Raw genomic sequence first — 144,179 nt, 5'->3', positions numbered from 1 at the left:
GTAATGGTCTCTACAGTGTGCACTTCCACCAGGTGTTTTGTCTTTCTCTCTTGATTCTTCAGTCTGTTAGCCATGTTGCCAGTAGTTTTAACAAAACTGGAATAGTACTTTTGCATGCACTTTTATGTAAACTTAAATTGCTACGAGATGTAGCTTTCTGCTGCAATCAGGGTGACAGTGATGTTTCTTGAATTATAGCGGTATTAATACCAGGGGTTGAGGATTGTCTTCTCTCAGAGTTGGGCACTAAATAACTTGTACTTGATTTTAGAGAGAGGTCCAGTCATACTATGTTTGTCTGGAGATTTGGCACGTAACCCCTCTGCTACCTCATAGTCCTTTCTCTCTATAGCCCCAGGGCAAAGGAATTCCAGCTGCTGTACTTGTCATTCTGTATGAGGTCCCGGTTCAGTTTTCTTGTGTTGGTTAGGGCTGCACAGTTATGTAACGCTGTTTCCAGCTACTTTCTCTCCTACTTTTATTTCCTCCGGTTCACAGTAAGAAGGTTGTAAAGAACTTGCATATAGCTCCAAACTGTGGGGTATGGAGTGTGAGCTACCCAGCGGTGGATCCCTCTCAGTTCTCATACAGTTCTATCAGCGTGAACAATTAGGTGCCCTTAGCTATGGCTTAGCCATTTAGATCTCCAATAATTTAATTTTTGTTATGGCAGGGATTTGTGTCTCAGCCTGTCTGCCTGCGAGTATGCTTTGGGGCCTGTGTTAGGAAAGTGTCCACTATGTTAGAGCTTTCAGTAGCGGGTGCTCTGCTTATAATATCTGTAATGCGGTTCCTTTTTTTCGGCTGGTCAGTGTAATGTCTGCAGCTCGTCTGTGTCATTTGTTTACCGCCTGCACTCAGTTCTTGTCTATTTTATTGCCCAACACTGAATTTTTCCTCCTCAATATGGTGCTACAGTTTTGCGCCTTTCTCCTCTTAACTTTGTTGATTCCTTGGCAAGGGCGATGTATCGGCTCTTCACGTTCCAATCCCGCAAATTCCTGTGCCCCTTCTCTTGTGCAGGCTATATTCTTGCAAGGGTGGGAGCTTTTAATTAGTTTTTTTCTCTATTAGTTTTGCTGAAATTGATGGAGCTTTAGTCTCCTGCATCTATCTCGTTGATCCACAGGTGCATTTCAAGGTTTGAAATTAGAACTCAATTTGCAAAATTAAATTAGATAAAAAGGGCAAGTGTGCTCCTTTGAATTTTTTTAGGGGACAAAATATGTGAAAAGAAAAGACATTAATTTTAGTTAATTATAATAAAAATAAAACAAAACAAAAATGTTTTAAATAAAGAACCTTACGTAAAGATACATATTAAACAAAAATGACACAAAATACCAACATTTTCTTGTAGTTATAACCAGACACACAAAAGCAGAATATATTTATAACTAGAGAACACAAACCATCTTCACGCGGTCTTAAAGCAGTGGCCCCCAGCCCCGCCCACACAGCCCATCTACTGCAGTGCAGGGAGACATTAACTGCCTTGGACACTGACATTTCCTCCTAGCACTGCTGAAGCTGCTGATATCACACTAAACATGTGCAAGGCATGGAAACTACAATGACCATTATACCGTACACAAATTAAAGTGAGATGGCAGCAGGTTAATTAAGCTTTGGTCTAGCGGGTGGCCAGGGCCTGCCTGGGCCCCCCTGGGCCCACCAAACCCCTGAAGCCAGTAGCCCTTTGCAGTCAAATGCATGGCCATATACCATATACCTTTGAACTCTTTTATGAATATTTATATGAATATTTTTTTATCAGATAGTGTATATAAGAATGCAACTATTTATTTTAATGTATTTATTTTGTGTTTGGGGTACTTTTTTTGTTATAGCCTTTACGTGAGGTCTTCAGTCATGCAAACCAATGGCACACTAAATTTGATTGCGCTCAAGTGAATACGTTTCCTTTCAACTTGTAATATGCGTGCAAGTTAACAAGGTCACTATATTGCATTATCGAAATATCACACTAGTTATCTTTCCCTATATAAGTGATTGTGATCTACTTACCCATTAAAACTGAAAATGCCACAACACTGTCAATTTTATGATTAAGAGCCACTTTAAAATCTCAGCAAAATATCATTTTTCTTTGATAAATAGGGGAAAGTTTCTTGAATAGTCTAGTGATAAATAAATCTGGAGAGTAATGGGATATATCTATTAATACAAAAAATACATGATTAATTTTGCTCTTCATTATTAGGGGTCTAAGTAATGGAAGACATTTGTAGAGAGTGTAGCCTCTCTATATATCTTATAAAAACACTGTGGGGCTATATTGACCAAATGTGGTTTTTGCATATAAATTATATCCTCATCTTGTTTATGAATAAAAATGCAGACTGGATTTTACCTTTGGTAAAAATAATAAGTTGACACTAATAAAAATCTATTCAAGCATATTTTAGATAGCAAAGACAAAGTACTAATAATAATCTTAGGTAATACTCATAGTTTAACACAAGATGGCAGTGTGATACAGCAAGCAGCATTTGTAACGTGTTTCATTGCAAACTTTACAGTCTTTGCAGGGGTTATAGTTATAAACAATCAACAGTGCTATAATAACATGTTTTAACACATTAGATCATTTTCTTTTTGCCTTTTTATATCCATTTGATATATCAGAATGAAAGAACAGTGATTATACTATAAATGGGCTTCACAAAAAGATTATCACCGCATGAAACGTGATCCTTGTATTATTTTGCCCCCATTTCCTGAAATTTGAATTTGAAAACTGTGGGTTTTCCCATTAACTTCCTAACTGGCCTCACAGAAGTGATATGATAATATACTGCAAAATAATGCAAGATTTACTAACAAAATGACAGTGGGAATCCATGTCTGCTCCAGTAAGAGGCCTACATTAGCTCCTTCAAATAAAATAAGTGGGCAGTGGAAACTATTTGCAGCAAACAGTCGGCTAGATTACGAGTCTTGCGTTATTAGTAAAAAAGCAGCGTTAAGCCTCATAACGCTGCTTTTTTACTACCGCTGGTATTACGAGTCTTGCAGATTTACACTTTTTTGGCCTTACCGCAAATCAACTTACGCAAATTGAATATAGCCTTTTTTCAATGGGACAAACATAGCGCTGGTATTACAAGCTTGTCCTGGGAGGCCAAAAAGTGAGCGCTACAACCTATCCCGCAAGATACGTACCGCATTTTAAAGTCAGTAGTTATGAGTTTTACACTACAAAGCTGTAGAATAAAACAAATAACTAAAGTGCTAAAAAGTACACTAACACCCATAAACTACCTATTAACCCCTAAACCGAGGCCCTCCCGCATTGCAAACACTAAAATAAATATATTAACCCCTAATCTCTCGCTCCGGACATCGCCGCCACTAGAATAAACATATTAAGCCCTAAACCGCCGCACTCCGGCATTGCAAACACTAGTTAAATATTATTAACCCCTAATCTGCTGTCCCTAACATCGCCGCCACCTACCTACATTTATTAACCCCTAATCTGCTGCCCCCAATGTCACCGCCACTATATTAAATTTATTAACCCCTAAATCTAAGTCTAACCCTAACCCTAACACCCCCTAACTTAAATATAATTAAAATAAATATAAATAAAATACTATTAATAATTAAATAATTCCTATTTAAAACTAAATAAAATAAACCCTAAGGTAGCTACAATATACAGTAACTAATAGTTACATTGTAGCTATCTTAGGGTTTATTTTTATTTTACAGGCAAGTTTGTATTTATTTTAACTAGGTAGAACAGTTACTAATTAGTTATTAACTATGTACTAGCTACCTAGCTAAAATAAATACAAATTGACCTGTAAAATAAAACCTAACCTAAGTTACACTAACACCTAACACTACACTACAATTAAATACATTACCTAAATTAAATACAATTAAATAAATTAAATACAATTACCTAAAATAAATACAATTAACTAAATTCAATAAAATTAGCTAAATTACCAAAACCCCCCCCACTAAATTACAGAAAATAAAAAAACAAATTACAAGATCTTTAAACTAATAACACCTAATCTAATAGCCCTATCAAAATAAAAAAAGCACACCCAAAATAATAAAAACCCTAGCCTAAACTAAACTACCAATAGCCCTTAAAAGGGCCTTTTGCGGGGCATTGCCCCAAAGAAATCAGCTCTTTTACCTGTAAAAAAAAAAAATACAAACAACCCCCCCAACAGTAAAACCCACCACCCACACAACCAACCCCCCAAATAAAACCCTAACTAAAAAAACCTAAGCTCCCCATTGCCCTGAAAAGGGCATTTGGATGGGCATTGCCCTTAAAAGGGCATTTAGCTCTATTGCGGCCCAAAGCCTTAACCTAAAAATAAAACCCACCCAATACACCCTTAAAAAATCCTAACACTAACCCCCGAAGATCCACTTACCGGGAGAAGTCTTCATCCAAGCGGCAAGATGTCCTCAACGAAGCCGGCAGACGTGGTCCTCCAGACAGGCAGAAGTGGTCCTCCAGATGGGCAGAAGTCTTCATCCAGACGGCATCTTCTATCTTCATCCATCTGGCGCGGAGCGGGTCCATCTTCAAGACATTAGACGCGGAGCATCCTCTTCTTCCGATGGACTAACGACGAATGAAGGTTCCTTTAAATGATGTCATCCAAAATGGCGTCCCTTAGATTCCGATTGGCTGATAGAATTCTATCAGCCAATCGGAATTAAGTTTGAAAAAATCCTATTGGCTGATTTTATCAACCAATAGGATTGAGCTCGCATTCCACTGGCTGATTGGAACAGCCAATAGAATGCCAGCTCAATCCTATTGGCTGATTGGACAGCCAATAGGATTTTTTCAACCTTTATTCCGATTCTGCCGGCTTCGATGAGGACATCTTGCCACTTGGATGAAGACTTCTCCCGGTAAGTGGATCTTCGGGGGTTAGTGTTAGGATTTTTTAAGGGTGTATTGGGTGGGTTTTATTTTTAGGTTAGGGCTTTGGGCCGCAATAGAGCTAAATGCCCTTTTAAGGGCAATGCCCATCCAAATGCCGTTTTCAGGGCAATAGGGGGCTTAGGTTTTTTTAGTTAGGGATTTATTTGGGGGTTTGGTTGTGTGGGTGGTGGGTTTTACTGTTGGGGGGTTTGTTTTAATTTATTTTTTTTTACAGGTAAAAGAGCTGATTCCTTTGGGGCAATGCCCCGCAAAAGGCCCTTTTAAGGACTATTGGTAGTTTAGTTTAGGCTAGGGGTTTTATTATTTTGGGTGGGCTTTTTTTATTTTGAGAGGGCTATTAAATTAGGTGTAATTAGTTTAAAGATCTTGCAATTTGTTTTTTATTTTCTGTAATTTAGTGTTTTTTTTTTGTAATTTAGCTAATTTTATTGAATTTAGTTAATTGTATTTATTTTAGGTAATTGTATTTAATTGTAGGGTTAGGTTAGGTGTTAGTGTAGCTTAGGTTAAGTTTTATTTTACAGGTCAATTTGTATTTATTTTAGCTAGGTAGTTAGTAAATAGTTAATAACTATTTAGTAACTATTCTACCTAGTTAAAATAAATACAAACTTGCCTGTAAAATAAAAATAAACCCTAAGCTAGCTACAATGTAACAATTAGTTATATTGTAGCTAGCTTAGGGTTTATTTTATAGGTAAGTATTTAGTTTTAAATAGGAATTATTTAATTATTAATAGTAGGTTTTATTTATATTTATTTTAATTATATTTAAGTTATGGGGTGTTAAGGTTAGGGTTAGACTTAGATTTAGGGGTTAATAAATTTAATATAGTGGCAGCGACGTTGGGGGCGGAAGATTAGGGGTTAATAAATGTAGGTAGGTGGCGGCGATGTTAGGGACGGCAGATTAGGGGTTAATAATATTTAACTAGTGTTTGCAATGCGGGAGTGCGGCGGTTTAGGGGTCAATATGTTTATTCTAGTGGCGGCAATGTCCGGAGCGGCAGATTAGGGGTTAATATTTTTATTTTAGTGTTTGCGATGCGGGAGGGCCTCGGTTTAGGGGTTAATAGGTAGTTTGTTAAGGTAAGCCGGGCGCCAATAAGTCTTGCAAAGTAGGTGGTGGCACTTCTATACCCCGGGGATAACTACCCTGATTTATAAAGGAGTCAATATTGGCCCATAAGATACACAGAATTGCTATCTAAGCAGGGTGATTTCCTGTGGGACAGTACAAGTCTTGAATGAACGGAGAGTTTTGACGCTCAAGTGCCCGGAATAATTGAGGACTATTCTAGGTCTGGGAACGGTATTTAGTCTTGCTTAACCAGAGCGTTTTGTTACACTATGAGCCCGGAGTAATTGAGGACTGTTTTATGCCGGCTTAGGTACATGCTAGCATGAGGGGATATAACGTAATAATACTCTGTATGATCTGTATTCATCTGCTCTCTCTTTTTATTGGTACAAGAGGTTTATTAGGTAAAGGCATACCTTGTGTCTCTTTTTTTATCTTTGAATAAAGCAATTTTTTTGGTATTTGGTGCAGCCGTGTCCTACTTTGGTTCTAGTAGTATATTTACTGAACTTTTTCTGTAACAATTGGTAATTAATATAAATGTGTATTAAATAGACCACCTTAAAAATAAACACTATTTAATAAGATGAAGCATTAAAACAATTCAATTTTTGTCACTTTATTTTTTTTTGCTGTACATTCTATAAGAAATCAGTGCATTTATCTTTTTTTTTTAATTCACAATATCACTTACATATACATTATATTACATTGAGTAAAGTTTAATTCACATAGGAAGAAGAAATGGGCTAAAACGTAAGATGTGAGGTGGGTTTAGACAGCCCTAGAAGATAACTGATTGGCTAATGTATGTTTTTAAGCATCCTGTATTGTAGCATTGTTACTTTCTGATGAAGTGCCTGCGGGTGTGAAATGCGTAAGTGCTTATTGTTGCTGTATCTGCCAACACAAATAAAGAAGATTAGTGCTTAAGCATTGGAGTTCTGCTCCTTGCTCATCTTTGTCTAGTATCTCAGGGCTTGGACTGAAAGGGCTTTTGGGGCCATTTTTGTGATTTGTCATTATGAGAACTCCCAGGTTTGAAACAAACATAATTTTGCCTTCAAACAGTAAGGTAATACCTTTTAATAAATCACAATAGAACAGTGAAAAACAAAACATTTTAATAAAGCACTTGAAATAGGATATAAAGTCCCAGGGGGATCTTGTAGATGTCCTTGATTAATAAGAGAGAAAACACAATAGTGAAGTTGTCGCGATCGCTCAGCTGCTGATCGCTTCCTCTGTCTCAGCGCGGTAGCGCTTTCACTGGTTGCTTAGCAACCCTGTTCCTGTCGGCTCTTCCGATGACGTCAGGAGGCCTTCTTATTCCGGCGTCTCTTCTCATCGGTGCCTGTTTGTTGTTACTCGTGGGCTATGTGAGTACAAATTTATTCTTGTGATTCCTGAATTTGTGCCTGCTTATTCTAAACCCCTACCTGCCTGATATCGTTGCTGGACACTGCTTTCCTGACTACTCTATTGGTTAACCTCTGCCTGCCTGATAACACGTTGCTGGACACTGCTTACCTGACTACTCTATTGGTTAACCCCTACCTGCCTGATAACACGTTGCTGGACACTGCTTACCTGACTACTCTATTGGTTAACCCCTACCTGCCTGATAACACGTTGCTGGACACTGCTTACCTGACTACTCTATTGGTTAACCCCTACCTGCCTGATAACACGTTGCTGGACACTGCTTACCTGACTACTCTATTGGTTAACCCTTACCTGCCTGATTACACGTTGCTGGACATTGCTTACCTGACTACTCTATTGGTTAACCCTTACCTGCCTGATTACCCGTTGCTGGACATTGCCTGCCTAATTACTCTATTGGTTAACCCTTTCTACACAAAGTTTCTTCTCCTGACCCTGCTGTGTCATCTTCCAGTCTATTACTGTGAGTATATTATACTACAACTGTCGCAGGGTCAGGTCCTGGTATATACTCACTGTGCTAGGGTGTTATTAACCTCATTCTAGCATTTGGGTCTAACTCTGGACTTTACCTATCCTGACAGAAGTCCTATTAGGCAAACAAATACTATTAACTGTTGTTCTGTACTCACACAGGATAGAGCTGTGACCCAGCTCTAAGTATACAGGCTCATGTATATCATAGATTAAAGTTGGACTCATGGACATCCAAAGTAGTTTAAAAACATTTCTTGGACAAATTCCAAAATCACTTGTGTTCAAAATAGAGACAACATTTCATGAACTACCGACCCAACAAGAAACAGATGTTAACACGGTGTCTGCAGTGAGCAGTTTAGATAGTTCAGAGCTAGTCCCCACCCTCCTTGTGATGTCCCAGTACACTGTCCAAGTACATCCAGTGCACGTTTCTCCGGTACAATACAGTTTTTTTCAAAGAAGGTAATTAGCATGTGTTTAGAGACATTCATCTAGATTACAAGTTTTGCATTATGGTGTGGTACGTCTATACCGCTGAAAAATTGGCCATTGCACGTGGAATGGCAGGTAACGCATATTACGAGTCGCGGCGGTATAGCTATACCGCAAGCATTTTAGCCTGTAACGCAACGTCCATTCCGCACTCAAAAAATTATGTTTGAGTGCGGGATTTTCCATAGCGCCGTATTACAGGTTGTGCGTTCCGTCTAAAATGCTTTCATTACAGCCTATACCGCTGCAATCCATTCCGCGATCTGAGACCAGTAGTTATGGATTTCACGAAACAAAAATGTTTCACAAAATTCATAACTAAACTGTTACAAAGTACACTAAAACCCATAAACAACCTATTAACCCCTAAACCACCACCCTCCTGCATCGCAAATACTATATTACACATATTAACCCCTAATCTGCCACCCACCCACATTGCGACTATTAAATAAACCTATTAACCCCTAATATGCCACCCACCCACATTGCGACTATTAAATAAACCTATTAACCACTAATCTGCCGCCCACCCATATCGCCAACACTAAATAAATCTAGTAACCCCTAATCCACCGCTCCCCGACATCGCTGACACTAAATAAAATGATTAACCCCTAATTCGTCACCCCCTCACATTGCCGGCACTAAAAAAACCTATTAACCCCTACACCGCCAGCCCCCACATCGTAACTAATAAACTAAATCTATTAACCCCTACACCGCCAGCCCCCACATTGCAAAACACTAAATTAAACTATTAACTCCTAAATCTAACACCCCCTAACTCTAAATTAAAAGTTACAATATAACTATCTTAAAATAAATAAAAACTTACCTGTAAAATAAAAAAAACTAAGATTAAACTATAAATTAACCTAACATAACTATTCTAATAAAATAAAAAAACTACCAATTAAAATTCCTAAATTACATGATTAAAAAAACCTAACACTACGAAAAAATAAAAAACCTAAATGACAAATTTAAAGCGAGACCAGGAAACCCACCATGTCCCTAATGGAAAATTGTGAGATAAGCTAAGAAATATTTGGATTTCAAAAAACATTTCTTATAACAGAACAATAATCACCCACACTCTGTAGGGTGTTGACCATAGAATAAGAGTTAATCATAAATGAGACTGTGAAATACAACTGTGACTGAGGAGAAACAAGCATTTGATTGGCTCCCAGGTGTGGCACATCTAAGGTTTCTGTATGGTGAGGGTAAGGGGTAATGCCAAGAGACCACTATGTGGGCAAATGGATTGGCAGAACATTAGCAGATACCACAGGAGAAAAACAATGAAAGCAAAACTGTACCTGACTGCCATATGCTATGTTAGATTTGCACAAAAAAAAAACCGCCACAAAATATTTGTTATTTTTCATACTCTACAGTATTGAGTACTGTGCTATGTATATGAAGTATCAGTTCATATGAAAAATGTATTATGTTTGCAATGCACATTTAAATTTGGCACCAGTGTATGTGGGCATAATCTGAAGAAGCTGCTGAAATATGAAACCTTGCCTGACTAATCTCCTGTGCCATAACTGCTGATAAGTGCTAGAAAATAGAATTGAAAAAAAATGCTCAAGAGTGTTCTTGTGGGCAAAAGGTGTGACATGTATTATTATTATTATTGTTATTATTATTATTATTATTATTATTATTATATTTTATTTATAAAGCACCAACATATTTTGCAATGCTTTACATGGGTACAATTCATTTAAAGTGATTGTAAAGTTTAATGAATTACTGCCCAGTATCTAATAATAATCATAAAACATTGGCACTTTAATTCATTAAACTTTACAAAGATGCTTCTTTTTAAAAATATTTACCATTTCGTTATGGTAAACATACTGCCGATCCTCAGCCCACATCTCCTTCTGTATTGAGCATATCGATGATGAATCCGGCTTCCTCCAATCTTTACATGCCCCCTTTGGTGTCCAACTCGTGGAGACTTACTTATGTATTCTCCTTGCCTGTAGCAGAGTGTGTAACGCTGTTCACTACTCCCAGGCTCCCTCTTATGGCCAAACTGGAGAACATCATCAGAGAGAGACAGGTTGCAGACCCAGAATGATGATGTAATCACTTCCTATTTTACTGCCTCAGTCCTGTTTGTCATTGCCCTTGTGTTACCTCTGACCTTTCTGTGAGTTCCTGTGTTCCTGACTCCATGTATAACCTGGCTTGTTTGACGCCCCTTCTGGTTCCTGATCCCTGGCTTGTTCCTGACTTCACTGATCTTCGTGTTCCTGACCCCGGCTCGTCTGACTACTGGACTCATTATAATTTTTTTTATATTTTTAACAAAGGTGTGATTAATTTAGCATTTCACATCTCTGTCCTGGTACCCTGACATTACCCTTCTGACTTGCACCCCACACTTGGATCAGAGTGCCCCACAACCTTTGGCTGCTCCTGTTACCGCTGCTGCACCTAGTCCTACCAGGAGCATGTCCGGTTCTGCACCTCTACCCCAGAGATATGGAGGCGATCCTAATCAGTGCAGAGGTTTTTTCAACCAGGTAGGCAAATACTTTGAGATGTTACCTCAAACATTTCCCTCTGACAGAGCTAAGGTAGGATTTCTCATCTCGTTACTCTCTGACACTGCTCATGCTTGAGCTAATCCCTTGTGGGAGACTAATAAATCTTTGGTATATAATTACCTGAATTTGTGACCACCTTTGAAAGGGTATTTGATGTCCCGGCTCGCTCCTCCTCTGTTGCCAAATGACTCATGTTAATTTAGCAAGGTATGACATCTGTAGCTCAGTATGCCATTGAGTTCTGTACACTTGCAGCAGAGATAGGTTGGAACAACGAAGCCCTTGTTGCCGCCTTCTCTCATGGGCTTTCCAATGCAATTAAAGATGAAGTTGCTGCCAGAGATTTACCAGAGGATCTCAAGGCTTTGGTGTATTTTGTAATCCTAATTGACATCAGATTGAGAGAGAGATCCTCCTTCAAGGAGTGCTTGTCCACAGCACTATTATATCAATTATTCTTTATTTTCTGTTTAAGATACAGACATAAAATGCGACGTTTCGAGTGTTGCCACTCTTACTCATGCTAATACATTGTGTCATTTGAAACAAATTTAAAGCCCTCAGTTTCGCGCCAACCACTTCATTATGTGGCTCTGCTGCCATCTACTGACCAACAAAATTATAACACTTTAAAAACATTACTTTGTTATACAAACTAAGTATTAGTATCTGTTTGCCCTTACTTACTTTTAGAGAATTGATGCATTTTAAATTTTTACATTAAATTTATGCAGTCCTGTTTACAATCAATTATACATAATTTGAAAAATAGCCATACATATATTTTCAATAGAATAAATTTTTGGTAGAATAAACTTTTGATAGAATAAATTTTTTACAATATGTTTCATACATGAAAATTGAATACATTTTTACAATATGTTTCATACAAGAAAATTGATTATTAATCTTTCATTACAGAAAAATAGACCAATCATAGTCTCTATTGAGACCATTTGGTTCCATACATCCTAGTTCAAATATTCAGTACATTTCTTTTTCCTTCAATATTTTTTCCCGATTACTACCATTTCTCTGGGGACCCACACTGTCTATGACTTGCCATCGTAATTGGCTTATCTGGTGTCCACATTTCAGAAAATGATGGGACACTGGGGCTTCAAGATTTTTGCACCGTATATTTGAACGGTGCTGGCATATTCTGTCCCTAACCATACGTGTGGTTTCCCCTATGTAGATTAGGGAACAATTGCATTTTATAAGGTAGATAACATATTTTGACTCACATGTATGGTGTTCTCTTATCTCATATTTCTTCCCTGTTCTTGGATGGAAAAAATATCTACCTTTAATTACAGAGTGGCAGCTCATACAACCTAGACAAGGAAATGTTCCTTTGTTTTTATTTCCTAGGAGTGTTTGTCTTGCCTGTTTCTTGGGCCCTACATCTGTGCTAGTGAGTTGGTCTCTTAAGTTTTTTACTCTCTTGTAAGCCATTAACGGAGGGTTTTTGAAAAGCTCAATTCCCTTATTACACTCTCTTAATATGTGCCAATGCTTTGTTACAATACGTTTAATTTCTTCACTGTTAGGGTTAAATTGTGTGACCAATATCAACTTGTCTTCTTTATCCCTTTCTCTTAAGCTTTTTCCTTTATGCTTCATATTATTGATGTGCTTTTCAATTAATGTACTTGGATACCCTCTATCTAGGAATTTTTTCTGCATTTCCTTCATTCTTGTTTGTTTAATTTCTGGGTTAGTGACAATCCTATCTACCCTGAGCAGCTGACTCTTTGGTAGTGAATTTATTAGCCCTCTTGGATGGAAACTATCATAGCTTAATAATTAATTTCTATCTGTATCTTTTTTATACAGATCAAACACTAGCTTATTTCCCTCTTTGGTTACTCTAGTGTCCAAGAATGTTACTGATTCTTCACTCCACTCTATGGAGAATTCTAATCCTTTGACTGCCCCATTTATTTCATTAACAAACTCCATAAGGGACTCTACGCTGCCCCACCATATGCCAAACACATCGTCTATAAATCTCCACCAGGTGGCGCCATACAGACGGAATTTCTCGTTTTCATACACTATTCTTTCTTCAATTTCACTCATGAATAGGTTGGCATATGATGGGGCAACGTTGGTCCCCATGGCTGTCCCTTTTACCTGGATGTACCAGTCATCTTGGAATAAAAAATGATTCCAATAGAGGATAAGCCTTAATAAATTCTCAATAAATTCTACTTGTAGATCTGAACATTTCTTATTTACTTTACATACTTTTTTAATTATGCCAATTCCTGTTTCGTGCTTGATAGCCGTGTAGAGGCTCTTTACATCCATGGTATAAAGCAAAAATTTGTCTGATTCTAGACATAATTCTTTAGCTTTATTCATGAAGTCTCCTGTATCTTTTAAGTATGATGATATCTGTTTCACCTCTGGCTGTAATATTTTGTCCAGAAATGTTGAGATATTAGTTAAAGCAGAATTAACACTCGAGACTATGGGCCTCCCTGGTGGTGCAGTTAAATTCTTATGTACTTTAGGTACAGTATAGAATACCGGGTTCTTTGGCTCTTTGTTAAACAGATAATCCCTCAATTTCTTATCTATTAATTTGTTTTCAAAAGCCTTATTTAATGTTAATTCAATTTCTTTCTGAATTTTACTCACAGGGTTATAATTTAATCTCTGATATGTCCCCTTATCCTTAAGTTGATCCTCAATTTCATTTATATAGTATGCTCTATCTAACACTATGGTGGCCCCGCCTTTATCCGCTTTTTTAATAGTAAGCTCTCTAGATTTACTTTTCAACTCCTTTATGGCCTTATGTTCACCTTTAGTTAGATTAAACCCTCCAGCTTTGTTCTTATATTGTTTCTTTAAAATTCTTCTTTCATCCTTACATTTCAATTTCTCTATATCATTACATACCAGCTTGATAAATGTATTAACACTGTGATTATTAGAAGATGGGTTAAACATGCTTTTATTTTTTAAAGATAAATCTTTCAATTTCCACTCAATACCCACATCCTTATTTTCAGATTCTAGATATTCGTTCTCATGGAACCACGTTTTCAATTTGATATTCCTAAAAAACCTCTGTAAATCTTTATTCAATTCAAAGAAATTGGTATTTGCATAAGGGCAAAAAGAGAGTCCTTTTTCTAGCAAGCTTAACTCTTCGCTAGTCAGTTCTTTCCCAGATATGTTCAATATAGTGGACAGTTCAGATCTTACCCCTTTATGCAGCTCAGTCCGATTTTCGATTAATCTGTCATCTTTATCTTTACTCCCTTCTACTTCCGTTGTCAGTGTTGGGATTGTTTCCCTCTCCTGCTCGATCTCCTCGGGCCACCTCTGCCCCGGCCTCTGCTTCTTGCGGTGTTTCTTCCCACCTCTATGCCGAGGCTTTCGTTGCTTGAATCTAAAGGGGAGGAGTCGTCTGATTCACCTTGTGGCGTTGTCATATCTCCTTCCGGTTGTGCTCCTTGTTCACGATTCCTATTGGCTCGGCGTGCTCCAGCTCTTCTGTTGCCATAGTTGTTGTGGCTGTTACCATGGGAACCGTTTCTCCACTTGTAAACTCTCCCGGTAAGATAGTCCGCTTCATCCCTTTGAAATTTTTGTCTTTTCCTGTCTTTAATTGTTTTCTGCAGTTCAGTTGTCTTTTCTTCAATCTGTTTGATCAGGGTTTCAAAGTCTCCCGATGTTAGGCTTTTTGACAGCTCCTCACGGCTCTGTTTAATCTTTTCCTCCTGTATTGCTATTTCTTCAATTAGAGATTCTACTGTCAGAACCATCAGGTCGTAGGAGCATTTGTTTATTATGGATTCAAATTTGTCACAATACTCTTTCTTATCCCTTAGTAATGTGGGACAAATGTTCATCCTCAGACCCCTCGGTATCCTTTTCACCCTATAGTATTCTGATAAGGTGCTTACGTGCAGGCTCCATTTTGCATTTTTGTATGTCATCTGTTCAAATGTTTTGCTTAAACTTTCAGCAGGTGCTGCATGCAAAAAGTCTCTCGGTCCTTTAGATAAAGCCGTAATTCTGGCCGCATCGACTTCTGTGTAGGCAAACATTTTCGTTCCATCTGTAGCTTTGCTTTCCATTTTCAAATAAACTCCTGTTGCACGTACTGGGCAGAATTATCCAATTCAATACAAGTAGTGTAGTACAGCAACAAACCGGAGAATAATGCTCGTGAAGACAGGGGCTCTGCCAGGGTCCCCTAACATCTATGATACAAGCAAATTTGTCCACAGCACTATTATATCAATTATTCTTTATTTTCTGTTTAAGATACAGACATAAAATGCGACGTTTCGAGTGTTGCCACTCTTACTCATGCTAATACATTGTGTCATTTGAAACAAATTTAAAGCCCTCAGTTTCGCGCCAACCACTTCATTATGTGGCTCTGCTGCCATCTACTGACCAACAAAATTATAACAATTCTCTAAAAGTAAGTAAGGGCAAACAGATACTAATACTTAGTTTGTATAACAAAGTAATGTTTTTATAGTGTTATAATTTTGTTGGTCAGTAGATGGCAGCAGAGCCACATAATGAAGTGGTTGGCGCGAAACTGAGGGCTTTAAATTTGTTTCAAATGACACAATGTATTAGCATGAGTAAGAGTGGCAACACTCGAAACGTCGCATTTTATGTCTGTATCTTAAACAGAAAATAAAGAATAATTGATATAATAGTGCTGTGGACAAATTTGCTTGTATCATAGATGTTAGGGGACCCTGGCAGAGCCCCTGTCTTCACGAGCATTATTCTCCGGTTTGTTGCTGTACTACACTACTTGTATTGAATTGGATAATTCTGCCCAGTACGTGCAACAGGAGTTTATTTGAAAATGGAAAGCAAAGCTACAGATGGAACGAAAATGTTTGCCTACACAGAAGTCGATGCGGCCAGAATTACGGCTTTATCTAAAGGACCGAGAGACTTTTTGCATGCAGCACCTGCTGAAAGTTTAAGCAAAACATTTGAACAGATGACATACAAAAATGCAAAATGGAGCCTGCACGTAAGCACCTTATCAGAATACTATAGGGTGAAAAGGATACCGAGGGGTCTGAGGATGAACATTTGTCCCACATTACTAAGGGATAAGAAAGAGTATTGTGACAAATTTGAATCCATAATAAACAAATGCTCCTACGACCTGATGGTTCTGACAGTAGAATCTCTAATTGAAGAAATAGCAATACAGGAGGAAAAGATTAAACAGAGCCGTGAGGAGCTGTCAAAAAGCCTAACATCGGGAGACTTTGAAACCCTGATCAAACATATTGAAGAAAAGACAACTGAACTGCAGAAAACAATTAAAGACAGGAAAAGACAAAAATTTCAAAGGGATGAAGCGGACTATCTTACCGGGAGAGTTTACAAGTGGAGAAACGGTTCCCATGGTAACAGCCACAACAACTATGGCAACAGAAGAGCTGGAGCACGCCGAGCCAATAGGAATCGTGAACAAGGAGCACAACCGGAAGGAGATATGACAACGCCACAAGGTGAATCAGACGACTCCTCCCCTTTAGATTCAAGCAACGAAAGCCTCGGCATAGAGGTGGGAAGAAACACCGCAAGAAGCAGAGGCCGGGGCAGAGGTGGCCCGAGGAGATCGAGCAGGAGAGGGAAACAATCCCAACACTGACAACGGAAGTAGAAGGGAGTAAAGATAAAGATGACAGATTAATCGAAAATCGGACTGAGCTGCATAAAGGGGTAAGATCTGAACTGTCCACTATATTGAACATATCTGGGAAAGAACTGACTAGCGAAGAGTTAAGCTTGCTAGAAAAAGGACTCTCTTTTTGCCCTTATGCAAATACCAATTTCTTTGAATTGAATAAAGATTTACAGAGGTTTTTTAGGAATATCAAATTGAAAACGTGGTTCCATGAGAACGAATATCTAGAATCTGAAAATAAGGATGTGGGTATTGAGTGGAAATTGAAAGATTTATCTTTAAAAAATAAAAGCATGTCTAACCCATCTTCTAATAATCACAGTGTTAATACATTTATCAAGCTGGTATGTAATGATATAGAGAAATTGAAATGTAAGGATGAAAGAAGAATTTTAAAGAAACAATATAAGAACAAAGCTGGAGGGTTTAATCTAACTAAAGGTGAACATAAGGCCATAAAGGAGTTGAAAAGTAAATCTAGAGAGCTTACTATTAAAAAAGCGGATAAAGGCGGGGCCACCATAGTGTTAGATAGAGCATACTATATAAATGAAATTGAGGATCAACTTAAGGATAAGGGGACATATCAGAGATTAAATTATAACCCTGTGAGTAAAATTCAGAAAGAAATTGAATTAACATTAAATAAGGCTTTTGAAAACAAATTAATAGATAAGAAATTGAGGGATTATCTGTTTAACAAAGAGCCAAAGAACCCGGTATTCTATACTGTACCTAAAGTACATAAGAATTTAACTGCACCACCAGGGAGGCCCATAGTCTCGAGTGTTAATTCTGCTTTAACTAATATCTCAACATTTCTGGACAAAATATTACAGCCAGAGGTGAAACAGATATCATCATACTTAAAAGATACAGGAGACTTCATGAATAAAGCTAAAGAATTATGTCTAGAATCAGACAAATTTTTGCTTTATACCATGGATGTAAAGAGCCTCTACACGGCTATCAAGCACGAAACAGGAATTGGCATAATTAAAAAAGTATGTAAAGTAAATAAGAAATGTTCAGATCTACAAGTAGAATTTATTGAGAATTTATTAAGGCTTATCCTCTATTGGAATCATTTTTTATTCCAAGATGACTGGTACATCCAGGTAAAAGGGACAGCCATGGGGACCAACGTTGCCCCATCATATGCCAACCTATTCATGAGTGAAATTGAAGAAAGAATAGTGTATGAAAACGAGAAATTCCGTCTGTATGGCGCCACCTGGTGGAGATTTATAGACGATGTGTTTGGCATATGGTGGGGCAGTGTAGAGTCCCTTATGGAGTTCGTTAATGAAATAAATGGGGCAGTCAAAGGATTAGAATTCTCCATAGAGTGGAGTGAAGAATCAGTAACATTCTTGGACACTAGAGTAACCAAAGAGGGAAATAAGCTAGTGTTTGATCTGTATAAAAAAGATACAGATAGAAATTAATTATTAAGCTATGATAGTTTCCATCCAAGAGGGCTAATAAATTCACTACCAAAGAGTCAGCTGCTCAGGGTAGATAGGATTGTCACTAACCCAGAAATTAAACAAACAAGAATGAAGGAAATGCAGAAAAAATTCCTAGATAGAGGGTATCCAAGTACATTAATTGAAAAGCACATCAATAATATGAAGCATAAAGGAAAAAGCTTAAGAGAAAGGGATAAAGAAGACAAGTTGATATTGGTCACACAATTTAACCCTAACAGTGAAGAAATTAAACGTATTGTAACAAAGCATTGGCACATATTAAGAGAGTGTAATAAGGGAATTGAGCTTTTCAAAAACCCTCCGTTAATGGCTTACAAGAGAGTAAAAAACTTAAGAGACCAACTCACTAGCACAGATGTAGGGCCCAAGAAACAGGCAAGACAAACACTCCTAGGAAATAAAAACAAAGGAACATTTCCTTGTCTAGGTTATATGAGCTGCCACTCTGTAATTAAAGGTAGATATTTTTTCCATCCAAGAACAGGGAAGAAATATGAGATAAGAGAACACCATACATGTGAGTCAAAATATGTTATCTACCTTATAAAATGCAATTGTTCCCTAATCTACATAGGGGAAACCACACGTATGGTTAGGGACAGAATATGCCAGCACCGTTCAAATATACGGTGCAAAAATCTTGAAGCCCCAGTGTCCCATCATTTTCTGAAATGTGGACACCAGATAAGCCAATTACGATGGCAAGTCATAGACAGTGTGGGTCCCCAGAGAAATGGTAGTAATCGGGAAAAAATATTGAAGGAAAAAGAAATGTACTGAATATTTGAACTAGGATGTATGGAACCAAATGGTCTCAATAGAGACTATGATTGGTCTATTTTTCTGTAATGAAAGATTAATAATCAATTTTCTTGTATGAAACATATTGTAAAAATTTATTCAATTTTCATGTATGAAACATATTGTAAAAAATTTATTCTATCAAAAGTTTATTCTACCAAAAATTTATTCTATTGAAAATATATGTATGGCTATTGTTCAAATTATGTATAATTGATTGTAAACAGGACTGCATAAATTTAATGTAAAAATTTAAAATGCATCAATTCTCTAAAAGTAAGTAAGGGCAAACAGATACTAATACTTAGGCCTAGATTTGGAGTTCGGCGGTAAAAGGGCTGTTAACGCTCCGCGGGCTTTTTTCTGGCCGCACCATAAAATTAACTCTGGTATCGAGAGTTCAAACAAATGCTGCGTTAGGCTCCAAAAAAGGAGCGTAGAGCATTTTTACCGCAAATGCAACTCTCGATACCAGAGTTGCTTACAGACGCGGCCGGCCTCCAAAACGTGCTCGTGCACGATTCTCCCATAGGAAACAATGGGACTGTTTGAGCTGAAAAAAAACCTAACACCTGCAAAAAAGCAGCGTTCAGCTCCTAACGCAGCCCCATTGTTTCCTATGGGGGAACACTTCCTACGTCTGCACCTAACACTCTAACATGTACCCCGAGTCTAAACACCCCTACCCTTACACTTATTAACCCCTAATCTGCCGCACCCGCTATCGCTGACCCCTGCATATTTTTTTTAACCCCTAATCTGCCGCTCCGTAAACCGCCGCCACCTACGTTATCCCTATGTACCCCTAATCTGCTGCCCTAACATCGCCGACCCCTATATTATATTTATTAACCCCTAATCTGCCCCCCTCAACGTCGCCGACACCTGCCTACACTTATTAACCCCTAATCTGCCGAGCGGACCTGAGCGCTACTATAATAAAGTTATGAACCCCTAACCCGCCTCACTAACCCTATCATAAATAGTATTAACCCCTAATCTGCCCTCCCTAACATCGCCGACACCTAACTTCAATTATTAACCCCTAATCTGCCGACCGGAGCTCACCGCTATTCTAATAAATGTATTAACCCCTAAAGCTAAGTCTAACCCTAACACTAACACCCCCCTAAGTTAAATATAATTTTTATCTAACGAAATAAATAAACTCTTATTAAATAAATGATTCCTATTTAAAGCTAAATACTTACCTGTAAAATAAATCCTAATATACCTACAATATAAATTATAATTATATTATAGCTATTTTAGGATTTATATTTATTTTACAGGCAACTTGGTAATTATTTTAACCAGGTACAATAGCTATTAAATAGTTAAGAACTATTTAATAGTTACCTAGTTAAAATAATAACAAATTTACCTGTAAAATAAATCCTAACCTAAGATATAATTAAACCTAACACTAGACTATCAATAAAATAATTAAATAAACTACCTACAATTACCTACAATTAACCTAACACTACACTATCAATAAATTAATTAAACACAATTCCTACAAATAAATACAATTAAATAAACTAGCTAAAGTACAAAAAATAAAAAAGAACTAAGTTACAGAAAATAAAAAAATATTTACAAACATAATAAAAATATTACAACAATTTTAAACTAATTACACCTACTCTAAGCCCCCTAATAAAATAACAAAGCCCCCCAAAATAAAAAATTCCCTACCCTATTCTAAATTAAAAAAGTTACAAGCTCTTTTACCTTACCAGCCCTGAACAGGGCCCTTTGCGGGGCATGCCCCAAGAATTTCAGCTCTTTTGCCTGTAAAAGAATAAATACAATACCCCCCCCCCCAACATTACAACCCACCACCCACATACCCCTAATCTAACCCAAACCCCCCTTAAATAAACCTAACACTAAGCCCCTGAAGATCTTCCTACCTTGTCTTCACCATACCAGGTTCACCGATCCGTCCTGAAGAGCTCCTCCGATGTCCTGATCCAAGCCCAAGCGGGGGCTGAAGAGGTCCATGATCCGGTCAAAGTCTTCATCCAAGCGGGGCAGAAGAGGATCTTCCATCCGATTGAAGTCATCATCCAGGCGGCATCTTCTATGGTCTTCCATCCGGAGCGAAGCGGCAGGATCCTGAAGACCTCCAGCGCGGAACATCCATCCGGACCGACGACTGAACGACGAATGACTGTTCCTTTAAGGGACGTCATCCAAGATGGCGTCCCTCGAATTCCGATTGGCTGATAGGATTCTATCAGCCAATCGGATTTAAGGTAGGAATTTTCTGATTGGCTGATGGAATCAGCCAATCAGAATCTAGTTCAATCCGATTGGCCGATCCAATCAGCCAATCAGATTGAGCTCGCATTCTATTGGCTGATCGGAACAGCCAATAGAATGCGAGCTCAATCTGATTGGCTGATTGGATCAGCCAATCGGATTGAACTTGATTCTGATTGGCTGATTCCATCAGCCAATCAGAAAATTCCTACCTTAATTCCGATTGGCTGATAGAATCCTATCAGCCAATCGGAATTCGAGGGACGCCATCTTGGATGACGTCCCTTAAAGGAACAGTCATTCGTCGTTCAGTCGTCGGTCCGGATGGATGTTCCGCGCTGGAGGTCTTCAGGATCCTGCCGCTTCGCTCCGGATGGAAGACCATAGAAGATGCCGCCTGGATGATGACTTCAATCGGATGGAAGATCCTCTTCTGCCCCGCTTGGATGAAGACTTTGACCGGATCATGGACCTCTTCAGCCCCCGCTTGGGCTTGGATCAGGACATCGGAGGAGCTCTTCAGGACGGATCGGTGAACCTGGTATGGTGAAGACAAGGTAGGAAGATCTTCAGGGGCTTAGTGTTAGGTTTATTTAAGGGGGGTTTGGGTTAGATTAGGGGTATGTGGGTGGTGGGTTGTAATGTTGGGGGGGGGGGTATTGTATTTATTCTTTTACAGGCAAAAGAGCTGAAATTCTTGGGGCATGCCCCGCAAAGGGCCCTGTTCAGGGCTGGTAAGGTAAAAGAGCTTGTAACTTTTTTAATTTAGAATAGGGTAGGGAATTTTTTATTTTGGGGGGCTTTGTTATTTTATTAGGGGGCTTAGAGTAGGTGTAATTAGTTTAAAATTGTTGTAATATTTTTATTATGTTTGTAAATATTTTTTTATTTTCTGTAACTTAGTTCTTTTTTATTTTTTGTACTTTAGCTAGTTTATTTAATTGTATTTATTTGTAGGAATTGTGTTTAATTAATTTATTGATAGTGTAGTGTTAGGTTAATTGTAGGTAGTTTATTTAATTATTTTATTGATAGTCTAGTGTTAGGTTTAATTATATCTTAGGTTAGGATTTATTTTACAGGTAAATTTGTTATTATTTTAACTAGGTAACTATTAAATAGTTCTTAACTATTTAATAGCTATTGTACCTGGTTAAAATAATTACAAAGTTGCCTGTAAAATAAATATTAATCCTAAAATAGCTATAATATAATTATAATTTATATTGTAGCTATATTAGGATTTATTTTACAGGTAAGTATTTAGCTTTAAATAGGAATAATTTATTTAATAAGAGTTAATTTATTTCGTTAGATAAAAATTATATTTAAGTTAGGGGGGTGTTAGTGTTAGGGTTAGACTTAGCTTTAGGGGTTAATACATTTATTAGAATAGCGGTGAGCTCCGGTCGGCAGATTAGGGGTTAATAATTGAAGTTAGGTGTCGGCGATGTTAGGGAGGGCAGATTAGGGGTTAATACTATTTATGATAGGGTTAGTGAGGCGGGTTAGGGGTTCATAACTTTATTATAGTAGCGCTCAGGTCCGCTCGGCAGATTAGGGGTTAATAAGTGTAGGCAGGTGTCGGCGACGTTGAGGGGGGCAGATTAGGGGTTAATAAATATAATATAGGGGTCGGCGATGTTAGGGGCAGCAGATTAGGGGTACATAGGGATAACGTAGGTGGCGGCGATTTGCGGTCGGAAGATTAGGGGTTAATTATTTTAAGTAGCTGGCGGCGACGTTGTGGGGGGCAAGTTAGGGGTTAAGAAATATAATATAGGGGTCGGCGGGGTTAGGGGCAGCAGATTAGGGGTACATAAGTATAACGTAGGTGGCGGTCGGCAGATTAGGGGTTAAAAATTTAAATCGAGTGGCGGCGATGTGGGGGGACCTCGGTTTAGGGGTACATAGATAGTTTATGGGTGTTAGTGTACTTTAGGGTACAGTAGTTAAGAGCTTTATAAACCGGCGTTAGCCAGAAAGCTCTTAACTCCTGCTATTTTCAGGCGGCTGGAATCTTGTCGTTAGAGCTCTAACGCTCACTTCAGAAACGACTCTAAATACCAGCGTTAGAAAGATCCCATTGAAAAGATAGGCTACGCAAATGGCGTAGGGGGATCTGCGGTATAGAAAAGTCGCGGCTGAAAAGTGAGCGTTAGACCCTTTAATCACTGACTCCAAATACCAGCGGGCGGCCAAAACCAGCGTTAGGAGCCTCTAACGCTGGTTTTGACGGCTACCGCCGAACTCCAAATCTAGGCCTTAGTTTGTATAACAAAGTAATGTTTTTAAAGTGTTATAATTTTGTTGGTCAGTAGATGGCAGCAGAGCCACATAATGAAGTGGTTGGCGCGAAACTGAGGGCTTTAAATTTGTTTCAAATGACACAATGTATTAGCATGAGTAAGAGTGGCAACACTCGAAACGTCGCATTTTATGTCTGTATCTTAAACAGAAAATAAAGAATAATTGATATAATAGTGCTGTGGACAAATTTGATTCACACCTGTGGTACAGTGGGAGTTTTCCTGCTTAGAAACGGATTGCTGCCTCTCTTCTGTTAAAAGATAAGATATACGTACTAACCCCCCAGCTGTGCATCTAAAGATTATCACTACAAGTTCGTTATGGGACTTTTCTAAGGAGCAGCCTGCACTTTTTACCAATCAAAAGGAGCATTGACTTTTAACTGGACAATCGTTTTTTAACATTTACCATCCATGTATTTTACATCAATATTAATGATTTTAACACGGTATAGTTTTATTAGTTCGCTCTAGTTTATCAAGAGACTGATCTCCATATTGAGAGAGTGACTCCAACAACCAATCAGCAACGCGGAGCTGATCTAAGGAAGCAATTGCCGGATTGGCCAGGATCCTGCACACCCACAGACAGCCGGGTTACTGACGCTGCACGCAACGCCATTGAAGCTGAAGGAGAGGAGAACGCATTGGGTGATTTCGTACAATGCTTGTTTTAGGTTTTTAAATTGTGAGTGTTATTCTTATGTGTGACTTTTATATGTGAAACAATAAATTTTTTAGACTGTCTGCACTTAGATGCGTTTGGGCGCTCTTTTTTCTTTATTTCTTTAGATTATCACTACAAGTTCGTTATGGGACTTTTCTAAGGAGCAGCCTGCACTTTTTACCAATCAAAAGGAGCATTGACTTTTAACTGGACAATCGTTTTTTAACATTTGTAAGACTTTTTACATCTATTTATATCATTGTATATCATTGTATGTCATCTTAACATTGTTTGAGGAACATTAATTACAAATTGTAATACTCATTAGAGATCTAATAGAGATATATCACTACCTAGATTTTAAGCAGCGCCTGTATATTTTCCTTGTCTTTGTCTTTGTATCATAGATGTTAGGGGACCCTGGCAGAGCCCCTGTCTTCACGAGCATTATTCTCCGGTTTGTTGCTGTACTACACTACTTGTATCAAGGAGTGCTTGTGGAAGCCGCTTGTCCAGTTGTCTCCTACATTTTTATTCCCACCCATGCCTCCCTTACCTCCCATGCCTCCTGGTTCTGATACAACAGGTACTGCTGAGCTTATGCAGCTGGGAGTCAAGTGCCTCTCCGCAGCGGAGAGGGCCTTTAGGAGGAGGGAGGGGCTCTGCCTCTATTGTGGGCTACAAGGCCACCTTTAAAAGTTTTGTCCTACACATCTAGAATGCCTGCACCTAAGGTCCTGTAGGGGACAGACTTTTGTGGTATATCCTAGTCGCTGGAACCTCTAAAAGAGAAACCTTTGGTCACAGTTGTCCTTTCCTGGTTTGACTCCTCCATAGTCACCCAGGCTCTTGTAGACACCGGTGCTGTTGGCTATTTAATTGACAGTGCTTTTGTATCACAGCACTCCAATCCAGTATATTGAAGCCATTGATGGCAGGCCCCTTCAGCCTGCACTTGTTACTCCTGTTACTGCTTTGTTATCCATGACTGTTGGGGCTCTCTATTATGAAACTCTCCAGTTCCAAGTGATAACCTCTCTGTGTTTTCCACTTATTCTGGGTTATACCTGGCTCCAAAAGCACAATCCCAGTCTCGACTGGCATAGGTCCGAAATATTGTCATGGTCCCTGCAATTTAGTTCCACTTGTCTACAGAAACCAAAGTCTTGTGCACTTCTTCAGTATCTCGACTGCCAGAGAAGTACCAAGAGTTCCAAGATGTTTTTGACAAAGTGCGGGCTGGTACGTTGCATCGTTACCTGTCTTACAATTGCACCATTGACTTGCAACCCGGAGCCATTCCTCCTAGGGCCTTTGCATCTTTTTGTTATGGCTGCCATTTCTCTCACCTGTATTTTCTCCTTGCCTGAAGCAGAGTGTGTAACGCTACTCACTACACCCAGGCTCCCTCTTTTGGTCAAACTGGAGAACATTATAATTGAGAGACAGGTTGCAGTCCCAGAATGATGATGAAATTTCTTACTATTCAAGTGCCTCAGTTCAGTCTGCCTTTGCCCTTGTGTTGTATCTCACTTTACTGTTAGTTCCTGTGTTGCTGACTCCGTGTATTACCTGGCTTGTTTGACGTCCCTTCTGGTTCCTTTTTTCCTGTTTTGTTCCTGACTTTATTGATCTGTGTGTTCCTGACCCCAGCTTGTCTGACTACTTGGTTTGGTTCCTGACCCGGATTGTCTGACTATCCGATCTGGCTTTGACTCCTGGCTTCTTATTTGGCTTTTGGACTTGTTATAATTGTTTTGTTTTTTAATAAAGGTATTATTAATTTAGCATTTCACATCTCTGTCTGGTTTCTGGTACCCTGACAGTAACGCCTTTAGCCTATGCAATGCTCCTGCTGTTTTCAAAGAATTTATTAATGATGTCCTACAAGATATGTTGCAACAGTGTGTTGTGATGTACTTAGACGACATCCTCATACACTCACCCACACTTGAGACTCATCCTTCTGATGTCACACGGGTACTTCAGAAACTACGTGAGAATGACCTGTTTTGCAAACTCAAGAAATGTGAGTTCCATCAATCTCAAGTCACCTTCCTAGGTACCCACTCCATTTTTAACAAATTTGACTTCTCTCTTGGGGGAGGAGATCCTGGCTGCACAAACCAATGACCCTCCAGAGAAACCTAGTGGTAAGTGCTTTGTACGTAAGAATCTTCACACCAAACTATTGCACACTTATTTGCATACGAAGAGAGAAGTGCTCTACCAGTAACAAACAACAACTCATCAGCTAGTTCTATGGCAATTTACCACCCGGTAGCAGCCTCTTTTAGACCAGTGTGCTTTTCACAGAGGAGAACTTTCCTAAAGTATATCAGTCTGATCCCGCAAAGTAAGGTCGGTCCAGCCCCAAAATACCAGGCAATTCTCCTCTGAACAAGGAACCTGACAACCCCAGACAATCGTTTCGGCCTCCTATGGGCCTCGTCAGTGAGGTGCAACCACATTCTTCTAAGCACACTGGGCAAGGAGTCCACGTCTGGTTTACCCAATCACCCATAGGGAGACTTCCCCAGGGTCATATTAATTTGCATAAGAAGAGAGAAGCGCTCTACCAGGAACAAACAACAGCTCATCAGCTAGTTCTATGGCGATTTACCACCCGGAAGCAGCCTCTTTTAGACCAGTGTGCTTTTCACAGAGGAAAACTTTCCTGAAATATATCAGTCTGATCTCGCCAAGTAAGGTCAGTCCAGCCCCTAAATACCAGGCAATTATCCTCTGAACAAGGAACATGACAACCCCAGATGATCGTTTCGGCCTCCTATGGGCCTTGTCAAAGAGGTGCAGCCACATTCCGCTAAGCACACTGGGCAAGGAGTCCATGTCTGGTTTCCCCCATCACCCATAGGGAGACTTCCCAGGTTGAGCGCTTCTCTCTTTTAATTTATGCAGGTTATGACTCTTAGGGAAGTGTGATGCGGGAATCCAGACGTGGACCTGTTGCTCAGTGTGCCTAGAGGGATATGGCTGAATCTCACTGGCGAGGCCCACACTAGGCTGAAGCGTATGTCTGGGGTTTTGCTGTTTCTCTCGTTCAGAGAGGGATTGCCTGGTATTTCGGGGCTGCACTGTACTGTTAAGTCAGGATCAGACTGATATGCTACAGGAGGGTTATTCTCTGTGAAAGGCACATGTTAAGCAAAAAGAGGCTGCCTCTTGGGTAGTAACTAGCCATAGAACAAGCTACTATGCTATTGTTCGTTCCCAGGTTGAGCGCTTCTCTCTTTTAATTAATGCAGGTTATGACTCTTAGGAAAGTCTCCCTACGTGTGATGCAGGAATCCAGATGTGGACCCATTGCTCAGTTTGCCTAAAGGGATATGGCTGCACCTCACTGGCGAGGCACACACTAGGCTGAAGCATACATCTGGGGTTTTGCTGTTTCTCTCGTTCAGAGAGGGATTGCCTGGTATTTCGTGGCTGGACTGTACTGTTAAGTCAGGATCAGACTGATATGCTACAGGAGTGGTCTTCTCTGTGAAAAGCACATGTTGAGCAAAAAGAGGCTGCTTCTTGGGTGGTAACTAGCCATAGAACAAGCTACTATGCTATTGTTCATTCCCAGGTTGAGCACTTCTCTCTTTTAAATTTTGCAGGTTATGACTCTTAGGGAAGTCTCCCTAAGTGTGATGCTGGAATCCAGACATGGACCCATTGCTCAATGTGCCTAGAGGGATATGGATGCACCTCACTGGCAAGGCCCACACTAGGCAGAAGTGTACGTCTGGGGTTTTGCAGTTTCTTTCATTCAGAGAGGGATTGCCTGGTATTTCGGGGATGGACAGTACTGTTAAGTCAGGATCAGAATTATATGCTACAGGAGGGTTCTTCTCTGTGAAAGGCACATGTTAAGCAAAAAAAGGCTTATGACTCTTAGGGAATTCTCCCTAAGTATGAACGGGGAATCGAGACGTGGACCCGTTGCTCAGTGTGCCTAGAGGGATATGGATGCACCTCACTGGCAAGGCCCACACTAGGCCAGAGCGTACGTTTGGGGTTTTGCTGTTTCCCTCGTTCAGGGAGGAATTGCTTGGTATTTTGGGGCTGGAATATACTGTTAAGTAGGATCAGACTGATATGCTACAGTAGGGTTCTTCTCTGTGAAGGGCACATGTTGAGCAAAAAGAGGCTGGGGTTTTGCTGTTTCTCTTGTTCAGAGAGGGATTGTCTGGTATTTTGGGGCTGGACTGTACTGTTAAGTCAGGATCAGACTGATATGCTACAGGAAGGTTCTTCTCTGTTAAAGGCACATGTTGAGCAAAAAGAGGCTGCTTCTTGGGTAGTAAATAGCCGTAGAACAAGCTACTATGCTATTTTTCGTTCCCAGGTTAAGAGCATCTCTCTTTTAATTTATGCAGGTTATGACTCTTAGGGAAGTCTCCCTAAGTGTGATGCAGGAATCCAGGCATTGCTCAGTGTGTCTAGAGGGATATGGATGCACCTCACTGGCGAGGCCCACACTAGGCCGGAGCATACATATGGGGTTTTACTGATTCTCTCGTTCAGAGAGGGATTGCCTGTTATTTTGGGGCTGAACTGTACTGTTAAGTCAGGATCAGACTGATATGCTACAGGAGGGTTCTTCTCTGTGAAAGGCACATGTTGAGCAAAAAGAGGCTGCTTCTTGGGTGGTAACTAGCCATGGAACAAGCTACTATGCTATTGTTTGTTCCCAGGTTGAGCGCTTCTCTCTTTTAATTAATGCAGGTTCTGACTCTTAGGGAAGTCTCCCTAAGTGTAATGCCGGAATCCAGACGTGGACCCGTTGCTCAGTGTGCCTAGAGGGATATGGCTGCACCTCACTGGCGAGGCCCACCTGTCCCTCTTCAGAGAGGGATTGCCTGGTATTTCGGGGCTGGACTGTACTGTTAAGTCAGGATCAGACTGATATTCTACAGGAGAGTTCTTCTCTGTGAAAGGCACATGTTGAGCAAAAAGAGGCTGCTTCTTGGGTGGTAACTAGCTAGCCATAGATCAATCTACTATGCTATTGTTCGTTCCCAGGTTGAGCGCTTCTCTCTTTTAAATTTTGCAGGTTATGACTCTTAGGGTTGTCTCCCTAAGTGTGTTACGGGAATCCAGACCCATTGCTCAATGTGCCTAGAGGGATATGGCTGCACCTCACTGGCGAGGCCTACACTAGGCCGAAGCCTACATCTGGGAATTTGCTGTTTCTCTGGTTTAGAGAGGGATTGCCTGGTATTTTGGGGCTGGACTGTACTGTTAAGTCAGGATCAGACTGATATGCTACAGGAGGGTTATTCTCTGTGAAAGGCACATGTTGAGCAAAAAGAGGCTGCTTCTTGGGTGGTAACTAGCCATAGAACAAGCTACTATGCTATTGTTCGTTCCCAGGTTGAGCGCTTCTCTTTTTTAATGTATGCAGGTTATGAGTCTTAGGGAAGTTTTCTTAAGTGTGATGCGGGAATCCAGATGTGGACCCGTTGCTTAGTGTGCCTAGAGGGATCTGGCTGCACCTCACTGGCGAGGCCCACATTAGGCCAAAGCATACATCTGGGGTTTTGCTATTTCTCCCGTTTAGAGAGGGATTGCCTGGTATTTCGGGGCTGGACTGTACTGTTAAGTCAGGATCAGACTGATATGCTACAGGAGGGTTCTTCTGTGTGAAAGGCACATGTTGAGCAAAAAGAGACTGCTTCTTGGGGGGTAACTAGCCATAGAACAAGCTACTATGCTATTGTTCATTCCCAGGTTAAGCACTTCTCTCTTTTAATTTATTGCACACTTATCACTATCCTAAAGCCTCGGGTCACCTGGGTAAGAACCAAATGATTTGGTCTGTCACTCAACAATTCTGGTGGCCAAGTCTTTGTTTTGATGTTGCTGTGTATTTTGCCTCCTGCTCAATCTGTGTGCAGAATAAGACTCTTCAATATCTTTCTGTGGTTTTTTTCCAACCTATTGCCAATGCTGAGCATCCTTGGACACATCTATCCATGGACTTTTTTTGGCAGCCTGTTTCCAATGACAATACTGTTATCCTGATAGTTGTAGACCATTTTTCCAAAATGTCACATTACATTCCCTTGAAGAAGCTAGCTACCACTCAGGAGCATGCTTAAATTTTTGCGTGGGAGGTCTTCCATTTACATGGGTTATCCAAGGAGATCATCTTGGACCAATCTAGCCAGTTTGTCTCCAGATTTTGGCACTCCTTTTGTGCCCAAATGGGATCAAGTTTTCCTTCTTCTCTGCCTATCACCGTTAATACAATGGGGCTGCGGAATGGTCTAACCAAGCCTCCATTGCTATGTCTCATATCACCACAATAACTGGTCTGACCTGTTACCTTGGGTGGAGTTTACTCGTAATAATGCTATCAATGCTTCCTCCTAGTTGTCCCGGTTTATGGCGAACTATGGGTTTCAACCATCCTTGTTGCTTGATTCGTTCATTTCTCAGGGTATTCTGACTTTGGAGGAGCATCTCTGGCAACTCTGTTCCATTTGGGTGCAGATTCAGGATGGCCTTCATTGGTCAATGCAGCTCCAAAAGTTCCAGGCTGACCGTCTACCCATGCCTACCTACCAGGTCGGGGAGAGGGTTGGCTGTCCTCCATCAACTTGAACCTTTGCATGCTTTCCAATAAACTGGCTCCTCATTATGTTGGGCCTTTTCAAATACTTTGTTGGTCAATCCGGTTGCCTGCGCTCTTGACCTTCCATCTGCAATGCGCATCTACAATGTTTTTCACGTCTCCCTCTTGAAACCATTGGTTTGCGATTGGTTTACTACTGTGTTGCTTCTCCCCCATTCTATTTCTATTGACCACCATTAAGAATATGAGGCATTATTGACTCTCATATGTCCAGAGGGGGCGTACAGTATTTGGTTCACTGGAGAGGTTACGGTCCAGAGGAGTATTCATGGGTTCCCCTTCTCTGATGTTCATGCCCTCCTCCATGCCCGTTTCCCCAATAAGCCCTTTGTCTTCCCGTGGGGGAGGGGGTCACTGAGGGGAGGGTACTGTTAGGGTTTTTCCTTGACTTCACTAGTTATTTGCAGTTTTTTATGTTGGCTGCCATTTTAGACTTACCTGTGTTTTCTCCTTGCCTGTAGCAGAGTGTGTAATGCTGCTCACTACTCCCAGGCTCCCTCTTTTGCCCAAACTGGAGAACATCATCAGAGAGAGACAGGTTGCAGACCCAGAATGATGATCTCATCACTTCCTATTTTACTCCCTCAATCCTGTTTGCCATTGACCTTGCATTGTCTCTGACCACTCTGAGAGTTCCTGACTCCGTGTATAACCTGGCTTATTTGATGTCCCATCTGGTTCCTGATCCCTGGCTTGTTCCAGACTTTGCTGATCTTCGTGTTCCTGACCCCGGCTTATCTGACTACTGGCTTTGGTTCCTGACCCAGCTTGTCTGACTATCTTCTCTGACTTTAATTCCTGGCTTGTTATTTGGCTTTTGGACTCGTTATAATGTTTTATTTTTTTAATAAAAGGTGTGATTAATTTAGCATTTTACGTCTCTGTCCTGGTACCCTGACATTACCCTTCTGACTCACAACACACTGTACCCTGACAGAGTCATCATCGAAATGCTAAATACAGAAGTAGATGCAGGTGGAGGAACGGTTGTATGTTTACCATAATTAAATGGTAAGTATTTACAAAAAGAAGCATCTTTGTAAAGTTCAATGACTTAAAGTGCCACTGTTTTTAAGATTATTTTGAGATACTGGGATTTAAATCATTAAACCTTACAATAACTTTAAGTAAAACAATGATACAAAACGTGTATAAGACAAGACAAAATTTGACAAACAATTGAGGGTCCTATTCCTGTGGGAATTTACAATCTAGAAGGGTGAGAAACCGGAGGTGATGACTGCAAGAGTAGGAATGATATTAATATTGAGTTAGATGAGGGTAATTATTAGGTAAGTGAGATTAATTTGTTACTGAGTTGGGTGGTAGGCTCTCCTGAACAAAAATGTCTTTAGGGAGTGTTTGTCAGGGTGACAGGAATCAGACTGAGACGAGAAGTGCAAAAATAATCACACCTTTATTAATAACAAAAAATAATAAATAGTCCACAAGTCAAATAACAAGCCAAGAGTCAAAGCCAGAACTGGTAGTCAGACGAGCCGAGTCAGGAGCCAAAGCGAGTAGTCAGACGAGCCAGAATCAGGAACAAGGAGAACAGCAGAGTCAGGAACAAGCCAGGGATCAGGAACCAGAAGGGACGTCAGACAGCCAGGAAATACACAGGAACTCAAAAACAGGTCTGAGACAATGCAAGGGCAAAGCATACTGAACAGAGGCCCTTTAAATAATAAGTGATAAAATCACAATTCTGAGACTGTAACCTGTCTCACACGGATGATGTTCACCAGTCTGGCCATAAGAGGGCGTGCAGGAAATGAGCAGCATCACACACTCTGCACCAGATTCAGTAAGAAAGGTGAGTAAAATGGCTGCCAGCAGCACATGGCAAACAAAGCAGGGAAAACTCCTGACAGTAACCTCCCCTAAATGACCCCTTCCCCACGGGAGGACAAAAAGCTTTTTGGGGAAACGGGTATGGAATGCAGGGAGGGGGGGGAAGGAGCATCAACATCATAGGAGGGAACCCATGAACGCTCCTCCAGACCCTAGCCCCTCCAGTGAAACAAATACTGTACGCAGCCCCTAGACATATGAGAGTCAATAATGCTGCTGACCTCATATTCTTCATGGTTGTCAACAGAGATAGGACAGGGAGGAGGCAACACAGTGGTAAACCAATTACAAACCAATGGTTTCAAGAGGGAGGCATGAAAAATATTGGAGATGCGCAGGTCCACAAATAAATCCATTGTTATGTTTGGGAATGGACAATGGTTGGAGCAAGCCAGAAAGCAAGGATCGGGGAGTTTTGTTGGCAGCACAAGCTGTGCAGGCTTTCACATAATCCTGAGCGTCAGACTTCATAGTAGGGCACCATACGTGTTGGGAAAGATGCTTAAAAGTCCTTGTCAAACCAGGATGTCCTAAGAGTTTACTATCATGAGCCCAGGACAGCACAAGAGTGCGTAGGTTCAGAGGTACAAAAAAGATATCGGAAGCCACGGAGGCTTTAGGAGGTTTACCAGATTGGGCATGTTGCAGTCTTTGAAGAAGGGTGGTATTCAATTGAGCAACCACACAGGAGGGAGGGTTAATGTGTTCAATAGGAGCTTCAGAGGAATCATTTGAGTGAGGAAAATGATGCGAAAGGGCAACAGCCTTCTTGTTTTTGGTCCCAGGAAGATAAGAAACCACAAATTTAAATTGGGAAAAGAACAAGGCCCATCTAGCCTGTCGAGGGTTGAGTCAATACGCAGTTTCTAGGTAAGTCAGATTCTTTTGGTCAGTGAGAATCTGAATGGGATTGGCGGTGCCTTCTAACCAATGATGCCATTTAGTCAATGGCTATCTTAATGGCTAAAAATTCATGATTACCCACATTGTAATTCCTCTCAGCAGGAGTAAAGCGTTTGAAAAAAAAGGCTACAGGGTGCGATTTGGAGGTTAAAGGATCCCTTTGGGTTAGGACTGCTCCAGCCCCTATCTCGGAGGCATCAACCTCTAAAGTGAACTGTAGGTCAGGATCAGGATGGCAGAGCACAGGAGCAGAACAGAAAGCCTTTTTAGATGAGTGAAGGCATATATGGCCTCAGGGGGCCAGTCTTTGTTCTGTTTTGTCAATTCAGTAAGAAGAGCGACTGAGAAAAGTTCTTTATAAACTTGCGGGAATAATTGGACAACCCCAAGAATATCTGTAATTCCTTTAATGAAGTAGGTAGAAGCCATTCTAAAACTGCGGTGAGTTTAGCAGGATCCATGGCAATATCTTCTTTCAAGGTGACATAACCAAGGAACTGAATCTGAACTTGGTCAAACTCACATTTTTCTAGTTTAGCTACCAAAGAATTGTCTCTGACATGTTGAAGTACCTGTCTCATGTGCGTATGATGCTCCTCCAGAGTGGAAGAGAAAATAAGGATGTCCTCCAGATAGACGATAACAGTGCGATTGAGGAGTTCACAGAAGAAATCGTTGACAAATGCCTTGAAGACTGCAGGGGCGTTAGACAGCTCAAAGGGCATTACAAGGTATTTGTAATGCCCTGATCTTGTTTTGAAGGCGGTCTTCCATTTGTCGCCTGGGAAGATACGGATCAGATTGTATGCCCCACGTAAGTCCATCTTGGTGAAGAAGTGAGCATTCTGGAGTGAGTCATAGAGTTCGGTGATCAAAGGAATGGGATAGCGATTCTTGATAGTTATGTTGTTATGTTGTAGGTAAATTTTGCAGTCATAAGGACAGTAGGGTGGCAGCACGTTGGCTGCTTTTTTCTCAAACACATCTGCGAAGTCTGCATATACTGAGGGAAGATTTGGAGGAGTCTGTATACTGGCTTTTGGGATGCGGAGCAGATGAGTGACTTTAGCAAGGTAGGAGTGGAAACAGGAGGTACCCCAGGAGGCCAGTTGTCCTTCAGCCCAGTCGAACTGTGGATTGTGTATACTAAGCCAAGGGAGACCAAGGATGACAGGCTGTGCTGGGGAATGAATGACCTTTAACTGCAGCTGTTCGGTATGAAGGACACCCACAGTTAGGGTCAGGGGTTCAAACCTTAATCAAGGGAGGTGCCATCCAGAGTAGTTATTTTGAGACAATGTCTTTTCTGCAGAAGAGGCAAGCCAGCTTGAATGATAAAACAGTGATCCAGAAAGTTTCCAGCTGCCCCTGAATCAATGAAGGCTTAAGTGTGTGGACAGTATACTGAAGGAAAGTAAGGGTAACAGGTACCATAATGCGAGAAGAGTGAGGGAATTTAGTAGTGATCATGCTTAGATGTACCCCAGTGTTATCCCGTAAGCATTGGCTTTTCCCGGCCGAAAGTCACAATTCTTTAGTTGGTGGGTGTTAGATCCACAATAAAAGCATAGTCTCAATATCCTTCTTCTCTGTCTTTCAGGCTCTGAAGGTTTGAAGGAGGAGAGATCCATGGGTTCCTCTACTGGGGTAACTGGAGCTGTTGAAGGGGTAAAGGATACTGCAGAAACCAGACAAATAGAAGGATGGGAGGGAAGGACCCTCCGAGTTCTGTCTCTCTTGGCTTGTCTCTCCTGGAAGCGAGAGTCCAAACTGATGCAAAGTGTTATAAAGTCATCTAAAGAAGAAGTAATATCACGATAAGTGAGTTAATCTTTGATGCGTTCATGCAGACCCCTCTTAAAGGCTGCCTTGAGAGCACTGCCATCCCAAGTGGTTTCAAGTGCCAAGTTGCAATTGTGCCACAGTTCTATTGCCCTGGTGGAGATCTAGGAGAGAAAATGGTATCCGGGGTATACTTCCAGAAGCAGAGGAAGAAGCCACAGTACTAAGAGCAGAAACTGGTGTTACAGGAGCAGTATTCCTCACTGTAACTAGTGAAGAGAGTTGAGCGGTTAAAGCCTCTAGTTTGTAATCCATACTGTGTAGTATGGGTTCCCAAAAATTTTCCCTGAAGATAAACTGCTCTTGCCACCTCATCTGGCTCCATGGCCCAAGTATAATGTAATGCTCGTATATTTATATTTTCTACTATCAGACCGAACTTGGTCTGTAGTCTTCTTATCCCGGCATTGAGACGGAATGATAAGGAATATCCCAGAGCAGAGAAAGTTCGGAAGATGAGGTAAGTGGCACTCACCACAGGCAGGATAGTCCTCAGCAGCAACAGGCAGGAAATCAGAGAAAGGTAGTTCAGGGGTATACCACCAGAATGGTCAGGCACCAGAATGGTCAGGCAGGCAGGGTTCGGCAACAGCAAGGCAGTCCAGAGGTAAACCACTAGGATGGTCAGGCAGGCAGGGTTCAGCAACAGTATATCAATCCAGCAGTTAAGAGGTAAACAGGCAGAGTGGTCAGACAAGCAGAGTTCAGCAGCAGTATATCAATCCAGCAGTTAAGGGGTAAACAGGCAGAGTGGTCAGACAAGCAGGGGTTAGCAACAGTATGACAGTCTAGCATACAACAACACCCAGGAGAACAATAAGTAACACCTATACTTGGGCAGTGATAGGTAGCAATATAGTCACTTACATAGGCTCAGGATTCGCGCCATAGGAGATCCTGACCGGCTTCTGAACAAGGGAGTGTGCGGCGATGATGTCACCACCGCACGCAGACAGGAGCCAACTCCACCCTAGGCAATGAACAGCAGGCACCACGTCCCTAGCAACAGCTAGAGCGGCACGGTGCAACAGTGCCATGTTTCGGTTTACCAAAATATGGTGTGTCTTTTTTCTGAGAGGGTACCATAGCTTTAACTATTCTCTTGCCACTAGTGTGTCCCCTGTGATATGCTGCTCTAGGTAGTTGTTTAAACTCCTCAATCTCTGGGCAGGATTCTTTAAAAATATGCCAAATTTTGTTTGAGAACTTTATAAATGTTATTATTTAAAGTGTTGTAGGTACTTAAAAAACGTCAACGTCTTTTCTGGGGCTCTTGCTTTTCTAATATGCATATTGGATCTGATATCTGACAATTCTGTTTAACTATAACCAAGTTCCTAAAATTTTCGTTGCATTTCCATTAATCTTATTTCTTTTGTTTCAGGGTCTGTTACAATTTTATCTACCCTGAGGAACTGTGATTTTAATACTGACTTGAATACATTTGGGGGGTGAAAGCTTTTCCTGTGTAGGAGTATGGAGACACACGCCTACACATCCCTACAAAGGTTTCAAATATGAAATCAAAGGTTTCTATACATGTGACTATTTCTATGTGGTCTATGCCCTTAAATGCCCATGTGGGCTATTATACATTGGGGAGACTACCCAAAGGGTGGGGGACCTCATAGGACAACATAAGTCAACTATAAGAAACCCAAAATTAAGTGATTTACATGTACCATTTCATTTCCACAAAATGGGCCATCATGTAAGTCAATTAAGATTTATAGTCCTAGACCAGGCTAAACATAAAGCTAGAGGAGGGGACAGACAAAAATACTTGCTGTATAAAGAGGCCAGGTAAATCTGGAAAATGGATTCTATGTACCCAAATGGAATGAATAGGTAATTTGAAATAAATCCATTTATTTAGAAGGTTATTTTGTTTTTGTTTTGTTTTTGTTTTTATATTTATTTAAATTTAAGTATTTTATAGCCACAATTTTGTGTTTCTCCTGTGCTCCTTACCTTGGAATTTGTATAGGCTGTGTATATATAATTAGTATATAATACAGGTTATTGTGGTTGATAGGGTTAACAGTGAAACCAAGATGGGTTAAATGGTGATATTTTGTAACCACTCCCACTATCTCATCTCAACTATCTCAACTGTTAATTGTGATTCAGCCTATCAATGAATATGGGTTTAAATGTTCACTGTGTGTAGTCTGTATTTAGCTTGACAAAGGGGCAGGTTCACCCAAAACTTATTTACTTGCCAATAATACTTTTTCTTCACCTACCAAAAATCAGAGATCATATAAGCGGGCCCTCCTTGATAATGCTCCTTGATAATGCTCACGGGAGCTAAAAAACTTGTTCCTAAAAAATGGAAGTCAAGGGACGTACCAACCCTGGAAGAATGGTACTCTTCGGTAAACGATTTACTAATTCTGGAGAGATTTCACTATCTCAAAATCAATAAAATTGTCACCCACGAAATGATGATGGCCACTTGGAAAGGTACCCCCCTATGATAGGCAAAACTTATTTCAAATAATTCCCAATTAGGTAGCGGACTGGCCCCATTCTGTCTTCCAGTATGGGGTGGGGTTTTTTTGTTTTGTTTTTTCCTCTCCCTCCCCCCCCCCCTCATCTTTTTTACCCAAACATTTCTCAAACCTTCTCCTTAAACTCGACACACAATTTAAGGTTTATATTGGACTAAGCTTGAAACTGTTAAAAATGTTAAAATGTCAAGCTCTAAGCGGAAGCACACAAACTTTGATTTTCCTGCTGTTTACTTATTGTACTATAATGACTGATACCCTACCATAATAACTGTCTTACCATCAAAATGTAGACAATAACAAAACCAGTCTGTTGGTTATACAAATTGTTCCTTTTTATTGTACATCTGGAAATTATGTTCAATAAAGCTTGTTTTGAAAAACAAAAAACAAATTCATAGTTCTAAAAACTACTGAAGAAAAATGATTATCCCCCAAGGGAAAAATCACGTATCACTGTTCAGTCATAAATATGATGTAAAAGGAGAACACAGACAGGGATACTAATTCAACCTTATGTATTTATGAGTTTATATGTGTACTGTATATATGTATGTAAATACATAAATACGCATATAAATACATTAGCATTTACTTTCAACTTGTAATAAAAATTCTCCCTCCGACACGCGCAAACAGCCTCGATTAACCAGATATAGCTTGCGCAAAACAGTAAGTGCGCCACTCATAATCAGGCCATAGTTTTATGCAAGCAATAGCACAATAATAAAATGCTCTAACATATTAGGGTATTTTATTTTACATGCTTATTTCACTTTATGCTTATGCAGTGGTCTTGCATAATTGTTCATTTAAAAAAATGTCAAACTCTAATGCTTCTCTTACTAATTTTATTTAAGAAAGATGTAATCAAAAGAGAATATGTTGCCATAACAACACTAGTAACATATTAAAAGCATTTTCAAATGTTATGTAATTATAAATCTTACAAAGCAGTAAAGTAACTGATTATTTACCACGCCTGAACATGTTTCTGCATCTAATGATTTGTCAAGGAGATGCAGCATCATTATAAACAGCTTACATCTCCTATAAATTAACCTAACTTAAAATGTACTCAAATAATTGTTTAACTAGTCTTAAGAAGTGTAATTACTACTTAATGTTTTGTTTTGCTCTTGGAAGGACAGTCCCAAAAGAGTGAATTGATAATATATCCAGACTAAATAATCCCTAGCAACTACAAACAAAAATACAGTTTGTGTGGAATCTGATCATGATTAATTAATTAACTGTTGCACATCAAGGTATCAATTATTTATCACATGGCCAATAATACAAAAATATTTTTAATCATAGAGCACATTTTTGAAATACTACTAATTCAAACAAATATTACATGCTGTGCTCATATAGAAACAAAAGGATTTTTTTCCCTCTGTCTATAACAGTGTTAAAGGATGGTATCATGTCTAATGAATGTGACAGGCTTTTGATTTTAGCATTTGCATTCATGAGCGTGAGATGTGATGTCACTGCCTATCTTGTACCAAATACCAGATTTGTTATTATATTTGGTAACATTAAAAAAACAAACTAAAATAACAAATATTTATTTTCAGTAGGGATGCCAGTTGTCCAGTATTCAACAAAACAGTCCAGAATTTCAACAGGCTGTCCAGTAAAATCTATATAAAAATACTATACACTTAAAGGGAAAGTCCACTCCAGAATTGATATATTTTTTAAAAGATAGATAATTGCTTTATTACCCATTTCCCAGTTTTGCATAACCAACACTGTTATATTAATAATTTTTTTACCTCTGTGATTACATTGTATCTAAGCCTCTGCAGACTACACTATATCTCAATTCTTTTGACAGACTTGCATTCAGCCAATCAGTGCTGACTCATAAATAACTCCACAGGAGTGAGCACACTGTAATCTATATGGCCCACATGAACTAGCAGGATCTAACTGTGAAAAATTGTCAAAATGCACTGAGAAAAGAGACACCCTTCAACAGCTTAGAAATCAATTTGAGCCTACCTAGGTTTAGCTTTCAGCAAAGAACAACAAGACAACAAAGCAAATTTGATGATAAAAGTAAATAGGAAAGTTGTTTAAAATTGTATGCCCTATCTGAACCATGAAAGTTTAATTTTGACTTGACTGTCCCTTTCAATGTCCAGTGTTAGCTGAATGCAAAAAAGATTTGCATGCCTTAATGCATTCCAATATGGAGTAGAAAGAAGCGAGACGGGTTGGGAGGAGCTAGCGGCGAGAAGCAAGAAGCAAGAGCTCAGTTAACTCAGCTCAAAAGCAGCATAAAAATCCTGCTTTTACTCTCTCTCCCACGCGCAGACCTTGCAGGTCATCCTCAACAGAGTACCTGTACCAGCTGGCCACATCAGCATGTAGGGCCGTCATCGTCCTACCCTCCCGAGAGCAAATGAGGAACTTTGGCTCATATCCACCGACGCCATCTTGGACTCCGCAACTCATATACGCCACAAGTGAGGAGAAATCTACCTGCAGCAGAGCGCATCTCTGGCACTAATCAAATGCACCAAACCCTCGACAAACACACAGTACAGAGAAGAAAGGGGTAAGACACTAGCATCGAGGCAGCTACGCAGCACACGCGGTACCTTAACGGCAAAAAACCTCCCAAGCAGGCCTCCATCTTCACGCAGCACACGATTGCAAGCACCCTATACAAATAGGATTGGGTAACAAAAGACACCCCTAATACTTTTCCACCTCACAGCTGCTACAATACCAATTAGTTTTAGCGTCCTAACTAGTAACCAGCAGTTCTCCCACTCGCACTTAAAGGAATGCAAAGTAAAAATAACAGATTGCTTAACGCCTATACTGGGACTGTCAGGGAAGAGGCAAAGACATAGCATAGCACAGCTTCTTGTGGGTTGGTCGCCTCATCTCTGAAGCAGCACATACATGAGGCACAGCACTAGTGCATGGGCATTTCTGGGGTGGCGGAAACAGCAGCACAGCAGGGAATCTTCCTAACACTGTCAGTACAGAAGGCATTATCCCGGAACAATCCCACACACTGGACACTATCTAATAAGCACCCAGATCCAACAAAGTGCTCCCTACACATAGCTGAAAAAAAAAGTGGGGACGTTTGTTGGCCACATCTTATTGCAACAATCTCAGCCATACTACTAAATGTAACAAGAAACAAGACTGGGATTATTCCATATTGCCACCATGCCCATCAGCTGACAGTCCTTCACAGAAATATTTCGCAGGGAGGGTAGGAGGACCACAGGCCTACTTGCATACCCCACTAGGTGACTATAACCCCTCCACCAACTTTAGTTTATTAACTCATCACAGACACAGAACATTAACCTCAGCAACATACAGGTGGGGCACGGCGAACAACAATTCCTATGAAAGTCGACAAATACTTCAAGGTGTCAGCATCTCAAGCTATACTCATCATGGCTGATAAGCAAAAGACGTCAGACAGAAACAGAAAACATGCTGCAGAAATCCATTGAGAACCTGCCTCCCCTGTCGAGAGAGATACTAGCTCCGAGCCACCTCATGACCTACTCCAGGACCTAAAGCCTTTTTTATTACCCAAAATGGAAACATGGCAGGCGGATATGGACACTCTCACTACCGAGATCTGACAATACTCTACTAGACTGCAACAAACAGAGCAAAGGATCTCTGATGTGGAGGACTCTCAACAAACCTCCACCATTGCCATACAACTTCTAGAGTGACACAACTCACAGGAAAAGTTTGACGACCTCGAAAATCGCTCCCGACACAACAATCTAAGGATTGTGGGAGTCCCAGAGTCGATCAAAAATAAAGATCTTCTGGAATTTACAGACTACACATTACCCAAATTGCTACAGATGAACCAAGACACAATGCCGCTAGACATTGAGAGGGCACATAGAATAGGCCCAGAAATACCACCAGCTAAACCAAACCAGAGACCAAGACAAGTCATCTTCAAGCTACTCAGATATCAGGAGAAGTTGGCGGTCCTAAAGGCATACAGGTCCAAACCTGATTTACTCTATGAGGGCCACAATCTCCTCATCCTCCAGGACTTCTCTGCAGAAGTAACCAGAAATAGAAAATAATTTGCCCCCCTTTGCTCCAATGTACACTCCATGGGATGACAGGCCTCACTTCTCTATCCTGCTAAGCTGAGACTGATGACGCCTGGAGACCCCAAGTTCTTCCTGAATCCACAACAACTGCAAGAGTTCCTAGACACTGAAAGCCACAATGGCGAGGGTTAAGGGAAGTACCCTGTGCACATCTACTGTCTCATCCCATGCGACTTGCCAAATAGGCAACATGTTTCGAGGACTGCTGTTAATGTTCAACCCAAGGACTGAGTATCTGTTTTTTCATGTTTATGTTTGTGTTGTTGTTGTAATTCTGAAAATGTACTTGAACTTGAACCCCTCCTGGGTTTACTGCCAAACTCCCTCCCACCCCATGAAGTATGCCTCATCTCGTCAGCCTTAGGGTCCCCAGCTTACCCTTACCCTCCCCCATCATGCATCATGACATTACAATCTTACACCTGTGCATTTTTATACCACCAGGTCGTAGAAGGAGCATCCGGATCCCACCCAGATTGCTGACGACTCTGACTCAAAAGAGTCCTCCACCCATGGATGGCACAGACTGTGAGTTATTGACCTCTCAGGCACACACTCCCAACCACACTGTGAGCCAAACGATGAATTTACCACTTCTCATTCAATTGACCCGAGGCAATATAGGTTCAAGCTAAATATACTTGTCACAAGATACCCACCAGATTTATCTCTCACCTCCCAACACCATGGTACACCCACTTAAGATAGTGTCCTGGAATGTGGGAGGTATCACCTCCCCGGCCAAACGAAGCACCATACTACAGCATCTAATGCGTCTTCACACAGACATCGCCCTCCTACAGGAGACACACCTCACAGAAACAGAGCATTAGAAATTAATAAGCAGATGGGTAGGTCAGGTCTTTTGCACCCCTACTGAAGGGCACAAAATAGGGGTTGCTATACTGATTAAGAAGGGACTGTCAGTCCAAATCAATCCCATCACAATAGACCTAAAAGGCAGATACATCATAGCTGGCTTACACACAAATGACCAAACATACATTATATGCAACGTCTATGGCCCCAACCAACTACGACCACAATTTTGGTATTCCTTACAGACCACCCTGGCCTTACATGCTGACAAACCGCTGATAATAGGGGGGACTTCAATCTGGCCCAGGACTTGCCGTTAGATCGCAGGGTTGAAACACACACAAAAAGACAGGAGAAAATTTATGCTAAAAAACGGAAGAAGGAAACAGCAATCGTAGCTGCTTTCAAAACGTTGCTGAGCCTTATTGATCTGTGGCGCTCGCGCCACCCAACCAGGAGGGACTTCACGTGCGCTTCCAAAACTCATGGGACACTCTCACGCATTGACTATTTCTTGTGCTCCACACAGCTACACGCACAGATCCCAAAAACAGATATCTCAGACATAATAATCTCAGATCATGCGCCCATATGGCTGCAACTCAGACAGGAGAAAATTTATGCTAAAAAACGGAAGAAGGAAACAGCAATCGTAGCTGCTTTCAAAACGTTGCTGAGCCTTATTGATGTGTGGCGCTCGCGCCACCCAACCAGGAGGGACTTCACGTGCGCTTCCAAAACTCATGGGACACTCTCACGCATTGACTATTTCTTGTGCTCCACACAGCTACACGCACAGATCCCAAAAACAGATATCTCAGACATAATAATCTCAGATCATGCGCCCATATGGCTGCAACTCAGCCCCCGGGCCCCACACTCATGCCCAAGGGAACTGGAGATTCCCTACTTACCTATAACAAAATATAGAGTTCAGAAAACAAAAAAAATATTATGACAAAAAGAAACTAAGGGATGATGCCCTGTGTCAACAGGATCACCTCTTCAAAGTACATAGAAAGGGCCGGTTTTACAGATTCGGAAATAAGACAGGGAGACTGTTGGCCAATGTGGTGAAATTAGTCACCCCCAAATCTCTAATTCGCTTTATTCAAGTACAGGGAGTATTCCATTCAGATAATAAATCAATTATAACAGAGTTTTTAAAATTTTACTCCACACTCTACTCCGCACAGCCATGCATACTGTCTGACAGGGATCGATTCTGGGATCAGATAGACCCCCCTCCCTCAGTTCAGAGAAGTTAATACACGCGTCGGAAGTCCTGAAAGCTATTAAGGCAGCCAAACTAGGCAAAGCCCCAGGCCCTGATAAGATACAAATTGAGTACTACAAACTCTTACAAACAGAGCGTAGCCCATTACTAGCCCAAACATTTACAGCCTACCTAAAGGGCACAGCAACTCCCCCAGCTGACTTCACAGATGCACATATGTGCTTAATCCTGAAGCCAGATAGAGACCCGACGATCCCTGCCTCTTATAGGCCGATAGCACTTTTGAACAATGAATATAAACTCTTCACAGCTATACTGGTGAACAGATTAGCTTCTGTACTAGGAACAGTCATTCATAAAGATCAGACGGGATTCATGAAGAATCGCTCCTCAGTCACTAACATACGCAAAACCCTGGCGATCATCGACCACTACTGGCAGGGGAATAATCGAAATAAAACTGAAGCACTCCCCGACGCATGCCTTCTCTTTGTTGACGCGGAAAAGGCGTTCGACAGAGTGGAATGGGATCATCTACTGACCACCCTGGGCAAGTTTGGCATTGTGGAGAATTCCACAATCTCATACAAACACTATAGCAAAACCCACACACCTCAATAATGGTAAACGGAGAAGTGTCCCAGCCATTCTTCCTCGAAAGGGGCACCAGACAGGGATGCCCTCTGTCGCCCCTCCTTTTCAACCTAGCCATAGAACCCCTTGCCATACACATAAGAAACACGATAGAAGCAACAAAGGTAGGGACTCACTCATTACACCCATCATTATACACGGACAACCTACTCCTGTATGTAACCAATCCAGACACCACTATACACAAACTCATCTCCATATTTCAACAGCTTGGAGCAATCTCAGGCTACAAAGTGAACTTGGAAAAATCGGAACTGACATACCTCACTAAACCACTGCACCCCACAACTTTACACACTACGCTTAGAGTTACAGACAGTTCTTTTAAGTATCTAGGCATTAGTCTACACATTAACCCACACCTAATTTACAAACGGAATATCCCTCCCGTGATTGCACAGGTTTGCTCACTGCTGGCAGGCTGGGCTAGACTACCAATATCCCTATCGGGACGAGTGAACCTAATTAAAATGATAGCAATGCCCAAACTACTGTATCCTTTGCAATTACTCCCCTTGCTACTAACTCGGACTGATCTGAAGCTCATCTCTAGTGCCTTTAGCAACTTCACGTGGAATTCGAGGAAACATAAAATTAGTAGAACTAAATTAGACTTACCAACTGACAAAGGGGGATTGAAACTCCCGAATGTCGAATGGTATAATTGGGCGACATTGACAAAAATAGTCTTTCAATGACAAGCATCTCGATAAGTTCTTAGCCCACCCACTTCATCTAGCCTTCTTACCTCACACTCCCATACGCTCACTCCCTATGCAAATCAAAGATAACATGTTATTCAAAGACCCCCTCAGAGCATGGACGAAGCTGTGCAAATGGTGGAAGCAAAATTGTCCCTAGCAAAATCACCAGACATCTCCCGTTACAGGGCAACCCTGCCTTTCTCCCGGGCATGACCACACACATGTTTGCTCTGTGGGAAGAGAAGGGATAAGTTCAATCTCACAACTGATAGATCCACTCACTGTCACTGATAAACCATTTCAGATATCACATTTACAGGACAAATTTTACCTCCCTAGACATAGCACATTCGAATACATTCAATCCACCCACTATGCCCACAAGTTGCTGTCTGAGGGACTCAGCTGTAGGACCAATACTCCAATAGAAACTATCTGTTCTCTGACTAAACAAGGATCACACTCCATTTCATACATCTATAGCTTAATTATGGAGAACAAATCCACTGAGGTCCTGCAACAGCTGAGTGCCAAATGGAAACGCAACACAGATCTTGACGTTAGCGAAGACACAATTTCGGACAGCTTTATGCTGGTGGCAAGTAGCACATTAGCGATGGCCTATAGGGAGATGCATCTTAAATTCATATACCTAAGCTATATTATCCCCCAGCTAAGAGACAAATGGGTACCAGATGCACTAGTCATATGCCTTAAATGCTCCTCACCTAAACCAGACACAACGCACTTGTTCTGGAGCTGCCCCAAGATAGCTCAGTTCTGGGGTAAGATCCAGTATTGGCTGAAAAGGATCTGCGGCACACAACTAGTCCTAACAGTCCAGGATGCCTTCTTTCTCAGAGGACATACACAGAGCACTTAACAGGACCGCTTCCTGAACACCGCCATACTAATAGCTAGAAAACTGATACTAAAACAATGGATATCCTGAAGGCCACCACACCTAACACAATTCATCAGCCTACTACACACACAACTGTTGATAGAGCAGGCGGAAGTTAAAGGAGACCTAGAGAGAAGAATCAAAGCGTTTATCATAAAATGGGAACCCTACTTATTGACTATGCCTGCTAACATTTGCACACAAATACTGTCCCCCTTTGCTGACAGCACATATATTATGACAGAGTGACTAAAAGGTAAATGGTCTATAGGAAATTCAAGCGACCCCTGACACCTTTCACCCACCCCCCTTTCCTTCCACCTTCACTACCCCATATATGCAAGAAGACAAACCACACTTCACGAAGGGCGGACCGGGTGCTTCCTTCTCGAACTTCAGGCTTCTTACCTTCTACAGCTTCAGGAGATGAACTTACAAGCTGTATCAGACTCAGTGACTCCCCAGGAGACCAGTTAACTGGATTCTTATTACCTTGTTATTTTGACATATGGTTTTGATTGCTTAAACTTGATAGGAATGTATTGTGATCCCTCTCCCCCCACCGCCTTCCCCACATACTCCACTCACCCCCCTCCCCGGCCACTTATCTGATCCCCCCCCCCTGCTTCCCCTGTCCACTCAGAAAAGTAAAAATGCCCGAGTGGGTACTATCCACATACTGGGAATCTTTCCAAATAGCATCCACCACATGATGTTAGTACCTGATTACGACACTGCTTCTGTGTAAACTAAGCTGTTGCAAATTCTTGTGTAATGTTTTATTCTTCATTGTGGTGTACCTACTTGGGCTCTCAATAAATAAAGTTATTTAAAAAAAAAAAAAAAAAAGAAGAAAGAAGCAAGAAGCAGTCAAGGCAGTCAAAGCCCTACTCTTTGTGTTACTGGAAACCAAATAACTTAAATATTTTAATTTGTATGTTACTTGCAGCTAAGAGTTAAAATGAGTAAGGTAGAGCTTTTGGGGAGACATGTGACCCTACTGACAATTGTGCCCAGTCACCTATAGATTGCCCAGTGTTTTTGAGAAGGAAAGTTTGCAAATATAATTATCAGTACCTGAAATATTAACCACTCTGCAACATTTCACAGTTTCTTGTTGACAAGTCAAAATCTTTCTCTAGTACTGGGCAGGAGCTAAACGTTTTCCACAGCTGATGCCTGCTGTTGTTAATATCAACAATTAATAATCGTCCAGCTGCCTCAAGCTTTATTTACAACACCTCATAAATGCAAAATCAAAGCATAACAGTATTGATACAGTATTAATACTTGGAACATGTTTTCTAGTTTATTCTAGCCAACAAGAATCAAAAAGAAAATACATAAGATCTACTTTGCCTATGTATAATATGTGTATTCATTATTTTGTTTACAATAAGTAATTTTAATTAAATATAATTTAAGAGTTCTTTTCTGAAGGAAAACATACACACAAGATATTTGGCACATTTTTTTTTTTATTATTCAAACAGACTAAAGGGACAATCTGGTGAAAACAAGAAAATCTTACTGTTGGGTAAAACTAATTTTGTCTTTGTACTCCTCACCTGCTGCCGCCACACACACGCTTGACACCATCTGAACCAAATAAGTTTATCTTGGTCTCATCAGACCACAAGACATGGTTCCAGTAATCCATGTCCTTAGTCTGCTTGTTTTCAGCAAACTGTTTGTGGGCTTTCTTGTGCATCTTTAGAAGAGGCTTCCTTCTGGGACGACAGCCACGCAGACCAATTTGATGCAGTGTGCGGCGTATGGTCTGAGCACTGACAGGCTGACCCCCCACTCCTTCAACCACTGCAGCTATGCTGGCATCACTCATATGTCTATTTCCCAAAGACAACCTCTGGATATGACGCTGAGCACGTGCACTCAACTTGTTTGGTCGACCATGGCAAGGCCTGTTCTGAGTGGAACCTGTCCTGTGAAACCCACTGTATGGACTTGTCCACTGTGCTGCAGCTCAGTTTCAGGGTCTTCTCAATCTTCTTATAGCCTAGGGCCCTAGGCCATCTTTATGTAGAGCAACAATTCTTTAGATCCTCAGAAAGTTTTTTGCCATGAGGTGCCATGTTGAACTTCCAGTGACCAGTATGAGAGAGTGTGAGATCGATAACACCAAATTTAACACACCTGCTCCCCATTCAAACCTGAGAGCTTGTAACACTAACGAGTCACATGACACCGGGGAGGGAACATGGCTAATTGGGCCCAATTTGGACATTTCCACTTAGAGGTGTACTCACTTTTGTTGCCAACGGTTTAGACATTAATGGCTGTGTGTTGAATTATTTTGAGGGGACAGCAAATTTACTCTGTTATACAGGCTGTACACTCACTACTTTACATTGAGGTAAAGTGTCATTTCTTCAGTGTTGTCAAATTAAAAGATATAATAAAATATTTACAAAAATGTGAGGGATGTACTCACTTTTGTGAGATATTGTATATATATATATATATATATATATATATATATATATATATATATATATATAGTGAATGTTTGTCAAAAACGTTTAAATCCAGGCCAGTGATAGATAAATATCTAAATAGACAAGAGGACATAAATAGACATACAGATAGATTTACAGTCAAACAAGTGGAAGGCAATAGATAGAAGATAGATTGCTTTGTTTATCAGATTGCTTTGCGTGGTGATTTACTACAAACTGTGTGTAAAATGTACTATCTAAAAGGCAAACCAACTACAACTGCTTCCTTGGTAGAAGAGGAAACACTTTAGTGTAATATAATGTTATAAGGTTAAACCACAAGGTGGCAGTGCTTCATATTATAACACATCTTAATATGAAATGAATCTGCATTTTTTACAAAATAAATGTTTTAAAAGCATTTAAACTGCCTTTGTGTTTACACCAAATGAAATACCCCTCGAAAAGCCTGTGTTGTTTATCTTATATCCTTTTCTTTGGCCAATTAATAAGTGATATCAATGAGCTTCTGCAGATATCAACCAATCACTATGCAGCATGTAGGATAATCAGGGTTCTTTTCTAGGGATGAAAGGTAGCCTAAAAAAGTCAAATATTACTAGAAGTAAGTTCTGTAACTTGCAAATGATGCAAGTAATTTACCTGTTTTTTGCAATTTGTAGCATTTGTAAAACTTAAGTTATTTACCCAATTTAAACCCAACTTTCAAGATTCAGACAGAGCACACAAGTTTAGACAACTTTCCAATTTAATTCTTTTACCTAATTTGTTTGGTTATCTTGGTATCCTTAATTGAAAAGCATATTTAGATAGGCTCAAGAGTTTAGAGCTAGCTACTGATTGGTGGCTGCACATATTTGCCTCTTGTGATTAGCTAGCCAATGTGTTCAGCTAGTTCCCAGTAGTGCATTGCTGCGTCTTCATGAAAGGTTTCCAAGAGAATGAAGCAAAATTAATAATAGAAGTAAATTGGAAAGTTGGTTACAAATGTATGCTCTGTCTGAATCATGAAACTAAATGTTTGGGTTTAATGTCCCTTTAAGATTAGACCCTGGTTTAACGCCCCCAAGACACCTATGGATGCCTCCCACTAATCAGCACCAGCCGCATCTAGAATTTAGCGTGGATCCTTTCTGGGCCTTGCAATTGTGAAATACAAATACAACTTTTATTGAGTTTGTGGGGGGTAGTTATCAAGCCGTCTACTTTTCTGGCTTCGCCGGCCCAATACGTCCGCCTAAGCTCGCCTACCTTCGCCGCCGCGGACCTGAAAAAATACGCCTAAGTTATCAAATAAAGCTGTCAAAAAGCCGCGGGGCGATGAGCAGCGGACTGTGACAGTTATCACTCATCCGATCTCGCTGCCCTTCGGCTTTTTCCCAGCTTTATTGCTAGCCTGTCACTAAGCACTCACACTAAACTGCACTGTTCTACCCCCTATACCGGCGCCCCCGGAGCCCCCCGCAACTAAATAAAGTTACTAACCCCTAAACCGCCGCTCCTAGACCCTGCCGCAACTCTTATAAATGTATTAACCCCTAAACCGCCACTCCTAGACCCCGCCGCAACTCTTATAAATGTATTAACCCCTAAACCGCCGCTCCCGGACACCGCTGCCACCTACATTATACCTAGTAACCCCTATCCTGCCCCCCCTATACCGTCGCCCTCTATTATAAAATTATTAACCCCTATCCTGCTGATCCCGCACCTCTCCGCAACTAAATAAATAGTTTAACCCCTAAACCGCCGCTCCATGAACCCGCCGCAACCTATATTAAACCTATTAACCCCTATCCTGCCCCCCTACACCGTCACCACCTATAATAAATTTATTAACCCCTAATCTGCCCCCCCTACACCGTCGCCACCTATAATAAATTTATTAACCCCTATCCTGCCCCCCACTACGCCGCCGCCACTGTAATAAAATTATTAACCCCTAAACCTAAGTCTAACCCTAACGCCCCCCTAACTTAAATATTAATTAAATAAATCTAAATAAATTAACTCTTATTAACTAAATGAATCCTATTTAAAACTAAATACTTACCTTTAAAATAAACCCTAATATAGCTACAATATAAATAATAATTATATTCTAGCTATCTTAGGATTTATTTTTATTTTACAGGTAACTTTCAATTTATTTTAACCATGTACAATAACTATTAAATAGTTATTAACTATTTAATAGCTTACCTAGCTAAAATAAAGAGAAATGTACCTGTGAAATAAATCCTAACCTAAGTTACAATTACACCTAACACTACACTATACTTTAATAAATTATTCCTATTTAAAAATAAATACTTACCTGTAAAATAAACCCTAAGATAGCTACAATGTAATTAATAATTATATTATAGCTATCTTAGGATTTATATTTATTTTACAGGTAACTTTGTATTTATTTTAGCTAGTTAGAATAGTTATTAAATAGTTATTAACTATTTAATAACTACCTAGCTAAAAGAAATACAAAATTACCTGTAAAATAAATCCTAACTTAAGTTACAATTAAACCTAATACTACACTATCATTAAATTAACTAAATAAACTACCTACAAATAACTACAATTAAATACAATTACATAAACTAACTAAAGTACAAAAAATAAAAAAAGCTAAGTTACAAAAAATAAAAAAGTAAGTTACAAACATGTTAAAAATATTACAACAATTTTAAGCTACTTACACCTAATCTAAGCCCCCTAATAAAATAACAAACCCCCCCAAAATAAAAAAAATCCCTACCCTATTCTAAATTAAATAAATTTCAAAGCTCTTTTACCTTACCAGCCCTTAAAAGGGCCATTTGTGGGGGCATGCCCCAAAAAGTTCAGCTCTTTTGCCTGTAAAAGAAAAATACAACCCCCCCCCAACATTAAAACCCACCACCCACATACCCCTAATCTAACCCAAACCCCCCTTACAAAAACCTAACACTAATCCCCTGAAGATCATCCTACCTTGAGTCGTCTTCACTCATCCGAGCCACCGATGGAACTGAAGAGGACATCCGGAGCGGAAGAAGTTAATCCTCCAAGCGGCGCTGAAGAAATCTTCCATCCGATGAAGTCATCATCCAGGCGGCGCTGAAGAAGTCTTCGATCCGGCCGATGTCATCTTCAAAGAGGCGCTGAAGAGGTCTTCTATCCGGGCAAAGTCATCTTCCAAGCCGGGTCTTGAATCTTCCTTCCGCCGACGCGGAACCACCTTCTTCACCGACGGACTACGACGAATGACGGCTCCTTTAAGGGACGTCATCCAAGATGGCGTCCCCTCAATTCCGATTGGCTGATAGGATTCTATCAGCCAATCGGAATTAAGGTAGGAAAATCTGATTGGCTGATGGAATCAGCCAATCAGATTCAAGTTCAATCCGATTGGCTGATCCAATCAGCCAATCAGATTGAGCTCGCATTCTATTGGCTGATCGGAACAGCCAATAGAATGCGAGCTCAATCTGATTGGCTGATTCCATCAGCCAATCAGATTTTTCCTACCTTAATTCCGATTGGCTGATAGAATCCTATCAGCCAATCGGAATTGAGGGGACGCCATCTTGGATGACGTCCCTTAAAGGAGCCGTCATTCGTCGTAGTCCGTCGGTGAAGAAGGTGGTTCCGCGTTGGCGGAAGGAAGATTCAAGACCCGGCTTGGAAGATGACTTTGCACGGATAGAAGACCTCTTCAGCGCCTCTTTGAAGATGACATCGGCCGGATCGAAGACTTCTTCAGCGCCGCCTGGATGATGACTTCATCGGATGGAAGATTTCTTCAGCGCCGCTTGGAGGATTAACTTCTTCCGCTCCGGATGTCCTCTTCAGTTCCATCGGTGGCTCGGATGAGTGAAGACGACTCAAGGTAGGATGATCTTCAGGGGATTAGTGTTAGGTTTTTGTAAGGGGGGTTTGGGTTAGATTAGGGGTATGTGGGTGGTGGGTTTTAATGTTGGGGGGGGTTGTATTTTTCTTTTACAGGCAAAAGAGCTGAACTTTTTGGGGCATGCCCCCACAAATGGCCCTTTTAAGGGCTGGTAAGGTAAAAGAGCTTTGAAATTTATTTAATTTAGAATAGGGTAGGGATTTTTTTTATTTTGGGGGGGTTTGTTATTTTATTAGGGGGCTTAGATTAGGTGTAAGTAGCTTAAAATTGTTGTAATATTTTTAACATGTTTGTAACTTACTTTTTTATTTTTTGTAACTTAGTTTTTTTATTTTTTGTACTTTAGTTAGTTTATGTAATTGTATTTAATTGTAGTTATTTGTAGGTAGTTTATTTAGTTAATTTAATGATAATGTAGTATTAGGTTTAATTGTAACTTAAGTTAGGATTTATTTTACAGGTAATTTTGTATTTCTTTTAGCTAGGTAGTTATTAAATAGTTAATAACTATTTAATAACTATTCTAACTAGCTAAAATAAATACAAAGTTACCTGTAAAATAAATATAAATCCTAAGATAGCTATAATATAATTATTAATTACATTGTAGCTATCTTAGGGTTTATTTTACAGGTAAGTATTTATTTTTAAATAGGAATAATTTATTAAAGTATAGTGTAGTGTTAGGTGTAATTGTAACTTAGGTTAGGATTTATTTCACAGGTACATTTCTCTTTATTTTAGCTAGGTAAGCTATTAAATAGTTAATAACTATTTAATAGTTATTGTACATGGTTAAAATAAATTGAAAGTTACCTGTAAAATAAATATAAATCCTAAGATAGCTATAATATAATTATTATTTATATTGTAGCTATATTAGGGTTTATTTTAAAGGTAAGTATTTAGTTTTAAATAGGATTCATTTAGTTAATAAGAGTTAATTTATTTAGATTTATTTAATTAATATTTAAGTTAGGGGGGCGTTAGGGTTAGACTTAGGTTTAGGGGTTAATAATTTTATTACAGTGGCGGCGGCGTAGTGGGGGGCAGGATAGGGGTTAATAAATTTATTATAGGTGGCGACGGTGTAGGGGGGGCAGATTAGGGGTTAATAAATTTATTATAGGTGGCGACGGTGTAGGGGGGGCAGGATAGGAGTTAATACATTTAATATAGGCTGCGGCGGGTTCAGGGAGCGGCGGTTTAGGGGTTAATACATTTATTATAGTTGCGGTGGGCTCCGGGAGCGGCGGTTTAGGGGTTAATATGTATAGAGTAGCTTGCGGTGGGCTCCGGGAGCGGCGGTTTAGGGGGTAATAACTTTATTTAGTTGCGGCGGTGTAGGGGGGGTCAGATTAGCGGTGTTTAGACTTGGGGTACATGTTAGGGTGTTAGGTGTAGACAGCTCCCATAGGAATCAATGGGATGTCTGTCAGCAGCGAACTTGTACTTTCGCTATGGTCAGACTCCCATTGATTCCTATGGGATCCGCCACCTCCAGGGGTGGCGGTTTGAAAACCAGGTACGCTGGGCCGTAAAAGTGCCGAGCGTACCTGCTAGTTTTTTGATAACTAGCAAAAGTAGTGAGAATGTGCCGCACTTGTGTGCGGAACATCTGGAGTGACGTAAGAATCGATCTGTGTCGGACTGAGTCCGGCGGATCGAAGTTTACGTCACAAAATTCTACTTTTGCCGGTCTCGAGCCTTTGATAACTAAGGCGAATCAGCCTCGCCACAAATACGCTGCGGAATTCCAGCATATTTGAGGTTGACGGCTTGATAACTAGGCCCCTTTGTATAATATGTGTGTAATATATACATTACATATACAAACCATAAATATATAACTATTAATCTTCTCTGCATCTCTGGCTTGGTTTTTGTGCTGTAAAATGCAAATATTATTTTAAAACAACAACTATTACCTTTTTGATTACAGTAATGTACTATCTTCCTCATGGTACTATATATACAAAACTATTGAAAATTATATTAAAATACTTTGGCTTTAGGTTACATGTATAAGCCTATGACATGTAAATATTGCCTAAATGACATAAGATATTGTTGTTTACTAGGGTTACCACCTTGTAAAAAAACACTGGCCATGATCATTAGCATACATTAGCATAAATAATTTTATAGCATAACTCAGAAATTAAAGCTGCTAGGACTGATTTTAAATGTCCATTTGTTTATAATTAGATCCCAACACACTCAGAATAAGTATTACCATGATATAACCTTCATTTATTTTTTTATGTTTTATGTTCTAATGAAAACTCAATCATAAAACTTTATTCATATGCATTTGGTCACAAAGAAATGCCAAAAAATAACTAATATATTTGTTATTCATTGCAGTCCTCTGGAAATTATAAATGAGCGGTTCCTTCAAAAAATAGACAAACTAATATGTGCAGCAGTTAAATTTTGTAGCGTCTTTCGGCCATTTTTTTACAAAAGGAAAAGTGACTATCCAATAAAGATCCAGCAATATCCTTGAAAATTGGTTCATTCCTATAATCAGTGACTGATGCGCAGTGATGTCAGTGGCTAGTGAGGCACTGGCTGGTATCAGAGCTAAATAAACACACATATGAGCCAGATAAAGGTAGCTTAAAGGGATAGTAAAGTCCAAATTAAATTTTCATGATTCAGATGGGGCATGTCATTTTAAACAACTTTCTAATTTACTTTTATCATGAAATTTGCTTTGTTCTCTTGTTATTCTTAGTTGAAGGCTAAAACTAGGTAGGCTCATATGCTAATTTCTAAGCGCTTGAAGGCCGCCTCCAATTTGAATACATTTGAACGTTTTTCACAGCTAGAGGGTGTTAGTTCATGTGTTTCATATAGATATCATTGTGCACATGCACGTGAAGTTATTTAAGAGTCAGCACTAATTGCCTGAAATGCAAATCTGTCAAAAGATCTGAGATAAGGAGGCAGTCAGCAGAAGCTTAGATACAAGGTAATTACAGAGGTAACAAGTATATTTCTATAACAATGTTGATTATGCAAAACTAGGGAATGGTAAATAAAGGGATTATCTATCTTTTTAAACAATAACATTTTTGGTGTTTACTATCCCTTTAAATTCACCACCCATACAGTCTCAGTGCTAAATGTTAAAAAAAACTCTTCCTTCCTCCTACAAGCTGCAGCTGCATCCCTTTTTCCCTGACTGGTCTAACTGTGCTGTTTGCCTATTGGCTGACAGTAGCAGCACATAATACCAGGTAGCCAGTGGGAGGCAAAGGTTATGCAAGTTATATGACACTTGTAAGATATTCTAAGTACAAAAACTCCCAACATTAAGGTAATTTGTAGAAAATTCCTAAAATAGGAGCTATTGCCTAATTTCTACCCTTCCTCTTTTTCTTGCATAATTCTGCCCTAGTTTCTCTATGAAAACTTATTGGACCTCCTAAAACCTGCCCAGGAAACTCAGAGTTGTCCATTCTTGCCCCACCCACATAGACCACCTGATTGTTCCTGCACCATTCTATTCCAGTATTCATCAAAAGCAGGAAGCGTAAAGTTATCTAGGATCAGTCATGGAAAAATGAAATGCTTATGCATATACATAAAAATGTCAATATAAACCATGTTGCAATGCTATATTAATGCTAGGGACATTTTAATAAATATTATTAAAAATTCTTAAACATACTGTCAAATATATAGACATATTCTATGGATTATTTAGAATATTTTACAATATGTCTAATCATTTTTATTACTTTTTAAAAATATTTTCTAGGTAAAATTTCAATAACGTGCCTTAAGATTACAGACGGCTAGATTACGAGTCTTGCGTTAGGCTTAAAAAGCAGCGTTGGCCGGTCCCAACGCTGCTTTTTAACACCCGCTGGTATTACGAGTCTTGCAGGTACAGGTGTACCGCTCACTTTTTTGGCCAGACTCAGAAATACCGCAAATCCACTTACGTCAATTGCGTATCCTATATTTTCAATGGGACTTGCATAGCGCCGGTATTACGAGTCTGACCAAAAGGGAGCGGTACACCCTCTCCTGTCAAGACTGGTACCGCATTTAAAAGTCAGTAGTTAAGAGTTTTACACTACAACGCCGTAGCATAAAACTCTTAACTAAAGTGCTAAAAAGTACACTAACACCCATAAACTACCTATTAACCCCATAAACCGAGGCCCCCCCACATCGCAAACACTAAAATAAAATTTGTAACCCCTAATCTGCCGAACCGGACATCGCCACCACTATAATAAATATATTAACCCCTAAACCACCGCACTCCCGCCTCACAAACACTAATTAAATATTATTAACCCCTAATCTGCTGTCCATAACATCACCGACACCTACCTACTTTTTTAACCCCTAATCTGCCGCCCCAATGTCGCAGCCACTATATAAAAGTTATTAACCCCTAAATCTAAGTCTAACACTAACCCTAACCCCCCTAACTTAAATATAATTTAAATCAATCTAAATAAAATAACTATCATTAACTACATTATTCCTATTTAAAACTAAATACCTATAAAATAAACCCTAAGATAGCTACAATATAACTAATAATTACAATAATAATAATAATAATTAACTATTTAATAACTACCTAGCTAAAATAAATACAAAAGTACCTGTAAAATAAAACCTACCTAAATTACAATTACACCTAACACTACACTATAATTAAATTAATTCCCTAAATTAAATATAATTATCTAAAGTACAAAAAAAACAAAACACTAAATTACAGAAAATAATAAACAAATTACAAGAATTTTAAACTAATTACACCTAATCTAATCCCCCTAAAAAAATAAAAAAGCCCCCCAAAATAAAAAAGCTCTACCCTACACTAAATTACAAATAGCCCTTAAAAGGGCCTTTTGCGGGGCATTGCCCCAAAGTAATCAGCTCTTTTACCTGTAAAAAAAAGTACAAATCACCCCCCCAACATTAAAACCCACCACCCACACAACCAACCCTACTCTAAAATCCACCCAATCCCCCCTTAAAAAAAACTAACACTAACCTCTTGAAGATCACCTTACTGGGAGACGTCTTCGCCCAACCGGGCCGAAGTCCTCAACGAAGCCGGGAGAAGTCTTCATCCAAGCCGGGCGACGTGGTCCTCCAGACAGGCAGAAGTCTTCATCCAGGCGGCATCTTCTATCTTCATCCATCCGGCGCGGAGCGGGTCCATCTTCAAGACATCCGACGCAGAGCATCCTCTTCATCCGACGGCTCTTCTCGAATGAAGGTTCCTTTAAATGACGTCATCCAAGGTGGCGTCCCTTCAATTCCGATTGGCTGATAGAAATCAGCCAATCGGAATTAAGGTAGAAAAAATCCTATTGGCTTGTGGCCTTCCGTGAAACATGGTGGAGGGTCTGTCCTGTTTTGGGGCTGCATTTCTGCCAGTGGTGTTGGTGATATTGTCCAAATTGATGGGATCATGAATGCTGAAAAGTAAAGACAGGTTATAATTCATCATGCCATTCCTTCTGGAAAGTGCCTAATTAGATATGGTTTTATTTTTCAGCATGATAATGATCCCAAGCACACTGATAACGCAGTGAAATCATATTTGGGGAGAAAAACAGTGTCATGGATCTGTTCATTGCCGTGTCACTGCAGCTCCCGGATCCATCTGCTCTCCTCTGTAGCATCACGTTGCCTAGCAACGTGATGCGGTCTCTCAGCTGACCTGCTCTGATGACGTCAGGCGGGTCTTTAAATCTCCAGCTTGGGCTTGTTTGTTGGATCGTTCCTGTTTCCTGGGTAAGTGCTTTTGTCCTGTTTGACTATTCTTTCTGCCTGCATTATTTACCAACCTCTGCTTTGCCTGACCACTCTATCGGATTACCCTCTGCTTGCCTAAAGTGATTCTGATCTCTGCCTTGCCTGACCACTCTATTGGATTACCCTCTGCCTGCCTAAAGTGACTCTGACCTCTGCCTTGCCTGACCACTCTACTGGATTACCCTTTGCCTGCCTTAAGTGACTCTGACCTCTGCTTTGCCTGACCACTCTATTGGATTACCCTCTGCCTGCCTTAAAGTGATACTGACCTCTGCTTTGCCTGACCACTCTATTGGATTACCCTCTGCCTTCCTTAGGATGAACGAGAGCTTAAAAAGGAAGGGGAAATAATATGGAATGGCATGATATAGCTGAGTAGCCTGCAGTCAGGTGTATAAACTTCAACTTACTTAGATATAGATCCATCTGCTAACCCTTCAACCCCAAACCCCACTCATTTTATATTATATATGCTTCATATACCTTTCTCATAAATGAGGATTTAGCCATTTACTATATCTAGTTAGACGTGTGTGTGTGTGTGTGTGTGTGTATATATATATATATATATATATATATATATATATATATATATATATATATATATACAGTATATATATATATATATATATATATATATATATATATATATATATATATATATATACGCACACATACACATATACACAAAGCATGTGCATTCAAAAATGGATGAATGCAAAACAAATTTACAGTTTCATACTATTTTATTGCAAACCAATCATCTGTTCAGATAATTGATCCCTGTGTCAGACAATACGTATGTAAGCTACAGTTTTGTTCTTGACAATCCTGATCCCAATCATTTAAAGAAAAACATGTTTTACTACTTCTAGCTTGTACCACTAGATACCACTTTAACTTTATTTAAAGGGATATGAAACCCAAAACTTTTCTTTTGTGAGTCAGACAGAGCATAACATTTTAATGAGAATGTTTCCAATGTACTTCTATTACCCAATTTGCTTAATTTCAAGGGTATTCTTTGTTAAAGAGATACCTAGGTAGGTGTCTAAAGCACTACATGGCAGGAAATAGTACTGCCATCTAGTGCTCTTCCAAATGGATAACATTGTTGCAAACATGTTGCCAGATACTACTCCAAACACATGAAGGATCCTGAACTTAAGTCCCTACTTTAAACAAAAGATACCAAGAGAATTAAGAAAATTTAATAATAGAAGTAAATTAGAAAGTTATGTAAAGGACCATTAAACTTGACATTTCAACAACATATAAAATGTTTCATTATTGCAAGTGAAACATTATTGCAATATACATTAATTATGTATTTTGCTGCCTTTTGCTGTAAAATACTTATAAAATTTGTGTTTTTTTTCACTTTCTCCCAGGGAGGTTTGGTTTATTACTTTTAAGCAATCTATGTAAGCTTTTGTTTACTTCCCCCTCCCCTCTATGATTCTGACCAATCACGTTTGTAAAAGTTGGATTATCAGTTTTGCATCAACAATCATGATAGGAGAATAATTATTTGCAATAGTAACTAATAAAGCGACAGTTTTCATTGCAAAATTATTCTCAGATATAAAGGTTCAAAATAATGTAGTTTACAATTTGTGTTTAGTGGTCCAATTATTATACAGATTCATTTAAATAAAAATAAAAAATCAATTAGGTTGCATCTTTCAAGGATGACCATACCCACGTTATTGCATAAAGTGCAAAGCTGTAACAATGTTATTTCAAAGAGTCCAAAAAGATACATCAAAATTTCTTAATGTTAAAAGTTCCAAATATAAGAGGGCTGACAACACCCCAGCCGACATCAAGCCCCATTAAAATATTAGCGGATAAATGCTTGAGCGGGTACCATTTGTAGGGTTCTATGTCATCCTCTATATATTAAAATATGACAGCATCTAAAGTGCAATATAGTATACATCTAATACATAACAGAAAGTTAACAACACCCAGCCATCAGCAGGCCCAACCTAACACTTAGATCAGTGGTCTCAAAGTACCGGCCCAGGGGCCAAATGTGGCCCTCAAGATAGTTTAATCTGGCCATCCCTTGTTTTTTAGGTAAATCATTCATTTCTTTTAAGGGTTCTAAGAGGTGTAACTAGTTGGTGCTCTGTACAGGAACTCACAAGATAGATATAACAAGCAGGCATTGTTCAGTGTAAACTTTCACCATGCACTGCTTAGATAAATGTCACTTTTTACAAAGTTATACAGTTTTAGAATAATCACTTTACTTGGCATTCACAAGATAACTATAGACAACTGAGTATATTTATTATGGACTACAACTCCCACCATGCACCACTACTTAGGTAAATTTCACTTTTAGTTCCTAGCATATCCAGTTCCAGAGCACTCACTCTGTTATAGTGGCCCCATGGGAGAAGGGCACTTGGCCAGTGGCCCCCAGATACACTGAGCTTGAGACCCCTGACTTAGAGGGTAAATGCCTACGGGGAAATAGTTTAGGGATCTATGTTAACCCTTACAGACTCATGCAAGCCATAGAGCGACAGCATATATATAATACAGCTCAAGCACCAGAGTTGGTATAATGATGTATAAATAAAACAGTCAGTCACATATAAACCCATGTATAATACATGCAGAGTTGATATATAACAAAATTTACAAAGCATCTGGTAAAAACAAGAGCATTACTGCTGTATACAAGAGCATTATCTCTGTAATAATTCCCTCCTTGGAAGTCTCAAGTGCCACAGCAAACACCTGCCTGGTGCCGCTACACAGCACTGACGGGTGACACAGAGAACCACAGTAGATGATCCAACACCGCTCATGGGTCACAGTCACCAAGGGGTCTAGTCCTTTCAACAATGCTTGCAGAGATTCACTTCATAGGCTTAATATAAAGTCACACTAGGCACTAGGGGCCCATTTGCAGCCTTTAGGCTTGCAGGAAACAGGAGTTAAGAAGCAGTGGTCTTAAGACTGCTGCTCCCTAACTCATCTGCCGCCTCTGAGGCATACGATCTGGTTGATTAACCCCTGCTAGCACCCGATTGGCCGCAAATCTGCAGGGGCAGGATTGCACAAGCAGTTCACCAGTTCACCAGCATTTATTGATGTACGGGGGCCATGATCGCTACAGCGGATCATGACCGTCCACACTTTCATAAATCGGTCCCATAGAGCTGACACGTTTCACCCACAATGGAAATCACATGGGGCTTCTTCCGGGCTACAATGTAACGTTCACTCCTCCTTTTTATCTCCAGAGTCCGCCCTCAAATGGTAAAATATTCTCTTCAAGGGCCTTAATTCAAAACCTTGTCGCTCAGGCGAGATATTCTATCAAGTGTCATAGGTACTGCGAGGCCCTAAAACATTTTTAGAAACACAAATGTTTAAGTTGCTATGTAATGTTCTTTATGTGAAACAGAGTCTTCTATATTACAATACAAGGTCTAAAACAAATCCCAAAGGTTTTGCGTGATTTCTCTCCATGCCTGAGAGGTTTTAAATATCAGGCCCCAAGACACAGAGCTTTATTACAATCATAGAATTGCAATATTAGTTGCAGTCAGTGAGAGGTTGAGCTTATTATATAGTATGAGATAAACTAATGTTCACAGACATTCAGGAATAACAATTAATTTAGAGATAGGATCACAGCATAATTAATGTCACATTACGATTTCTCTACTACACATAACAAAAATATAAGCAATTCACCACAATCCATGCACATACTGACAATCTCAAAGAGTTTAGAATATTACCTATTATTGATCTAAATGGCAATATTTCTACAGTGCCCTTTTATCCTAATAGCATAGAACCAATAATCTCCCAAGAAATATGCACATTCTATTTTCTCATTTAAACAATTGGGAAAACAAAATTTATGCTTACCTGATAAATTTCTTTCTTTCCGGACATGGAGAGTCCACAACGTCATTCCAATTACTAGTGCGAACCAGATCCTGCGAGGCCATGCAGGAGCTATTAGAATCACTGATGCTCTCTCCTGTTTGATACAAGCGATGACTCATGGAAGGAGAGCAAACGGAGGAAACAGTTAAGCCAGAGAAAACCTCAAAGGAACCGCTAGAGCATCTATCAGAACGGCCTGAGGATCTCTTGATCTTGAACTGTACCTTGGAACCTTGGCGTTTTGTAGGGACACCATCAAATCAAACTATGGAACCCCCCACTTAAGGGTTATCTGAGAGAACACTTCTAGATGGAGAGCCCACTCCCCGGGATTAAAGGTCTGTCTGCTCAGAAAATACGCTTCTCAGTTGTCCACTCCTGGAATGTGGATGGCTAATAGGAGACAATCGTGGGCTTCTGCCCACTGAAGAATGCGAGTCACCTCTTTCATGGCTAAGGAACTCTGAGTCCCTCCCTGGTGGTTGATGTAAGCCACTGAAGTGATATTGTCCGATTGGAATCTTATAAACCGGACCAACGACAGTTGAAGTCATGCTAATAGAACATTGAAGATAGCTCTCAACTCTAAGATGTTTATGGGGAGAGAGGACTCTTCCCAAGACCACAGGCCCTGTGTCTTTAGAGGGCCCCAAACAGCTCCCCAGCCTGACAGGCTGGCGCCCGTAGTCACAATTTCCCAAGAAGGTCTTAGAAAGCAAGTGCCCAAGACAGATTTAACTGTGGCAGCCACCACAAGAGCAAGTCTCTTGTTAGAGGGTCTAGATTTATCATCTGAGATAAATCCGAATGATCTCTGTTCCATTGACGGAACATACAAAGCTGCAGCGGTCGAAGATGGAACCGAGCAAAAGGAATGATGTCCATGGATGCCACAATTAGACCAATCACCTCCATGCATTGGGCCACAGATGGACGGAAGGCAGACTGGAGAGGAAGGCAGGAAGCAAGAATCTTGTCTTTTCTGACCTCCGTCAGAAAAATCTTCATGGACAGGGAATCTATTATAGTTCCCAGAAAACACACCTTGGTAGATGGAACAGAGAACTTTTTTCCAAATTCACCTTCCACCCATGGGAATGAAGAAAAGACAACAGCATCTCTGTATGAGATTGGGCTAGTTGAAAAGATGATGCCTCAACCAAGATGTCGTCTATAAAAGGCACCACAGCAATTCCCTGGGATCTGATCACAGCCAATAGCGCCCCCAGAATCTTTGTGAATATTCTGGGAGCCGTGGCTAGACCAAATGGAAGAGCAACAAATTGGAAGTGCTTGTCCAGAAATGCAAACCTCAGATACTGATGGTGTTCCCTGTGAATGAGAACATGAAGGTATGCGTCCTTTAGGTCTATAGTTGTCATAAACTGACCTTCCTGTACCAAAGGAAGAATGGAACGAATAGTTTCCATCTTGAACCCTGAGGAATTTGTTGAGACACTTAAGGTCAAGAATGGGCCAAAAAGTTCCCTCCTTTTTGGGAACCACACATAGATTTGAATAGAATCTTAGACCCTGTTCTGCTATAGGGACAGGAACAATAACTCCCAGAGAAAATAGGTCTTTTACACAGTTTAAGAAGGCCTCCTTCTTTATTTGGTTTGAGGACAGTCTTGACAGGAGAAATCTGAACCTTGGAGGGCAAGACTTCTCAAGACTTCTCATCCTGTTACCCTGGGATATTATGTCCGCCGCCGAAGGGTCTGGGACATCTCGTATCCAGGCTTGACAAAAAAGAGAAAGCCTGCCCCCCACAAGACACACACTGTAATCGGGGGCGGAACCTTCATGCTGATTTAGACTCAGCAGAAGGTTTCTTGTTTTGTTTTCCCTTGTACCAGGGCTGGTTGGATTTCCAAGAAGATCTGGGTTGATCTGGTTTGGAAGAGGAAGAGGAGGACTTTGGTCCCTTAAAGTTATGAAAGGAATGAAAATTATTTCTTGTACTGAGGTAGGAAAGATCCCTTTCCAACTATAATCTCTGAAATTATCTCTGCTAGACCAGGTCCAAACAAGTCTTTCCCTTGTAGTGTAAAGCCAAAAGCTTGGTTTTAGAAGAAGCATTGGCAGACCAAGATTTTAACCACAAAGCGCTGCGGGCTACTACCGTGAAGCTAGACATCTTAGCTCCTAGACGAATGATCTGCATATTGGCATCACAGATAAAAGTATTGTCCAATCTGAGAGCTTTTATCCTATCCTGGATCTCCTCTACTGTAGTTTCCTGAGTAATGAGATCAGACAATGCGTCACTGTCAGGGTTTTTCCCCTACTTTGTTTGCCATGTGCTGCTGGCAGCCATTTTACTCACCTCTCTTACTGAATCTGGTGCAGGGTGTGTGATGCTGCTCATTTCCTGCACGCACTCTTATGACCAGACTGGTGAACATCATCCGTGTGAAACAGGTTGCAGAATTGTGATGTCATAACTTATTATTTAAAGGGCCTCTGTTCAGTATGCTTTGCCCTTGCGTTGTCTCAGACCTGTTTGTGAGTTCCTGTGTATTACCTGGCTTGTCGTCACTTCTGGTTCCTGATCCCTGGCTTGTTCCTGACTCTGCTGTTTTCCTAGTTCCTGATCCAGGCTCGTCGGACTACTCGCTTTGGCTCCTGACTCGGCTCATCTGACTACCAGCTTTGGCTTTGACTCCTGACTTGTTACTTGACTTGTGGACTTTTTATTATTTTGTGTTATTAATAAAGGTGTGATTATTTTTGCACTTCTTGTCTCAGTCTGATTACTGGCACCCTGACATTACGCAAGGGCCATGAATCCTGATGGTGCTAATTATCCACCTTTACCTACCATTATTTCCAGGATGGATGAACAGGATCACCGCTTGGATCAATTTGCACTAGCCCTGCAAACCCTGCTGATTCACACTGCACATTTGGACCAGAGTGTCCCACAAGTTATGGCTGCTCCTGTTTACGCTGCTGCACCTAGTCCTACCAGAAGCATGTCCGATTCTGCACCTCTACCTCAGCAATATGGAGGTGATTCTATTCAGTGCAGAAGATTTTTGAACCAGGTGGGCATTTACTTTGAGATGTTTAGAAAGAAATAGAATGGATACAGCAACCATTCAGGAATACACGTAAAGCACTCAATGCAGGCACTTAATTAAATCATAATTGATGTGTGATATATGGGAACAGGCTGGACCAAGGGAAATTCCCTAAGTATCAGTTTAAAACATAACTTTTATTATAACGCAAAAAAACGGGAAGTTTAAAATACTTGGATGTGCAATTAAAATATAAAGCTAAAGAGGATTGAGGTACAATGATACAAGAATGTGTATCAAAATAAAGAATTCTGATGTCTTATAAAGGACCACAATGTGTGTGAGAATATCAGTGTGATTAGTGTAAACATACGCTGTATACAGTACTAGTGTTAGAATGATTTCCCAAGTGGGGTAACGGTGTTACCTTTAATCAGTATAATATATCCAAGTATAAATACTTAAAAAATAAAAATAGCCACATAGTACTAATGTAAGTTAATACAAATATCAAATCTCTGATATACAGTAGATAGCAATGCCAGATATTATATATTATTAGTACAGGCCAGATACTACTGTCTGGTTTGGCCCTCATTTTAGACTTGAATTAATTGCACACATCTGACATTGGTTATTTGTAATAACAAAATGGGGTATGAGATATCCCAGTAGCATATACAGTATATACAGGGTAGTATTAGTACATAGTTACAGTGATTAATGAAATAGTTCCACCGTATCTGTATCAGGTTCATACAATACTTCAAGAGTGTGGCAATGTCAGTCTTGGGCAGATAATTAAGAAGTGAACTCAGTTATAGCTAAATCTGTGGCTAAATTAGTATCTACTTAGAATGTCTCACATGCTCAATGGCTTATAAATAAATAAAGCAGCAAACGGAGCGCTGTGCTACAAACAGTTACATTCTATTACATTTTCAATAAATATCTGAGCAAGAAGGTGCACAGTACACTCTTAAAATTAAATCTCACACTATTGAAGTATCTCGGTAAATATAAACACCAGTAGCGGCACCCCAAAGATTAAGCTAGGAGCAGTTTGGCTCCACAGTATACCACGTAAATGTTGGAGTTATCATAAATCTTTGAGCACACGCAGTAGATTCAAGGACACACGGTCTACGGTATATGAAATATCAATGGCTATTTAAGCATAATTAAATCCTCTTAGCAAGCCCTAACAAACACAGGAGCTCCCAGACTCCTCACCAGTGCCCTAACATGTTTCGCCATTTACACGGCTTTCTCAAAGTCATTTCCCTCTGACAGAGCTAAGGTGGGATTTCTCATCTCGTTACTCTCTTACACAGCTCTTGCCTGGGCTAATCCCTTGTGGGAGACTAATAAACCTGTGATTTCAAATTACCCTGAATTTGTGGCCTCCATTTGAAGGTTATTTGATGTTCCGGCTCGCTCTTCTTCTGCTGCTAAATGACTCATGTCCATTCAGCAAGGTACGAGATCTGTTGCTCAGTATGCCATTGAGTTCCGTACGCTTGCTGCAGAGGTAGGTTGGAACAATGAAGCCCTTGTTGCTGCCAGAGACTTACCAGAGGATCTCGAGGCATTGGTGTCTTTTTTAATCCTAACTGACATCAGACTAAGTGAGAGGCCCTCTTTCAAAGAGCGCTTGCGGAAGCCTCCTGTTCCGTTGTCTCCTACGTTTGCGTTCCCACACATGCCTCCCTCTCCTCCAATGCCTCCTGGTCTCGAGTCACCAGCTACTGCTAAGCCGATGCAGTTGGGATTCACATGTCTCTCCGCAGCGGAGAGGGCCTTTATGAGGAGGGAGGGTCTCTGCCTCTATTGTGGGTTACAGGATCATCTTTTAAAGTCTTGTACTACATGGCTGGGAAACGCTTGCACCTAAGGTCCTGTCACGGGCAGACCTTGGGTGGTTTATCCTCGTCCCCGGAACCGCTAAAGGAGAAACCTTTGGTCACGGTTGTCCTTTCCTGATTGGACTCCTCCATAGTCACCCAGGCTCTTGTTGACTCTGGTGCTGCAGGCTATTTCATTGACAGTGCTTTTGTATCAAAGCACTCCATTCCTGTATTGCCTCAGTCCATTCCTCTTGCTATTGAGGCCATTGATGGCAGGCCCCATCAGCCCGCACTCGTTACTCACGAAACCATTCCAATATCATCCATGGCTGTTGGGGCTCTCCATTTTGAAACCCTCCAGCTCCAGGTGATAAACTATCTGCATTTTCCGGTTGTTCTGGGTTATCCCTGGCTGCAAAAGCACAATTCCAGTCTCAACTGGCGAAGGTCCGAAATTTTGTCATGGTCTCTGCAATGTATTTCCACTTGTCTTTGGAAACCAGCCAAAGTCTTGTGCACTTCTTCGGTATCTCAATTGCCAGAGGAGTACCGAGAGTTCCTAGACATTTTTGACAAGGTGCGGGCCGGTACATTGCCTCCTCACTGGTCTTACAATTGTGCCATAGACCTGCAACTCAGAGCCATTCCTCCTTGGGGCCGGGTTTACCCTCTGTCTGTTGCAGAGAATTGTGCTATGGAGGAGTATGTTGCCGATGCTCTGTCGCAGGGGATCATCCACAAGTCCTGCTCTCCTGCATGGGGCTGGTTTCTTCTTTGTGAAGAAAAAGGGTGGCGAGTTAAGACCATGCATCGATTATAGGGGTCTTAATTGTCTTACCATTAAGAATGCTTACCCTATTCCGCTTATCACGGAACTCTTTGACCGCCTCAAGGGAGCTACATTTTTTTCAAAACTTGATTTGAGAGGAGCGTACAATCGCGTTAGGATCAAGGAGGGCCACAAATACAAAACAGCATTTAACACCAGGAGCAGGCAATTATGAATATCTTGTAATGTCCTTTGGCATATGTAATGCTCCTGCTGTTTTCCAGGAATTTATTAATTATGTCCTACGAGATATGTTGCAACAGTGTGTTGTGGTGTACTTAGACGACATCCTCATATACTTACCCACACTTGAGGCTCATCGTTCTGATGTCACACGGGTACTTCAGAGACTACGTGAGAACGGCCTGTTTTGTAAACTCGAGAAATGTTCCATCAGGCTCAAGTAACCTTCCTAGGTTATGTAATCTCTGTTGCAGGGTTCTCCATGGATCCTGACAAGTTGTCTGCAGTTCTCCAGTGGCCTCGACCAGTTGGTCTTCGGTCTATTCAACGTTTTTTGGGCTTCGCCAATTACTATAGAAAGTTTATTAAAAACCTTTCTTCCGATATTTGCATGATACTGAAATTCCCGGACCTGACCGTTGCAGCCTTTGGCGGCCCAGCGTGGGAAAGCCTGCAACACCCCCCCCCCCCCGGGAAACCGGGGTCTGAGTGAATAACAGCATGCTTCACTCTTTTCAATCTATTATCATGGAGGAGCTCCTTATCCAAATACAGACTTTGTTGGAGGACCAAGAAAGGAAGATATGCAAGAGGATTGATCGCATTATAATTACTCCTACTGCGCAACATGGCGACAACTGGGGGAATACAAATTTTATGTCAGCCATATAGTGTCCAGGCTTGAAGATATTTGAGACCGAGGAGGAGAGCATGGAGACACACCAAGCCATATTACAAGATGCCCCCCCCTAGCCTAGATCTGGAAGAGTGTGTGGCGAAATACCTTGTGCCTACTACCATGGAACAATCTCCAACTTCTGTGGCCGGGCAACCGGCTCTTGTGTGCCATGCTGAGACTGCTCAGGGGATAGTAGCTGGGTGCAGTGGGGCGGTTTTTCGAACGCCCGTGCATCTCTTTGATTTCTGACACCCCGAGTCAGAAGAAGGAGACCTGATCCCATTGTTTGCTAATGTTGGTCCAGTACAAGAAAATTCCCTGGGCCCTGAGGCCCTCTATCAGCTGGCAGCTGTGAGAACTGGGGTCGGGTAAGAATTCATCATGAGGACATTATGACTGTGGCCCAACGGCAGTTGCCGGGTTTTCCAGACTTTGTGGAATGCTCTTTAAGGATGCCTACTATGATTGATATACTTCTGCCTCTATGCAAGGCCTGGCAACATTGTAGTAATAGCTGTATGGGACATTTATGGTACTATGCTGTTTTGTCGTGCTGGGACTCTTATATCTCTCTGACAGTATATGTATGAGACTAACTTTTTTATTTTCTTGTTATATAGCCTTGCTCAGACGTGAATATTTGGTGCAGCACCTATTTATTTAACACCTTCCTAAAATAGCTTATATGGTTCATAAACAAAGTATTCTTTATGCTTAGATGCCATCTTTTGTGCATTATACTGACATATTCATGTATTATATTAATTTTGTTAAATATGTGCACCTTGTTATGCTTTAATTTCTAAAGTTTGTCTCCTTAGCCTGGATATAATTCTAGTTCATATGTAGCCTTCTACTAATCTTTTTATGTTGGTAGAGGAGGCCTCCCTGGGTTTGCAGCTGTTAGCTGTCGCTTGCCAAAGCCGAAATTGATACAGCTGTGCCCTTGTCAGGTCCAGTGTTGAAGGCTACTAATAAGCTTATTTCTCATTGTACTAAAGCACCACTGAATTTGACTGCATAGTTTTGTCTTGCTGGGTCTCTTTGGTCCATAGTTTTTTAACAGCCTTGATGTACTGTCTGCGGCCGGGATAGTGCATATGTGGCTTTGGTCTGTTTCAAGTTCTTTAACTCATTCAGCTGCATATAATACTAGGGAGGCCCAGCAGGTATCCAATAGCTACATTGAATCTTCGGGAGTTTTAGCCCTCTGTTTTAGCCCTCTGCTTAATAATATTCATCTTATCTATACTTTTTCCTTTGACATAGTTAAAATCACCCTCCCCCCTAACTATACCTTTTGTTTGTGTTGTTGAGGCCTCAGAGAGGCTTCTAATATCAGGGAGGATGAGTCATATATGATTAATCAACTAATAAAATAAAATGAGGTTCTACCCCCAGATGGGACCCAAGAGTGGTCCCCTACCTAACATTTGCCTTCTATAGGTTTTAGATTTTGGAAAGGTCCAAATGTGACTCTCATTATTAACAGGAAGGCTTTACTATCTTGTACTAATAGATGGGAAAATAGACAATAAGAACTGTAGTTTGTGATGGGACGAGGTATTGATCATTTCTAATTGTATGTAATGTTGACCTCATGCTTTTATGTCTTCCCTTGTACCTAGTAAGTTATGTACTGTTTGGTGTACTAATAGATGGGAATATAGACAATAAGAATTGTAGTTTGTGAGGGGATGAGGTATTGATCATCTCTAATTGTATGTAATGTTGACCTCATGCTTTTATGTCTTCCATTGTACCTAGTAAGTTATGTACTGTTTGGTGAACCTCAATAAAAATTATTAAAAAAAAACAAAAAAAAAACTTTTCTTCCTTGGTCAAACCTATCACAGACATGACCCGTAAAGAGAATGATCCACTCCATTGGTCACCTACTGCCATTAAGGCCTTTGATAGTCTTATGTCTGCCTTTGCTGCCGCTCCAGTTGTGGCTCATCCTAACCCTGTCCTGCCTTTCGTTCTTGAGGTCGATGCGTCTGAGACTGGTGTAGGTGCCCTCTTGTCTCAACGTCCTATGCCTGACGGTTCCTTGCATCTGCGCGGTTTCTTCTCTAAATAATTGTCTCCAGCGGAGTGCAATTATGAAATTGGCAACAGGGAATTACTGGCTATAATTTTGGCACTCAAGCAATGGAGGCATCTTCTCGAGGGCACTAGCGTACCAGTGCTCATTCTTACTGACCACAAGCAAAACATTTGTCGCCCCAACAGGCCAGATGGGCACTAATTTTGTCTCGGTTTAATTATGTGGTCTCCTACCTGCCTGGTAGTAAGAATGTTAGGGCTGATGCCCTCTCTCAACAATTTTCGCCTCTGTCCAAGGAGGAATCTGTACCTACTCCAGTTATACCTCCTGACCATATTTTGGCTACCATACGTACTATACGTATTTAACTTCTCCTTTGGGGGAGGAGATCCTGGCTGCACAAACCAATGCACCGCCTGAGAAACCTAGTGGTAAGTGCTTTGTTCCTGAGAATCTTCAAACTAAATTTCTGCACACTTACTACTATCCTAAAGCCACAGGTCACCTGGGCAAGAACCAAATGATTTGTTCTGTAAATCGACAATTCTGGTGGCCAGGTCTTCATTCTGATGTTGCTGAGTATTTTGCCTCCTGCTCAGTCTGTGCACAGACTAAGTCTTCCTGTGGGTCTTCTTCAACCTATTGCTAATGGTGAGTGTCCTTGGACACACCTTTACATGGACTTCATTGTCGAGCTCCCTGTTTCCAATAGCAATACTGTTATCCTAATGGTGGTTGACCGTTTTTCTAAAATGTCACATTGCATTCCCTTGAAGAAGCTGCCTACCGCTCAGGAGCTTGCTTCAATTTTTGCCCGGGAGGTCTTCCGTTTACATGGGTTACCCAAGGAGATTGTCTTGGACTGGGGTAGCCAGTTTGTCTCCAGATTTTGGCATTCCTTTTGTGCTCAAATGGGGATCCAGCTTTCCTTCTCCTTGGCATATCACCCTCAATCCAATGGGGCTGCGGAACGGTCTAATCAAGTTCTGGCCTCAGATCACCACAATAATTGGTCTGAACTGTTATGTTGGGCAGAGTTCACTCGTAATAGTGCTATTAATGCTTCCTCCCAGTTATCCCCGTTCATGGCGAATTATGGGTTTCAACCACCCTTCTTACCCGATTCATTCATTTCTCAGGGTATTCCGGCTTTGGAGGAGAATCTCCATTCCAGGTGGGTGCAGATTCAGGATTGCCTTCATCGTTCTATGCAGCGCCAAAAGTTCCAGGCTGGTTATAGGCGTCAGCCCCCGCCTTCCTACCAGGTTGGTTAAAGGGTTTGGCTGTCCTTCCGCAACTTGAACCTTCGTGTGCCTTCCAATAAACTGGCTCCCTGTTATGTTGGTCCTTTTCGAATACTCCGACGGGTCAATCCTGTGGCCTACGCTGTTGACCTTCCTCCTGCAATGTGCATCTCCAATGTTTTTCATGTCTCCCTCTTGAAACCATTGGTTTGTATTCGGTTAACCACTGTGTTGCCTCGTCCTATCTCTGTTGACAACCATGAAGAATATGAGGTCAGCAGCATTATTGACTCTCGTATGTCCAGGGGCCGTGTACAGTATTTTGTTCACTGGAGGGGCTACGGTCTGGAGAAGCATTCATGGGTTCCCTCCTCTGATGTTCATGCTCCCACCCTCCTTCATGCCTTCCATGCCCGTTTCCCCAATAAGCCTTTTGTCCTCCCGTGGGGGAGTGGTCATTGACGGGAGGGTACTGTCAGGGTTTTTCCCCTGCTTTGTTTGCCATGTGCCAGCCATTTTACTCACCTCTCTTACTGAATCTGGTGCAGAGTGTGTGATGCTGCTCATTTCCTGCACACCCTCTTATGGCCAGACTGGTGAACATCATCCGTGTGAGACAGGTTGCAGTCTCAGAATTGTGATGTCATCACTTATTATTTAAAGGGCCTCTGTTCAGTATGCTTTGCCCTTGCGTTGTCTCAGACCTGTTTGTGAGTTCCTGTGTATTACCTGGCTTGTCTGACGTTGCTTCTGTTTCCTGATCCCTGGCATGTTCCTGACTCTGCTGTTTTCCTAGTTCCTGATCTCGGCTCGTCTGACTACTCGCTTTGGCTCCTGACTCGGCTCATCTGACTACAAGCTCTGGCTTTGACTTCTGGCTTGTTATTTGACTTGTGGACTTTTTATTATTTTGTGTTATTAATAAAGGTGTGATTATTTTTGCCCTTCTCGTCTCAGTCTGATTCCTGGTACCCTGACAGTCACACCAATAAGATGCAGCTCCTGCAACTGTAGCAAAACTTGTTGCTGGTTGCCACTATAGTCCTTGATTAACATACATCTTTTTTTAAGTAAGCCTCTAGCTTCTTATCCATTGGGTCCTTAAAAGAGCAACTATCCTCTATAGGAATGGTAGTTCTCTTAGCAAGAGTTGAAATAGCTCATTCTACCTTAGGCACAGTGCGCCATGAGTCACGAATAGTCAGCAATAGAAAAACATATTTTTAAAAACAGGGGAAGGGGAAAAAGGAACCCCTGGCTTATCCCATTCCTGAGCTATAATCTCAGACATCTTCCTTTAAACAGAAAAAACTTCCTCAGAAGATGGAGAATCATAAACTCTATCCAGTTTAGAAGACTTGGTAGGGTTGGCAGCAACCGAAGGTTCAGAGTCGTCTAAAGTAGCTAGGACCTCCTTCAATAGTAACCGGAGGTGTTCCAGCTTAAATCTAAAATTTACTTCTTCAGATTCTGAAGATTTTTCTGCTAAAGTCTCAGAATCTGAGATGTCACCTTCAGAAGCTACTGAAGAATTTTCTTCATCAGACAACTGATCAATAATGGCTAATGCTGTTCTAGAGTCAGGAGCCTTAGTATTAGGCAAATGTTTAGATTTTCTCTTGCGCTTACCCAAGGAAGGAAGGGAAAGCTGATAAAGCCGCTGTTACTGCAGAGGAAACTTGAGCACCAAAATCCCCAGGTAAATAAATACCTCCAGGTGGTTGAGAGAACACAGAAGGCACAGTATGAGCAACAACTAAAGCTTGGGACGTTTGAGGAGAAAGCTGAGGCATGTCACGCACAGCAATATAACAGTTGGTTCAGAAAGGAATTAATTTATCTTTAAATTTTAAAGTTTTAGCTAAAGAAGAGGAACAAAATTGCATTGGAAGAACAACATGAACCTCTAAGCATATTAAACATCTACCCATAGAGATGGACTGATTCTGTTCAGAGTCGATGCTATGGTGTAAAATCCCCACTTATTATAAATAAAATCAGCAAGTAAGGGAAAAATAAAACTTGTATTTATCAAATAAATGAAAATGCAAGGTAGAGAATCAAAACAATAAATTTGATAGAGAATAAAAAAGAAACACCTCAGAATGCCGGAGGCTCCTACCAGCCAAGAGGAACCCCACTAGTAAAGGGAAAAAAAAATGATCTCCTAGAAGATATTTCTTTTCTTAGACGATCATGAAAGAAGATTACTTGGCTATATTAAGAAACTCCTAGAAGAGATTTCACATCTTAGCTCCCAGCACTGTAACTCTGACAGAAGAATAAGATCGCTATCAATCTCCACAGCTTCGCTTCGTAAAACCAGAAGTACGGGTCACGTGAGGGGACCCAATAAAAACTGTGCAACTCTACAGTAAACAGCGAAATGTAACAGTCTAAAAAACAGCTTCCCCGTTTCATGTCTAACAGTTATAATAATGATCCAAAGTCTGACAGGCTGAGAAATAAAAACTCTCATCATATAATAAAAATAAATGAGGTTATAAATAAGCCCTAATTATAGTCTCTTTCCCTTAGCCTATCATACTGATATGTTCCATACTGTGAAAATAAAAAATTGTGTCCCCAATATGAATCCTTCACTATAAGGATTATTCAGTCCAAGAATGGATCTGTAAAAAGAGGCTTAACCTCTTAAGTGCTGCAGCCCTCCTTTACCTAGAAAGGCAAAAGCACTAACCTTAGATCCTATTGCATTCAAGATGCTGATCCACAAGGTGTGGCTGACACTACGCTCCCTGCCATGGACCTGTAGAAAAAAGAAAGAACAGAGTAACCAACTCTGGCTTTCCACAAACGGGTAGCAAAATGTTAAAAGTAAAGCAAAGACTTCCTCACCACTTTTTAACTGCTAAAAGACACCACTACTCTTACTCAAGAGATTGACATGGACACAGCTAGACCCCAATGCTTGCTTGCAGGGAAAAGTACCCATAAAAGGATTAAATCTTCAGACACCAACTTCGCACAACCTCCATTGACATAGACAAAGAGAATGACTAGGGGTTATGGGTAAGGCAGTTACTCTTAACAGCTTTGCTGGGGTGCTCTTTGACTCCTCATGCTGGCCAGGAGTTAAATATCCAACTAATAATTGGAATGATGTAGTGGACTCTCCATGTCATAGGAAAGAAATAGCATTCTTAGCCAGTTGATCTAGGCACATTTTTTCTGCAGCAGACATTTGTCTTGGTTGCCTCCTCTACCATTTATTTAACCCTTGTAAATACTAATAAATCTGAGGGAATCAAGCTTAGCTGTATGATATTCATGAAAATGTCTAGCCACACTTGGAGATGGAATTTCAGCAGTAATGTTGTCCCTATGTTCTCTGACTCTATCCTTAAGAAAAAAAAAGTAACTGGCTTATATCTGGCTAGACAGACTTACCCTCACTGAATTTCAGAGTTCAAAGGAAACCAAGTTAGAGTTATCTATTGGAGCTCTCCTCTGTGGCAACTGAGTGGCTAATAGCAGCCTGCCCTATAGAGTATGATATAGGGGCAAGAATTCTGTTAATTTATGAGGTGCCATCTGGACTGGGTTGTGTCCTGTATTAAGTAGATTCTTGGTATAAGACTGTGAGGCTGAGAATCTATTTGTTATATAACTTTTCTGCTGTACCAAGATTCTAATCTCTGACTGTTTATACCTTGTCTGTTTACTAAGTTATGTAGATAAATTTAAGCTGTTTGGGGCTGACACAGTCATACTAGGGAAGATATATTCCCCTGAGTAAACGTAACGGCTACATATTTAGAGGAGTTAGTGTGGATATACAAATATCTGAAGAAGAGGAGCTATCCCTCTAATCACATTTTATTTTCTTGTTTCTTTCTCTTCTTTTTTGCTTGAGGGAAAAACAAAAACCACATCACATGGTACATGCAAATATATAAACCGAGGGTACTGTGCTCCTCGCTTTTGATTTATTTTCTCCTAATCTTTTGACATTGATCCTGGTCATTGCGGTGCTCAAGTTGAGCAAGATATAGGCACAATTTCAATAGTTGCACAGATCCACAACACTATAACTCACAAGACTGACACATGTACATTACTAGTTTAATCACCTTTATTAGTTTTTGTAACAGAGTTTGTTTTCTCACAGAGACACAGTTGTTCAAGAAGGGAAAAATATATTAACAGCACGAAATCTAAATCTCCAGGGATGGCCCCTAAACACAAAGATTAAAAAGTTAGAAACACTGACACCTCTTTAGATGATATTATGGAACTTACTGTGTCACAGATAGTTATTGACTTACAGAGCATAGTAAATCAAATTACGGATATGATACTCCCTCAATTGGATAAATTTAGGAAAGAATTTGCAGATCTAACAGGCGAAGTAAGACAATTCTCAGCCAGAATGCTAGAAGCAGAAAATAGAATCTCAGATCTAGAAGATCAAACTAGTTCACAAGATCAAAATATTAATAGACAGGAAACTAAGATTTAACTGTTAAAGAATAGAATTGAAGAACTTGAGGATAGGTCACTGCGAAAAAACCTTAGAGTCATAGGTCTGCCTGAAAATGATTTTCTTTCCTGGCATGGAGAGTCCACAAATCTATTCTAATTACTAGTGGGAATTCAACTCCTGGCCACCAGGAGGAGGCAAAGAACACCCAGGCAAAGCTCTAAGTATCACTCCCACTTCCCATAAACCCCCAGTCATTCAGCTGAGGGAATACAGGCAGAGAAGATACACAAAGGGTGTAGAGATGCCTGAAGTTTAGAAAAAGACAAAAGCCATCTGAAAATTTAAATAAGGGCGGGTCGTGGACTCTCCATGCCAGGAAAGAAAAGAATTAGGTAAGCATAAATGTTGTTTTCTTTCCAATGGCATGGAGAGTCCACTAATTCATTCTAATTACTAGTGGGAACCAATACTCAAGCTAGAGGACACAGAATGGAAGGAAGGGAGAACAAGACAGGCGGACCTAAACGGAAGGCACCACCGCTTGAAGATCTTTCCTCCCAAAAGAAGCCTCGGCCAATGCAAAAATATCAAATTTGTAGAATTTGGAAAAAGTATGCAAAGAGGACCAAGTAGCCGCCTTGCAGATTTGTTCCACAGAAGCCTCATTTTTAATTTAAATAGTTTTTATTATTACCCATAGTACATCAACAACATTATTATGACAGAGAGAAAAACATGCATCAGGTTACACAGACCCAACAAGTGAAAAACCTCAAATCCCACGAGATTTATACACATATAACAGTTAGAAAAATGACTCGTTGTAGAAGAGATCTCCCATTGTCAAGTCCTTTAAGCGTCCAAAAGCATGGTGTCCCAAGTAACTCTACAGAAAGATTCACATCTTGACCTTCAAGGGCCCATTCCAACACAAAATCTGTCATTGTCTGCTTAACTGTTGGATGAGTAATTGATTTTCAACACATGCTCCCTTAAAACTTCTCATCATTTTCTTAGTTAGTGAAATGGTCTCAAAAGGGAGCATCTTTATATCGGGGGTAACAATGTTAAACAGTTTTGATCACAGCAACTATTATAACAGAACCACAAACGTAAACTATACTAAAAACCTGGAACAAAAAATTAAAAAAAGAATAATGTTTCATCGCTGTACATTTATCTCTTATTCTATCTCAAGATAGCTGGCTCATCTAGCTTCACTGTTTAATATCCTATTCAGGGCTGTCAATTATCTATTCATCTCCTCTATCTTGGTCATGTTTGTCCTACCTTCATCTTACTGCATCCTCATCTGCTCTAGGTCTCATGTGTGTATTACTCTCCATTATCCAATAATACCAGACCTTTTGAAATTGAGTTTCTGTATTCAGTATAGATGCAGCTGACTCGTACATCAGGTACACCGAATGAATACTAGCTAACACTTCTGACCACAATGGGATTTCCACCTTCCAATATTTAGCTATAGCTATTCTCGTCGTGGTACATAAGATTCTAGTAAAGGTGTTGATATGTTTGTTAAGTCTCGGTATGTCTTCATGTAACAGAGCTTGAGCAGGGGTGAGAGAAATCCTTTCATCTAATACCCTACTCAACAAAGAGGATAGCTCGTTCCATACGCTCCTAACCTTTGGACACTCCCACCACATGTGTATATATGACCCCCGTATTCTACAGCCTCTATAACAGAAGTTGGAACTCTCATTTCCCATACGGGCAGTCTTGATAGGTGTCAGGTACCATCTATAGGATGTTTTAAGCACGTTTTCTCTAAGATCAGCACTGACAAGACCCTTACTAGCCTGGTGCAGAGTCTGATTCCATTTATTTAGGTCCAATTCTCTATCTAAATCTGTTTCCCAATGTAACATTAACTTAGTTTTGGTATTAGCTCTCGTTTCTTGGATGGAAATGTAAAGTCTAGAGATTGCTCTTTTGGACCTAATAACTGAGGTGCATAGTTGTTCTAACTCAGTTTGCCGATTACGAGCTATGTGTTGTGAGAGGTATGTCTTTATGGCTGAGGTTATCTGAAGGTAGAGAAACCAATGAAGTGGGAGGGGATCCAGTCTCTGTTGTAGCTGGGTGAAAGTCAGTATCTTACCCTGAAGTTGCATGTCAGCCACCCTGTACAACCCTTTGTTCTCCCATTTCTTAATATGGTGCCTAAACTCCTCATTTATAATGTTCTTCAAGGGCCTTATCACTGTGTGTGTGGGTAGTAATTTCCCTGATTGACTCAACAGTTTCCACTGATGTCTAGAATATTGCGTGATTCTATTCTGGGTCAGCTTGCGGTCACCATAGGTCTCATCTCGCCAGAGAATATCATCTGGGTTCTCTTGTCCCGCCATTACTGCTTCTAAAGCAGGCCAAAGTATGTCACTCTGTTTTCTACTTAGCATTGAGTCTTGGGCCAACCTTGCTGCTTTATAGTAATCCAACAAATTTGGGGCCCCCACTCCTCCCAATTGCCTATGTCTATTTAGAATTTGACGTGGGATTCTCGGGTGTTTGTTGTCTCTCAGGAAACTATGAATGTCCCTCTGTAGACTTACTATATCTGAGGTCACAATCTTAATTGGGAGCACCCTAAACAGATAAAGAATTCTAGGTAGAATCGTCATCTTGACCGCGGATAGTCTACCATACCATGAGAAGCCTAGCTTTCTCCATTTCCCCAAATCAGATCTTATGGACTTAAGCATAGGGTTATAATTTGCCTCGTATAACTTGGAGTGTGTTGTCAGCTTTATACCCAAATAATTGAGCCCATCCGGCACCCATCTGAAATCAAAATTTGCCTCAATTAGTTTTATGGTGTGTTTTGGTAACGATAACGGGAGTGCCTCACATTTCTCTGCATTAATTTTGTAGCCGGATATCTGAGAGAATGAGTGTATTGCTTGGTAAACATGAGGGAGCGATATCAATGGTCTGGAGACATCCGCAAATAGAGTAATTTTGTGATGAAAAGTACCTACCTCCAGACCAGTTATATCTGGGCAGTTGCGTATATAGGCCGCCAAAGGTTCAATGCATATAGCAAATAATAAGGGTGAAAGTGGGCACCCCTGTCTCGTTCCATTTAAAATGGGTATACTGTCTGATTGGTGTCCTATTGCTCTGACATGTGCCGTAGGTGACGAGTATAACCCTTTAATAGCCTGTAGAAATCTATCTTTAAAGCCGAGTTCTGTCAGCAGTGTTATCATGTATCCCCAGTCAACCCTATCAAATGCCTTCTCCGCATCCAACGAAAGGATCAGAGAAGGCACTTTGCAGTCCCGCAAAAAGTCTATTATAGATACCATTCTACGAATATTGTCTGGGGCTTCCCTATCCTTGATAAATCCTACTTGGTCGGGGTGTATTATTCTAGGTAAAATATGTTTCAATCTATTGGCCAAAATTTTTGTTACAACTTTAAGATCTTGGTTAATGAGGGAGATTGGCCGGTAGCTAGAACAAAGAGTGGGGTTTTTCCCCTGTTTTGGGATAACCACTATCTTAGCTCGAAGCAATTCTGGGGTTATCTCTCCTCCTTCCATAATATGATTCGCAAACACCAATAAGTGGGGAATTAAGATATCTTTGAATGCTTTATAATATTCCCCAGAGAATCCATCAGGCCCTGGAGCCTTACCAGGCTTAAGGTCCTTAATGGCCTTTATCACCTCTGCCTTTGTAATTTTGGAATTCAGATTTGTGTTGTCTTCATCAGTGATTGGTTTTAAGTTAGCCTTTAGTAAGAAAGACCTAAATAGTTCCCGTGTTTCTAACGTCTGTTGCACCTTTGTGCCATCGTATAAATCACTATAAAACTGGGCAAATGCGTTAACAATCTCCTGAGGGTGGGAGGTTAATCTTCCAGATGCAGTCTGGATAGTTGGTATGGAAAGAGTTTGGTAATTATCCCTGATCTTTTTAGCAAGATATCTATCGGGCTTATTAGCAAAAATAAAATAGTTGGTTTTCAATTTCTGTGAGGCCCTAATAGATTGGTCATTAAAGATAGAGTGTAATTCTTGCTTTTTATTGGTAAGTTTGTGCAAGACTATTTTCGAGTTGGTTATTTTATGGGTTTGTTCTAGGGAAGCAATTTCAGCATTTAATCTTCTAATTAGAGTCTCTTTTTGTTTCCTATATAATGCTTTCTCCTTAATTAGCATCCCCCTAATTACTGCCTTGTGCGCCGCCCAGGGAATAATAGTATTTACCGTCGAGTTTATATTAATCTGCCAGTATTCTTTTAAATTCTGTAGCACTTTGTCTTTTATAAGTGGGCTTTTAATACAGGATGGATCGTAGGTCCATGATTTTATCCTTTTTGGGTCTGTTAAGTCACCAAAACAAAGTATTGTTATCGAGTGAACTGACCATACACAGGGGAGGATATCTACGGAATGTAATGCCGGCTGTATGATTTGGCTTGTAAAAATATAGTCTATTTTTGAGTAGCTGCTATGGGCTGCTGAGAAATAAGTGGTGTCCTCCATCCCCCCATTCAGCAACCTCCAAGTGTCCTGTAATGTATGTTGGTCTAGTGAATCTAAGACATTCTTTGCTGTTACACTCTGTCTCCGTTTTTTATTGGATTGTGAAGTGAGAGTCTGTTTGGATAGTGCCTGCAAGTCAATATTAAAGAAGCCTCATTTTTAAAGGCCCAGGAAGAAGAGACAGCCCTAGTGGAATGAGCCGTAATCCTCTCTGGAGGCTGTTGTCCAGCTGTCTCATAAGCCAACCAAATAACACTTCTCAACCAAAAGGAAATAGTAGAGGAATTGGCCTTCTGACTCTTACGTTTACCAGAAAACACAACAAAAAGGGCAGTAGATTTTTGAAAATCTCTAGTTGCCTACAGATAGAATTTTAGAGCACATACAACATCCAGGTTATGCAACAGACGTTCCTTATGAAAAGAAGGATTAGGACAGAATGAAGGAACGACAATTTCCTGATTGATATTGCGGTCCAAAACGACCATAGGAAGAAATCCCAATTTAGTACGAAGGACCGCCTTAGCCGCATGAAAAATAAGGTAAGGAGGGTCACACTGCAGAGCCGAAAGCTTGCAAGACAATAACTTAATATCAACAAAGTTCATAGGCTCAAACGGAGTCTGTTGCAGAACCCTAAGGACAAGATTGGGGCTCCACGGACGAACAACAGACTTAAACACAGGCCTGATTCTGACCATGGCCTGAACGGTAAGTCAACCAGACGTTTGTGTAAAAGAATCGAAAAGGCAGAGATCTGGCCCTTCAGAGTACTAACTGACAACCCTTTCTCCAGGCACTCCTGAAAAAAAGACAAAATAAGGGGAACCCTCACCTGTCTCCAAGAGAAACCCCTAGATTCACACCAGTAAATGTCCTTCCCCAGAGGAAATTTCCACGGGGGAAAGGACGACATCTTCACCAGGTCCGCAAACCAAATTCTGCAAGGCCAAGCTGGAGGGATCAGAAGAATCACTGAAGCCTGCTCCTGTTTGATACGGGTTAGCACCTGAGGAAGGAGGGCAAATAGAGGAAACAGATAAATTAGACTGAAGTCCCATGGAACCTCCAGAGCATTGACCAGAGCTGCTTGCGGATCCCTTGATCTTGAGCCATATTTTTGAAGTTTGCCATTTAGACGAGACACCATCAGATCCAACTCCGGAACTCTCCACCTGAGAGTTATCATTGAGAATACTTCTGGATGAAGGGCCCCCTCCCCTGGATGAAAAGTCTGCCTGCTCAGATAATCCGCTTCCCAGTTGTCCAACCCTGGCATGTGGATGTCAGAAATGTGACAATTGTGAGACTCCGCCCAATGGAGAATGTGAGTCACCTCCTTCATAGCTAAGGAAATCTGTGTTCCTCCCTGGTGGTTGATGTACGCCACCGAGGTAATGTTGTTCAATTGAAATTTGATAAACCGGACCGAACTCAGTTGAGGCCAAGCTATCAGTGATTTCAAGATTGCTCTCAACTCTAGGATATTTATTGGGAGGGCAAACTCCTCCTGAGTCCAAATTTCCTGAGCTCTTAAGGAACCCCAAATTGCACCCCAGCCTGAAAAGGCTGGCGTCCGTAGTCACAATCTCCCAAAATGGTCTCAGGAAGCATGTGCCCTGGGACAGGTGGACCTGAGCGAGCCACCAGGACAGGGAATCCCTCATCCGGATGTCTAAGACTATCCTCTGAGAGAGGTTTGAATGGTCTCCAATCCATTATCTGAGCATGCATAACTGTAGAGGTCTCAAATGGAAACGAGCAAAAGGAATAATGTCCATTGAAGCCACCATTAGACCAATTACTTTCATACACAGTGCCACTGACGGACGGACAGAGGACTGAAGAGAAAAACAGGTAGCAATAATTTTGGATTTTCTGACCTCCATCAAGAAAATCTTCATGGAGATTGAGTCTATGATCATCTCCAAAAAACATACCCTGGTGTTTGGCACCAAGGAACTCTTTTCCAGATTCACCTTCCATCAGTGAGAGCGGAGAATCGACAACAGAGAATCCATATGGGATCTTGCTAAATGAAAAGATGGCGCTTGAACCAAGATATAGTCCAGGTACGGAGCCACTACAATTCCTTGAGATCTGGCCACTGCCAGAAGAGCCCCTAGAACCCTAGTAAAGATCTGAGGGGCCGTGGCTAGGCCAAAAGGTAGGGCTACAAATTGGAAGTGTTTGTCCAAAAAGGCAAACCGCAGGTATTGAAAATGATCCCTGTGGATAGGAACATGAAGATACGCATCCTTCAGGTAGATGGTAGTCATGAACTGAGTCTCCTTAACTAAAGGGAGAATAGAACGGATAGTCTCCATTTTGAAGGACGGAACCTTGAGAAATTTGTTGAGACACTTGAGGTCTAAAATGGGTCGAAAAGTTCCCTCTTTCTTGGGAACCACGAATAGGTTGGAATAGAATCCTTGACCCTGATCCGCCAGAGGAACTAGGACAATCACTCGTAGAGAAACAAGATCCTTGACACAGTTTAAGAAAGCCTCTCTCTTTATCTGGTTTGCAGATAATCTTGACAGGCTTCTTGGAATGCTTACTCTTATTCCAAGGCTGGTTAGACTTCCAGGTATGGAAGAAGAGGAGGATTTCTGTCCCTTGAAGTTATGAAAGGAAATTTTTTTTAATTTTGATGACCCTTGGGCTTACCCTTCTTGTCCTGTGGCAAAAAGGCTCCCTTTCCACCAGTAACCGTGGAAATTATTTCAGCCAGACCATGGCCAAATATTGTCTTGCCCTTAAAGGGCAGAGACAGAAGTTTAGACTTGGATGTCACGTCAGCAGATCAAGACTTTAGCCACAGGGCTCTGCGAGATAGAACGGAAAGCTAGAAATGTTTGCCCTCAAACAGACTACTTGCATGCTGGCATTACAGATAAAGGTATTAGCCAGCGTTAAAGCCTTGATCCTATCCTGGATCTCCTCTATTGTAGTCTCCTCTGAAATCAGATCGGACAAGGAGTAGCACCAATATGAGGCAGCACCAGCAACTGTCGCAATACTAGCAACCATTGTTGCCATTGTAGACCGTGGTGTAGAAACATTTTCCTTAAATAACCTTCCAGTTTCCTATCCATAGGGTCCTAAAAGGAGGAATTATCCTCTAGAGGAATAGTGGTTCTCTTGGCTAAAGTGAATATAGCGCCCTCTACTTTAGGAATAGTGCGCCAAAGAGTCAGCAACAGGAAACATCTTTTTAAAAATAGTAGACAGGGAAAAAGGAACACCCGGCTTCTCCCATTCCTGAGATATAATGTCAGACATGCCATCTGGAACAGGAAATACAGGCTTACTTGTGAGCGCTATTAATTTGATGTCCTATGTTGTGGAGCCGCATATTGTACAGATTTTTTCTGGAAAGGGGGGAAACCTTGTATAGCTTTCAGACGGCTGATGCAGAAGAAAGAATTTGGAGGTCTGAGCTTCTCGAATATTAAGATTCTTAGATCTTGGACGTCTAAGTATAGCCCTACCTTTAGAGAATTTAAAGGGACACTAAACCCAAATTTTTTCTTTCATGATTCAGATAGAGCATGCAATTTTAAGCAACTTTCTAATTTACTCCTATTATCAATTTTTCTTCGTTCATTGCTATCTTTATTTAAAAAGCAGGAATGGGATGCATAGGAGCCGGCCTATTTTTGGTTGAGAACCTGGGCTATGCTTGCTTATTGGTAAATGTAAGCATCCAATAAGCAAGCGCTATCCATGGTGCTGAACATAAAATGGTCTGGCTGCTAAGATTAACATTCCTGCTTTTAAAATAAAGATAGCAAGAGAACGAAGAAAAATTGATAATAGAAGTAAACTAGAAAGTTGCTTAAAATTGCATGCTCTATCTGAATCATGAAAGAAAAAAATTGGGTTCAGTGTCCCTTGAAGAAGAACATTTTTATACAGATACACCTCGAACAGTTTGAGCTCAATATAGCACAAGATAAGAGAGCCAGTGTTTTCTTTCAGAAATGGTTGATAGTTATAAGGTAATTTCCTGATAAAGTACAAAGAAAGATGATAACCTCCTTTCATAAAACGGACTTGCAATCCTAACAGGAAGATTTCAAAATTTTTGGGCTGAGTAATAGACAGCAAAAAGAGAGGATTTGGATGGGAGAGAGGATGAGGAAACTTTTATCAATCCCTTTTGTGTGTTTTTTTGTTGTTGTTTTCCCTATTTTTGTTTGTGTGGAATATTAGGAGGTTAAGAATATCTCATTTTTGGTTTAAAGTATTGGTAAAAAAAAGTTGTGTTTAAAGTGAAGAAAAGGTAGAGGGAATACCTTATTAGCAGAAATTGTAGGAAATTTGAATAACATGTGACAGAGAGATATATGAAACCTGTGATTGTTCTTTTTTTTCTTTTCTCCTTGTTGCTTTATGAATGTAGGTTACATTCATAGTTATGTGAAAGATTTTAGTTTGTTGGTGTTATTTCTGGAATTACTTCATATATATGGGTATGTAACTATGTAATCCCATCATGCACCTAGTTTATAATTATGAAAAAGACATGAAGAAGTAATGCTTTAGCAAATGTTAAAAAAAAGCAAGAAGGAATGTTATTGCTGTTATTGATGTAAGAACCTTCCATGTCTGTTCACCACTCATATATTTGTTTGTATTAAAGGGACACTGAACCCAAATTTTTTATTTTCTAATTCGGATAGAGCATGCAATTTTAAGCAACTTTCTAATTTACTCCTATTATCAATTTTTCTTCATTCTCTTGCTATCATTATTTGAAAAAGAAGGTATATAAGCTTTTTTTTTGGTTTCAGTACTCTGGACAGCACTTTTTTATTGGTGGATGAATTTATTCACCAATCAGCAAGGACAACCCAGGTTGTTCACCAAAAATGGCCCGGCATCTAAACTTACATTCTTGCATTTCAAATAAAGATACCAAGAGAATGAAGAAAATTTGATAATAGGAGTAAATTCGAAATTTGCTTAAAATTTCATGCTCAATCTGAATCACGAAATATTTTTTTTGGGTACAGTGTCCCTTTAAGGGCATAGGTTTTGTGATGAGAGTGGGAGGTGATGTCACCGGATGGGGGCCTGGCCTGGGGTCGTTAGTGTCTGTGTTGCGGTTTTCTAAGGGAGATGTATTGTACCAGATGTATACTTCTATGCTCTGCAATAAAATAGCGTTGTACCTTCTATGCTGTGTCCTGAATCTCATGACAGGTTTTTATTTTATTTTGCCTGAAAGATGATACGATGTATTAGTGGACAGATGCGAAGTATAATTATTTGAGGAGATAGATGAATAATCTGTTTTCGTTCCGTTTTCTACTGTCTTTGGTTTGGTTGATATCTCCACTACCTTGTCTTATGTGCACAAACAATAAATAAAAATACACCACTCCAACAGTTACAGTTAAATAAAATACTGAATATCAAAGGTCCTAGAACTACCAGTTGAAAATTGTTTAGTCCTACTCATAGCAGTGTTCTACAGAAAATGTTGCCAGCTGGGTGTCATTATGAAGTAGCTGGGTGGTGTTTATTGTGGTAGGGTTATTGGCGGTTTAGGGGTTAAGCAGAGTAGGGAGTTTCTTGTGATAGGGGTGTGGCAGTTTAGGGGTTAATAGTGTAGGTGGAAAAACGTTATCTGTTTTTTGTATGTTTGTTTAGTACAACTTTTTTTCTCAGCCCAAACTCTTTATGCAAACTTTCAAATCACTTTCAAAATGTTTGAGCATAAAATGCTATTGCATTTGAGTGATCTCATTTACTTGAAACTTGTAGTACGAGAACAAATTTAGGCTTTACGGGAGCGTTAATTGCCGCGAGTTAGCGCATCTTGTAATGGAGATTAGAGTGCAAAAAATACAGCAATCGCGTTTGAGCTCCTCACGCTAACAATAGCGCGCCACTTGTAATCTAGCCCATGGACCGTTGTTATTTTTTTTATCTGGCTCTCCCATTTCCTATCACAAACTACTTCTCTAGCTATACACATTTGCAAAACACAGGGTGTATATTTTCTTGACAACTATTTGTTTTAGCAATATCATATAAATTAGGTGTTTTAAACATGAAAAAGAAACTACAGTATTCTTTATAGGGTTGCAGATGTGTGTTCCTTTACACCAGTAGAGTTATGTAGGTTGTATCTGTCAGCCATTAAAGGGATATAACACCAACATTTTCTTTTATGATTCAGATTGAGCACAAAGTAAAAAAAAAAAAGTTTACATTTTACTTCTATTGTGAATTTTCACTCTTGTGGTTTTCCTTCTTTACATATAAAACCGTTCTTGTTATCCTTTGTTGAAAAGCAGGAAGGTAAGTGCAGGAGTGTGCACGTGTCTTCAGCACTATATGGCAGCAGTTTTGCAACAATGTTGTATATTAGCAAGAGCACAAGGTGGCAGCACTATTTCCTGTCATGTAGTGCCCCAGACGTGCACACTACCTATCAAGATATTTCTTTAACAAAGAATAACATGAGAAGGATGCAAATTTCATAATAGAAATACATTGTAAATATGTTTAACATTATATTCTCTATCTGAATCAAGTAAGAAAAAAATTGGGGTTTCCTGTCCCTTTAAACATATGTTTTACCCAAGTCCTATTAAATATCATTTACAACATTACCTGTTTCTATAATTATTTACATTATATAGCTATGCATTGTGGGTATAAATGATAGCATACTAAATGTGTGCTTGATCATACTAGATTATTGTACTATTGGCAGGAGGCTTAATACAATGCAGGTAACAATACAATAATAGAACCATAATGGCTACCATACATAGTTTAGGAGGATCCACCTGGCCCTGCAGGTATATACAACACTGGGTTTAGTCATATGATCTGTAAGCCTCTAGTGGAGAATTAAACATTGTTATCATATTAAATTGTATCATATTATTATGCTATATGTTTTATAATAATTATAAAGCAATGAATGAGGGGACCATGTATCAAATTTTGCAAAAGTGTCCTAATGATATTCTTAGTTTTTGGACAAAAAAAGTGTATAATCTGCTTTACACCTTTGTTGCTAATAATTTCCATACCATGCACTTGACACCAATACAGAGTAAATAAATTCAGAAAGAGAAGTGCTCTGCAGGGAATAAACAGCAGCTCAGTAGTTTGTTCTATGGTGAGTTACCACCTAGTACTACTAGGTTAGTAGCAGCCTCTTTTAGCCCAATTGTGTTCTTCACCCAGGAGAACGTTCCCATCAGTCTAAACCCACCTAGTAAGGTCAGTCCAGCCCCAAAAATACCAGGCAATCATCATCTGAACATGGCAACTACAGACAATAGTTTCAGCCTTCTTAGGGTCTCGTTAGTGAGGTGCAGCCATATTCCCCTAAGCAAACTGGGCAAGGAGTCCATGTCTGGTTTTCCCATTACCCTTAGGGAGACCTCCCCAGGGTCATTATGCAATACAGAGTACTTTCTATCAAGTATGTTACAAACAGTACCATGGTATATTATTATATGTATATTTTTTAGCAATTATTTCTGTTTGCATCAGAATCAGTTAGCTGTGCTGATACATTTGCAATAATGCTAAAAACATAAGAAAAAAAAAATTACATTATAGAAAAGCTTGATTTTTCCAGACTTATAATTTTGTGCAAAAAAGTATACTGAAAATTGTAAATAAAACTTTCCAGATAAGCTTTTACATCAGCAAACTCAACATAAACTTTCATGTTTCTGACAGAAGCAGAGCATGCAAATATACTTCTATAATCTAATTCTATCATCTTTATATCCTTTGTTGGCTTAGGAACAAGAATGCACTACTAGGGGCTACCTGTTGATTGTTGGCTATATATATATATATATATATATACACACACACACACCTCTTGTCATTGGTTCACCAGATATGGTCAGATACTCCCAGGAGTGCATTGCTGTTTACTCAACAAAGGATATAATAAAGAAAATGAAACAACTTTGACAATAGAAGTAATTGTACCTACATACATACACATCCTCTCAATTTAAAGTTAATGGTTTCAGTAGATTTTGAGACTTAAAAAGGTAGATGTGAACTATTACCACTAATATACAGTATTATACACGTGAATCCATAATACAACATGAATAATATCTCTTTTTTTTTTTTCTTTTTCTTAGAAAGTATGGGCTGTACATGGCGCGGTCCATTTACTGAATCCCGCGAGTAACATCCCCGGAGTTTACTGGTTGCCTAAGCAACCACCCATCCCCCACTGACAGCCAATCGCCGCCTCCCGCCAATGCGGGCGCCAAAGAACGTGTCCCTCCTCTTTTGCCTGTCTTTAAGCCAGTTCATATGGGCGTCATCTACGTTTTGTAACCTTGCCTCCTAGAAGAAGTGATTGGCAGAAGTAATTTACGTCAACAAGCGAGGCCAATGGGGGTAACTGAGGAGGAGGGACGAAAGTGGAGCGGTCATTGATGACGTCATGGGGAGAGGGTAGCAACTGTTGCCTTGAGACCCCCGGCGCCATAGTGACTGTAGCCGTGGAGACTGTTACTTACCAACCGGAGACACAAGAGCAGCAGCGGCCGGAGGATCAACCTAGGGATCGCGGGGCCACAACTAGCACAGCGCCGCGCACCTTACCGCCGGACTGAGGTGAACTGATCACCGCTTTCTGCACAGGGGACGGGGCTGTACAGTTTAACCCTTTGGGTGGCAGAACATAAAGAAGCCTGCATATATGTATATACCTTACTAAATATACTATATATATATATATATATATATATATATATATACTCGCATATCCACACTCACACCATTTGTTGTGAGAGTTCTTGGAGCAGTTCTAAAATGTAATGATGCTGTTGTACATGTAAAGATGAGATTAATCACTGTATTCCGTTTGACATAATCTGTAACATCATAAAATTTCAAAAAGTTAAATCAATTAGGCACATCTATAGTTTTTTAAAAAAAAATATATAATTGAAGTTGACAGCAGATACATTTTTACAAACTTTATAACCTCTCACTTATATGTGATAATCAGCATCTTTATAAATCTAGTCTGCCAGAACAGTGGGAGTACATTTTAAAAGTTGAAGGCAAAAATCTGTAATGTGACTATATTAATGAGAGGATTTGTTGTCTTACATTTTTTTGTGGTCTTTTTGGGTGCAGCTGAAGAAATAACCATAAAGTGTATATTTATGTATTTGTGTATATGTATGTGTGTATATATGTGTGTATATATATATATATATATATATATATATATATATATATATAGATAGATAGATACTGTAAACACTGTAGTATTTTTTTACTTATGTACCCTAAAATGTAAATTTTTCATAACTGTAGACACATTGATATTGTAGCATTTAAAAACCTTGGTTTTATAGTACATGTGCAAAGGGTTCAGGGACACATAGAGCAGGGATGTATATAGTACTTGATATACAGTATTGATGATTAGCTGTAGAACATTTTCATTATTTTGTTACTACACTGTTCCTGAAAAGGTTTTTGACAGTGCTACTTCACTGATGCACCTGCATGTTCTGTAAGTTTTAGCTATACAACTGTCATCTACTCAGATATATATATATATATATATATATATATATATATATATATATATATATTTATTTATACATATATATATTTATACATACTGTTGCTCAGCTCCTATAACATAGATCCCCTATCACACTACTACAGGCAACCAAAATAGTTTAAAAAGCAAAAAAAATATGCCCAAAAATATTTGCTCCATCTTGACACCATTAGTTATTGCTTTGAAATTATTCTACTTGGTTACAAGTGCTCTTTCAATACTGGTATTTTATGTATAAACATGGTTGATAAACCTCATTAGTTTCTATTCATTTGCTCCATTTGTATTGGCATTTTGATGAAATTATTTTAGAAATATTTTCATGTAGTTGCTTAGTATTCCAGGGGACAGCACCTTAAATCTTAGTATCTGTATAGCAAAAACTGTCAACTTGATATTATCAAATGCATTTATAAAACACACATTTAATGGTGTAGTCTCTCTTATATGAACAAAAATCTGAAAAGCATCACATTGTGTGACAGTGTGAGCTGCTGCACTTCTCATAGCATGTACCTCTACCAGTATTCATTAGTTAGATTTTCAATCTCCAATATTGTCCAGACCAAAACAATGATTCACATCAATCATTGCTCTCATCCCCCCTTTTGTCTAAACTCTCTTAGAACAAATATATCATAATATTTTTGTCCTGATTAGTCTGTTCTTCTGTGACTTAGAAATACACCTACCAAGCTGCCAATCACTAGCACCCATGAGTTCAGTGTCCGCAATGTAGTCCATGCAGGTACTGTAGTAGACTCAATGAATATGTGGCCTTTTTTTAGTATCATATAAAATCACTGTATGTCATTAAGTATTTTCCTAATGTGTAGATGGAACTGCTATATTTTTGTGTTCTCCATCTCTCGTTGATACTGCTGCTTTCACCCTGAATTGTCACTAGCATCTGCTTAGGTGTTTCACAGAATTAGGTCTGAAACTGAAAACCCTCCAAACAAACCTCAAGTTGTTGTTTACGGTAAATTTTCTGTAAAGAAAAACTTGTTAACAGGAGTGAGCACAATGTTATCTTTATGACACATATGCACTAGCTCTGTCTAGCTGTGAAAAACCGTCACTGCACTGAGATAAGAGGCGACCTTAGAAATTAGCATATGAGCCTACCTAGGTTTAGCTTTCAACAAAGAATACCAAGAGAACAGATCAAATTTGATGGTAATAGTAAATTGGAAAGTTGTTTAAAATTGCCTTGCTCTATCTGAATCATGAAAGGTTAATTTTGACTAGACTGTCCCTTTAATTTATTTATATTCTGTATCTTTCTTTGTTACATGGATTTAAAAAAAGTACGGTATTGTGTCCAATAGCATAATAATTTGTCAATCAATACAGTAGTGATTATATTGCTGTTTGTGCTTTGAAGTTACAGCTCTCATGTCTTATATTCTACCTGTTTATCATTACTTCTTTTACCTTCTTATCAATTAACAATAATTTTCCTTGGGTTGTTAAATCTCATTTATGTATTTGCAAATTCTATTAGGCTATTAAACTAGGTATGCAGTTACCTGTCAAGGTGCATATTAAAATAAATAAATCAGACAACTGTATATAATATGTGCAATTTTATTCTTAGTCATTAGACCCATAATATGTATGTGTCTCTTTAAAAGGATAGCGGAGTGATGCTTTATGTTTAATGCATCACTTCCAATTCCCTAGGAGTACTAGATTTCATAGAAGCATTTCAAATATGCAAGTTTGTTCATACATATTTTAAATGCGAAAAAAACCATACCTTGCCTCTAGGTTTTTCCCCCCATTTGGGTAGAGTATGATCAGGGTTTTTTTTTTTTTTTTTTTTTTTTTTTTTTAACCCCTTAGCAATGAGTATTTAAAGAGTGTGCTGTCATTGAGAATACCATATTGGTGCAATGGCCTCTGGCTGTAGTACCTGCAGCAAATGTTTGTAAAGTAATAGAAGCGCAAATAGATACAGGGAATTTTAAATTAAAATGATGCATGTTATCCTATACTGCAGTATTCCTAATGAAATTAAAGTGCTATATTATTTATCTTTAATACAAAAATACCTTAAACAGTGTTTTTTGTTTTTGGGGTGGTTGATCAAAGCTACATCTGACTAGAACAACGATCTTTGGCACAGGCATAGTTGCCTGATATACCCAAGTATGAGATATAATGACAGCATCACACAGGATGTCACCAGCATGGTATCCTTCTGTACCTAAAAGCAATGCTCCTGTTGGGCGAAATTAAATATATACAATACATTTTTTTTTTCTGTGGGTAAACTCTCATTTTGAGATCTCTTTTTTTAAGACCCCAAAAGGTATAAAACAAACAAAACGTTTAATTTTGTTTTTTCTTACCCATAATTCCTTGCAGCAGTTGATGATGCTCTGTATAATGGTGAAATGTATGGGCATAAACCGGCTCTTCTGATGCAATTGAAATGAAAATATATTTTCTACAATTGTTTTACTTAGTTCACAGATACTAATATATTTACGTTAACCTAATGAGGTGTTTTTATTTTCTTTGTTTTGTTTAAAGTTATGGGAAGCCACATTGGAATCTGATTCCTGGTTTAATTATATGCAATTGGATGTTTTTACTGACATTTGTGCATCCATGGTTACTGAGATGTAAGCCCATCTTTTAAAAATTTGCTATACTCCATTTCTTTTCTTTTTTTTTTTTCCCTGTCTTCAATTTTCTCTACCTCCTTAAATCCTTATATCATTTTGTCAGGTCCTTGACTTGCAAGTCTGATCATTTTTAGATATTGTATTTTTAGCTTGGTAGGCAAATGCCCCTTTAGAAATAAATATTGAGCACCCTTAAAGTTAAACATTCGTTTCTAATGCTGTGGGCAAATATAATCTGTTTTGTCCAGGAGATATAAGCTATAAACTTCCTCCGCACCACCTGTATCCTCATGCCTCTAAGCGCTATTTAAAATGCTACAGCATCACCATGTTTTCATGTTTAACTTTGGTCTCCTTGGTTCCCGTCCTAAACACAAGGGGACTTCCCTGATCATCGCTGAGTAGAGACACCTACTGGTAAGAGAGAGAAAAAATGTTTGCCTTAGCCTCTCCCTCCCCCATCTTTTCTAAATCCAACCGTGATATTTTTGTGCCTGGCAAAGTTACAAGAATATTTTTAAATTCTACCCCCCTGCTGTTTTTTTTTTTTTTTTTTTTTTTTTTAAGGGAAACTATTCTGTAGTGCAAACATAAATTGTAATTTCTGCTAACATTGTTTAAGTATTTCTAAAGCTATAACTTTGTAATTATTCAAAGCAGCTAGGTATTGCTCAAGGTGGATTTGATATAAATTAAATAGATTTACATCGCCATTTAATTTATGGTTTTCATTTTTAGAATAATATTTTTTCAGATTATTTTTCTAGTTCTATCAGACCATTACTGATTTGATTATATATATCATTTGATTTGCATAGATAGCTCTTTGAAATGAATGAAATTATTGGGAGGTAAACTATCTCCAGTTTAATCATTCATATTTGATCAACTTTTTAGCTGTACTTTATTGAAAGGAGAAAAATAACTACCTTAAAGTGAAAGTAAACTTACCTGGGTTGCGATCTTCAATAATACTCTTTGTTTAATAATAATAATAATAGGACTTTCATTCATCATTTCTTCCCATCTTATCTTGAAATCAAGTTATCGCCGCTATTATTTTATTTTTGACACTATCCGAATTCAACCCGTGGTGTGTTTTTAAAAAAAAAAAAAAAAATTAAGATGTGGGTCACGTTTTTTTACATACCCAATTGAAACTCTGGACGCTAGGTGGCTGTCAAGCAATGTCATCCGCCTATTTATTCTACAGTGCATGCACAAATTTCCCCCCAAATTTCTTTGATTAGCAGCGCGCTCCCGTTTCACACATGTACATTCGTTTTTTCAGGGAGTAAAGCTTGTAAGTTATCAGCATAGTCTATGCGTTGCGCGTTGGAAATAGATATTGCAGAGAATCGCATGCGCATTAGAGTTAGGAATCCGGGATTCGCGCATGCGCATTTGAGCAACGTATAGAGCGGGTGGGACCGCTCTTTACGTCAACACACACAAATCTAGGAAGTTGCCGATGGGCAGAGTTAGTGTGTCAATGGTAGGAAAAATATATATATTAAAAATTGAGAAATAAGAATTAATTGACAAAAAAACCTAGCGATATTGATAAATTAATGTTAAAGAATGTATATATGTGTTCAAAAGGGACTGACTTTACCTTCATAATAATAATAATAATAATTTAAATAGTTTTACTTAAAGGGACATAATACTCAAATGCTAAATCACTTAAAATGATGCAGTATAACTGTAAAAAGCGGACAGGAAAATATCACCTGAGCATCTCTATGTAAAAAAAGGAAGATATTTTGCCTCACAATCTCCTCAGCTCAGCAGAGTTAGTTCTGTGTAAAAAGTTATACTCAGTTATATGTAAAATCTATAGATATCTATCTCACACACACACACACAATCGTTAACTTTTTCACAAACTTTCACTGAAATAATTTACAAACCGCTTGTGCAATTATGGCACAAATGGTTGTAAATACTTCTCTGGGATCCCCTTAGTTAAGAAATAGCAGACATATATGGCTTTGGCATTACTTTTTGGTAATTAGAAGGCCGTTTAAATGCTGGTGTGCACCACACTTGTATTCGTCCTTTTCTGAGTGCTGAAACTACTAAACAGCTAATCCATTCCTTAGTAATTTCCCGGCTTGACTACTGTAACAACCTACTAACTGGCCTTCCTCTCTCCCGCCTCTCCCCCCTTCAATCCATCCTAAATGCCTCTGCTAGGCTAATCCACCTCTCCCGACGCTCTGTATCTGCCGCACCCTTCTGTGAGTCCCTTCACTGGCTCCCCATTCACAACAGAATTAAATTCAAAATTCTCACTTTGACCTACAAAGCCCTTACCAATGCAGCCCCCCCATACCTGTCCTCACTCATCAACAAATATACTCCAGCCTGTCCCCTAAGATACAACAATGACCTGCTCCTTGCCTCTTCTACCATCACCTCCTCTCATGCTAGACTACAGGACTTCTCTCGTGCGGCACCAACCCTCTGGAACGCACTTCCTTGTGCTGTCAGACTTTACCCCAACCTCTCCTCCTTTAAACGTCCCTAAAGACCTTCTTGTTCAGGGAAGCCTATAACCAAATCAGTAACTAATGAATTCCACTTGCCGAATAGTTGCCCTCATCTAACTCCATACTAACATTATTCCCACCTTTGTAGTCCCCACCTCCTGTTTCTCACCCTCCTACCCATTTAGATTGTAAGTTCCCACGGAAACAGGGCTCCCAATTCCTCCTGTATTTGTTTGTTAAATTTTGTCTGGTGTCTCATATTGTACTGTCCTTTTATCTTTGTTACCTATGAACAGCGCTGCGGAATCTGTTGGCGCTTTATAAATAAAGAATAATAATAATGCCCATCAGTGAAGGGTTTAATTTTAGCTTAAGTGTAGAGACCAGCCTCCCACCTGACACAGCACACCCCCTGATCCCTCCCTGACTGCCCTCAAACAATGTAGCTGCCAACCCTCAATACCCTTTCTCCCCCCCCACGATCACTTCCATCGCTTGCAAACCCTGAGGACGTAGAGGGTACATCCTTGGTCCTTAAGTGATAGTTTTTGTAGGACGTACGCTGTACGTCCTTGGTCCTTAAGGGGTTAAAGTCAGCTGCAGAGTACTACTGAGATGATCTAGCTAAACACGCATATTTTTCCAATGACAAGGCATATGCGTGTAGCCACCAATCAGTAGCTAGCTTCCAGTAGTGCAGGGTTGCTCCCGAGCCTACCTGAATATGCTTTTTTAGCAAAGGATACCAAAAGCGCAAAATAAATTTGATAAGTGGCGTCAATTGGAGGGAAAAAAAAAAGTCTAATTTTGACTTTCATGTTTTTTTTTTATTTTAAAGTCTTTCTTCATATATTCATAGCATATATCAAATCTATATACTACATTGCAAAAATCTGCATCCAAATAAATAAGATTTCTAGGCATTTAAAATAAGGATAAGGCTTTTTCTATTTCAGGGAACTTAAGGGATATACCTCAATGAAAAGCTTATTTTGTATATTTGTTTCCTCATCTGATTTGGCCAATAAAACCAGATGTAAATGAACTCTTGCACAGGATTAAGCAACCACTGTGTTGCATGCGGCCGGGTATTTTGAATAGCATTGTACTTAAGGGACAGTCGACACCAAAATTGTTATTGTTTAAAAAGATAGATAACAGCTTTACTACCCATACCCAAGCTCTGCACAGCCAACATTGCTATAACCATATACTTAAAGGGATAGTAAAGTCAAAATTAAACATGCATGATTCAGATAGAGCATGTAATTTCAAGACACTTTTAAATTCACTTATTTTAAAATGTGCTTTGTTCTCTTGGCATCCCTTGTTGAAAAAGAATATGCACATATCCTACACTAGTGGGAGCTGCTGCTAATTGGTGCCTGCACACATTTGTCTTTTGGGATTGGCTGACTAGATGTGTTCATCTTGCTGCCAGAAATGCAATGCTGTTCCTTCAGCAAAGGACAACAAGAGAACAAAGCAAATTTGATAATGGAAATAAATTGTAAAGTTGTTTTAAATTGTATGTTCTATCAAAATCATGAAAGATCATTTTGTGGTTTCCTGGCCCTTTAATAACATTTAAACCTCTAAATTCCTGCCTTTTTCTAAGACACTACAGACAGCCTCTTATCACATGCTTTTTTATTAGCTTTTCACAACAGGAGACTGTTAGTTCATGTGAGCCATATAGATAACATTGTGCTCACACCTGTGGGTTGTGGATGACACTGCACTAATTGGCTAAAATGCAAGTCAATAGAAAATAATCAAATAAATAGCCATGTGATCAGGGGGCTGTCAGAAGAGGCTTAGATACAAAGTAATCTAATCCCTTTTATAGGGACTTTGCACTAAAAATAAATCTGTTGTGCGTCTAAAAGTATAAAATATTACGTAACGCTAATCAAATTTAACAGATCCGTATCTGTTGAGTATGCTCTACAAATGCTCACTGGCTGATTAGAGCTGACTCCCACAGCTGTATTGGAGCTGACAAGAAATGTTGATTAAAGGGACATAATACTCATATGCTAAATCACTTGAAACTGATGCAGTATAACTGTAAAAAGCTGACAGGAAAATATCACCTGAGCATCTCTATGTAAAAAAGGAAGATATTTTACCTCACAATCTCCTCAGCTCAGTAGAGTTAGTTATGTGTAAAAAGTTATACTCAGCTGCTCCCAGCTGCAGGTAAAAAAATTAAAAAAATGAAGAAATGAACAGCAGCCAATCAGCATCAGCAGTGCTGAGGTCATGAACTCTTACTGTGTGTAAGATTTGACTTAACTCTCATGAGATTTCATAGTAAGCTTCCTTTACCTGATTGGTAAAATAATATGAGAGTTCACGATGCTCATCCCTTCAGTTGTCCCGGGACAGACACACTAATATGCTGCTTAGAAATCCTTTACAATGGGAGGTGGCTACTGAGGAACTTGTGAGGTAAAATATCTTTCTTTTTTACATAGAGATGTTCAGGTGATATTTTCTAGTCAGCTTTTTACAGCTATGCTGCATCACTTTCAAGTGTTTAAACATTTGGGTATTATGGCCCTTTTAAAATGACACTGAACGCTTCTTTCTTTTGTGTAGAACTGTGCTTGTCTCACGTTTCTTGGAGAGTGCAAAAAGCAAATACTGTAACCTGCTATTACTACAAAGCTAATTTTGAGTATTAAAGGGACATTAAACTGCTGTCCACAACTACAAAAGAATAGTAACTACTCACTTTGATGCATTTCATCCTGTTCCTGCAGCTCTTTTCAAATCAGTTTTCCTGTTAATTGGTTAATAGCGCCATATACTAAAGCTCCGCCTCTTTTGTATTGGGCACCACCATCTTGGAACTCAGGTATTCCCACAGCCTGTGACAGAAGCAAAGTGAGTACTAACCATCCTAGGGTAGTTTTGCCCACCAGTTTAATGCATAAGTTTACAGGTTTTGCTTTTTCGCCTTTCTAGGGAGTGTGGGACAAAGCACAATTTGTTTTATATTCCTTTACTTTAGAAGCGAGCCATAGCATTAAAAAAAATAAAAAAATTAAATTAATCTGTTTTGAAATGCCAGCCTTTATGGATTGGAGTCACGGTTTTCAGAATTAAACTAGTTGGCAAAATAATAAAATGTACATTGCATTTTTATTGTGTTTACTTATGGACGACTTGATTTTTAACGTCGGTTTAAACAGTGTTCACTTCCCAACTCCTGGCCAGATTCACAGAGGGACTTTTTTGAAGGGTGTTCCCTATTGCTTCCTTCTGACCCCTTGATGATCTGAGAGACACAGCTTAGCTCATACTGCTGAGTCACTAGGCTGTTTTGCATTAGGGAAAAATGTCAGTCCAGAAATAGTTGCAAGAGAGGAATAACTTACAAGGAAGCTCTTGTATAAATTAGAAATAAGATGAGTATTTTGTTCTTTAAAAGCTATTAGTGATCACATGTGATGCACAACCACTATAATTTAGTGGACTAGATATGTGGTTCCAGAGTCACTAAATGAACTACACTGTACACAGCAATGTGTTTTGAATCTACTGTTTGTGGAAGAATGTGGATTAAGAGGGGGAGAAAAAGTATTAATAATATTTTTATTTTTTTTTGAATGATGAAACATCTGCATTCTAGGGTTTAAAGGTACATGAAACCCATTTTTTTTTTCTTTTGTGATTTAGAAAGAGCATGTCATTTTAAACAACTTTCTAATTTACTTCTATTATCTAATTTGCTTCATTCTCTTGATATCACTTGCTCAAAAGCATATCTAGATATGCTCAGTAGCTGCTGATTGGTTGCTGCACCTAGAGGCCTTGTGTGATTGGCTCACATATGTGCATTGCTATTTCTTCAACAAAGGATATCTAAAGAATTGAGCAAATTAGACAATAGAAGTAAATTGGAAAGTTGTTTAAAATTGCATGCCCTATCTGAATCATGAAAGTTTAATTTTGACTAGACTGTCCCTTTAATATAGGACGGCCATTCCTGTTTCATATTAGAGACCGTAGGATATGGGGAACCTCTGACAACTAAATTCCCCATCACTGCTTCAACTCGTTAAAGGGACACAGAATTAAACATGGTTCACAGAGCATGCAATTTTAAGAGACTTTTCAAGTTATTTTATTACATTGATATCCTTTATTGAAACCATTCCTCACAGGCTTAGGAGCATCAGTGCCCTATTGGGAGCTAGCTGGTAATTGTTTTCCACAAACCTATGAATCTTCTCATTCTGTCACCAGGTGTGTTCAGCTAGCTCCCAGCAGAGCATTGCTGCAGAATGGGTTTCTCTTGGTATCCTTTGTTGAAGAAGCCACAATACACTACTGGGAGCTAGCTAAAAGTATTGAATGAGCCAATAACTTAAAGGCATATAGGAGCTCCTGAGCCTACCTAGGTGGTATTTTCAACAAAAGATACTAAGAACAAAACATATGCGATAATAGAAGTAAACTGGAACATTGTTTAAATCACATCTGAATCATGAAAGAAAAAAATTGGGTGTTATGTTCCTTTAAATAAACTTGGCAGATTTGATGCATTTTATCTCTTATTTGAAATATACAACATTAAAGGTTGTATAATTAAAAGGGTTTTAGAAGGACTCTTCCCTTTTCTGGATGAGCTTTCTCCTATGAAACGTCACTTTCTAAATCTACCAGTGGCTCTGATTTGTTTTTTCCTATTTAGTTTTGGAAATCTTGTGGGATATTGTAGGTAAATGTATACAAAGCGAATGCATCTTTTCCTCTATTCCCTCCTCTCCAACGGATGATAGCAATAAATTACTTTTTGGACTGACATTCAGTAAGTGACTTTAATTATATGTACAAATATTGATGAACATCACAGCTACTGTAGAGAGTATAAATTCAAGTTTACAGTAATAAGTGTTTTCATGGACTGTATTGTTGTACTTGGCAAAGAAACGGGAAAATGTTAACTAAAGACACTGTCTAAGAACCATCAATCAGTTGTCCCTAATCATTTTGTACAAGTTCATTAAAAGTGAAATGTTTGTATCCTTCGTTAAAGGGACGCAGAGCATTACATTTATCACCCCAGTGTTTAAATGGATAGTAAACACATTGAGATTGCTATTTAAAGTGTTCAGTTATGCATAGTAAAACCGCTTTTTGCGATATACTTTCATAATTTATTTTGCCCCTTTTCATGTAACTTTAGCTCTGAAATGTATGGGTTTTCTAATTCTCAGAACTGGAAATACACCCAACAAACTTCTCTAGGCTATCCCTGCTACATATCGTTCCCTAATTGGCATTAGCAGATAACCGGTGCAAAAAAAGCACTTTATACTTGTGCACTGTGGCTGGCCTTGCTGTCTGCAGACTCAAGCCCCGATTGGCTTTGCCAAATAAGGCAAGTGGTGGGTGGGGATAGGCTATTGGGCGGAAAAATCATCAAACAAGATGCTAATCTATTTTTTCCCTTAAAGGAACATAAACCTATTAAGTTATTTATTCATGAATTTGTTAAAGCATGCAATTTTAACCAACTTTCTAATTCTATTCGCACATTTTCTTTGTTCTCATGGTATCTTTTGTTGAAAATCAGGGACATAAGCTCAAGAGTGCTTTTGTTAGAACGTATATATAATTTGTGCTCTAGACTATCCCTTTATGTTTAAATATTTTTTATTGAGTTTTTTTACAACATAAATATAACAAATTATAAACTGTTACATGAGGTAAATACATCAAAGCCCCTTTAAGTGGGGGGCAGTTGCCGTCATAACATCGTATTAATACCTTTCATTATGGCATACAAACAAGAAAAAAGGGAGGAGGGAGGAAAAGGAAAAAGAGGGGAAGGGGAAACCAGAAGGGGGAGGGATGGGACAGGGAGGGAAATTGCCCTGAGTTTTCGAAAAAATTAGAACTGAATAACATATGGGCAGGGCTAGCCATATATCCATACATCAAAGAGATGAAGAGAGAAAAAAAAAAAAAGAGAAATAAATAAATAAATCTCAAAACTAGGGGAAAAAAAACAACAAAACAAATTTTGTACTCGCATCAAAGTTGCATATATCAATATCAAATATTTTACATTACGAAAGAAAGAAGTATTTAAAAATTGCTTTGTAGAGGCTACTTATTCTTTCCCGAGCCAACACACCTCTGCTATTGTGTATATATTTTCTTCTGATCCAACCCCCAGATCAAGCGTCTGTACTGTGTAGTGTTTAAATGGTAGTGGCGTTATTCAGGGCCCAATAGAACCAAACCCTCTCAAATGACTCTAGTATTCATGATCCATGAAGCTGACTCATACATTCTAAACATATTGTTAATTTTATTCCTCGCCTCCATCCATGTTGGTGCCCCTGTTTTCCAGTGGTATGCTATTGCTATTCTTGTGGTCGTGCATAGGATTCTGATGAAGGCATTAATATCTTTATTATATTAACCTGTGTGTAATAAGGCCTGTGAAATATCAAGCTCTATCTCTTCCTCTAGGATAGAGCTAAGTAAAGTGGAGAGGGAATGCCATATCTGTTTTACCCCATCACAGTCCCACCACATGTGTTTAAAGGTGCCTATGTTCCCACATCCCCTGTAGCATAAGTTGGATGCCGCCTGTGACATGTGTGAGGTACCAGTGAAATGCTATTTTGAGAGTATTTTCACGTAAATCTGCACTGATCAACCCTCTTCCCATGGAGCTAAATATATTCTCCCATGTGTGTTTATCATATATAACAAACAAGACTGTCCACAGCACCAGTAAAGTTAAAGGAATCTTCTTTATTAAATGTTTAAAAGCATACAAGACATACCTGTCTTGTATGCTTTTAAACATTTAATAAAGAAGATTCCTTTAACTTTACTGATGCTGTGGACAGTCTTGTTTGTTATATATTGCGGAGCTGGAGGTCGCCGGCTCGACCAATTTGCATCAAAGCCTAGGAAGGCATTGCCCGGTGCCGGTCTCACCTTACAGTGCTGTTTATCATATATGACATTAATGTCTTCTTCCCACCTCTGCATCAAAGTTGTTTTAGGGGCATTGGGGTCTTTCTGTAGCACTATGTACATAATAGAGATTGTATGTTTAGGCCTGGATGTTAGTGAGTATATGTTTTCCAGTGTTGTGGGGGAAGAGGCTCTCTCATTGCCCATATATTTACGGATGGAGGAGGACAGCTGTAAGTATTGAAACCACCTTATCTTCATCGGGGTCAGTTTATCTTGAATCTGAGTGTAGGTCATAAGTGTATTATTGAGTAAGGCGTCCGCAACTCTATACAGCCCTTTATTTGCCCATTTATCTATAGTGGTATAAAGTTCTTGAGGCATAATTTACCTAAGTGGGATCATCACTGATCTTGAAGGTAGTATGTTGTGGTGATCTGTTATCCATTTTTTAACTTGTTTGGTGGATGCATAGATTGGTGATCTATATATAAGTGTATTACTTGTTTGGTCCTTCCATAACATGTCTTCTGCATTTGGTAGTCCCTCCATCCCCGCCTCTAACTTGAGCCAGATAATGTCCCCCTGTCTCCTCCCCAGTAGTATTGTTTGCGATATTCTAGCTGCCTTGTAATAGTCAATTAGGTTTGGGACACCTACCCCTCCCAGAGTTTTGTGTTGTGTCAGAACCACTGAAGGGATTCTTGCTTTTTTGCTACCCCTAACATAGGCTATTAGTTCCTTTTGTAGTGTGGATAATTCTAAAACCGGGATAGGTAAAGTAACCGTGGGAAAACATTCATTTTGACTGCGGAAAGTCTGCCGTACCAAGAAAAAGTATGTCTTCTCCAACTCTGGAGGTCCTTTCTTATAGTTTTAAATAACGGAGTATAATTGTACTTATACAGTTGGTTGTATTGAGCTGTTAGCTGGATCCCCAGGTACCTAAGAGAGTGTTTCACCCATTTAAACTCAAAGTTAAGCTCTATGGTTTTCTTTGTATGGGGGGTAAAGCTATTGGTAATGCCTCGCATTTCTCAAGATTGATTTTATATCCCGATATCTGTGAGAATCTATCGAGGAGGTTGTATAAATTCGGGAGAGACAACAGGGGTTTCGTAACGGTGACCAAAATGTCATCTGCAAAGAGGGTGAGTTTGTATTCTTGATTAGTTATAGTGGCGCCGGCGATATCCGGAGACTATCCCTTTTAAAGGGACATGAAACCCCAAACTTTTCTTTCATGGCTCAGATAGAGAATACAATTGTAAACAACTTTCTAATTTAATTATATTATTTAATTTGCTTCCTTCTCTTGTTATCTTTTGCTAAAAGTTGTATCTAGGAAAGCTCAGGGGCAGCAGATAACCTAAGTTCTAGCTGTTGATTGGTGGATATATATATATATATATAAAATTTATTATATACCGATTGATTGGCTCACCCATGTGTTCAGTTAGAAACCCGTAGTGCATTGCCGCTTCTTTAACAAATGATACCAAGAGAATGAGACAGATTAGATAATAGAAGCGAATTAGAAAGTTGTTTAAAATTGTGTTCTCTATCTGAATCGTGAAAGAAATATTTGTCGTATATGTCCCTTTAAGGATTGTTCAAACACTTTCTTGTGGTCTTCCCTATGATAATGCCAGAAGAAAATAAACCAAAGAATGCATTAATTTTTCAGATTACTAATAAGTTAGGACTTGTTTCGACTGGCTTTATTATTCTAGTAAAGCAATACGCAGGTGTATTTAGTCTATGAAAGTGTATCGATCTGCGTGCATAAGCTTTTAAATCAGATGTGTATTCATATGAGATGATCTCTCTGTGATGATTTCCTAGATTTCAGGGCTTGCTGTCGCTGACTAGTTCTGATAAAGCTGGCAAACAGCACTTTACACAAGGCTTCTTCTAGTATCCAGAGGTGTAGGTGGTGATAGTGTAAAAAATGTTCTGGTGTTTGTGTTTTTATTCTAGGACATGTAACTTTAGCGTTAACAGCCGTACAGGATTGTGTGTTTAATCCTTGCAAAGTGTGTGGACACATAGTTAAAGGGACATTATACACTCATTTTTTCTTTGCATAAATGTGTTGTAGATGATCTATTTATATAGCCCATAAAGTTTGTTTTTCTTTAAAATGTATAGTTTTACTTATTCTTAAAGAACATTGCTCTGATTTTCAGACTCCTAACCAAGCCCCAAAGTTTAATTTGAATACCGTCAGCTACCTTCTCCAGCTTGCTCCTGTTTGTGTAAAGGGTCTTTTCATATGCAAAAGAAGGGGGAGGGGGGAGTGTCTTACTTCCCACTTGCAGTGGGCTTTCCAGCTGCCTTTTCAACAGAGCCAAACTGACAGCTTCTAAGTAAGTTTTTAAAAGGTTTTATACTGGATTTTTATATCAGTATCTGTGCATCTTATTCTTTATAGTATTGTCTATTACATGCAGTTATATGAAAATGAGTGTATACTGTCCCTTTAAAATACTGCTCAGGAGCCACAGATAACTGCTGATTTCCAGGCAGTGTAGCTGGGGAGCCAGTCAGCAGTCGCATTAGTGGACACGTCTAGTGAGCTAGTAGGCAGTGGCAATCGCAACCAAGTTGTACGACTGTTGCTGCTGATTTATTCACTGGCCGAGTCCAGTCGGGACTAGCAGTTCTCTGCGGCTCCTGAACCACACTTTGCATGGTTTAAACGCTCACACTTGCAAGTTATAGAGCATGTAATAAATGACCCACAGTGTCCCTTTAATTCAACAACTTCTAAAAAGGTCTGAAACACTGAAGCAATATGGTATAGCCTGCTCTTTCAGCCAAGGGGTTATTGTATGTTGCATTTGCTTGTTTGGCAGCCAAATTATTAAAGTGAATTTCAAAACAGCCTTGCATCAGGCTGCAAAGCCCTTCTTGTAAGCCAAAGGTTTAGCAGAATAGCTAATGATGAATTCTAAACCAAGGTGTTCTTATCTCACTGTTAAGCTCATCTTCCTGAATGCCAATGTGAGCTCACAGTATATGTGCTCAATAGTTCAAATATAAGAAGATGTAGTTGGTTCAGTTAAACTGCTGCATAAATTAGAGGAACTGTTCTCTGAAGCTAATATGTCAGTTTGAAGGAGGTATTAAAGATAAATGTAAATTCCACTAAAAATGTTTAAAGGGATAGAAAGGTAAAAAATGTGCATGGGTGCACTTCTATTTAAATTTATAGGCATTTTTGCTAAATACTTTCATTAGCAAAAATGCTTCTAGTAATAGTTATTACTGTTTCAGTGGCATACGCACATATCCCGTGAAGGCCGTGCACCAGTATTCAAACACCCTGCCAGCTCAGAATGTCAGCAGTGTCTTGAATGACACAAATGACGTCTTCAGAAGCAGTACACACCACTGCTAGCTCTGTGAGCAGGCAGGGTGTTTGACTACTGGTGCACAGGCTCTCACAGGATATGTGTGTATGCCGCAGATTAACAGTAATAACTTTTACTACAAACCTGTTTGCTGATGAAAGCATGGAATAGGATGCTCCATATATATTACACTGAAATATGATCTAAATACTTAGTGCCAGTGTTATGTTTAAGAAGGAAAATATTGCAATTCCCAGACAGTTTGTGCTATAGTGTTTGTCCACACATCAAATATTTATTGTAACAGAACCCAGCACCTTGCATTATTTAGTGCTATCCATATTCATTTTTTGTTTCTTTAGTCTTATTTCATACATTTTCTAAATAATACATTTAGGTATGTTTTTGTATAAATATAATTTTAATTCATGAATTTTTTTATTTTTTATTCCATGAATAAGCTTCCCTTGGGCAATTGATATGTAGAGCATTCTCTCCATCATAGGCGTTAACGCATTTATACCAAAAGGAATTTAATAGGCTGGTTGGTAATCCAGTTCAATTTGTTGCCTCATTTGCCTGCATGTTTCAACTTGTCATGCTGGGGAAAGATCCACCCCCCACTCATCTATGGCTTTTATTTCAATACATTCTTAAAATTCCTTTGATGCATTGCAACTTATGTTGTACATAACAGTGGGCCTCCGCATGAAGATTAATAAAGGGACAGTAATGCGAAAAGTAAACTTTCATGGTTTAGATATAGCTTGCAATTTTTACCAACTTTTCAGTTCATTTCTGTTATCAAATTGACTTTGCTCTATGGGGCGGAACTACAGGGGGTGCAGAGGTTGCAACTGCGACTGGGCCCCCGAGGGTGGGGGCCCAGCTTAAAAAATAAAATAAAAAAAATTTCAATAAAAAAACGTTGACCAGCCACTGCCTGCACTGATATCATGTGAGTGTGATGTAATGCTTCACTAGTGTATCTGTCTCTTACTACAGGGTTTAGTGTTTCTGTTTTACCCATTGGTGTTTGTGTGTGTATTTTTGTGGAACCAGCAAATTACAGACCTTGTTACTACAGCATGGGGGGGGGGGGTAAACAGTGTCACTATACAGTACCACTTTATACAGTGTACAGGGGGCTGGACCATGTCACACACTACTGTGGTCACTTTATAAAGTACAAGGGCGGGTAGGGTCAGCAAGCCATCTCACCCGCTGATTACAGACTGTGTCACTAACTCACTATATACAGTACTGGTGGGTTAAACCGTGTCACTATATACAGTAATAGGGGGTCAGACCATTTCACAGACTGTGGGCACGGGGTACCTCCTTTTACAGATATGTAATCTGATTCACATTTTTTTCTGTGTTAAATGTTAAAAGGAAAAGAAAAAAAAGTTGTATCAAATTCACCTTTCTTAGATTTTTGCACCTGGGCCCTGTTTCTAGTTACGCCTCTGTCTATTGGTATCCTTTGTTAAAGAGTAAATCCCAGGTAGGCTAATTTGAGCTCAGGAGTGTGCACATGGTTTTTAGCAATCTATGGCTAAAATGATTGCAACAATGTATGTAGTAATGTCATACATTGTTGTAAACACTTCTTTATTAGAGTGCTAAAAACATGTGCATTCTTATGAAATCCTATGATCTTACTTGGTTTTTTTACCAAGAGAACAAAGCAAATTTGACACTAGATATTATTTGAAAATGTGGTTAAAATCCCATACTATTTTTAAATTTGAGGATTAAATTTTAAGGTCCCCTTTTAAAGGAACAGTAAAGTATTTTATTTGCTCTGAGCTGGGGAAGTTGATAGGAAGAGGACACTAAGCCAGGCTGTAACTGAATGAAAAAGATGTGCATTTGTCATACTGTGAAGGGAAGATGTGTAGCTGTGAACCCCGGCCCTTATTCCCTGGCAAGGGGTAGGGCCAGGGCAATTTACTGAGCATCAATGACCATTTTAAGGTGCTGTGGCTCCCAGGTTGTATTGAGCCCTGCCTTAAAGGGACAGTCTAGTCAAATTTCAACTTTCATGATTCAGATAGAGCATGCAATTTTAAACATCTTTCCGATTTACTTTTATCATCACATTTGCTTTGCTCTCTTGGTATTCTTTGTTAAAAGCTAAACCTTGGTAGACTTATATGCTAATTTCTAAGCCCTTGACGGCTGCCTTTTTGGACAGTTTTTTTCACAGATAGACACTGCTAGTTCATGTGTGCCATATAGTTAACATTGTGCTTACTCCTGCAGAGTTACCTAGGAGTCAGCACTGCTTGGCTAAAATGCAAGTCTGTCAAAAGAACTGAAATAAGAAGGCAGCCTGCAGAGGCTTAGATACAAGGTAATTGCAGAGGTAAAAAGTATTTTAATATAACTGTGCTACTTATGCAAAACTGGGTAATAAAAGGATTATCCATCATTTTAAACAATAACAATTCTGGAGTAGATTGTATCTTTAACAGAAGCTGCCACAGACTTTTTTTTTTACCCTTAAACCTAACTAGGGTTGCCAGCTGTCCTTAAAAATACTGTACACTCAGCAGATGATCAGGGTTGAAAAGGTAGATTGGATCATGATCTGGCCCCAATGCTTACAGCCCCTGTCTGCTATGCTCCCTTATCAGAAGTCATATAATCTCTGTAGCCAGTCAGCCATATGCCAACATCAAGTCTCAGATTGGACCCCATCCGTTAAGTGTCCAATGTTTTTGCATATATTTTTCTAGACATACTGGACTTTGCAGATAAATTTGGATGGCTAGCAACCCTAAACCATTTTCTTCTAACTACTAAAGAAGCACTGTTGAAATCAAGACCACTTCATAAATACCCTTAAATTATTTTAGAAAATACCAGTCCATTGGTAAAATCAACCCAGAATGCAGTGCATAAACAGTCTCGTTAATTTTGTATTCTAAATAAAATAAGCTGCAACAGTGTTTATGAATGCACCTCCACTAAAATATACATTATTATTATATAGTTGTAGGTATCGCGTGGACTGCGTGCAAACAGGAAACTGTTTGAGGGCTCACTTTTTCTTTCTTCCTCCTCCTTTCATTAATCCACTTTTATCCTTGCATATGTGTCCAACAAATAGGTTAAAATGAATGTAACATTTGGTGTTTAACTTTACTAAGCTTTCTTAATATGATCTGACTTAACAAATCTGATGCACCAGGGAGCATAATGCCTATACTTATATTTGGTTATTATTCATAGCCCATTTATCGTTTTAATTGAGGGTATGCGTATGTATGCGGATATATTGATATCTGCAAACTCCCTTGTCTTAAAATAAGTGCAAGTGGTTCCTCAGTGTTCTGTCAATAGGAATTTTTCAAACTGTTGAACATAAATAAGACTTTTGTAAACTAAGTTTAACACTAATAATTACTGCTACTTGCTTTCATTAAGACAAATTTGATGTAACCCCCTGGTTACTACAGAGGACTGCAGTGAATGGCTTAAACCTCAACATTTTTTTTAGGATAGGGAGGACAAGTGTGCCTTCTTTGAAGGTAGCTACTTTGCAGCAGACCCATTAGCAAAAGAGAAATAAATGCTTTCTCCCCCCTATCACAGTTGGGTATAATAGATGACACATTGCCTGGTTAATAGTAGAGAGCAGAGCAGCATGCAGTAGAGGAAGAGGGGGGGGTGTAGTGGAGAAGCATATTGTTTAGTTTGGGATGTAATCTCTGGGTTGCCGAGCAACGGGCTCGTGGATACGGGAGTGGACTCTGGTTGCTCCTAGCAACCGTTGTTTGCCGAGTAACAATCCGGAGGAAAGCAAACAGAGCCAAGCATGGTAGCCTGCGTCTTGCTATGGAACATCTGCATCTGTTTTTCTGCTGATTAAACACCCGTCTGACCCCCTCCTCAGATAAAGCAATCTCAGCATTGCATAGTTTCTAATTGCTCCTTTTTTGTAACCGAACTAAGGGAGTTGTATATCCAGCATTAACATTTATCAGCCATGCACAGTGCTGAAAACTATTGTGATTTAGTAGACTTTAACCTTTTGGTTGTCGGAGAGGACTCACTGGTAGTCAAAGGGTTAAGAAAAACCTCCCTCATCCTCATGTTCTCTTTAGTTTATCAACTGTGCACAAAAATTGTAAAAAGTTGATCTAAAGAGCTGATAAAATTAAAAAAATGTGCCTACGGCACAAGGAAAGGAGTTTATTTTTTAGATGAAAATGTATATTATAGACAGAAGTGAAAAATAGAAAACACTTGGGCTCCTAACAATTTTATTTAATTGTATCCATTTCTGCCTAAATATCTATAGATAGGTTACTAAAGCCCTCAACTTAATAAATTACATTAACCAGTGAGCCATGGCTTCCCCCCCCCCCTCCCAAATATGTGAGATTTTCTTTTTAAATCTCTATATAAAATTGTTTGGAATCTTCTTATTCCTACTGGCTTCTGAAGCAAGTACATTTTGTAAATGCCTGTGCTTGTCTGTAGTAACTGTAACATGTTTATAAAACCATGTTATGTACACAGGCTATTAATGTTATATTCTAAACTGGAAGAGGAAAAAAAAAAACAGACTGCTTCTCCAGTTACCCATCATGCCCTGTAGCTGATCTCTTTGCTTTCCTCTAGTAACCTGTGTCTTCCCTCTAATGTCTTGGCAGACTGCCTTACTGAGGAGACCTACACTACTCCTCTCCAATTACCTATGGCTGTGCCTTGTTATCTTTGCATCACCAGTGTAGTATTGAATGACATGTAGATCTGTAGGATGCCCTGATTTTCCTGTTTCTCTGTGTTCTTGCTGAGAAGAAGGCGGAAAAAAATAATAAAAATAAAATATTTATATACTTTCCAGCTGTGTCCTCATTAACAATGGGACTGCTTAATAATCATAATTTGTATTCTACTTATATGTATAATATACAGTATGGGGAATAGGGGATCTAAGATAAGCTACGTAACCATTTTGCTCTATTACAAAAAACATTTTTCTTCTGTCCCCCACCACAGGAACCAGCATGCAAAATTCAGACAGTGGCTCCGAGTCTGCGACATCTGTCGCACTGAGGACATCTGCTTCAGCACAAGCACCTGTTGTTCAACCTGTACCAGCCTCCCAGCAGGTATGTTTTTGATCTGGGACAGATGCTTGTTCTCTATTGGTTAGCTATTTATGTAGGTGTTACAAAGTGTAAGAACATTCTAAAACAATTGATTATGCGAGTATATGGTGTGTGTATATGTTCTAATTATATAAACAGCCTACACATCACTTGCTTAAATGTACTCTAGATTAATAGTATAAAATGAAGAGTTACTTTGCAGCATTTGGCCAAAGGGTGTTGGGTCCCCAGGTGGTGATAGAGGCCTATTCTTTCCTAGATCGCTAACCTACAGCCCACACATGCAAACAAAGGTGTTATAGCCAATTGTAATATTTTTTTTTAGACAAATACCAAACACGCAGGTGGACTGCACTGTCAAACTGAAGTGGGTACAGGTGTGTGTATACAAAGCAATAGTTATCACTCATTGAACTTCTAAACAAGAAACATGTTTATTAAAGGGACATTAAACACTAAATAAATGCTAGCTAGAATGATGCATTCAAAGAAAAAAATTAGTCTGACAATAACATGTAGATTTTTTTTTTGATTTTTTTTAAAGTCTAGTCTAGGTCCAGTGAGTGCTGAAGGTTGTTTACTCGCTGGTCACTACTTTGTCTTACTCACACTATCCAATGGCAATGTTTATAGATTTGAACAAAGAAAGACAGGTTAAATATAAACCAAAAGACTGGTTTTACATTTTATCTGTGGGATGTGCACATTAGACAAGGATACAAGAAACATCACCCTTTGAAATCTGCCTGCCCTCTTAATCTCATTTTCCTTTCAGAGGTCTAGTTCTGCTCCAAAAGGAGCACACAGTCAGGTTCCCAGAGCCCACCAGTTACAGCAGCAGGTAAATGTCTCTGAAGTCTGGGCATGAAGAATGGCTGCCACTAATTCTCACCCTTCAGCTTTTCTGCACGTGTCTCTTGAAGTCACTAAAATAAAATGCTTTTCTTAACAAGGCTGTGGTCAGTACTATTCTCAATTTGGGCATGGATAGTGTTTTTTTTTTCTTCCTCTATCAAAATAAGTTTAAAGGGATAGAGCATGCAATTTTAAGCAGTCTACTAATTTACTCCAGTTATCAATTTTTCTTTGTTCTCTTGGTATCTTTATTTTATTTACAAGCTGGCCCATTTTTGGTTCCTTGCTGATTGGTGGCTATATTTAGATACCAATCAGCAAGTGCTACCCAGTCCCTGTACCAAAAATGGGCCGGCTCCTAAGCTATAATTTTTGCTTTATCAAATAAAGATACCAAGAGAACGAAACAAAATTGATAATGGGAGTTAACTAGAAAGTTGCTTAAAATTGAATGTTCTATCTGAATCATGAAAGTTAAATTTTGACTAGACTATACCTTTAAGGAAGATTGTGTGTTCTTTGAAACAGCAGCATCAATACTGCTATTATAGAATCCATTTGGAAGCAAAAATGGCAATAACACACCCTTGTTTGGCACATTGAATATTTGTTACTATGGTTGATCAAGAGGTTATTGACTCCATACAAAAGGTGCTTTTTTTGAGAAGGTGATTTTATTTCTGTTCTCATTCCAACATGCTGCTATAAAATATTTGTCATTCTTCAAGGTCTCGCGCTTTTTCAGAAAACAGCTTCAACATTCCAGAACCTTTCTAACTTGCTGCATGCTTTTTTTTCAGATCTTGCATGTGTACAAAAAAAAGCTAAAAAGGGACATCTGTGTTTAGTACAAGACTCGTATAATATATTCTTCAGATATTTTGTTTGAAGAAACCTTATACTTGCTATCAAACTCTTGTGAACTGGATTTTGTGCCAACGTAGCAGTCTGAACTTTATAATGGTGGACATGCTGCCAACATTCTAGTAGGTGATTTGTATTTGTAAAATGTATAATCTAGAGCAGTGCTTGATGGATCCTGGGAGACCAGTGAGCCACGGCTCCCCCTTTTTTTTTTAATCTTTTACATACATCCTTTCATAAAATAATTCCTTGTATGGCTTGTTACTCAGTATTCTGGGTGGCTCCCAAGTTCTGAAAGAAAATTTTGACCCCATTAGCCTGGTGGAATATTTTTACTCTTGTACAGTTTCTCTGAAATCTCTGCACATTTAACAACTCCTTCTAGGAATGTATTTTGATTTTAGCCTGTGCTTGTTTACCTGTGTTGGGAATTAAAGGTTAAGAACATTAATTTACCTATGGCTCTGTATGGAACAGGATACCATTTTTTATTTTTTATTCATTTTTTAATTTATTTTTTGTAAATGGTATAATGAAATGTGTTTTTCATTAGGGCTAACACAGGCATCAGTTGGGATGTATGCTCTGTGTGACATGTACAGAGCATACCTACTTGTCTACAATCATGCTGCACACATATATAATGTTATAAAAGGCATCTTTAGCATTGCCTTCCTTGTCCCTTTTGTGAGGGCTGCTATGTGTTTTTTGTAAAACTTTTAAAATTTAAGTAGCCTTTATTATTCTTCTTAACCATCTTTTATTCTCAATATTTGTTTTACCAAACCGTCTTCCTTTTGCAAAATGTTAACTGAGTTTATCATTGCAGGTTCAGACTGTTCAGCATGTCTACCCAGCTCAAGTACAGTATGTGGATGGGGATACGGTTTACACCAATGGAACTATGTAAGTTTCACTTGTGCACAGAAGTATTGGTGTATGAAGAAGGGCAGTTGTAATCAAAACATTGTGTGAAACATTATTCCTTCTATCTATCTATCTATGTATCTATCTATGTATCTATCTATCTATTTTCAAGGTATATATGTAATAAATAAATATATATATATATATATATATATATATATTAGTGTGTGTATTTGTTTTTATTTTTATGTATTTATATGCAGTTTGCTTTATTCCTGTATGATTTTATAGTTTTTGCCTTGTAACTTTCTTTTCAACTTGTGTACTGTATATAAAATAAAAGACAACAATCTTTTGATAATGCTATGTGATATGTAAATGTGATAATTGTTAGTCTGAAGTTGGGTATGATATGACATGTCAGTTATGAAAGCCTTCATTTACTGTTGTTCTGAGAATTTAGGGAATAGTCATATAACTATTTCTCTTCTTCCCACACAGCCGTGCAGCTTATTCCTACAATGCAGAGGCTCAGATATATGCCCCTAGCAGTGGAGCCTCATACTTTGATTCTCCCGGTGGTGGGGCTCAGGTGACTACTGTGGTCTCAACACCGACAGCCATCCCATCTCATAGTATGGTGGGCATCACCATGGATGTAAGCGGGAGCCAGATAATTTCTAGTTCTGGAGCATACCTGATCCATGGGGGGCTGGACAACTCCCGCCATGCACTGTCTCACACTTCGCGTTCTTCGCCTGCCACGGTAAGTGTATATCTCAGCTAGAGGATTCATGTACTGTGGGATAGATTTTGTGAGATGGTGACTTGTCTTGTGTCTAGCTCTTTCTTAATATTATCCAAAACTGGCCTTTTGGTCTGGTGTAAATCTTTTAAACAAATGTTATATTCCAGGCAAAACTAGAAGACACTTATCCTGCTGTAGCAAAAAAGTTTGCAGCAGAAAGTAATAGGAAAAAAAAGATTTCTCTTTGAAGGACCAAACAACTTTTTCTCGTGTTCTTTTTCTACTCAAATGTACAAATGTTTATGCACATCTAATGACCACCATGAAAAGATAGAGCCAATCCAATTGACTGTATAATCCACATTTCTGACATTTTATTTTTTTAATGGAAGTGTTGAACAAAGCAGCATCTGCAGTTTTTGCAGATCATTTGCGTTGCAGGCAAAGCATGACATTGTAAGCATTGATCTAAGCTTCTCCAGTAACTTCTGGGGGCTTAAAGGTACATAAAAGCTATGGTGTGTTAGAGCTTTTCATTTATACACTGTTGCTTGCATATAACAGTGCTTAACACATTTATAAGGGTTAAACACATAGTTAAAGTCCGCTTCAGAGCTGCAGTGCACTACTGAAGCTTGGCTGAACACATCTGGTAAACCTACTCATTTGCATACCTTGGTATGCCTAGCAACGAATAATATCAAAAGAACAAAGTACATGTAATAATAGAATTAAAGAGACATGAAACGCAATTTCTATTGTTTCAGATAAAGCATACATTTTTAAACGACTTTCCAAATTACTTCTATTATCAAGTTTGCTTCATTTTCTTATCCTTTGTTGAAGGAGCAGCTAGCTGAACACATTGCTTAGCCAATGACAAGAGACATATATGTGCAGCCACCAATCAGCAGCTAGGTCCCATCTTCTGTGCCTACCTACGTATCATTCAATTTCAACCAAGGATACCAAAATAACTAAGCAAATTTAGATATTAGAAGTAAATTGGAAAGTTGTTTAAAATCGTATACTCTATCTGAATCACGAAAAGAGAAAAATGTTGTGTTTCTTGTTTACATAGAACGTACAATTGTAAGATACTTTTTCAATCATAATCATGAAAGTTTAATTTTGACTTCTGCCCTTTTTACTTTTTTAGTTTTACTGAATGAAATGCACAGTGCAATATTGTTTACCTCTCTTATAGACTAGCCAAAGATCTACCCTTTTTTTTTTTTTTTTTTATTGAGACAGAACAAGCCATTAAAAAAAAATGTTTTGCTTAAGTTCACTTTGTTCTCATAATAGTCTTTGTTGAAGCGATAACTAGGTAGGTAGCATACACTTGTCTGAAGCACTTGTATAACAGGAAAAGGTGCTGCCGTCTAGTGCTCTTGCTAATGTATAACATTCTTTCATGACTGATATATAGTGTTTCAGACACGTGCACAATAATATATAACACACCTCAAACTGGAAAACAAATAATCATACACCTTGGCCTGCTCTGTAACTTATCTGCTGAGTGCTGGTGGAGAGTTATAAAAAAATAGCCCTCCTACCCCTACCTCACAAAATGATAAAGTATCCCTTTCACTATATGACCAAACACAAATTATGTACAAAATTCTATTCCTTATGTTACTTGCTCTTGCAAATGATGCGAGTCTAACCCTGGCCCCCAACAGATTCCATTCCTAGCCTTCCAGCTAAAAAAGGCCTCTCCTTTGTGCACTGTAATATCCGCAGCTTACTACCAAAAATCGATGCACTGCAAGCAGTGTGTTTACATTACAAGCCCAAAATCATTGTGCTCTCTGAATCGTGGCTAACCGCAAAAATACCTGACTCTGCCATTGCAATACATGGGTATTCATGCCAAAGAAATGACAGAGTAAAAAGAGGAGGCAGCGTTGTAATTTATGTTGACAATTCCATCAAGTTCACCCCCTTACAAAACCTTAGCTCTCCTGCCATCTTTGATTTCCTTTCTGACACAATTGAGATCCCATGCAGTAAATCGATCATTGTTGCCGGAATCTACCACCCACCGAACTCCCCCATGCATTCCCTTTCTGACATAACTCATCTCCTTTAGTGAAACCAAAGCTCAAAACCCAAAAAGTGAAATTTTGTTTTTTGGAGATTTTAATATTGATTGGCTGAATTCTAAAAATAAAAGTTCTTGCTCGCTGTTTAAGACTTTGCAGCTTACACAATTAATCTCCTCCCCAACTCGCATAAACATTGAAAGCCATAACCACACCTTGCTTTATTGGATTCTCTCCACTTCTCCTGACCGATTCCAGGAAGCAGGTGATCTCCCTAACAGTTTCAGTGACCACTGCTTAGTGTACTGCGTGCACAAAATAAAGGCTACTAAATCCTCTCCCAAGATCAAAATCACCAGGTCCTTCAAAAAAATGGAATCTTCAATCATTTCTAAATCGCATCAAGAACCTCCCCTGCCACAGATTAAACCTAATCCCAGATATAGACTATGCAGTTGAATTCTTTCAGTCCGAACGCCTACAAGTTTGGAATCTGCATGCCCCTCTGCGTAAGGTGAGAGTAAAAGGAGCACATTTTGAATTGGATCACAGCTGACCTCATTCAAATGTTCCAGTTTCAGGATTCATTGTGGTCAAAGTTAGAGTACTGGCTCTATGAATGATCACTGTGTATATAGACAATTGCAAAATATATGCACTAAACAAACAAAATTGGCCAAGGCCCAATATTTCTGTGAAAATCTGAACAATAACATATCAAACCCTAGAAAGTTTTGGAAAGTCATAAATAATTTGCACACAATGCACTCCCAACCCTCCACTGTCAAAGTGAACAACCAAACCCTGCAACTTCCCTTAGAAAAAGCAAATGCATTTAACAATTATTTTGTCGGATGTTCCACCACCCTGATTGCCAAACTAATACATGACACATCCTGAAACTACAAATGTCAATCAGACCCCACTAAATTTGCAAACACCCAATATAGAGAAGTTCAAATTTTAGACCTGTACCTATCAATATCATTATGAAACACCTTAATAATCTAAAAATGAAAAAAAACCGTCCAGTCTGGACCTGATCAAATTCCATCAATGCTTCTGAAGCTCAGTTTGTACCAGCAATTGCTAAATCTGTCACAACCCTAATTAACAAATCCTTGGTATCTGGATACATACCCAAACTTTGGAAGATTGCAAGAGTAGTTAGTGCCTATCGCCCAATATCATTGCTCCCAGTATTGTAAAAAATCTTAGAAAAATGTATCCATACGCAACTATGTGAGTTTTACCAACAATCTAACTATATGACCCCTGATATATCAGATTTTCGCCCGAATCACTCAACTACAACTGCCCTTCTAAAATTTTGCAACAACATTCAAACTGGCATGGGACAAGGAGACCTAACTGTAGCTGTTTTTCTTGATTTTGCAAAAGCCTTTGACACAGTTGACCACAACATTCTACTACACAAACTAAAAAAATCAGGTATTGGTGATCGTTCGCTAACTTGGTTTTGATCATATATATCAGATCAATCACAATATGTCTCCATTTCTTACAGCGACTCCCTCCCTCTCCCAGTCATGTGTGGTGTTCCACAAGGTTCCATTCTCGGGCCCCCTACTATTCACATTATTTATAAACAATCTGCCTAATGTATTCAAATCCTCAACTGTACACATGTACGCAGACGACACGGTGATCTATGCAAGCAAATCCGATCTACCACAACTTGAGGCTGTTCTCCAAGACCAGCTCACAGAGGTAGAAAAGGGGATCACAAGAAACAAACTCTTCCTAAACACTGACAAAACTGTCACAATGATCTTTGGAATGATTCCTAAATTACACAAATTACAAAATTCCCATCTATACAGCAAAACAAAATCAAATAGCACACTGACCGCAGTCCACTCTTTCAAATACTCGGGTATTTTGTTAGACCCCAATCTATCTTTTGTCCTCCACATAGAAATACTTGCATCTAAACTTTATCCAAAACTAGGTGCACTGTACATAAACAAATCCTGCCTAAGCCCTACAGTAAAGGAAACGATTGTACAGCAAATGCTGATGCCATTCATTGATTTACGGGGATGTAGTATGTGCACCAGTACCGCAAACTCACCTTAATAAACTTAATACATTGTATAACTCATTCTATCGCTTTGTGCTACAATGTAACTACAGGACCCATCATTGTGACATGCTAAAAGAACTAAACTGGCTGTCATTGGAATCCAGACGCACCCTCCATCTTTCTTGCCTTGTGTTTAAGAGCTTTTCTGGGAAGCTCCCACCCTACCTGAGCAGAATGCTCTCCCCGGCTATTCCCACCTCCTATAACCTCCGATCCAGTACCAGCACATTATTTAGTTTGCCTCAATACATAAAGAAAGCAGCTCAATCCTCCTTTTCCTACAGAGCACCGAAAATCTGGAACGACCTCCCTCACACTTTCAAACCTAAAATCCTTTAAGAGATCCCTTTCTACATATCTCAAAACAGAATGCACCTGTTATGGTTGATTATATATTTCCCACCTGTTCTATGTTAAATTTTGTTTATATTGTCTATTAATATTGTTTTTGTATTTTATTGTACCAATGCAATGTTTTGTGCACCCAGGACATACTTGAAAACTTTATTGTGCAACCTTACATTTAACTATACATATATGAACAAAACCATTATGCACTTTGTGCTGCAAATCGTATGTCTTGACACAGTACCTGGAACTTTGTAAATTCTGCATGAGCGTCTCCCCTATCGAGCCTGTTGGCTTATTACCTGGAGGTCAGATGGGTTTGTAGACTTTGAGTTTTAGGGATGTCAGGATTTTGGTTGTTTCCAGGCATAATGTTATACCTCCAGATCTCACGTCTTTTAACCCTCCAGTGCATGTAGTAGAACCATAGCACCCTCCACAATCCCTATTTTATCTGCACATTTCCTGTGAGTTTTTAAGTCTCTAATTTAAGCAGAGCTGACTGACATCTCCTCTGTTTTTTGCATGCTTTTTCTGTAGCTTGAAATGGCGATTGAAAACCTCCAAAAAAATGAAGGCATCACCTCTCACAAAAGCAGCTTGCTCAACAGCCATGTAAGTTCACCTCTAACTCTGCAGCTTGCTCTGAAACAATTGCTGTTTGCTTGCTCTGGCAGCTTTTGTACGTGCACGCTTTGTACATCTGGCAGTGTATGTCACTTACCCCTATATGTCTTTTTTTTTTTTTTTTTTTTTTTTTTTTTTTTCTTCCAATTATGAACTTGTCCCTTTATTTTTCTACTGTTGGAGAGTTTTCTATGTTGCAAGTAGAATTTTGTTATGGTAGACAGAGTTCTAATGTAATAATCGTAAATGTAATGGATCCCTGTCCCCTGGGAAAAATATTCTCCATACCTGAAACAGTGGTCTTTCTACTTAACCTCTTTAATCCTGCATGCTGTGTCGCCACTTATATTGGTGTTGGGTTAAACAGCTTAATGTAAAAGTGTTTTCCAAAACAATTGCTGAACAAATTCTTTCTTTCCTTACAAATACATTTTATAAGGATGAAAAGATAAACAATCTGAAGACTGCTGGTTTCCTTTATTTACACCGTGCATCTTCATATTGTGCATTGACTCCCCATAATGCTGTGGTGTTTTTTTTTGTTCTTTTTTTAAATGACCATTTTCCTGTTTATGCATTTTTGTATTTTATCACCCCAGCTTCAGTGGCTTCTGGACAATTATGAAACGGCAGAAGGTGTAAGCCTTCCCCGCAGCTCCTTGTACAACCATTACCTGCGACATTGTCAGGAGCACAAGTTGGATCCAGTTAATGCTGCTTCTTTTGGCAAACTGATTCGCTCTGTGTTTATGGGACTGAGAACAAGGCGACTTGGTACCAGGTCAGCATACTACCTATAGGATGCTATTCATGTTTTAGTTTGGCAGAATGTACTGGATCCTTACTGTCCTTGCACTAACATCTCAACTTTCTCTTTTTCAGAGGTAATTCCAAATATCATTATTATGGCATTCGCTTGAAACCAGATTCCCCCCTGAACCGCCTGCAAGAAGACACTCAATACATGGCAATGAGGCAGCAACCCATACACCAGAAGCAAAGGTTAGATGCAGTGATTATTTTCTACCCGCTTACATTCCTACAAATTTTACATCCTGTACTGCCTGTAACACCCTGCTGGATAAAAAGTACGCTAGTATCCCCTGCTGTTAAAGTAAAAGTTAAATAGGTGGATTTATCCTTTAAAGGGCCATAATAGTTGAAAAATGACTCTAATTTGTTAAAGCATGTCATTTTATGGCTATCAACCCTGGGCTACTGTGTGTTTAACCCCTACAAAGGGGTTAACGCAGAGAAGTGCCGCTCAGGACCCACGAGCAGTCCAGGGATACACTTCCTCTAAAAACTCTCTCCCTATCATGACCTCAACATATGGTATCAGAGTTATTCAGTTTATTTGTATCCTATTGTGTACCTGCTTTACATCTGCATTACATTTTAATTTATTTAAATTGCCCATTTTTTAAATATATATATTTTTTTTCCTTTTTCTATTCTTTAAGTGCCGGGAAAAATAATTATATATAGTGAGATTGCAATTGCCTCAAAGGAGAAATGTAACCTTAAAGGGACATGAAACACAACTTTTTTCTTTCATGATTTAGATAGAGCATACAATTAAAATTGCTTCTATTATCAGATTTGCTTGGTTCTCATGTTTTTCTTTGTTGAAGAGATATCCGAGTAGGTAGCGTGCTCATGTCTGGGGCTCTACATGACGGGGAATAGTGCTGCATCTAGTGCTCTTGCTAATGTATAACATTGTTGCAAAACGGCTGCCATATAGACATGTGCATTTTGCAGAACTTACCTTCCTGCTTTTCAACAAAAGGATAACAAGTTAACAAAGAAAAATTGATAATAGAAGTAAATTGAATTTTTTTTTTATTTATTTTTTATTTTTATCTCTTATGTTATATCTGAATTATGAAAGAAACATTTTGGGTTTTATGTCCCATTAAAATGCAGGGTGTTTTTATCAACTTCCCACCAGAACAGAGTTTTTCATGTAGTTCTTTGTTTTCTTTTTCTTTCTCCTCCTTGTATCCTTTTTTAACTGGCTAGATACAGACCTACACAGAAAATGGACGGTATGGGTGATAACACCCCAAACAGCGCCCAGCACACCTCTCCAGAGCAATCTGTAGCCGCTCAGAGTCAGCATCACCAGCAGTTTATAGGTAAAGAGAAATTAATTATCACAATTAATACATTAAAACATTTGTATAGCCCAATGGTTTGATACAAATATCTTATTTGCTTTTAATTACATTTTTTTTCCTTTTTAATACAGATATGAACCATGTGTTCCCAGATTTTCCTGCACCAGATCTGGGCACATTTCTATTACCAGAGGGCATCACCATGACTGACATTAAAAACCTACAGCTTATGTACCGGCGACACTGTGAAGTAGGTATCTATATTCGCTCTGTATTGTTTGGTATCAAGTGACTGGTCCGGTACTAACAAAATGCCAGCGTAAACCCTGATTTAATCAGTTACAACATTTCTGTTGTGGATTTAAAGGGACAGTCAAGTCCAAATTAAATGTTCATGATTCAGATAGGGCATGCAATTTTAAACAACTTTCCAATTTACTTTTATCATCAAATTTGCTTTGCTCTCTTGGTATTTTTTGTGAAAAGCTAAACCTAGGTAGGCTCATATACAAATTTTTAAGCCGTTAACCTGCCTCTTATCTCAGTGCAGTGTGAAAGCTTTTCACAGCTAGACAGCACTAGTTCACGTGTGGCATATAGATAACAATGTGCTCACTCCCTTGGAGTTATTTAAGAGTCAGCACTGATTGGCTAAAATGCATGTCTATCAATAGCACTGAGATAAGGGGCAGGCTGCAAAGGCTTAGATACAAGGGGTAAAAAGTGTATTCATATAACAGTATAAGTTATGCAAAACTGGGGAATGGGTAATAAAGGGATTATCTATCTTTTTAAACAATAAAAATTCTGCAGTAGACTGTCCCTTTATTACCTACAGACTCAAGTTTTTGCCAGTTTCTTCCATTATGTAATGGGTTAGATACACTGATGTGGCAACACGTTTGACCCATAGCTGAAACATTTCCTTAACTGTTTTCCTGACTTTGAATAATTTGTCTGCGTTACACGGTTTAGTTTCTGTTACAAATTGCTCCAATCATGTGTGAGTTTATTAAATTGTTAAATCTCACACAACCCAATGTGATGTTCCACTGGAGGACCTTTGTCTTCAAAGGTCAATAAACACCTTTTAATTACAAAACATTTCAGTTGTGATGCAATAGAATAACATATCAGTCTTAATGTTTATATTTTACCGCAGTTATCAGTAGCCAAATGCCTCCAAACATTTGCCTTATTTGAAGGAACCAATCTGGGCTTAAGTCTTCAGACAACAAGGCCAGACACTGTCATACATTTAGCATATAGTGCATTGCTTTGCAGTTATCATTTAATGCCAGTTAGAGACATATTTGTAGCAGAGTTAGCCTTGAGAAGTATGGGCACATTATAAGTTCTGAGAATTAGAAATTACACAATTTTCTAAGCAAAATTACATCAAAAGGGAGCAAAAATAATGAAAGTATAATGCAAAGTTGTTCATGCATAATTAAATTCTGTATTAAAATCTCAAGGTGTTTACTATCCCTTTAACGTCTTGCCAGGTCTTGTTGAAATTGCCATTTTGTGTTAGATCAATCTGGAATATTAAAGTATATAAAGTGCTGTTTATCTACATTATGTAAAAATCCATGCCAGTCTTGAACTGTAGTTAATCTCATATAATTCAAACCCTATAAAAACAATTGTATATGATTATAGTGATGGTAAATCCAAGCTTTTAACAAACGCTAGGATTTACCATCACTTATCGGTTATTAAATTAAAAAAAAAAAAAAAAAATTGCCATCCTCACCCTGACTGTGCCGCTGCAGCTTGCTAAACTATAAGTGGGATTTGGTTTCTTGTTTTCAGCACCAAATCTTTTTTTAAAGAGTTATAGTCTGGGCCCTGGGGATGCAGTTTATAAATTTAGCTACTGCATATATACCACACTAGTGTTGTAAAAATGTACTTGGTGCCTTTGAAAAAGCAGAAACCTATGGTTTGTGATTTAATTGTATAAAGAATAACTGTTAAACATCTGGTGCACTGGACAAGATGCTAATAGACATTATCTGGTAGTGAGTATCAAAATTTACATTATGAACATGTAAATACATTTTTGAACGTGGTTTACTTTGATGTGCAATTTGATTTATTTAGTGCTGTATTAGCTGAGGTACTGGCTGTTAATTTTGTTAAGTATATGTTAAACCTCTGGGGCTCACACTAAACAGAAAAGTATTGGAGTTGATATGTGATGGTAAACAGGAAGTTGAATGTTTTTCAGGATAGAATGTTTCCATTATTTGCAAAGATAACTGCAGTGGTACATTTCTATCCAGCTTCTATCAACGGCACAATATGGGAGATGGCAGCCAGAAATTTTCTTATTTGACTTCATTGCAAGAAATATGAAGGCTTGAAGCAAATTATCTACCCATGATCTCTTGTGGCAGAATATATATATTCTACAAAGTTTAAAAATGACGTAACGTTTTGGTGCCCATGTGCACCTTTGTCAAATGTCAATAAATGGGTTCAACAAGGTGAACCTAAAAACAATTGGCAAATTACATGGTACACTGTCTTAAATACCTTAACACACGGCCATCTGAGGCCCATGCCGTCCCACGATGATGTCATCACCGGCCAATGCCGCGTGACACGTCATAGATTGTGGACATGCGTTACCATGGTTACCAGCAAACGATATCATCGCGGCCAGGTTAAGACATGCGAATGCGATTAAGCATTTCACAGTTTGCTTACACCAAGTGATTGTTGCTAATAAGCATATATACACACATTTGTAATTGCGGCTGTCATAGTCTCAACAAGGTTACCATTGTGTGTATGATTATATATATATATATATATATATATATATATATATATATATATATATATACACACAAATTCCAGGATCATTCACTTTTTATTTATTTTTTAATTATTATTTTTCTTAGGCCACTCTGGATGTGGTTATGAATCTACAGTTTCATTACATTGAAAAACTGTGGCAGGCATTCTGGAACTCCAAACCAGCATCTCCTGACGGCTCCACATCCCTAACCAGGTAAACTTCAAATATCTGACCTTACTCAAGCCTGAGACTGATCATCTATCTACTATGTAATATAAGCGGTCATTACATTGTTAAAGTTAGTAACATTTTGATGACGTTTTCTCTCCAACAAAACAGTGAAGAGGAGCAGGAAGCAATCATACCAAATGAAAAGCTGATGGTACTGTGCAAATATGAGCCTATCATGAGGTGGATGAGGAGCTGTGACCACATCCTTTACCAAGCGCTGGTTGAAATCCTCATCCCAGATGTTTTAAGGCCTGTTCCAAGTACGTATCTGCAGAAATACTATCCTTTAAAGGGACAGTAAGCACCAGATTTTTTGTTGTTTGAAAAGGTAGATAATCCCTTTATTACCCATTCCCCAATTTTGCATAACCAACACAGTTATAATACACTTTTTACATCTGTGATTACCTTGTATCTATGGCTCTGCAAACTGCCCCCTTATTTCAGTTCTTTTGAAAGACTTGCATTTTTAGCCAATCAGTGCTTGCTCTTAGGAGCTTCACGTGCCTGAGCTCAATGTTATCTATATGAGACACATGAACTATCGCCCTCTAGTGGTGAAAAACTGTCAAAATGCATTCAGATTAGAGGTGGCCTTCAAGGTCTAAGAAATTAGCATATATACCTCCTAGATTTAGCTTTCAACTAAGAATACCAAGAGAACAAAGCAAAATTGGTAATAAAAGTAAATTGGAAAGTTGTTTAAAATTACATGCCCTATTTAAGTCATGAAAGTTTTTTTTTTTTTTTGTTTTTTTTACAGTCCCTTTAATTGTATTAACTTATTTGATTCATGTGCTGTTACAACTAAAAGTATCCACTTACAATTTTACATGGATGTTTAAAGCAATTCAGTTAAGAGAGCTTATAGTTAAAACAACCACAATTCAGCCTTGCACTTCACTTTATTTAAACACTGTCAGTGTTGTGGAAAACAACAAGCAAGGGTGGTTCCAGACTATAATCAGTTTGGGTGCATACAGAAAGAGAAGCACTCTACCAGGAACAACCGCTCAGTAGCTTGTTCTACGGTGAGTTACCACCTAGGAGCAGCTTCTTTTAGCCCAATTGTGCTTTTCACAGAGAACTTTCCTGAAGTATTAGTCTGATCCTCCCTAGTATGGTCAGTCCAGCCCCAAAATACCAGGCAATTCTTCTCTGAACAAGGAACATGACAACCCTGGATGTTTGATTGCCAACAAAGTTAAAGTATAAAACTATATCTGGTGGATCTATTTTTTTTAATACATATCTCCGGGCCTCCCATTAGCAGCTACCCTTTTGCTAGATATATTGAAAAAGGGGCTGCCTTGCAAACTCAGGGCAGCTGGCACCTTTGAGTTATGGGAGTGCATCACTCCCCACCCATAACCATCTAATTACGCTTGTGAATACATCCTGCACACATTTAGTGTTTTATATAGTGGGGAATCTATGCTTTAAACTGCAGTGAGGGGGCAACAAATCCTAATGCTTTACTTATTTTAAATGGATTAGCAGTTGCATCATTAAGTGTAACATCAGGGACAAATTTAATGTTCTAATTTAGTAAAATGATTTATAATTTATGTTAAAATATTTAAAAAAAAAATAAAAAAAAATTGGGTTGATAATTGAGATACTAGTGTAACTGGACTTCTTTTCAAGATGACCACTAGATGGTGCTTGATTAATATCAATTGCACTTAAAGTAAATGTCAACTTTCATGATAAAGTGCCCAGTTTAAAAAAAAAAAAAAATTAAAACCAGGGTTTTTTTAAAAAAAAACAGGCACTTTATCATGAAAGTTGACATTAACTTGAAATAAATTTTTTTCTAACCATTAAATTGCAAGTTTTACTTTAACATTTGTTTTGAAGTATAATTAAAACAGATTGTATGTGTTGCTTTTACATTTTCATAAATGCTGTTACGCTTGATAATAAAAGCTTTAAATTCTAAAGACTGCAGATCCCCAATAATGAAAATGTTGTGATGTTAGAAGCATTCATCTTCACACGTATTTCGGGAATAGCTTATTCTGTGAAAATTTGTACCACGTGGATGTGTTAGTTGTCAATTGCAGTATTTACTTGGGGACTAATGATTAGGCATGTTATATGCACAGTGCAAACTTAACAATCAGTCACTGTGTAAGCTCAGTCTGCAGCACTTGGCTTTAGTGCCAATCAGGACATTAAAAAATAGGGAAAATCGTCTCCCTCTGTAGGCCTCTACGATTAACCTTTTTTTGTACCTTTTTTAAATATCATTTTATTTTTAAAAGTTATGGAGAAGAGGTATGTTCAGCGCTTATGATTTTGAGGCAATTGTATTGATTAGTGAGGTTCTTTTTCAACCTCTAGAAATCCTTGGATATCTTTAAAAAAAAAGTTGCAAAATATTTAAATGTTTTCTTGGTCTTTCTCATTACTGGTTCTTTTGTCTTGCATTTGATTCATGTAAAAATATATAAAAATGACACTAATTTATTAAAAGGTTTCCTAGTCAATAATTGCAATTAATTCTGCTTTTAAGGTACGCTGACACAGGCAATTCGTAACTTTGCAAAGAGCTTGGAAGGATGGCTGACAAACGCCATGATTGACTTTCCCCAGCAGATCGTTCAGGCTAAGGTAAACCAAATTTAAAAAAAAAAAAAACCACACACATGTTTTTTAACTATTGGCTATTAATTGTGTTAGCATGCAATGTCTTATAGCTTTGGTTTCTTTCTAAAGGTTGGAGTGGTAAGCGCTTTTGCCCAGACTTTACGACGCTACACTTCGCTTAACCATTTGGCGCAGGCTGCCAGGGCTGTTCTGCAGAACACATCCCAGATAAACCAGATGCTCAGTGACCTAAACCGTGTCGACTTTGCCAATGTGCAGGTAATCAATTTATAGAGATTTTTTAAAAGCTTAAAATATTGTTTCCACTTAATATTTACATACTGTTTTGTGAATACTTCTGTCTGACTATCTTCTCACTCCCCTTCACTACAGGAGCAAGCTTCGTGGGTGTGCCAGTGTGAAGAAGGCATGGTACAAAAGCTGGAGCAAGACTTTAAGTTGACTTTACAGCAACAGAGTTCACTAGATCAATGGGCACACTGGTTGGATAATGTGGTCACCCAAGTGCTAAAGCCACATGAAGGGAGCCCTAGTTTCCCAAAGGCAGCAAGGCAGTTTCTGCTGAAATGGTCGTTCTACAGGTCAGCTGAAGCTCATCTACTGGAAACAAAATTATTTTCATGTACAATCTATTGATACATTGCATATTTTAGGTTACTATTAGCGCCCCCTAGGACTTAGTCACTAAGCCTTATGCACGATTGTGGTCTAGTCTGCTACTGTCTGTCAGATTTGTACATTTAACCCCTTAAGGACAGAGGTTTTTCAGTTTCTGTGCTTAAATGACAATCAATTTTGGCATTTTTTTTCTTAGTAATGTTGTCACCATAATTATCTGCTCTCTTAAGGGCCCCCTATTTATATTATACACCATTTATTAGTAGACAAACAGGGCTTTCTTGTGATACCCTATATGGGGACATAAAAATAACAATAAATTAGAATGTAATACTGAAAAATTGAGGGTAATTTTTTTTTTTTTTTTGCACTTTTCTTTACAACCATTAAGTGTAGCTAAATAAAAATGCCTTTAAGTAGATTATTTATGTTGTCCTGATTTTAGTATTACCTTGTATATCTAGTTTTCCAAGTAACTTATAGCAAATAAAGGACAAATACTACAAGGGTGGAACTATTGGTTTAACACTAAAATATGCTATGCTTAGGCTTTAAGCTTAAGAGGTCACCCAATATAAAATCACTACACAAAAGTATGTATTTAGAGAATTAAGACACCCCAGGTTATTAACTTAGAGGTATTTTGACACTTTATATTTAAAGGGATATACAACCCAAAAAATTTATTTTGCGTTTGATACAGCATACAATTTTTAAAGACAGTTTCTAATTTACTTCTATTATCAAATTTGCTTTGTTCCCATGATATTCTGTATTGAGACCTAGGCAGGCATCAGAAGCAGTACATAGTGCTGCCATCTAGTGCTCTTGCAAAACTGCTGCCATCTAGTGCTCTTGCAAAACTGCTGCCATCTAGAGCTCTTGCAAAACTGCTGCCATCTAGTGCTCTTGCAAAACTGCTGCCATCTAGAGCTCTTGCAAAACTGCTGCCATCTAGAGCTCCGGACATTGGCAGGCACTTGACCTTATGTCCCTGCTTTTCAACAAAAGATATCAAACAATGGAAGAAAAATTGATAATGGAAGTAAATTAGTAGGTTGTTTAAAATTGCATGCTCTATCTGAATAATGAAAGAAAATCTTGTGTTTTTTTTTTAATTATTGCTAAGGACAGAAAATAAGACTTTGGCATTAAAATCAAAAACACTTTATTAAAATTGTAAAAATACAAGTTTATAAGAGCATGTCAGTATCTAGGCTCCATTTTAAGTATTCAATCACTGGGACTGGCTGTCATAGTAAATTAATACACAGTCACTGTCATTTTTAAATTACTGTACTGTTACTGGATAGCCTCACATGCAGGCATCCATCAACAGCATGAGATACACTCTGATTGCAATGGAGGCAGCCCACTGACCAGCATGCAGTCTCAGTGAAACCATATCCTTGAAATTGCTAGCATGGGGTGGCCTCCATAAGGCTATTTCTGCAATGCCTCGCTCATGAGGCCTGCAGAAACATGGTGGTCTTGCCGCTGTCAACGAGACATGCGCTATAACAGGCCTGTATACAGCTGCCATAAAGGGTATGGCACGTGTCCTTAAGGGCTTCAGTCTAAAGAGTATGGAGTCTGTTGTTAGTGGTTAAGGAAACCCCCCCTCATTTAACTTGCATGCAACAGGAAGTTGAATGGTTATGGTCACATAAGGAAATATTTTTTTCTTCTATTAAAATGTAGTGGGTGTTTTTGTTTTTTTCCGTTTTTTTTATGATAAAATGCTATTTAAATTCATGCATTGCTACCTTGTGGAATTTACGTTTTGTGGTCATCATTGATAAACTTGTATATAGCTGTTGTATACTTCCTCAAAAGAAGATGTTTGGGGGGGGGTTATAAATACAGCCATTTAAAAAAAAAAAAAAAAGGCTCAGATTTTGTAGCACTCAGCATTTGTTGATCAAAACAACTTATTTAGAGAATATGGATGTAGTGTATATTTATGTTAGTTGTCAATGCATTAGAATTCAAACTTAGTATTATATATGATTAAAAGCTCCCATCCCATTTTTATTGCAGCTCCATGGTGATCAGGGACCTGACCTTGCGCAGTGCTGCAAGCTTTGGATCGTTCCATCTCATTCGATTGCTTTATGATGAATACATGTTTTACCTGGTAGAGCACAGGGTGGCTCAAGCAACGGGAGAGACACCAATTGCAGTAATGGGAGAGGTGAGAGTAGTCCTATCTGTATAACATCTTCATATATCATCCTTTAGCACTTGAGTCATAGTAAAGACTTTGCTAGTAATTGCATTAAAGGGACATAATAAAACCCAAAAGTTTTCTTTCATGATTCAGATAGAACACTGGTTTTCAAACCTGCCCTCAGGCCTCCCCAACAGGTCAGGTTTTCACGATTACCTTGTATGCAAGCAGGTAAAATAACAATGTTTACTAATCAAACGATTATTTCACCTGTGCTGTAGTTCAGAAATCCTTAAACTGTGTCCTGTTATGGAGGCTTGAGGTCAGGTTTGTAGAACATACATTTCTCTTGTAAGGTGTATCCAGTCCACGAATTCATCCATTACTTGTGGGATATTCTCCTTCCCAACAGGAAGCTGCAAGAGGATCACCCACAGCAGAGCTGTCTATATAGCTCCTCCCCTAACTGCCACCTCCCAGTCATTCTCTTGCAGCTCTCGACAAGGGAAGCAGCTAGAGAGATGTGATGCATTAATGTAGTTTATCTTCAATCAAAAGTTTATTATTTTCAAATGGTACCGGAGTTGTACTATTTTAGCCTCAGGCAGAAAGTTGAAGAAGAGTCTGCCTGTGGTCTTTGATGATCTTAGCAGGTTGTAACTAAGATCCATTGATGTTCTCACACATAACTGAAGAGATGGGTAACTTCACCTGAAGGAGTCCCCTGAACATATAGGACCTCTCTAAGGGGTTTTTGTGCCTTCCAAAGTCGTTGTATGGGCAGGTAGGGCCACAGTAGAGCTGTGGCAGTTTGTTGTGACTGTTTAAAAACGTTTATCGTTTTTTTGATCCGGTTTTGAAACTAAGGGGTTAATCATCCATTTGCAAGTGGGTGCAATGCTCTTTCAGCCAATTATACACACTGTAAAAATTTCGTAAGATTTACTGCTTTTTTCACTGATTTAGCAGTTTCTGTGATTGCTCCCTCGTCTGATTGCCAAGATCAAGCAGGAGAGAGCTTCAGTGATTTTGATAGCTCCTGAGTGGCCACGCAGGACTTGGTACGCAGATCTGGTGGACATGTCATCCGTTCCACCTTGGACTCTGCCGCTGAGGCAGGACCTTCTACTTCAAGGTCCCTTCAAACATCCAAATCTAATTTCTCTGCGTCTGACTGCTTGGAGATTGAACGCTTGATTTTGTCAAAACGTGTTTTTTCCGAGTCGGTCATTGATACCTTAATTCAGGCTCGAAAGCCTGTCACCAGGAAAATCTATCATAAGATATGGTGTAAATATCTTCATTGGTGTGAATCCAAGGGTTACTCATGGAGTAAAGTCAGGATTCCCAGGATATTGTCTTTTCTCCCAGAAGGATTGGAGAAGGGATTGTCAGCTAGTTCCTTAAAGGGACAGATTTCTGCTCTGTCTATTCTTTTTCACAAGCGTCTGGCGGATGTTCCAGACGTTCAGGCGTTTTGTCAGGCTTTAGTTAGAATCAAGCATGTGTTTAAACCTGTTGCTCCGCCATGGAGTTTAAATTTAGTTCTTAAAGTTCTTCAAGGGGTTCCGTTTGAACCTCTGCATTCCATAGATATCAAGCTTTTATCTTGGAAAGTTCTGTTCTTGGTAGCTATCTCTTCGGCTCGAAGAGTTTCAGAGTTATTTGCCTTGCAGTGTGTGATTCCCCTTATCTGATCTTCCATGCAGATAAGGTAGTTTTGTGTACCAAACCTGGGTTTCTTCCTAAGGTGGTATCCAATAAGAATATCAATCAAGAGATTGTTGTTCCGTCACTGTGTCCTAATCCTTCTTCAAAGAAGGAACGTCTATTACACAATCTTGACGTGGTTCATTCTTTAAAGTTTTATTTACAAGCTACTAAAGATTTTCGTCAAACATCTGCATTGTTTGTTGTCTACTCTGGACAGAGGAAAGGCCAAAAGGCTTCAGCAACTTCTCTTTCTTTTTGGTTAAGAAGTATAATCCGCTTAGCTTATGAGACTGCTGGCCAGCAGTCTCCTGTAAGAATTACAGCTCATTCCACTAGAGCGGTGGCTTCCACATGGGCCTTTAAAAATGAGGCTTCTGTTGAACAGATTTGTAAGGCGGCGACTTGGTCTTCGCTTCATACTTTTTCTAAATTCTACAAATTTGATACTTTTGCTTCTTCGGAGGCTATTTTTGGGAGAAAGGTCTTACAGGCAGTGGTGCCTTCCGTTTAAGCGCCTGCCTTGTCCCTACCTTCATCCGTGTCCTATAGCTTTAGTATTGGTATCCGACAAGTAATGGATGAATCCGTGGACTGGATACACCTTACAAGAGAAAACAAAATTTATGCTTACCTGATAAATTTATTTCTCTTGTGGTGTATCCAGTCCACGGCCCGCCCTTTCATTTTAAGGCAGGTGTTTTTTAATTTTTAAACTACAGTCACCACTGCACCCTATAGTTTCTCCTTTCTCTTGCTTGTCTTCGGTCGAATGACTGGGAGGTGGCAGTTAGGGGAGGAGCTATATAGACAGCTCTGCTGTGGGTGATCCTCTTGCAGCTTCCTGTTGGGAAGGAAAATATCCCACAAGTAATGGATGAATCCGTGGACTGGATACACCACAAGAGAAATACATTTATCAGGTAAGCATAAATTTTGTTTTTTAAATAACTTTCCAGTTGACTTCTATTATATAATCTGCTTCATTGTCTTGGTATCCTTTGTTGAAGAAGCAGCAATGTAATACTGGGAGCTAGCTGAATGCACTGGGTAAGCCAATAAGATGAGCCATATGTGTTGCCACTAATCAGCAGCTCCTAAGGCTACCTAGGTATACTTTTTCAATGAAGGATATCAAGAAAACAAATTAAATAGAAGTAAATTGGAAAGTTGTTTAAAATCACATGCACTATCTGAACCACGAAAGAAAAAAATTGGGTTTCAGATCACTTGAACTCCTCTTTACATAATTGCAAACTTAAGTGTTCCCAAAATTCCAAGGGGTGTGAGGATGTAATTTCCAGAATATGTACTAATCAATTATGTATTAATTGTTTTACAGTTTAGTGACCTGGCTACAATGTCACCTACATTAATGGATAAAGGTAAGTTCTGATCTTAAATACATATTTTTTTTTTTGTATTATAAATAATAATAATAATAATAATAATATTATTATCTTAATTTCTGTGTTAGATTGTAAGGTGGGTCAGTATAGTCATAAATAGGGTTTGCATAATAGTTTTCTCAAATTTCTCAGTAAATGTTTTCGGTTAATTTTTGTATACGATACCCTCTTTCAGTACCTCCTGGACCTGAATAGGCTCTTGGCATGGACATCTGAACTGGCTGGAAATTTCACCTAGTCCTGGACTAGGAGGAAATTCCAGCAGATGAGTAAAAAAAACAACAACATAATTTATGTAAGAACTTACCTGCTAAATTTATTTCTTTCATATTGGCAAGAGTCCATGAGCTAGTGACGTATGGGATATACAATCCTACCAGGAGGGGCAAAGTTTCCCAAACCTCAAAATGCCTATAAATACACCCCCTCACCACACCCACAATTCAGTTTAACGAATAGCCAAGCAGTGGGGTGATAAAGAAAGGAGTAGAAAGCATCAACAAAAGAAATTTGGAAATAATTGTGCTTTATACAAAAAGTCATAACCACCATAAAAAGGGTGGGCCTCATGGACTCTTGCCAATATGAAAGAAATGAATTTATCAGGTAAGTTCTTACATAAATTATGTTTTCTTTCATGTAATTGGCAAGAGTCCATGAGCTAGTGGCATATGGGATATCAATACCCAAGATGTGGAGTCTTCCACTCAAGAGTCACTAGAGAGGGAGGGAATAAAATAAAAACAGCCATTTTCCGCTGAAAAAATTAATCCACAACCCAAAAAAATAAGTTTATTTTCATAATTGAAAGAAAAAAACTTAAATCAAAAGCAGAAGAATCAAACTGAAACAGCTGCCTGAAGAACTTTTCTACCAAAAACTGCTTCCGAAGAAGCAAATACATCAAAACGGTAGAATTTAATAAATGTATGCAAAGAGGACCAAGTTTCCGCTTTGCAAATCTGATCAACTGAAGCTTCATTCTTAAAAGCCCACAAAGTGGAAACTGATCTAGTAGAATGAGCTGTAATTCTCTGAGGCGGGACCTGACCCGACTCCAAATAAGCTTGATGAATCAAAAGTTTCAACCAAGAAGCCAAGGAAATAGCAGAAGCCTTCTGACCTTTCCTATAACCAGAAAATAAAACAAATAGACTGGAAGTCTTCCTGAAATCTTTAGTAGCTTCCACATAATATTTCAAAGCTCTTACCATATCCAAAGAATGTAAGGATCTTTCCAAAGAATTCTTAGGATTAGGACATAAGGAAGGGACAACAATTTCTCTATTAATGTTAGAATTCACAACCTTGGGTAAAAATTGAAAAGAAGTCTGCAAAACTGCCTTATCCTGATGAAAAATCAGAAAAGGAGACTCACAAGAAAGAGCAGATAGCTCAGAAACTCTTCTAGCAGAAGAGATGGCCAAAAGGAACAACACTTTCCAAGAAAGTAGTTTAATGTCCAAAGAATGCATAGGTTCAAATGGAGGAGCCTGTAAAGCCTTCAGAACCAAATTAAGACTCCAAGGAGGAGAAATTAATTTAATGACAGGCTTAATACGAACTAAAGCCTGTACAAAACAGTGTATATCGGGAAGTATAGCAATCTTTCTGTGAAATAAAACAGAAAGAGCAGAGATTTGTCCTTTCAAGGAACTTGCAGACAAACCCTTATCCAAACCATCCTGAAGAAACTGTAAAATTCTAGGAATTCTAAAAGAATGCCAGGAGAATTTATGAGAAGAACACCATGAAATGTAAGTCTTCCAAACTCTATAATAAATCTTTCTAGAGACATAGTATTAATCACTGAGTCAGAGAAACTTCTATGACTTAGTACTAAGCGTTCAATTTCCATACCTTCAAATTTAATGATTTGAGATCCTGATGGAAAAACGGACCTTGAGATAGTAGGTCTGTCCAAAACGGAAGTGGCCAAGGCGGGCAACTGGACATCCGAACCAGATCCGCATACCAAAACCTGTGTGGCCATGCTGGAGCCACCAGCAACACAAATGATTGTTCCATGATGATTTTGGAGATCACTCTTGGAAGGAGAACTAGAGACAGGAAAATGTAAGCAGGATGAAAACACCAAGGAAGTGTCGGCGCATCCACTGCTTCCGCCTGAACATCCCTGGACCTGGACAGGTATTTGGGAAGTTTCTTGTTTAGATGAGAGGCCATGAGATCGATCTCTGGAAGACCCCACATCTGAACAATCTGAGAAAATACATCTGGATGGAGAGACCACTCCCCTGGATGTAAAGTCTGGCGGCTGAGATAATCCGCCTCCCAGTTGTCTACACCTGGGATATGCACCGCAGAGATTAGACAGGAGCTGGATTCCGCCCAAGCAAGTATCCGAGATACTGCTTTCATAGCTTGGGGACTGTGAGTCCCACCCTGATGATTGACATATGCCACTGTTGTGATATTGTCTGTCTGAAAACAAATGAACAGTTCTCTCTTTAACAGAGGCCAAAACTGAAGAGCTCTGAGAATTGCACGGAGTTCTAAAATATTTATTGGTAATCTCGCCTCTTGAGATTTCCAAACCCCTTGTGCTGTCAGAGATCCCCAAACAGCTCCCCAACCTGAAAGACTTGCATCTGTTGTGATCACAGTCCAGGTTGGGCGAACAAAAGAAGCCCCTTGAACTAAATGATGGTGATCTATCCACCACGTCAGAGAGTGTCGTACATTGGGATTTAAGGATATTAATTGTGATATCTTTGTATAATCCCTGCACCATTGATTCAGCATGCAAAGTTGTAGAAGTCTCATGTGAAAACGAGCAAAGGGGATCGCGTCCGATGCTGCAGTCATGAGACCTTAAAACTTCCATGCACATAGCCACTTAAGGGAATGACTGAGACTGAAGCTGCCGGCAGGCTGCAAACAATTTTAAACGTCTCTTGTCTGTTAGATTCAGTGTCCATGACTCTGTCTCTATCTGGAAGCCTAAAAAGGTGACCCTTGTCTGAGGAATCAAGAAACTTTTTGGTAAATTGATCCTCCAACCATGTTTCCGAAGAAACAACACTAGTTGATTAGTGTGAGATTCTGCAGTACGTAAAGACTGAGCTAGTACCAAGATATCGTCCAAATAAGGAAAACACCGCAATACCCTGTTCTCTGATTACAGAGAGAAGGGCACCCAGAACCTTTGAAAAGATTCTTGGAGCTGTTGCTAGGCCAAATGGAAGAGCAACAAATTGGTAATGCTTATTTAGAAAAGAGAATCTCAGAAACTGAAAATGTTCTGGATGAATCGGAATATGAAGGTATGCATCCTGCAAGTCTATTGTGGACATATAATGTCCTCGCTGAACAAAAGGCAGAATAGTCCTTATAGTCACCATCTTGAAAGTTGGTACTCTTACATAACGATTCAAAATTTTCAGATCCAGAACTGGTCTGAATAAATTTTCCTTTTTTGGGACAATGAATAGATTTGAATAAAACCCCAAACCTTGTTCCTGAAAAGGAACTGGCATGATTACCCCTGAAGACTCCAGGTCTGAAACACACTTCAGGAAAGCCTGAGCTTTTACTAGATTTGCTGGGATACGTGAGAGAAAAAAATCTTCTCACAGGAGGTTTTACTCTGAATCCTATTTGATACCCTTGAGAGACAATGCTCTGAATCCATTGATTTTGGACAGATTTTATCCAAGTATCCTTGAAAAACCTTAATCTGCCCCCTACCAGCTGAGCTGGAATGAGGGCCGCACCTTCATGCGGACTTAGGGGCTGACTTTGGTTTGCTAAATTACTTGGATTTATTCCAATTTGAGGAAGGCTTCCAATTGGAAGCAGATTCCTTGGGGGGAGGATTGAGTTTTTGTTCCGTATGCTGACGAAAGGAACAAAAACGGTTAGAAGCCTTAGATTTACCCTTAGTTTTTTTTATCCTGAGGCAGAAAAACTCCCTTTCCCCCAGTGACAGTTGAAATAATCGAATCCAACTGAGAACCAAATAAATTATTACCTTGGAAAGAGAGAGATAGTAATCTAGCTATATTAGCTAGAAGAGCTTTGTGGCTTAAATCTTGGAATGCCAATATGACATCTAAATCTAAAGACATGGATCTAACATCAATTTTGAGAATATAAAAAATGGCATCGCAAATAAAATGATTAGCATATTGCAGTAAGCGAATAATGCTAGGTAAGTCAGAATCCAATTCCTGTTGCTCTATATTCTCCAACCAGAAAGGTGATGCAGCCGCAACATCAGCCAAAGAAATTGCAGGTCTGAGAAGATGACCTGAATATAAATAGGCCTTCCTTAGATAAGATTCAAGCTTCCTATCTAAAGGATCCTTAAAGGAAGTACCATCTTCCATAGGAATAGTGGTACGTTTAGCAAGAGTAGAAATAGCCCCATCAACTTTGGGGATTTTTTTCCCAAAACTCTATAGATTTTGCTGGTAAAGGATACCATTTTTTAAACCTTGAAGAAGGAATAAAAGAAGTACCTGGCTTATTCCATTCCTTAGAAATCATATCAGAAATAGCCTCAGGAATAGGAAAAACCCCTGGAGAAACCACAGGAGGTTTAAAAACAGCATTTAAACGTTTATTAGACTGAACGTCAAGAGGACTGGTTACCTCAATATCCAAAGTAATTAGCACTTCTTTTAATAAAGAACGCATATACTCTATTTTAAATAAATAAGTAGATGTGTCAGTGTCTGAGGAAGGATCTTCTGTATCAGATAGATCCTCATCAGAAGAGGATAAATTATTATGTTGTTGGTCATTTGAAATTTCATCAACTAAATGAGAAGTTTTAAAAGAACTTTTACGTTTATTAGAAGGTGGAAATGCAGACAGGATAGAATCAGAAACAAATTCTTTAAAATTTACAGGTATATCATGCACATTAGAAGTTGAAGGAACTGCAACTGGCAATGTACTATTACTGTGGGACACACTATCTACATGTAAAAGTTTATCATGACAACTATTACAAATGACATTCAACTAAATAATTTCTACAAATTTACAACAAATGCACTTAGCTTTGGTAGAACCAATGTCAGGCAGCAATGTTCCAGCAGAAACTTCTGAGGCAGGATCAGACTGAGACATCTTGCAAAATGTAAGAGAAAAAACAACATATAAAGCAAAATTATCTATTTCCTTATATGACAGTTTCAGGAATGGGGAAAAAATGCAAATAGCATAGCCCTCTGATAGAGAAAAAGGCAAGAGGCAAACATCAATGGGGTATTGAAATAATGAAAAAGTTTGGTGCCAAGTATGACGCACAGCGTAACTTAATCTTTTTTGGCGCCCAAAATAACTGGAAATGACACACTCGCGTCACTTATGACGCAACCGTGTGAAAGGTCTCGGCGTCATAGACGTATTTTTTTGCGCCAAGAATGGCGCAATAAAGTTTAGCATTTGACGCACCCGCGGGCCTAATACCGCCCGCAATTTGCAAGAAGTAGTCAATTGAAAAAAAGACTAAACCCCAGGTAAGAAAGAAATTTCTTAAAAAAAAATGTTTATATTCCCCAAATATGAAACTGACAGTCTGCAGAAGGAAATACATGAACCTGACTCCTGGCAAATATAAGTACAATACATATATTTAGAACTTTATATAAAGTACCAAACCATTGCTGAGGTGTCTTAAGTAATAAAAAACATACTTACCAAAAGACACCCATCCACATATAGCAGATAGCCAAACCAGTACTAAAACAGTTATCAGTAGAGGTAATGGTAAATTGAGTATATCGTCGATCTGAAAAGGGAGGTAGGAGATGAATCTCTACGACCGATAACAGAGAACCTATGAAATTGACCCCCGTTAGGGAAATCATCGTATTCAATAAGTGATACTCCCTTCACGTCCCTCTGACATTCGCTGTACTCTGAGAGGAATCGGGCTTCAACAATACTGAGAAGCGCATATCAACGTAGAAATCTTAGCACAAACTTACTTCACCACCTCCATAGGAGGCAAAGTTTGTAAAACTGAATTGTGGGTGTAGTGAGGGGTGTATTTATAGGCATTTTGAGGTTTGGGAAACTTTGCCCCTCCTGGTAGGATTGTATATCCCATACATCACTAGCTCATGGACTCTTGCTAATTACATGAAAGAAAATAGGCTTTTGCCTCTTTAAAGGAACACAAAACCAAAACATTTTCTTTAATGATTCAAATGGAGTAGGTGATTTAAAAAAAAAAAAAAAGTAGCAATAATACTTGTATTTTAATTCTACTTTGAAGTAATTTTAGTATGCTGTTTGTTACAATAAACATATCACACAGAATAGATGTCCACGTAAATGTAACATTTTGTTTCTTTGCTTTTCTAAACAGATGACATGAGTGACCTGGGGAGTGACACCGATGGGGATCATCGTATGTCTGGTGAGCCTCCTGTCAAGAGAGAGCGTGTGGATCTCAACCATTCCCTGCAGGAAATTTAGAGAGAGTTGCCTTCTTTTGCTTATATTTCCCAGGGAAGATTAATTCTAATACGCGAGAAGAATGCCTCTGAAAAGAACCACACAAAACTAGTGCCTCTAACACATCTGCCACAATTTATATTTTATTTCTTTCATGCCTCCTCCAAAATCTAAAGAAAGCAAGTTGTCAACATGGGATACATTTCCCAGTGGCTTTGTTGCCATACCATTGACCGTAACACTCCACCCTCATGTACTACATTGATCAATTTTCTTTTTAATTGATGAATGCTACCAGAGAATGTGTCTGTGCATTCTGTTATGCTCTTTTTTTTTTTTTTTTTTTCCCCTAAAGCTGGATTTTGATTTATTTGACATTGGAAGACAAATAACTTTTGTAGAGTTTACAAATCTTGATATTTAGGGGAGTAAATAAAATTATATATCTATATTTTCCTCTTTATTTTGAGATGGACCCATCAAATGCAAGGTATTTCACCAGCCTTTGGAACCATTACCTCAACTGCATGAAGCTGTTAAGTGGGCTATTCTCAATTGCCAAATAACACTGTGTGTTAGACAATAGAATGTAGGACAGGCAGCCATGTTGGCAAGAGATCTAAATAAGTTTCAAACTCTGGAAAAAATTAAGTTGTGTTGTTTCATTGACGCTTCTCTTACTTGAGGAGAACATTACTGTGCACATCCCGCATGAGTGCTCTAAAATCAACTTGCAAGATTTTGTGAATGTCTCTGGAAGTCCACATAAGGGATATTGAAGACTTTTAGTTTTATAGATTGTCTCTTATTGGCTTATTAAAAGTTTAAAAACATGATGCTCTTGTACTCTGATTTTATGTGTAGAAACTTGTAAGGTTTAATGTATGCCAATTACTTTAGCATTTAAAGTATATTGTAGACTATGTATTTCTACAGTTGCACACTGTTTAGAGACACTTCTGTCTTCACTCTAGATACCAAAGCATCTTGTAGACAAAGCACAAGAGGGGGTTATTTTGCTGAGTAGTAGATAATCCCTTATTGGCTTGGCAATTGTGCCTTCAGAATCCTGTAGTGGATTTATCAATCCTATTTTTTTTATGTCTTTAGATTACTTTATATAGGACTGTTGCAGTTAATGATTGAAATTGTAAAGTTGTAGATTTGTCTTGGGCTTTCTGTGGTCAATCTTGCTATTCTCCAACTCCAGCATTGTCCTTCCTGTTGATAAACATTTAGAAAATCAGTGCCTTAGTGTATGTAAACTGCCCTGCCTCTCACCACAACCTCTTTGTCTTGTTTTAAGCTTAGATATCTGTACTATAACTTTTATGAAGCGTTTGCTTCCTCTGGTCTTGAAGCTAAGATTAAGAACCTGTAGCTAGCTCCATTTTTGTATCGCTGCCCACATAAAATAACCATCCAACGGTCTTTCACAAGGGCAGGGTATACGTTTTAAATAATAGCAGGCCACTAGCGAGCTAACCAGCTATACACGCACACACACAAAATGGATTGTGCGAATTGCGACTGAAAAACATATTTGAACAATTGAATGTCAACTGGAAGAGAATAGCTGTTTGACTTGATGTGATAGATCCCTGCACTTGGTTATTCCTTCAACCTATTATAAGGAATCCATTTTCTGATTCAGGCTTCATAATTTTTCCAATCAACCATACTCAAGTAGGAATGTTGACTTTAATCCTGTGGTATTTTTATGAAACATCTTCCTTTTTTTTTTTTTTTTTTTGTGAAGACTGAAACTGAAAACCTGTAAGAGACCATGACTTGCAACAAGACTGTTGAAATTCTGTGCCCTGAATGTGAACTTGTGGCCTTTCTTTACTGTGTAGTTGCCTTTGGAATAACCCTTTCAAGCCTGATCAAAAACAACGTTTCCTATAATCAGATTTTATATTGCAACACAGCTAGGGATATTACATTATCCAAAGTCTCTAAATATGTTTCAATGCATGGAAAATGTGGCATTACATTTTTAATTTACCTTCCCATAGTTTAATATTTTATATTTCATTTTATATGGGAGAGTTATGCAACAGAATTGGCTATATTTGTACAAACAGATTTGCAATTTGCTGGAATTTATGGTTCACAAATGCCTAACATTGCCTGTGGTTGTAACTTTGTATCAAAACAAAATTGCAATTAACATTATGACTATCAACAAATACATCAATCATGGTTGAACTCTTCAAAAAGTATAAGATTGTCACAAAAGAGAGGTATTTTATTTCCTCAAAGAGTTACTAAACCCAAATTTTTCTTTCATGATTCATATAGAGCATGCAATTTTAAGAAACTTTCTAATTTACTCCTATTATCGACTTTCTTCGTTCTCTCTTGCTATCTTTATTTAAAAAGCAGGAATGTAACGCTTAGGAGCCGGTCCATTTTTGGTTCCAGGGTGCTGATCCTAAAATGGGCCGGCTAGTAAGCTTTACATTTCTGCTTTTTAAATTAAAGATGGCAAGAGATCGAAGAAAAATTGATTATAGGAGAAAATTAGAAAGTTGCTTAAAATTGCATATTCTATCTGAATCATGAAAGAAAAATTTGGGTTTAGTATCCTTTTAATTTGTAAACTGAACATTCATTTTACATACAGTAATGTGTCTCCATGGATTTTAGAAGACTCGCCTCATACCATACATGATATATTTAAAGGGACATCTGAAATTTCCAATAAAATGGATATATATATATATATATATATATATATATATAATGTGTGTGTATATGTACATATACACACACGCACAGTAAACAGGTTTATTTTGTCTCCTTTTGCTATTTATTTTAATATTTTTTTTCCATAGGGTACTTACATATGCTGTAGTTTTGTCCTCTTACATCTGTTTTTTAAAGGGCAGGACAACAAAGTTAACTTGCACACCACAGACCAGCTGTAATAGAGTATAAAGAAATGGATATTTTATGTGTTTGTTGCTTTAATACTATGCATATACAATAATTAATTGATGCCCTTTTTAAATAAAAATGAGTTCTAAACTTGTAAGTTACCAGTGTAAATTTTGTAACCACTCAAATGTATATCAGGCTTGGAAGGGTTGAATATTTGGTATGTATACGTATGTGTTTATTGGCAGTTTGCAACTACAATTTTATTTTTCTAAAATAACCTATAGAACTTGTATTATTTTCATATCTAAATGAAATACACTATATAATTTCTGTTTGTGATGTTTAAACTTAATTGTAAATACATGTGAAATCTTAATTCTGTCTGTTTCGTAGAAAAAAAAATTGTGACTCGTTTTATTTTTCTTGTAAAGTGTATATTGAATTATATTGGATTTAATGTTTTTTTGTTTTGTGGTCTCATTTATTAAAATACAATAAAACAATTAATTTTGTTTTCTAGTACAGAGAACAGCTCCAGAAATCGATGAGCTTTAGTGTTACTAAAATTGTTGTAGTAAACTGTGTTTTAAAGAAGGAAGTAGCAGGAAGTAAAGACTGTTGGTGGTTAGTAGTGAAAAGAATATGTTGCACAACTTCATTACACACGCCTAATTTTAAAGGGAGACTATACTCAAGAATTGTCTCTGTTCCATCTAAAAGAAAAGGTTTCAAAATAGATCACAGCGCTTTATTTTTTGTCAGGACCCAGATGTACACAATCAGGCACTTCCTGTTAGTTAGACTTTAAAGGGATAGTCTAGTCAAAATTAACCTTTCGCGATTCAGATAGAGAATGCAACTTAATAATTTACTCCTATTATCATATTTTCTCTGTTCTTTTTTTGTATCTTTATTTGTAAAAGCGAGAATGTAAGCTTAGGAGCCAGACCATTTTTGGTTTAGCATTAGGGTAGCGCTGACTGATTAATGGTTAAATGTAGCCACCAATCTGCAAGCGGTACCCAGGTGCTGAAGCAAAATTGGGCTGGCGCCTAAGCTTACATTCTTGCTTCTTCAAATAAAGATACAAAGAGAACGAAGACAAATTGATAATAGGAGTAAATTAGAAAGTTGCTTAAAATGTTATGTTTTAACTGAATCATG

At 39.0% G+C, this 144,179-nt stretch overlaps 1 protein-coding gene across 3 annotated transcripts; it reads left to right on the top strand.

Annotated features, from left to right (window-relative positions):
* Positions 1-89,816: 89,816 nt before the first annotated feature.
* Positions 89,817-143,476, top strand: RFX2 (regulatory factor X2). Of its 3 annotated transcripts, none has more exons than XM_053703056.1 (18): positions 89,817-90,010; positions 111,432-111,544; positions 112,320-112,385; positions 114,093-114,169; positions 114,632-114,896; positions 119,925-119,999; positions 120,611-120,792; positions 120,894-121,013; positions 122,043-122,152; positions 122,266-122,384; positions 125,047-125,156; positions 125,283-125,434; positions 127,693-127,790; positions 127,896-128,045; positions 128,160-128,368; positions 130,446-130,599; positions 133,628-133,670; positions 140,041-143,476. In XM_053703056.1, exons 2-18 carry the CDS (start codon positions 111,440-111,442, stop codon positions 140,148-140,150), a joined length of 2,145 nt encoding a protein of 714 aa, XP_053559031.1. In that variant the 5' UTR covers positions 89,817-90,010; positions 111,432-111,439; the 3' UTR covers positions 140,151-143,476. The 3 variants fall into 3 exon arrangements, with proteins under 3 accessions (XP_053559031.1, XP_053559030.1, XP_053559032.1); XM_053703055.1 differs by having other exon boundaries at positions 122,037-122,152; XM_053703057.1 differs by lacking the exon at positions 112,320-112,385 and having other exon boundaries at positions 122,037-122,152.
* The last annotated feature ends 703 nt before the right edge of the window (positions 143,477-144,179 follow it).

This window comes from Bombina bombina, chromosome 2 (assembly GCF_027579735.1).
Source record: "Bombina bombina isolate aBomBom1 chromosome 2, aBomBom1.pri, whole genome shotgun sequence".
Lineage (NCBI taxonomy): Eukaryota > Metazoa > Chordata > Amphibia > Anura > Bombinatoridae > Bombina > Bombina bombina.
This window is presented reverse-complemented; position numbering and strand designations above follow the sequence as displayed.

Bases quoted from the DNA above. Each gene is read 5' to 3' on its own strand.
- RFX2 (XM_053703055.1), top strand. From the start codon at position 111,440: ATGCAAAATTCAGACAGTGGCTCCGAGTCTGCGACATCTGTCGCACTG. The intron at 114,170-114,631 runs GTAAGTTTCACT...CTTCCCACACAG, and splicing joins GTTTACACCAATGGAACTAT to CCGTGCAGCTTATTCCTACA. The intron at 121,014-122,036 runs GTTAGATGCAGT...TTAACTGGCTAG, and splicing joins CCCATACACCAGAAGCAAAG to ATACAGACCTACACAGAAAA.